Source organism: Electrona antarctica (assembly GCF_951216825.1).
Source record: "Electrona antarctica genome assembly, chromosome: 7".
Classification (NCBI taxonomy): Eukaryota; Metazoa; Chordata; class Actinopteri; order Myctophiformes; family Myctophidae; genus Electrona; species Electrona antarctica.
The window spans coordinates 36,792,083-36,909,582 of NC_136812.1; the positions used below are offsets into that span (position 1 = coordinate 36,792,083).

General features: G+C 42.9%; 2 protein-coding genes across 2 annotated transcripts in view; both read right to left on the bottom strand.

The window, feature by feature from the left end:
• Positions 1-36,152: 36,152 nt before the first annotated feature.
• On the bottom strand, positions 36,153-79,603 carry kita (KIT proto-oncogene, receptor tyrosine kinase a). Its single transcript, XM_079505175.1, has 21 exons — positions 79,507-79,603; positions 75,134-75,388; positions 71,688-71,972; positions 70,895-71,034; positions 67,679-67,874; positions 66,008-66,194; positions 64,743-64,858; positions 63,507-63,621; positions 58,707-58,891; positions 53,969-54,075; positions 53,734-53,860; positions 52,900-53,004; positions 52,409-52,519; positions 51,540-51,681; positions 48,945-49,039; positions 47,418-47,548; positions 45,253-45,375; positions 40,241-40,352; positions 39,824-39,923; positions 39,288-39,393; positions 36,153-36,451 (listed from the first exon to the last, which is right to left on the bottom strand). Exons 1-21 carry the CDS (start codon positions 79,559-79,561, stop codon positions 36,269-36,271), a joined length of 2,976 nt encoding a protein of 991 aa, XP_079361301.1. The 5' UTR covers positions 79,562-79,603; the 3' UTR covers positions 36,153-36,268.
• A 30,761-nt stretch (positions 79,604-110,364) lies between these two features.
• The window catches only part of pdgfra (platelet-derived growth factor receptor, alpha polypeptide), a 27,733-nt gene continuing 20,597 nt past the window's right edge, over positions 110,365-117,500 (bottom strand). Inside the window, exons 24-29 of the mRNA XM_079506315.1 lie at positions 116,509-116,631; positions 116,201-116,312; positions 115,766-115,865; positions 114,429-114,534; positions 112,951-113,186; positions 110,365-112,587 (exon numbers count right to left, since the gene is read on the bottom strand). Of these exons, the coding sequence (XP_079362441.1) occupies positions 112,440-112,587; positions 112,951-113,186; positions 114,429-114,534; positions 115,766-115,865; positions 116,201-116,312; positions 116,509-116,631 (825 nt within the window). The 3' untranslated portion in view covers positions 110,365-112,439. The remainder of the gene's footprint in view (positions 112,588-112,950; positions 113,187-114,428; positions 114,535-115,765; positions 115,866-116,200; positions 116,313-116,508; positions 116,632-117,500) is intronic.

Sequence of the window (117,500 nt, forward strand, 5' to 3'; positions counted from 1 at the left end):
ACTCTTTCTGACTCCGAGTCTGATTGCTGTTACAAAGCTCTAATACCAGATATAATGAAGTCCTGTCACGGCAATCCTAGGATCATTGTTTACGGCCGGAGGAAACAACGAATTTGTACCAATCACTTTCAACATTCCTTGCATCAAATCCACAGGAAATGATCAGAAATATTATGAGGCTGGGCGGACGGCCGCTCAGGCTCGACAGTAATAACAGAGGTGGAACACGAAGAATGATTGATGGCAGTTATGCGAGGCCTCGGGAGAGTGGGCGTTGGCTGTCTGGTTGCATTAGTCTTAGTCGATGTGTGGGACAGCTAGTGCCGAGGAGAGCATAGCGGAGAAGGTGATGGAGAGTTCTGTTGGAGCCCAGGGACACAGACTTATAAGTTCCTTTCCCGTCTATCTGCTCGTCAATCTGACCTGGCATGCACTGCCGGCCCGGGCCAGGAGATAGCCTACTTATGTTCCAGAAAACACAGAGTCTCCTTTGTCCGTTGCGTGTATGTGTGTTTTGACTTCACTGTTGTTTACTTTAGCATAATGCTGGTTGGTAATGGGCAGCAGGCCACACAGGTGTGGCTTCTGATTTAGTGCCTATGTTGACAGTCTAATGATGGGGAAATCACCAGCTCATTTTCACGGCTATGCATTGTCTTGCACCACTGCGACCAGGTGTGAAAACCCCAGGCTGTGTAGTGAATGATATCCTTCTACCCTAATGGACAGGGGGTACACAAGCACATGGTCCAGGGCTCCAGACTAAGGGGGTCCCTACGTCTCCCAGGGACTATAAAATATCTATTTGGGACTTAAATTGATCTCATCCGGGACGGTTTCATGTAGCAGTCAGAACAATGCTGCGTTATTTGAAGAGGATAGAAATTTATGAAACAATATATAAATAAAATAAAACGAGGGAGAAGAACAGGCAGACAGACCATTCACACAGGCTCAGCGCTCCCTGCAGCACAAGGAGATGTACCCCTCCCTTTTCCACATGAAAAACTTTCATATGATAACAGCCAAAAGTTAATATATGTAAGGAAACTGTCGCAAATTAATGCTGTATACGAAACAGTGGCTCTCAACAGCCTGTGGACGGTGGCTGGAACAATGTGCTGGATGCATCCTGCTATTGGTAAGATAATAAGATCCATAAAAAGATATCACACACCTAACACCCTCACCTCACCACACCTATCCCGTAACCCCGGAGGGTCGTTGGGGCACCACAGACGATCTGTTGACCAGCTCTCTCCATCCCTCTCTGTCCTCGGCAGCTCTCATTGCCTCGCTGAGTTTCAAGTGTGTCCATTCTCCGATGTTATCTTCCCATCTTTTATTTTGTCTCCCTCTTCTCCTGCCCCCTCGTACGGTGCCTTGCAGGATGGTCTTTGCAAGGCCTGAGGATCTGGTGATGTGTCCATACCATCTCAGTTTACGCTTTATGACAGTGGTAAGAAGGTCATCATGTGGGCCGATGGCTTGGCTGATCTTTTGCCGTACTTTCTCGTTTGTGACATGTTGGGTGTAGGAGATACCCATGAGTCTTCTGTAGCATCTCATCTCCATGCTCTGTATTTTCTTCTGTAGCTCAGCTGTAAGAGTCCAAGTTTCACAAGCATAGAGAAGGATTGATGATGGGTTTGAAAATGATGATAAGATAAATACTCTGAACGAACGAAAATACATCGCATAGATGCAACTGGGACATATCCTCAGTGATGTGTCCCACGGTCATCAGGGTTTCGGGTCTCGCAAACATCATACCCCTCACTCGGGTGACCGGGTCACCCCAGCTATATCAGACCCACTAGGGAAAGACCAGGGCCACACAATCCGTTGGAACCACTCCGGAACTACTATGCCGGGACTGAGAGGTACAATTCTGGCATGTGGAGGGACTAGGCTCTGTGGGTTGCCTCCTGTCCGGGCCCCTCCATGTCTCACCAGGTCCACTACCAGGAGTACAGCGAGGACCTGTGCGTTGCACCAGACTCCCAGCACCAGACACTTCATTCAGGAGTGGTGGATTCTTGAGCAGCAATGGTTCTGCAGGCTCCACCTGGGCAACGGTAGCACTGCAGGCTCCACTTGCGGCTCGAATGGTCCTCCTAAAGGCCTTATCGAAGGTTTTTGGGCTTCCTCCTCACGGAGGATGCAGGCATGGGGCGCTAACCCATACTGCTCCCGGGGTGCCGTCTACATTCCGGCTGTCACCCGTCTCTCCGGTGGTCACCAGACAAAGGCCCTTTTTGAAACTAGCTCCTCGCCACTCGCCCTACACACTTCCACTCGGTTTGAGCATAGATATATAAATAACCGAGACGCAATGCAATGCAAGTGGATGGGAGGGGGATTCCGGTGCCGTCTCTATTATTTATATATCTATGCTCAAACTGAGTGGAAGTGTGTAGGGCGAGTGGCGAGGAGCTAGTTTCAAAAAGGGGGTATACCTGGTTGTCACATAGTCTATTCCTATGAGTCACTAATAGTCACACACACACACACACACACACACACACACACACACACACACACACACACACACACACACACACACACACACACACACACACACACACGGCCAAAACAGTTTGGAACCGCTGCGCTACAGTAAGGTACAGTACAGTACGCTATGTACAGTACAGTACAGTACAGTACAGTACAGTACAGTACAGTACAGTACAGTACAGTACAGTACAGTACAGTACAGTACAGTACAGTACAGTAGGTAAAGTACAGTACAGTACAGTACAGTACAGTACAGTACAGTACAGTACAGTACATATGGTAAAGTACAGTACGGCACGGTACAGTATGGTACACTACGGTACATTTCGGTACAGTAAAGTAGGCTATAGTACAGTATGGTACAGTGCGCTACAATACAGTATGGCGTGGTGTGGAGCTAGAGCGAGACCGCCCGCAGGCCAGTCGAGTTCTAGTTCATATTATTCCCCTCCAGATCAACAGCAAGCAGTGCAGTAACACTGGCAGAGCCCACAGGGGGCGATGTAGACCTCCAGTTAACCACTGTCAAACCAGGGTCCCTATATGTGGGCAATAAATGTGATGTTTCCCCCAATTGTAATTGCTTTAAATAGAAAATAATAGGAGATCTACAAGGCGAGCACAATGCAATGAGCACACTGTTTGTAGATTTTTGCCACGCAATAGCATGGTATGTCAAAGTATGAAAGTCCTCCAGTAAAACATGTGTGAGCATATCTCTATAGATCAAACTGATCTCTCCACTATGTTGAAGAGAGACACGGTTCAAACTCCTTGACGTTAATGAAACATGCAGTCAGATCCCCAGAACGTCCCTCAGATCCCCCACAGGCACCAACTGGAGTTAAGACAACAACATAACGACAAAAGTGATCCATCTCACTGTCTGTGGCAGGAAGGGTGAGGAGTGGAGCACCATCTATCCATCACCGTGTGTGTGTGTGTGTGTGTGTGTGTGTGTGTGTGTGTGTGTGTGTGTGTGTGTGTGTGTGTGTGTGTGTGTGTGTGTGTGTGTGTGTGTGTGTGTGTGTGTGTGTGTGTGTGTGTGTGTGTGTGTGTGTGTGTGTGTGTGTGTGTGTGTGTGTGTGCGCGTGGTGCGTGCGCAGTTGTGCACGCATGTGTGCGTGTGTGTGTGAAGGAAGTGACAGTTATTGCCTAATACATTGACTATCAATCTGTGTTGACAAATTGTGACTTTCTGTTGGCTGATCCATATCGTGTCTCTGTCAGGTGTCCATGGAACCAGGGCTGGTCTCTGACCAGGGGTGGTCTTATGTCATATACTCATAAAGGTTAGAAGAAGAAGAAACATTTTTAATCTGTCACGTATGCTTTAAAACAGAGGTTTTCCAACTGATTGTGAACCAGGGACCACCACCCTGACTAAGAATCAACCTGGGGACCACTGTTGTGTTGGGAGGAGATACAGTATGGGCTAAAATGAGTGCTTTGGCAACACTTGCTATGCAATGCATCCCATGTCTATACAAACATACATTGCTAATATATTTTATACACTGTATATTATGTTAACATTCTTATATTATACCACTACAGTATATACCAATAAGACACACTGAGGGCGAGAAGCATCCGCCTGGGTGACAGCAGACGGCAGACTGCTGGATGAGCACTGGCACTTTGGCTTGGGGGCCCAGATCAACATATGGAATGAATTACTGGCCATATATGGAGCGTGTCTTGAGGGTACAGGGTTTGATGAGGTCAGATCAACGTATGGCATGTCAAAACAGGAAGGACGGGTGGGGAAGGATCAACATCTCAGAACAGATCATCTCCATATATGGAGATGGAGATCTAAGGGTTTGAGGTCAGATGTAGAGTTGCTGGCCTATACAGGTCACACAGGTGTGATTTTATTAATATCCATGATCATGAGGCGCGACCATATATGGAGACGTGATGTCACGAGGCGTGACCATATATGGAGGCGTGACTAACTAACGGACGGACGGACAGACGGGAGATGCAGGTTTTGTCGATTGCTGTTATACCATATTGTATTATTGTATAGAGCGTCGCAGTCCCACCCCCTTTCAGAACGACGAAGGCACCAGGAAATAATTCCCCATTAATTTTCCCACAGACATTTCAAAAAGTATTTATTTAAAGACCTTTAAAGCCTCTGACGAAGCCAACTCAGCAGGTGACAACTCATGACAATAAACACATTTTAGAAAGAATTAGATAACAATAACAAATAATTAGAAAGAAGAAAAACAACAAAAAAGTGTTGTACCCTGCCCTTTTTTTCATCTTTCTAATTATCAGTTCGGCCCAATTTTTTTTGTTTATTGTCAAAAAATAAGCAAATCATCCACGACGTTTCACTCATATGGATATGAAGAATCAACTGACTGTGAGAAAACGCTAATGTTACTGCTGCTGAATTAGTTACATTTTCACTAGAAACAGACTGTATCAAATATGAGGGACTGACTGTCATAAACGATACAGAGACACCTCCCCGACAAGATCGCAGAGACGGTTTGTCTGAGAAGATTTTAAGATGACCTCATGTTATTCTCCATAGAGAAAAACTTCAATGAACCAGGGGATGAGCGAGTGACGTCAGGACTTCGGCGCTCTATTATCTTACAATTTACAATTTAGGCATTTAGCGACTTACATTAAGCAAGAACAAAAACATGGCAATACATCATATAAAAATAGTTATCATGAATCATACGTAAGCTAACGTAACAGTGGAATATCGAAACTATGCATATATAGTGCTATGTCTACATAAAATGCTATCAAAGTTACATAAATTGAGCTTAAGAACAAATGGAGTCTACCAACGCGCCTCAAGCCTGGAATGGCTGGTCCGTCACAGGAACAAGGACACATGTTCACATAAGGAGGAGAGGACACTGGGGCAGCACGGACAGTTTAAGCCTTTTTATTAGGTGAGTCTCTGATGAAGACCGCATAGGGGTCAGGTCGAAACGTTAGTCGTTTTCTATACTATCACCTAATAAAAAGGGTTAAAGGGGAAAACCACCCATTTTCAACATTTTACTATGTCATTAATATACCTTAGAGCTGTTGTGTGGAAATAATAAAAAAGTCCCCCCATGTTGTGTTTCAATAGAACTGTAATTATGAAAAAAATCATTAACATGGTGAAACACATCTTGATGACATCATCAAGATGTGTTTCACCAGCATGGTGGAACCTTTTTATTATTTCCACACAACAGCTCTAAGGTATATTAATGACATAGTAAAATGTTGAAAATGAGTGGAATGCCCCTTTAACCTCTTAAACCCCAGGAGGGAAAATCAAAAATATCGGAGTTGGAACCTAAGTAAAACCAGCCCCATTTACCCGCTGAGAGCTGTTCATGAGGTGGACAGCCTCTGCCCACGCCGGCGGGGGATTGGGGCTCAAGAGGTTGTCCGTCCTGCTCCAGTGTCTTCTCCTCCTTTTCTTACATAAGTTGAGCCTTTGCATATGCCTGTAAGGTCGTTGGGGCTAGGGCAAATGCTTCGGGCCAATGGAGTCTGAAGACGTGGGTTTTCAGACTACGGTGGAAGATTGGGAGTGAGTCTGAAGTTCTGATTGTAATGGGAAGTGCATTCCATCGTTTTGGAGCCAGAAGGGAGAAGAGTTTGGGACGTGTAGAGCGCGTTGGCTGATCTGAGTGGGTGGGAGGGTTTGTAGGGTTCGATCAGACTTGCAAGATATGGGGGAGCCATACCTTTGGTTGCTTTGAATGCCAGCATCAGAGTTTTGCATTCTGCCGGGCAGCGACCGGGAGCCAATGGAGGGAGCAGAGAAGGGGGGAGACACTATTATATTTATTTTTATTATTATTGCTTGCTACTTGTATTTGCCTGCATCTCCCTCCCTCTCTGTTTCTCCTCTCTTGCTTTATTTCTCCTGACAAGGCAGATGGCCGCCCACCATAGAGTCTGAGTCTGCTTGATGTTTCTTCCATTTAAGGGGGAGTTTTACCACTGTCACAAAATTGATTGCTCAGGGTGGGATCTCTGTCGGGTCTCTGAGGTTGTCTTGAGACAACTTGTTGTGATTTGACACTTAAATAAAATGTAATGTAATTGAATTGAATTATACATACAACTGTTTCTCAGCCGATGGTCCATAGCATAATAGGCCTGCAGGTGGTCCATAGGTAAATGTTTTACAATATTAATAAATGCCTGAAGAAGGTCAGTAGACCGAAAGCTTGCAAAATAAATACTTTGATTGTGCACAGATCTGTGTGCTTCCCTTTATTTTTCTCATTTTATCCCTTTGTGACTCCAGCACCTCACAAAAGTTTTTTCAGCAGGTGAGCGGTGGTTCTTTTTACAATATTAATAAATAAATTGCCTTAAAAATACGAAATAATTAAATAATGACTGTTAAGGGCTTGATTTCATTCATTGCACGATACTACGTGCAACAAATTATATCAAGCCCAGGCATTGAAATCATTTCGGCACTACAGCGGTAAAGTAGGAGTATGAATCGGCCCTTAGAATCACGCCTAAGAGTGCAAACCTTCCAGTTTATGTAGCCGGTATGAAGATGGAGTGAGTGTGTGTGTGATTGACTGAGTGAATCATGTGGATGAGAGCGTGATGATGAGGCGGCCCAATTAACGGCCGGCAGCGACTGCACTGAGGTTTCCTGACTGAACTTGCTCCGCGCATGTCTGTGACAGGCGCAATGCTCATTAGGACATGTGCAGATTAGCTAATTGATCGCTAACCTAACCTGTGTTCTGGGTGTGGCTCACCCTTTATAAAACTATAGACTCCAGGTGAAAGTGTGGCTCACCCTTTGTAAAACTATAGACTCCAGGTGAAAGTGTGGCTCACCCTTTGTAAAACTATAGACTCCAGGTGAAAGTCTCAGTTTGGATTGAGCTAGTAGGCGAACACTATAACAACACCAAGGGCCAGGGCCTTCATTGAAGGCATAGCCTGTTTTCAGTTTCAACATTATTTTTTGCCAGATGTCGACTGTGAATATGATTTTTATTGGTGTTTGTGGAGGTAAATACATATAAACATGCATTCCTGGACCATTTGACCGTTGACCATTCAGCCAACTGTTACAGTTTAAAGAAACTGTTACAGTTTAAAGAAAAAAGAAAAAAGAAACCATCCGGGCACTCCAGGTCTTTGTATTGAGTTTGTGCTAGAAATGTACTGTAATTCTGCAAACTGTTAATACATATTTCAATCAATCAATCAAAAAGCACTCAAGGTTAAAATGAGGAGGAGCCTTTATTAAATTAAAAAGGCGACTGCCAACATGTTTCGACCTAACCGGTCTTCATCAGGGCAAGAACTAACCGGTCTTCATCAGGACAAGAACTAACCGGTCTTCATCAGGGCAAGAACTAACCGGTCTTCATCAGGGCAAGAACTAACCGGTCTTCATCATGACAAGAACTAACCGGTCTTCATCAGGGCAAGAACTAACCGGTCTTCATCAGGGCAAGAACTAACCGGTCTTCATCAGGGCAAGAATCATCAAGAAGCATTCTAGCCCTGAAAGAAGAGGATCCAAGGCACTCTGTTCCAGTGAGGTGAAAAAAAGCCTTTTTATTGGGTTTAAGGCATGGCAAAGAGCATTACAAAAAAGACCAACGCGTTTCGGCACTCAGCCTTCGTCAGGGTCCCATGACGAAGCATTCGGCAAGCATTCTTGTCCTGATGAAGACCGGTTAGGTCGAAACATGTTGGCAGTTGCCTTTTTAATTTAATAAAGGCTCCTCCTCATTTTAACCTTGAGTGCTGGATCGTTTCTTTTTTCTTTATGCCTTGATCCCGCATATCTCCGTCGAGCACCTGGTTAGTTTTTCTTTTTTCCTATTCAACTGTTACAGTTGTCGTTTCAGTATCAGGTCAGTAGTATCATGTCTGTATCATGGTCAGTATATTATGTCTGTATCATGGTCAGTATATTATGTCTGTATCATGGTCAGTATATTATGTCAGCATGGTCAGTATCATATCAGTATCATCATGGTCAGTATCATGGTCAGTAACATGCAGTGGCGTAAGTGTCAACGGTGCAAACGATGCGCTACACTGGGGCCCAGACACCGTGGGGGCCATGAAGGAAGAAGAAAATGTCTTTATGGTTTGCAGGATTACACACAGGTTCATTTGGAATGAAAGCCTTATAAGTGAGTCATTCACATGAAAAATGCAACATATAATTATAAAAACACCTATACGTAACACGTACCTATTATAGCAGGCGCAACAGCAGTACAGAGCCTGGGAGCCTCTGACAGCAAAAGTATAGTTTCTCCTCCCACCATCAGCAAATGATTAATCTCTGAGTTACCAGCACACACCTCATAAAAATGTTCATTTGTCACAGCCCTTGTCAACGTACATCTTTGTTATTGCTGAACCTGAATCCACCCCTTGAAAGAGAAATTATAACATTTATCATGACATGCCTTTGAGCTTTACAAAACAAGCCTGTTCTCATATGAAGAAAGAAAGAAAGAAAGAAAGAAAGAAAGAAAGAAAGAAAGAAAGAAAGAAAGAAAGAAAGAAAGAAAGAAATCCTCATAGCTCAGTATGAATAATAGGGATTAGGATTGTTTTGTGTGTTTTTTGTAATGATTTGTTTAGGCTTTTGTGCCTTTATTGATAGTTACAGTGAAGACGGACAGAAAAGAGGGAGGGAGAGAGGCATGCAGCAAAGGTTGTCATGAACGGGACTCGAACACGCAGCGCGCTGTTAGGCCAGAGCCTATATGTGGCATGCGCCTGGACCACTAGGCCAGCGGGCGCCCCATTGTTTTCTGTCTTTGACAGTCACAGAAATGTTAACCAATTATGCCTTATATTGATTGCCATATGAAAACAGCGAAAATAGCCAAACCACAATCTCACGATGCATTGTGATGTGCTTATAGGTCGGCTTGCTTGTAGAATGGCTATTTTAGCTATTTTCTACATTTATTTAGATTTTTTATTTACTTATGTACTTTATTATTATTATTAGTCTTTATTTTTAATTGACATGCCCAAATTGGGACACCAGATTTAAATATATTGCATCGATCTTTCAAAACACCAGCAGTATAACATTTTAGTTGTAGGCTAATGTAAGGAAGGACACAACAATAGCAGTGGAGTTATATCAACATGATCTATATTTGTTTGAACAGGATAAGAGGAAACAGTTCCATTAATGTTTTCCCTCTCTGTGCTGAAGCTGAATGAATGCACATGCTGCACAGGATACATTTGTTCCCTTTGTATTGAATTTCATCATTTATATGGTCTATAAATTCATAAATATTACAGAGCTGGAATGTTATCGTATCTGGTGAAAAAACAAAGATGACATGATAAAAGCAGCTAATTGAATTACATCAAAGAACATGGAAAACAGATATTTCACATCGTCTGAATACAATAGAATTACAACGTTGTTCTCTTGCAAATAACAAATAGGGGGAAATAAGAAAATAACCCAGTCAGTGGCTTTTGTTTTGGACAGAGACAGACACAGGTTAAAAAGACAATATCGTGACACTTGACAGCTTGTCATGATAAAAGACTCCTAAAAAGTGGATTACACACTAATAATTCACAAATGTCTGACTGTTTTAATGCTGGGATTACCCTGGCCTGGAATACATCAAGTGGGAGGACAAGTTCTTCAAGAAAGACGAAATGATTTCAAAGGTCATTCGTCCTCCATGTGATCCCATGAATGGTTAACCCCATAAACCCTAGCGTCCCTATTCTGGAAGTTCAAGCTCAGCGCATAGCAACGCACCATGTTGCAGCTTGTAGGTCGGCTATTTTGGTGACGAGATTTGGTGTTGAGGGAAATACTACAGACCTAGTTTACTGAAGAACCCTGGGGAACCCCTGTCAAGTAAGGATATGAGTTTTAAGTTGTTAATGCTCAAAAATAAATAAAGCAAAATGCTGCAAAAAGCTATGACCCTAACCAACCATTGTTTGTTCAATGCAGCAATATCTGCAGCTGCAATCGGGCCATGCGTTGAGCGGTTACAGGGCAATTACACTGTGTATACTGAACAATTCATCACACAATTATCCATTATGCATTCAGCCGAGCAGGATGTGCTGCCTGCGCGGTATTGTGTCTCATGGTCCTATAAATGACTGAAATCTGGAGAGCCAGATAAGACCATTGGCCGTGACTAACGGCATCGTCCATTCACAAAATGCTCTAATGAGGTCATTCAGCTGCTGGACATTAAGAGGGGAGACTCAGGAGGCTATCAGGAGAGCTCAGGATGTTGTTTTTACTCCCTGGTAGTAACATGGTAGCCTACGTGGTTCCTTCCTCCCCCCAAAAAACAAGTGACAGGCTAAGAAAATGTCAAGGAAAAAGAGAAAGGACATGAGCAGTGGGTTTGCCTGCTTCTTCAGTGTGTGTGTGTGTATGTGTATGTGTATGTGTGTGTGTGTGTGTATGTGTGTGTGTGTGTGTGTGTGTGTGTGTGTGTGTGTGTATGTGTGTGTGCGCGCGCGTGCGTGGATGAAGGGGGGTGTTTCATACTGCAGGTGTGTATGCGTGTGTGTCTTGTGTAAGAAACTGACCATGCAGTGCGTATTGTTGTTGTGTGGCTCACAGCTGTGCAGGAAGGAGACCCTCTTTAGGTTATCTGCGGTTTGGCCGGACACTCCGACTCGACACGTCACACTGTCCCAAGTCCAGCACAGATGTGTGCGAGGCTTGTGTCTGTTTTCCCTGCCTCCGGAGGGAGAACCCAACAGGAAAAGGCGCCAAAAGGACATGGACGTGACACCATAGAAAAGAAGCAAATAAATAAAGACTCTTTCATGTTATGTTGTCTCTGGCCTGGGAAACAATTCCTCAAAACCGCAGCTTTTAAGTGAAAACCACAAAGCGACAGAAGTTTGACGGAGGTCAGTGCAGTGGTGGCAAAGTAACTATAAGTACATTTACTTGAGTACTGTACACAATTTTGAGGTACTTTTACTTTACTTGAGTATTTCAATTGTTTTGTATATATTTCTACTCCTCTACATCGCAGAGGCAAATATTGCCTTGAGGTATTGAGGGATGGAACAGGGCAGTGCAACATCCCCATCGGTCCTCCCTGCAGGGCAGAAAACAGAAAGTATGTTGGGCTTTACTGTAGTGAGAGCCATGCACTGTTAGGTTGCTATAGAACACACGCAAAAGCAATTATTATGTGTGCATATAGAAGAAACTCCTTGGCAGTTATATTGTTGAGGCGGCAGTAACTAAGGGGAAGTAAGAACTTGTCCTGTCAGGATTAGCCCTGAGAAGGTTTTACAATAGGCGTGGAAAAAACTAAATGCCAGACCCATGCAGTAATTGTTTTTTATTTTATTTTTGTGAAAGCGGTAACTTACAAGTTACATATAGGATCATTACAATATAACTGACTATATTAGATTTTATTGTGTGAATTCATCCTAAAAATGAATGAATAAATAAATTCACTTTTTCATTAAAGCTGATTCTGCAATTCTTACTGCCCAGAAATGAGCTTTATATGAAATTGGGGTAGCAACATGTGGCCCATCATACATGTGGCCCCTCATACCACCCCTGAAGTGAGGATTTGGGACAACAGGTGTTCAGCAGGTGGAGAAGAACCACCTTTTCTCCACCTACACACAAATCATGGGTATTATACCCAAGGGGCCAGTGAGGCTATTCAACGTTGAAGCTCTGGGCCCTAGTGGTATGAGGAAGGACTGCAGGCGGACCCGTGGATTCATGACGAGGAAACCCCGTGCAGCTGGGCTTTAACACGTAGGACCATCACTCCCTACGTCACCCCGGACCTCAAATTTGAGGTCCGGAGGAGGTACTTCCGGCAGTCTTCCGGGTGCTTCAAAACGCCACTGAGCAACTTCCACTGACATGAATAGCTGGGGGGGCGGAGCTTCGCGCCAGTTCAGTCTCTATCCTTTTATATACTCTATGATTATACCCTGCCGAAACCACCCAGAAGCCTCTGCTTTTCGCATCCCTCCTGCACCCCATTCACCTCCATAGTTGCTCTTTTTCCTGCTCCTCGCATTCTCTCACTCCCGGAAGCTACGGCCCTTCCCCTCGTCCATTCTCTCACTCCCGGAAGCTACAGCCCTTCCCCTCGTCCATTCTTATTCATTCAATAAACCTCTTTAATAACCCTTCTCAAAATGTGTGAATCTTGAATTGTGAATCTTACTCAACGCCACAGTAAAATCAATTTCCACTGTTATGCTGATGATACACAACTCTGTCCATTCACTCTCAAGATTCTGGTTGCCTAACAACGCTCAAAGGCTGTTTAGATGACTCGAAACATTTTACAGCTAAACAAAACCAGTTAGTCCAAATCGAAAAAAAACGCTGAAGTAGACGGTTCTTCCGGGTGCTTCAAAACGCCACTGAGCAACTTCCACTGAAATGAATAGCAGGGGGGCGGGGCTGTCGCTCCGGTTCAGTCTCTATCCTTTTAATACTCTATGGGTAGAACTGGTAGCAGTGTGAGCCTATAGCTCAATGCTACGGAAGAGGGGGGATTAACGCAAATGATTGATGTATGTGCATGTGCATATATATATTAATTAGCTTCTTTGTGTTTGCCTTTGGTAACAATGTTTAGCTTCTTAAAGTTTTTCTTATGCCCTCCTTTCACTCCTGGTTTTAGTTAGTAAATTAAAATACTAATTTAAAATATGTAAAGGTGCGTAGACTGTTTGCAAACTGCAATATTGCTGCTGCCTGATGTACTATGCTTACTATACTATAGTGTCATAGTTCGTGATATGTACTGTCTCTGTTATGTTGTGACTGCTTTTCTTAGATGACCACAATGGATATACTGTATATAAACTCAGCAACAAAAGTTCGGAAACTTAAAGATGGAGTGCCATGATTTTTGTCCACTCATCCACTCATCAGGTCTTATTGTTATATAAGGAGGAATATTTTTTTTCAAAAAAGTGTACAGTATTTGTTGAAATGTTGTTTTTATGTGGGCCCACCAGTTCATTAAGTATGCCTGGTTTGCCTGGTGGGTGGTGATGGGTGGTGATCCACCTGAACTGAAGCCACACCCACAGCTGTTTTTCATTGAAGAAATCCTAAATACAAAGAGAAGACACACGTAACAACACATAACAACCACACCAAGGGGTCTAAAGAAGCACTGTCACCTCTTAAACACATGAAAAATTGGAAAAAGTACAAAAGTCACGGCACTCCATCTTTAACTTGGGTCCATTATTTCTCCACTTTATTAATTCCATTTGGTGTTGTATTTTATATCATTTTAATCATTGATTAAAGCTTGGCATGGTATGGGGCAGTATCTCTTTCACAGGCAAGACAGAACTTGAGGTTGTCATCATCAATCTCAAATGCAATGAGATATCGGGATGAGATTCTGGAGCCAGTGGCGATCCCATATCTTCAGAATCTGGGACCTAACGTGGATGGGATGGCTTGCCGCCCGTGAGTCCATATACCTCAACCCATTTGAACACTTGTGGGATCAGTTTGGACATGCTGTACGTGCTAGCAGCTAGAGTGACCAACATAACCACATTGGATGACTTGCAACAAAACCTGGTTGAGGAATGGGATGCCATATCCCACAGCAACATGTGGCTAGGTTTGGTGACCAGCATGGTGCCAAGCTGTTGCAGTTGCTTTTGGATCTTCCACCCGCTATACTGAGTTCCCTAACACAAGTGTAAAAATGGCCAATATGTGTTTTTTTCCCCTTATTACTGTGTGAGAGTGCAATAATCCAATCCACTAAGCAACTCAAAGCAAGGATGAATACCAACCATTTGTCATTTTGGCAATGTTTTTGGAGGCGCTACCCACACGTTTCACGAACACCCGATCCTTACAATCTATACGTCGTATACTATCGTTGTAAAGGTGACTAATCAACGATTAAAATTATATAAAATACAATACGAATTGGTATTATTAAAGTGGAGAAATAGTGAACCAAAGTTAAGTTTCCGAACTTTTGTTGCTGAGTTTATATATACTGTCCTCTGTGATATTTTGTCTGATGTATATTGTGGAAGTCCTCTTCCTTTTCATCACCAAATAAATTCATTCATGCAATAGCAATTCAGAAGTCATTCTAATTGGCCCTCCATCCTCCACTGCAATACCAGTAATTCAACACGATTTGCTGATTTAGGTGCTAATATACAGTAAAGCCTACTACTGCCAAGCTGTGTGACAGTGATCTAATATACAGTAAACCTACTACTGCCAATCTGTGTGACAGTGATCTAATATACAGTAAACCTACTACTGCCACGCTGTGTGACAGTGATCTAATATACAGTAAACCTACTACTGCCAATCTGTGTGACAGTGATCTTAGTTTTAACACAGTCAAATTAAACTCCTGCTGATCTATAAAGTTATCCAAGTGTTTATCCCAGCCATTATTGGAACACTATATACTCTTCAGGTTTTTCTTCAAAAAAGAAAAACCTGTCTTCAATTATTTCCGAACGATTATGTTTAACGCAAAGCTTCCTACAGGCTACAGCATAGACCTTTTAACCCCATAAAAGCAGGAGCACAGCCTGAGATCCTCCGGCAGGGCCCTTCTGATCGGTTCAAAGTCTAGACTAAAGGCCTTTGCAACCATGCAGGACCCCTGGATTTTGGATTGAATTTCACTGTTCTCTTTTAAACCACTTCTCAAAACATACTTTCATATAGACTTTCTTTTACAACCTGATTAGCTATATTTTTATGGTATATTTTTTATACTTTTTTATTATGTTTCTATCATAATATCATTGCAGTGTGAACTGTGAAGTACTTTGTAACTCTGTTTTTAAAAAGGGGATATACAAATCAAATGTATTATTTATTATACATGCACACACACATTTTATCCACCTGATGCGGCACAAACGGGACGAACCGAGGCGAATATATATTCAGGTCCAATTCATCATGGGGGCCGAGATCCCTGGTCCAATTCCTCATGGGGGCCCTGGCCCCCCGGCCCCCACAGACTCTACGTCGTTGTGTCGGATGACTCGAAACATTTTACAGCCAAACAAAACAAATTGATCAGGGTAATTTGTAATGTCCACACATACTCATTTGAACCAAACATGTTTCAACAGGTAATTACACCGACTTCACCCCTATACATTCAAGACCCTGATGGGGTAGAACCAAGGGCTATCCAACGTTGAGGTGCTCGGCCCTAGTGGTAAGAGCGGACACCAAATTTGGTGTCCAAATCGAAAAAAATGCCGAAGTAGACGGTTCTTCCGGGTGCTTCAAAACGCCACTGAGCAGGGGTCAGCGGGGCTGTCGCTCCGGTTCAGTCTCTATCCTTTTAATACTCTATGGGTAGAACTGGTAGCAGTGTGAGCCTATAGCTCAATGCTACGGAAGAGGGAGGATTAACGCAAATGATTGATGTATGTGTTTATGTGCGTATATATTAATTAGCTTCTTTGTGTTTGCCTTTGGTAACAATGTTTAGCTTCTTAAAGTTTTTGTTATGCCCTCCTTTCACTCCTGGTTTTAGTTAGTAAATTAAAATACTAATTTAAAATATGTAAAGGTGCGTAGACTGTTTGCAAACTACAATTTTGCTGCTGCCTGATGTACTATGCTTTCTATACTATAGTGTCATAGTTCGTGATATGTACTGTCTCTGTTATGTTGTGACTGCTTTTCTTAGATGACCACAATGGATATATATAAACTCAGCAACAAAAGTTCGGAAACTTAAAGATGGAGTGCCATGATTTTTGTCCACCCTAAAACATGATCATCAGGTCTTATTGTTATATAAGGAGGAAGATTTTTTTTCAAAAAAGTGTACAGTATTTGTTAAAATGTTGTTTTTATGTGGGCACGCCCACCAGTTCATTAAGTATGCCTGGTTTGCCTGGTGGGTGGTGATGGGTGGTGATCCACCTGAACTGAAGCCACACCCACAGCTGTTGTTGTATGATTTTTTTCATTGAAGAAACCCTAAATACAAAGAGAAGACACACGTAACAACACATAACCACACCAAGGGGTCTAAAGAAGCACTGTCACCTCTTAAACACATGAAAAATTGGAAAAAGTACAAAAGTCACGGCACTCCATCTTTAACTTGGGTCCATTATTTCTCCACTTTATTAATTCCATTTGGTATTGTATTTTATATCATTTTAATCATTGATTAAAGCTTGGCATGGTATGGGGCAGTATCTCTTTCACAGGCAAGACAGAACTTGAGGTTGTCATCATCAATCTCAAATGCAATGAGATATCGGGATGAGATTCTGGAGCCAGTGGCGATCCCATATCTTCAGAATCTGGGACCTAACGTGGATGGGATGGCTTGCCGCCCGTGAGTCCATATACCTCAACCCATTTGAACACTTGTGGGATCAGTTTGGACATGCTGTACGTGCTAGGAGCTAGAGTGACCAACAGAACCACATTGGATGACTTGCAACAAAACCTGGTTGAGGAATGGGATGCCATATCCCACAGCAACATGTGGCTAGGTTTGGTGACCAGCATGGTGCCAAGCTGTTGCAGTTGCTTTTGGATCTTCCACCCGCTATACTGAGTTCCCTAACACAAGTGTAAAAATGGCCAATATGTGTTTTTTTTCCCTTATTACTGTGTGAGAGTGCAATAATCCAATCCACTAAGCAACTCAAAGCAAGGATGAATACCAACCATTTGTCATTTTGGCAATGTTTTTGGAGGCGCTACCCACACGTTTCACGAACACCCGATCCTTACAATCTATACGTCGTATACTATCGTTGTAAAGGTGACTAATCAACGATTAAAATTATATAAAATACAATACGAATTGGTATTATTAAAGTGGAGAAATAGTGAACCAAAGTTAAGTTTCCGAACTTTTGTTGCTGAGTTTATATATACTGTCCTCTGTGATATTTTGTCTGATGTATATTGTGGAAGTCCTCTTCCTTTTCATCACCAAATAAATTCATTCATGCAATAGCAATTCAGAAGTCATTCTAATTGGCCCTCCATCCTCCACTGCAATACCAGTAATTCAACACGATTTGCTGATTTAGGTGCTAATATACAGTAAAGCCTACTACTGCCAAGCTGTGTGACAGTGATCTAATATACAGTAAACCTACTACTGCCACGCTGTGTGACAGTGATCTAATATACAGTAAACCTACTACTGCCAATCTGTGTGACAGTGATCTTAGTTTTAACACAGTCAAATTAAACTCCTGCTGATCTATAAAGTTATCCAAGTGTTTATCCCAGCCATTATTGGAACACTATATACTCTTCAGGTTTTTCTTCAAAAAAGAAAAACCTGTCTTCAATTATTTCCGAACGATTATGTTTAACGCACAGCTTCCTACAGGCTACAGCATAGACCTTTTAACCCCATAAAAGCAGGAGCACAGCCTGAGATCCTCCGGCAGGGCCCTTCTGATCGGTTCAAAGTCTAGACTAAAGGCCTTTGCAACCATGCAGGACCCCTGGATTTTGGATTGAATTTCACTGTTCTCTTTTAAACCACTTCTCAAAACATACTTTCATATAGACTTTCTTTTACAACCTGATTAGCTATATTTGTACGGTATATTTTTTATACTTTTTTATTATGTTTCTATCATAATATCATTGCAGTGTGAACTGTGAAGTACTTTGTAACTCTGTTTTTAAAAAGGGGCTATACAAATCAAATGTATTATTTATTATACATGCATGTGATGTATATTTTGATAGCTTATGCCTCTCAAACTATGTCATAATTGTACACATAACACTTTGGCTTATAGGAGGTCACATTGAGTCCCAATGAGCAACAGCTGTGAGCCCATCCTGCTTAGGGACACTTTAAGATAGCAGTTTGTAGACGCAGTGACTTTTACCACCCAAAGAATGTTTGCAACAGAAGGACCCCTGCTGTGGTGACTGATTGCTGACCCTGTGGGTCAACACACACACACACACACACACACACACACACACACACACACACACACACACACACACACACACACACACACACACACACACACACACACACACACACACACACACAGGAACAGGGTGACACCCACATGTTAAGAATGTATAAGACATGCAGGGATTCAGTAAGTGTAGGAGAGTGAGTGAGATACAGCAGAGGGAGAGACAAGGGGGGACTAGGCATTCTGCCTGGGACGAAGGCCTCAATATGCTGTAACGATGGAACGATGATATCTGTAACCTGTCTGTAACTGATTGCTGACCAATAAATGGAAAGAAGGATTATGTGCCTGCTTGGATCTCCATATTCATTTCAACAGCAACTTAGTAAAATCTCCACAGAACCCTGAAGAAAAGATACATCACATGCACACACACATTTTATCCACATTTAGATTGTGATAATGTTGTTTGTATCGTGTGTGTGTGTGTGTGCGTGTGCGTGTGCGTGTGCGTGTGCGTGTGTGTGTGTGTGTGTGTGTGAGAGAGAGAGAGAGAGAGAGAGGGAGAGGGAGAGAGAGGGAGAGATGTGTTTATTTAGTTGCTGTAAACAGCAATTCATAACTCTGTTTGAAAGGGAAGTTAGAGTCACATCCTTACTCTCAAAATGCAGAATGAAGACAAAGGATGTTTGCTAGATCTACCGGACTGGCAGAGATAACGTCTCCCCGTGCAGAATGCAAGGAGGAACATCAATCAAGAATTACGACATGGAGAGTGAATGAAACGAAAATAATGCCACTGCCTCCTCACTGTCAAAACATCAAAGAGCTTCCGTCTCTCGGTAGTGAACTTCATTTTGTGAATGTATCATTTTATTTATGAATGCTTTAAATCAACAGCCTGTGTGAAGGCCTTCACACGTTCAAATGATTATTTTTGGCAGGAAATTGTTGGCTGTGTTCAGCTGTTGAAATCTTTGAATGACAGTACCACTTACATAGCATCTTAAACACTTAAAGTCACTGCATGAGCTTGTTATTTAGTGTTTTCCTCTGAAGTCTCACAAGGTGTAGCTTAATTTACACTCGCCACACGACGCACGATGAAAGACAACAGCAGTATTTTGGTTGCCAAAGGCCGGAGGTACCGTATGTCTATTTGGCTCGACTTCAGGCATCCTTTGAAGTTTGAACTAGCTGTTAACTTCTACAGTATGTAACCACAGATTTTACCACTGACAACGTCACACTATTAAAAGCAAGCACAGAAATTATTTACAGCTTTGTGTGACCTGAAACAAGTTCAACAGCATGGAGAGCTCGGGTTTTGGGGGATGCCACTGAGCTAGTATTAACCTGAAACTAGCACTGCACTGGGGGGGGGGGGGGGGGGGTGTAAGCCATACCCTATTGTTTCACCTCCCCCTTGACCTTTCTGACCCAAAATGACTTGGGCAGTCTCATTCACACACTTAAGTTCCATGAAAATCTGCCCACCTGTAATCGATTTTGACCCTGAACTTGACTGCGACCTTGACTGTTGACATTTTTGACCAAAAGTCTGTTTAGAAAAGTCTGTTTGGGGCAGCCTACTGATCATTCCCTCCAGCTTTCATGAACATCTCCCAAGTACTCTTTCTACTGAGACAGACACAAACACAAACATCAACAGACATAAAGAATTACAATAATATCCTGCCACACATTCCTGTGCATGGGCAGGACAAACATCTCCTCATATCTCCAGGTGCAACTACTTTACAAGCTCTCAACACCATGTCAACACTCTTCTTCAACACTGTCCATCATTTCCATTACTAGACTGCATAGCTTGGTTGAAGACTGGATCCCAAACTAATGACTTGACCCCTAACCCCTGACTCCCAGCAAACAGATGCAATCCTTCTGGCCATAAAAGAGATAAATGAGCTGTAATAAAAATGTATAATGTCAAATGTCAAGCAAAACAAAAAGTATGGATGCGCGACTTGCGCGTTAAAAACAAGATGCTGGAACATGAACATGAAAAAAATACAAAGAATCCATGACCCAAACATAACAAATGACACAATGAGTTTTTATTATTATAAACAAGGCAGATGTTGCTCCGTAGCTGATCTAACAATAGGACTGTGGGGTCCTTGTGTGCACAATATGGACTTGCTACAGGCATGTATTGTACTATCCACATGAGCATTTAACGACAGTACGATTCAGCTCTCAGCGTAGTACTCAGGATTTAAGTTTGCTTTAAAACTTTATTCCCTCATAACATAAGTCAGCTTTCTCATAAAGAAAAAAGATGTTCAACATTTCAGTGAATAAATAGTAAATGTGAGAGCCATTGGTTGGTAGGATGTGTTCATATTGAAATGGTTACGTAACCTCAGTGTGTATTTGTGTAACTAAGTAACTGTTGCTCAGAGTAGTCTTTAAAAAAAAGTCTTTAAAAAAAATATGATTTGATTTACATTCTGGATGCAGAATCATTGCTTCAGTCTTTGTTCAACAGCTAGGGGTCTACATGTCATTTGACTCATTTCAGCTTTTTAGTAAACAGAAATTTCATTTTCATCCAATCAGGAAAGAAAACACAAAGATCATTATCACAGTGTTCCAGTTCCAATTTTGCCTGCATTGGTTTTATTTATTACATTAAAAAAAATTCCCCACTTACAATTTTACTTGTACAAATACTGTATATCCTGCATGAGTTCTCTCTCCTGGTTGGATAAAATTGGTATCCTGACCTGAAAATGTTTGGTAAAGAGCTGGAAAGATGGGGATACCCGTTTACTGAACACTACATCAATGAATGCTATCAGAAGATAGAGCTATTAAACATTTATTATAACAAAACAAATATCACTTATCACAAGTATTCTAACTTCTGTAACATTCAAGTCAAATGATAATAGTTCTTCTACTTGTGAATGTCTGCTCGGTTGTTGTTCATCTTGTTTATTTGTCTAAGTGTTTGGATGGACAGACAGTGACAGGCGAGTCTGTCCCATCAGTCAACACCAACGTGCTCAGAAGTAGTCAACCCAGAGAGGCTGCCCAGGGCTAGCATTAGTCTCTGCATGAGGCCCCATCACTCTTCACATACTGTAGGACTACAAGTGCTTAAAAAGAAGCTTATACCGGTGATGATACTCGTCTTCATTATGCCATTATACTCATCCCTCCCACCACCAAAAATAAGCACACTTCCTGCAGACTGTTAATAATGCCCAGTCATATATATTTTGACAGTATACAAGTCTGGGTCAGAGGTTTATGAGGAATACTTATTTGACACCTCGGTCAACCACATGCCCCGTTTACCAAGGAACATGAATAATTATGATTTACAAATGTTCAGGAACCAAGGAGGAATTCCAGTTAAAAGGTGAGGGGAGAGTTTACTGCTGGAAGTGGGATGGCACAGATGTCAGCCCGGCAGTTGCACAATATGTGCATCACTGACTGATTTAGTAGAATTACATGAAAACAAGCTCTCTTGTGTGACAATAAACATCCTGTAGGCTAAACATAAAGGACGGCTGTTCAGAGTGCACCTCTTTTCTTGTGCCAGAAATTTCCACCCATATGGAGAGATATGGATAAGAAGTGAAAGAGTTTAATTAGTTTATGCATCGAAGGATTAATTCAACCGCACAAATAGGCTACATTATGTCCACGAGTCTGTGGTGAAATGGGGTTTACAGTATGGTGAATCAATTGGCAGCTGGTCCGGTACTGTATATTGTCCGTCCAAATCCCTCAACAACCTGGTCACATTAGTCATGGGTTTCGGGTTACACATAATACTGTATGTGTGGCTGCCCCAACATGGCTGCTCAGGCCTCATACTCGTGGTTTTCCACTATGACCTCTACAACCCGGTCATCCATCTCCCCCTGTACACGTGTGTGTGTGTGTGTGTGTGTGTGTGTGTGTGTGTGTGTGTGTGTGTGTGTGTGTGTGTGTGTGTGTGTGCGTGCGTGCGTGCGTGCGTGCGTGCGTGCGTGCGTGCGTGCGTGCGTGCGTGCGTGCGTGCGTGCGTGCATGCATGCGTGCGTGCGTGTGTGTGCGTGTCCTTGTGTTACAGTACTTGTTTGGGTCAAACATGGGTCACATGGACTGTACAGCGGATTAGAGTTACTTCATGCCTGATTTATTTATGTATATTATACGTATTTATACGTAAAAATATACGTCCTAAATCAATCAAATATACGTCCTAAATCAAAATGGCTAAAATGTTGACGTCCTCACAAATATAGTAATGAAAATGTGCATGTGCGTGTGTGTGTGTGTCTAATTTACACCATACAGTATGTGAAAGCCAAAGGGTTGAGGGACCGTCATTCAGAACCAGCTTTATATGAATTTCATAGATCATTCTTCAGAATTCCAAGATGATTATGTTGTTTAGGGAATATCTTCTTTTATAATGTGTTGAAGAAGTAGAAGAACAACAGTTCCATCATGTTGTTTTTTTGAAAACATGCATTTCCCGTCAGTTGGTTGGTTGGTTGGTTTGTCCGTCACCCAGGCATGACAATATATGGTCATGCCTCATGACATCACGTGACATCACGTGACATCATCAGGGATGGAGTTCCCTGATATTGGCCAGCAACTAGGCTCCAGACTTCCCAAAACAAACTGGTCAGGCTCCCCCCGAACCCACCTCACCCCTGCCCACTTTGACAGGCTGGAATGGCTTAGGGTCGACGACAGAGTACAGCATCTTGCAATGGGACTGGTCCACAAGATTCGATACACCACCAAGATACCCATGTACCTGTCTAGATACTTTCTTAATGTTAACGAAGTCCACACCCATAACACCAGAGGAAGTGCAACGAACCATGTACTGTACAACCCAGATTCGGCACAAACAAGGGACTAAATTATTTTCGCTCCTATGCCACCAAAATGTGGAACGCCCTACCAACAGTCATTAAGACATGCAAATCCCTTGACTCCTTCAAAACCGATCTCAAAGGGCACCTACGGACGGCTGCAATTCGAAACTGGCCTCCGTAAAATCTGAATCCCCCCCCCACTGCCCACCCCTTTTTCCCCTCACTGTATATGTTTCTTTTCCCATTTACCTCCCTTATGATGAATTCCTGTTCTGTTCTTTGACTATATATAGAAGTGTCTATTTGTACGTCTCTAAATGTTTTGATGAATTGAACAAGGACCCTCTTGTAAACAAGTGTAATGCTTAATTGGGTTGTCCACTCACAGTTAACAGTCTTTGTATTGAGTTTGTGCTTGAAATGTACTGTAATTCTGCAAACGGTTAATACATATTTCAATCAATCAATCAAACAATTGTACAATTTACAATTTAGGCATTTAGCAGACGCTCTTAATCCAGAGCGATTTACATTAAGCAAGAACAAAAAGCATGGCAATACATCACATACACTGCTCCCGCTGCCACCCTGATCTGTTCTAACATTCCATATGTTGATCTGACCTCATCAAACCCTGTATACTCAAGACAGGCTCCATATATGACCAGTACAGAATTCATTCCATATGTTGATCTGACCCCCCATGCCAAAGCGCCAGCGCTCGGCCAGCAGTCTGCTGTCACCTAGGCGGATGCCAGATCCGAGGAAACTGGAGATTAAAACGAAACCAAACACCTTGTTCTTTGTGACCCCTCACACCAGCAGCTGAATCTTTGATGACTGGACAGGTGATATGATATCCCATGACCAGTGCAAAGCACAATTAGACTTTGGAAAAGCGCCTCACAGAGCAATCCAGAGTTTGAATGGGCTTCATGGTTCCAAACATTTTCCTGGATCAGGGGTCACTCAAAATCTCGAACAAAAATCGTAAAATAATAGCAATGTTATTATCATGAAAATAAATAATTCTAATTATTTGGGGGCCCTGCACTTGCAATATCCTCATGGCCCACCAGTGGTCCCCAGCCCAGATTGCATGGGAGCCGTTGGTGTCACCTAAACAAGGTCAGTATATCTCCACCCTAGCTAGGAAATATAGAGTAGCAGAGCTGCTAAAAGGATTTCTGCCAGGCTTCCAATCCTGTATGCATTCCTATTTCTCTGCCAGTGGTCAGCTGTGGCTGGAGTGTTTTTGGGTTGTCTGTCCATCCGTACATCCATGTGTCTGTACTATAGTCTGTATGTACGGACGACGTACCACCATTGTAAACGCAATCTCTCAGGAATGCCTTGAGGGAATTTCATGACATTTGGCACAAACAGAGTTGATGTTTAACTCATAAACTTACAACTGCTCACTGTAATGACAAGACACATCTCATATGAAAGAATGTTGAATTATGATCCCAGCTGTCAAAACCAACACCCTGCCCGTGTTCAAGTGAGCCTTTAATCCAAGCTTGCCTCCATACTGAAATATGAAGCCATACCAAAATACAGTCAGTTTCCCGTTTCCATTGTGCTCTGTTGAGTTGTGTATGCAAATAATCTCTGTCTGTCAGAGTGCGAGGTCAGATGTGGAGCAGTGCGATTACTACATCACACATCTCCTTCCATCACTGCTAACGAAGGATATCAAGTGAAAACAATCCTCCTGTAAGACTTGACACGTGAGATCAGGTCCTTGAGTTTGCCATTATTGCTTATCCAAAACACTACGACTATGTTCCACCGTATGCATGAATTCAAGGTTACACAACTATTTATGTAAGCTCCAGAGACCACCGCAAACCGCTAAGGGATCGCTTGATCTCTTTCATTCTCTCACATGGTTATTACTTTAATCCTTTGTTATACAATGTAAAAGGGAAACACCATTGAACAAAGTGACCACCAAACAGCAAACACTTCAACTTGGCATGCCTATTTTAGGCATGTCAAGAATATTCCAATTTTTTACAATTTAAAGAAAAGTTCAAATAGTACACACTTGAACCCTATGTCATCCCATTCAAAGGGCAAACATTCAGCAAAAACAGCAAATCGAAATGCTCACAACGTATTCCAATGTGAAGTGATTTGGTGTAGAGGGAAAAAATAGAGGGTCTAGTGTAAAGCCCTGGGGGACTCCGGACAACTAAGAACATGGTTTAAGTAGTATTTTAATATGACAAACGTGTTATTTTCTGGATTTATAGCCTGTCTTTCCTGCTTGCGGAATCACGAAGGGGACTCTAAAGTCACGGACACAAGGACTGCACAAGGAAGTGCGTGTTCCTTTAGATAAAACGGTGCCTGTCCTTCCGCCTCGCATCCTCGGTACACCACCAACCCTCCCCTCCCATACCCACCTAACCCCCGCTAGCCCTAGCTGCGCTCCAGTTGTGGTCTCGATATCTCTGAGCTCCTGACTGCTAGGACGTGGTGGCACCCACACTTTGGCCCTTTGTGCCCTCGCTGCCTGCAGTCCCCCACACTGGGGTGCACGCTTCCTGAGCAGCTGCGGAAGAGCAGGAAGTGGTGGTGTGGTGTCCCGTAAACTATAGTCCATGTATGGCACCCACCTGTCAACGTCTACTGTAACTGTTTGAAAGTGAGCAGGGACATGTACAGTAAGTGAGAACATCTCTGGTACATCTGCCACAAAGGCACAATCCATGTACTGTCCATGTACAGTATATGTACGATACATCATTTATGAAACGCTCTACCTGCTGAATAATTCATCCAAGACCTAATAAAGGTAGGTTATACGTAGCTCAGTGACCAGCTCAGTGGCCTTGTGGTTGGAGTGTCCGCCCTGAGACTGGGAGGTCGGGGTTCGATCACCGGCCGGGTCATACCAAAGACTGCATGGCACCCAATGCCTCCCTGCTTGGCACTCAGCATCAAGGGTTGGATTGGGGTAAGTCCCTGCGACATACTAACGTCATGTCCAGGGGGTGTACTTGTACATCAAGCTGCCTGACGCTACAGGGCAGGAGATAGGCTCCTGCCAATGGGCCTCATGGCTCAGCAAGGCTTACTTACTTACTTTATACGTATTGGAATGTAATGTACAATTTGGCGGAAATTTTCTTGAGTACTTTCATCATCTGCAACATTAAAGGACACATTAATGCATTACTACTAAATACAATCCGATAATATGACTGCAGAATTGGTAATATTCTGAGATTTAGTGTTGAGGGGAAAAAGAAGGGGACATGTACAAACCCCTGGGCGGTAGGCCTATATAGGTTTTAGTCAGAGCACCAGCAAATTTACCTTGCAAACAGTGGTTAAATAAAAGGCCTCTTCTTTCATGCCTGGGTACACCCTGGATAAGTATAGGACACTGAGGACAGAGCATATTCACAACTCGGAGAGGGACTGAAGGACTGGCCTTCATGGTAACAATCAGCAACGTTCAGAGTACAGGGCTGATCCTAATTGATTATATTGTCCCCCCAAAAAAAGAAAACAAGCTAAGCATGACTCATGGCATCACATGTTAGAGCATAAAACACCACTTGGTGCTGGTAAAGGACACTCTATCTGGGTTTCGTAAGGTAATGGGATAGACACCCTGAGCGCACCGTTGAGTGTTCTTTATCTCTGAATTGACGTGTGCTGTGCATGGCGGCCGACCTCACGGACACACCACAGGGAATTAATTGTGTTTTCGGTTGCTGGTGTTCTCCGATTTTTCAAAGCACATTCATCAGACACCAAAATAAAAGCCAAAGCTTCCCTTTGTTCTTGATCTCAAAGCACCCTTTATTCTGCTTTTCTTCCTTGTGCGATTACAAAACATGAAAAAAAAGAAAAAGAAAAACGTCGTTAACTTGTTTCACATTAAACTGCCAAAATCACCAATGCAGTGCCAAAGGAAGGAAGGTGCAGCTTCATGAAGGCTCACACTTATGTAACCTCGAGGCTTCACCCGGGTTGAGCAACGGTAGACATCAAGCTCTGACACTGGTGCTGTTGCTCAAAACTAGCTTTAAATACACAGACATCAAGTAACTCTGGATATGGGTGAAACGTACAGTGCATTTTAACCACTTAAACCATACTTTGTCAGCAGAAGACTAGAGGCTTAATGAGCCCCTTGCAGTCGGGTGGTGGCTGCACCGAACACATTGACTTGTAAGATTGAGAATTTGAGATGCAATGTATGACCATTTGGGCCACCAAAATTCAAATGAGTTCATCCTTGACGATGTCATTCAATTCCCTCCAGGGGTTCTTATAAATACAGTATTGCATTCAAATGCGATGTCACAGTGAGTCAGTGACCTTCAAAATCTTCACATGCTATGTTATGCTATATTATACATATTTCATAATGAATTAATGTGTCTCATTATGGCCACCTTTGAACCCAAAATGGATTCAGTTAAACATTCACTGCCAGGTATTAATTATTCCGTTGCTTGGCGACCTAGAACCATTGATATGTTGCCGAAGAGTGCGATCTAGCATAAACCACTGAAAAGACCTCATGATGGAGATCTACGTCATCGTCTGGTGAGTGGTGACGCGTTGGATTAGACTTGGAATTAACTGATAAAAAAAATCCATAATAGGCTTTACTGAAACCTTTTGTCTGCTAAATGCCCAACATGGTGAAGTGTAGGAATTGACTGTAGTTATAGATTGTCATAGCATCCTATAGTACAAGGACACATAGCCTACTTACCGTCTAGGTCGTCCTCAGACGAGCCTCCATCGTCGCTTCCAGTCATCCCGGTTCTCCATACTGTACATCTGGCCAGCTCGTTGTCAATAAGGGCCTTTCTCGGCCCCACCCTTCTCCCATGTGTTTAGGATCCAAGATGGACACAGCACCAGGAGGGGTTGGCCTTACTGGGCTGCATTCAGTCATTCAAGACACCTGTCTTGGGTTTGTCTTGCGTCTGTGTTTAATGGCCGCTCCAATGCATTTCCAATGGAAGCCCATATGGTTTGACCAAACATTTTGTTTGATGGGGGGGAGGGGGGCAGAACACATCCATCAAAGCTGTGTTCAGAGCTTGTTGCTGTACATCCCATGACCTCATTTGTTTGTTTGTTTGTTTGTTTGTTTTTATTTTTATTCTGTTTCTTCTGTTGATGTTTTTTTGTTTTAATGTATGCCTTGTCTGTCTTTTGTGTCTCGTGCATATTCAAAAATTCAAAAATAAAGAGTTAAAAAAAAAAAAAAAGAAAAAAAAAGCTGTGTTCAGACACAAGTCAGGTGTCAGACATAAGGCAAGTGTCTTGAATGTAGCTCAGTAAGGTCATATGTCGACCCCGCCCGCTCACCTCCGCCCCACCCCCTCTTGGTGCTGTGGCCATCTTGGATCCTAAACACATGGGAGAGGGGTGGGGCCAAGAAAGGCCCTTATTGGTGCTTTGCGCTCCTGTGTCTTTCTTGACTACATCCACGTATGGCGCGACCGGTGCAGGTGTGTTGGTTCCCAACTTCCCACAGCACTAATTTGCTGGCTGGCAGCTCTTGGTGTCTTTGGCAGTGTCCTGGCTGCTATTTGCATGCTGGCTCACCCTTGGCATTCCATCATACAGATTCTTGTTGATAACATGTGTACTCTACGCTGATGTTAATATACTGCACGCAACATTCTGGTCCAGCATTCACTGCCGTATATATAGGAGAACGCGAACTCTACTGTTGCATCGAAGAAGCTGAGTTTGGAAAACAAAGTCATCTAGTCAGCTGTCCTCCCCACATCCCCATAGATTGGATTTACACATCTCACCTGCTCTCAATCACTCTTAATCCCAGATCACTCCTCATCAGTGGCCTGCTCGATATCATGCTGGTTTGGCAGCAGTAACGAGTAACAGCACTCTGTCCCTGATGCTGCTCAAACGGATCCATTATATTATGGATGAAAAAAACAACAACTGTGAATCATCTCTGTACTTTACTCATGTATGTGCACTGTGAAAAATAAATGGTTTCAACAGCTACTATCAGTTGTCCATACATTCTTATTTCTTACAGATCGATGACACAGTTGACACTGTTCCTTTTTTATTATTATTACAAGCATGACATGTTATAGCTTGTAGATCTGCTATTTTCACTACTTTTGTTTGACACTCTTGTATGATGAAGTAGGACATTGATTTACATAAAAGGTTGAAATATGGAGATACGGTTTCTGCCCAATAGCAAAAACATGTACCATGTACCCATACCTGTACATAACAAAATATAGACGTTTCTGGCCTTGTTGTCTATGTTAGCAGTTATACTATTACAGTAAATACTGCATTAGACTAATGCAACAACATAGGCTACATGAAGGTGCCTGTGGGGGTAGCCTGCGTACAAAAAGTGACATAAATTGCATGTTGTTACCTGACTGACAGCAAGACTCTTGTAAAGACATTTGCACGCTAGCCTATATCCCGCCAATTTGCTTCAGTCATTATCAGATAGATCTGTAGGCCTAAGGCATATCAAAGTAGAGCCCCATGAAGTGAAGGATCTTGTCATCAACTTCTACCAAACACACAGTAGGCCTATGGCTCATTGGCTCAATGCTTGAGACTAGCATTTGACTGCAAATCAACACAAAAAAGTGTGTCTAAGTATACTGACTGTCGAATGTCAAATATGATATGCACTTTCAAGCGTGTAGTAGCGTGTAGTATGGAAACGTCAAAGCGTGTAGTATGTAAATCATTTCTGCCTAAATGCTTTTGTGGATGGAGATGCATGGTTTTATCTGCTCAAAAAGGCGTGACACAAACTGAAAGGTATCTGGCCAACATACTTATTGTATGAAAGAAATGAGTAATTGAAGGAGTTTGCAGGGATTTAGAAAAAAGAGAAATGGGTTAGCAGTGCAAAGACAAAGACAAAGACAGCAAGCATACACTACTTGAGTAACCTCGTTAACCCTACAAATAGGCTAACCCTGTGGTTCTAAAGTGTGGTCTGGGGATCTTGAGGATCTTCCAGGAGGTCCCCAGCTAAATTAGTTAACATAGCATCAAAATCTGTTTAACCAATTTAATCCGATTTTATTTAAAAAAAAGAAAAGTATGTGAAATACAAGCTCTCAATGTGTTGCAATACATCACTTGCAGATCGGTATAGCCTGGGTTCCAGCCTGCTTCGCTGAGCTCCCTGAATTAATTTTGTGACTCGATACTCAGTCTGGCCATGGTCCCCATAGATATATATAAACACTAGATGGCTCAAGGCGGAGTTTCTGACGTCGTTCACCCGGCAGCCATCTTACATCGGGGATACAGTACAGTATGTTCAATGGCAGCTCAAACAGAAACAGTCATAACTCGCTCAAATCTTGACGGATTTACAAACGGGTTGGTTTATTACAAACGTTGTCAACGTGGCTATGATTCAGGACGCTTATCGGCTTAATTTATTTTTTTATATGAACGTCGTATAAAAGCATATAAGTATGCGGACGTCTCTGACGTTTATAACAAACCAAACCGTTTGAAAATCGGTTGAAAATTGAGCAAGTTATGGTCATTTAAGAGTACATGCCCCATAGACCCAATGTTATGTGTCCCGAGGTAAGATGGCCGCCACGTAACGACGTCGCTCTCCATTGGCCAACAGCGCGGGTGAGCTATCTAGTGTTTATATATATCTATGATGGTCCCTATCTCCAAGGTAGGCGGGACATGTAAACGGGTGAAATCGACCCGTGGCTTCTGATTGGTCTGTGGTGAGGGTTGGGGAGAAAAACACCAGTTTGACATCGTATCACCTGTGCACCTGCAATGCACGTATCATTCACTAAACTCACCGCAGTCAGTTTTTTTGTAATACTGAATCTGCCATAGTGTACTACTGAATTAAATTAGTGTTTACTTTTGACCATATAGGTTTTACTCTCGAGTCTCGAATGAGAAAAGCATGGACAGAGTGCAGGCGCTGGCTGATGACATATCAGCAACAACGTGGCTACGTAACAGGTGACGTTATGAAATGCAAGTCTGCTGCCTGCTAGCCAGACTGAGTGAGTATAGCGAGTGACAAAACAAATCCACGGAACGCAGCGAAGCAGGCTGGAACCCAGGCTTGTAGATCGGCTATTTAAAAGAAAATCTAGAAAAAATGTGGATTTTGTTTTTACATTTGACAACATTTTCTTTTCAGGTGGGGGTCCGAAAACAATCAATTTGGGGGTCCCTTGATATGAAAATGTTGGAGAACCGAGTATTGGACTAATCTATGGGTAACCCGGCCATTATTTCTCCCTTGCTTTTTCCCTGAAGGCGTCCTACAGTACTCAGATTGGCTCAAAGACCTTTAGTATTCAACTGCTCCGCTCCGGAATTTCCTGCTTATGTCTTATCAGTTAGATGCTGAAACAATGAACTCGGCCCACGCTAAGACACGCACCGGCCCTCAGAGAACCGTCCTCAGGCTTTCCCCCCACAACACATACAACCAGATGTCCCCTTGCTGGACCAGAGCCAAGCGACACACAACGAAGAGGTGGGAAGTGTGACAGAAAAATCAGATAGCAAGCTTGTCCCATTATGGCACAAATGCAGACCTACTCTCGAGCCTGATTTGTACTTCGTTGCACGGCGGTGTTGCACGCCTGAAATGCCCAATCTACAGTACAAGCTTGCAGCGCGTCGCTAGGCAACACGCAGTGAGCTTGTAGATCGTCCATCTTCGGTGTGTGACACAGTCATGCAATAAAGTGTATCCTCGCCAAGCCTCGGTACAGTGAAGGTCTGTGTGAGTGAACAGGAATCTTTCACGACAGTCGCCTGAGGGGACAGCCTAGAACACAGATGGCTGACAGTGTGCCGCTTATGAGCTATAATTGATACGTCATATGTCAGAGAAAATCTCCAGAAGCTGTCTGTGCATCGCCAGATAGAATCAAGGGAAGGAATTATGTGATGTCATAGTGTATTAGTTCAAAACAACGGCATGGTGAAGAGTGTGTCAAAGCAAGGAGGGAAGGAAGGTGTAATCTACTGGGAATTCCATATACTGTACACAATTTTATTTACATTGACACATGGAATAGTAACACATCAGATTTACACAATAACACTATAGCCTCAGGTGTAATAAATATATACTTTAGCAAAATGCACAAATCAAACCTCTCTTTAGATTTTAAGGGAACAATGAAATGTCAAAATGAAAAACAGAGCCTGTATCAATGCAGAGAAAATGGTTCCAGTTCAACTTGTAACGCAGTGATACCTGATGATTGTTACTATAGTACAGCATGTATGTCATTGTATTAATGATCCTGAACACAGCATGCGTTTGAAGGAATGAGTTTCCGAAGACATTAGCCGTCGATTGGCTAATCTCTTCATGTTACAGCAGGTTACTATGGTTGCAGGAATACAAGTGAAGTTTCCAGTTTCATTTAGAGATTGCAATCTGTGTGCACATCTGAAAATTACAGCATAATACAATTTCGTATCAGAGTACCATATATTTTCATTAAGAGAGAACACTGTCGACAGCGTCGACATTTCTTTACAATATAACGCACATATATATTTACAGTACAAACAACAAGACTGGGCTAAGAAGGCTGGGATTCTGTGTTCCGTTAGCCTATTCAATCTGATGAGTCTTTAACCACATGAACCCTGAGTCCCTGTTCTCAGCCAATAATAGGCCAACATTTGGTGTAAATAGGCAAAGATGTGGCGGAAATAGCCGCTCTGCAAGCTTACATCGCGTAGCATTGCAAGCTTGTAGACCAGCTATTTCTGCTATTTGACGTCCAATGAAGACTATAGGGTTTAAGTGGTTAATATAGTGGCACCTCTATAGTATTTTGTTTTAATATACATACATGCACAGAAATGCAGTTACTAGACAGGCATGCGTGTGCACTGCGCACGCACACACACACACACACACACACACACACACACACACACACACACACACACACACACACACACACACACACACACAGGCACACACACACAGGCACACGCATGCCGAGAGACAAACAGGACACTTTCTTGGTCCTCTTCACAACAACATCCCGGTGTGGGAGGAGGGAAGTCATAATGCTGAAAGCAGTGAGTGGGAGTACTGGCTGAGAGCTACTGGAAGTCCCACGTTTGATGGAGGAAACAGCTGGAAACAAAGATGAGATGAGTGCTAGAATGGGAAGTCAGCTACTGGCCCGAGAGCACTACCCTTTGACCGACAGTAAGTACAGGGAAGTGAGCAGTGTTTACCCGGCATGGACACCTGGATGGCGGGCTCTCAGAGCCTTTCTTACCCTAGAAACATAAGGATGGCGGGCTCTCAGAGCCTTTCTTACCCTAGAAACATAAGGATGACGGGCTCTCAGAGCCTTTCTTACCCTAGAAACATAAGGATGGCGGGCTCTCAGAGCCTTTCTTACCCTAGAAACATAAGGATGGCAGGCTCTCAGAGCCTTTCTTACCCTAGAAACATAAGGTTTCTAATGCAGAGGGCCCGTCTGCAATCGCACAACTGACAACGACATGCATGAGCGAATATGATTCTAGTGTCGGTCAGACAAATCAGCAGGGTTCCCAAATGTCCACCAGGATTGGTTTTTTTTGTGTGTGTTTGTCTTATCTGTGACCAAATGCTGCACAGCGGGTAGATCGATGATTGGTGAAAAGGGGGCAGAGAGAGAGAGAGCTGTCCGCCATCTGTCAGGCTAAACACCACCATTCCCGTCAACCGATCTCTTAAGACAGCGGGAGAGCAGGTCATGGTGTACAGGAGGAAATGAACCTTTGAAATGGCTGTACGCCTGTACCTGTCTGATGATAGTAAACAAAGAGTGCATAGCGGAGCTACCAGGGGCTCAAACCAGCTATTTACACATTTACACGCTGCCACGCCCCCAGCGCGACACCATCCACCAACATTCATCTGTTTGTTTGTCTTTTACAGCACTACAAAAACTAAAAGCTTAGGGGCTGTGACTGTCTCCACAGGAGGTGTTTCATGAGCGGAGGAGCACTTTGGATATCATGTCCAGATCACTCGCATTTCCTGATGCCTGCGACGTTAGAACATATCAACGGTTGTTATATTCGAACGTCCTATCATCTGCATTATTAGCACAAATAGCCTATAGCTGAAACAACAGTGTCAGAGTGTCTGCAGTGTCCTTCAGCAATGTGTCAAATTAAGACGCTGTCTGCCAGCTGCATCTTGACAAACAGCTCATTTTTCTCGTAGTTGACCCACCGAGCCTCTTGTACCAGTGTGTGATTAACTTTTTCTTCCTGCTAAATGTGATAATTTTCTGCCAGTCAGACTTATAATTTAGTTGTAACAGATGTCTTCAGTTACTTCTGTCAAAACTACTCCCTGGACTTTGGATAACAGTAAACATCAGGTTGTAAATGACCCAGTTGTCAGACACAGCCAGGAGGAACAAATTTGACATTTATGAGCAGTACTTCTCAGCAAAAGCAAAACTACAGAAATTTGTGTTTGAATTGCACACTGTGCACCACCAATAAAACACTGGATGTTGGCCGAACTATAGAAATGCAAGACTCAGATTGCAGCTCATAAAACACTTTCTGTGGACATGATGCCTAATTCAAGAGTTACACATTTCAAAAGATGCCATGTCTTAAAAAAGTTGTAACAATGTAGCAGTACTACCCGTCTCGCCATAAAATTGCAACTACCGCTAACATTACTGATACTATAATAGATATATACACATGTACAGCGAGCAAGCACATAAACGCAAAGCACATAAACGTAAATAAGTACCATATCTGAGGAGAAATTCCAAAAAGACAGGCCTCTACAATACGAGTGTAGAAGAATAATGGACTGACACTGCAGTCATTTCATAGATATGCCTGTGTGCCACATGGATTTGGTAAAGTTATAAATTAATCTCTTGGGCACCAGTTAGTTGCAACTAGAGCAGCAGACCAAAACTACTGCTGGTTTCCATTCTAATTGTCTAATCAAGGACTAATGTAGACCTTGGACATCAGGTGAACCTACTTCACTGCCTGAAAGAATAGAACTCAACAGTGGTCTGGGTCTGGCAGAAAACAGTTCAGTAATGTGAAGGGGAATGGTAATGTTCTCTAGCAGCGATCTCAACATGCCGTCTAGCTTATATTTACCAGTATCCCCATTTAAATTGGCCCCTGTGAGTTTCTCCTTCATATAACCAGAGGACCTGTACATGTGGAAATAATACTGACAGTGTAACAAAAGTGTAAAAATGAAATAAAAAATAAACAGAAATAATAATAAGAACGGGCATGGAACGATGTGAAGTTCAAGTGCCGTGCGTGCCTCTCATCAAACGTTCGCTCTGGCAGTGCTCCAAAGTGTAATACAAAATACTACATAACCTTTCACCAGAGAGGAATGAAATGTTGAACACCAAATACATCAAATGGTATGAACCGAAAGGTTAATAGTCGAGCGACAACGTTCAAGAAGGTAGTGTAGAAAAAACAAACAAAAAAAACAATGAAAAACAACGGAGAACAAAAAGCACACATACACGAGTGTGTAGTGAATGACGGTGAGTTAATATGACTGTATGACAGTTGAAGTTGTAGCATAAAAGGTTTATGTCCCTTCACACCTCAGCGTGAGTGTGTGTGTGTGTGTGTGTGTGTGTGCGTGTGTGTGTGTGTGTGTGTGTGTATGTGTGTGGGGGGGGTCTCGAGTCCCATGAAAGGGAGAGGATTTGTCCAGTCTGTCCTCCAGTGTGGTCAGAAGCAGTCCCTCCTGGTACATGTAATAACACAGATGGTAGATACAGTACCACATTGTCCAAGAACAGATCCGAACCAATCCAAAAGGGGCGTCGGGTTGGTGGAGGAACTTTACAGGCACTTAGCGGGGCAGCCGAGCGTTAGCGGGGTGGGGTCCTTTACACCGGGTGGGCCCGGCGGCTCATGCCCTCCAGGAATACCTCGTCGTGCGCTAACAAAGGTTGGGACGGGGTCGGTGGGCTGTTGCTGCCGGCGGAGCTGAGGCGCTGCAACGCTGCATTCTGGGAGTTGTGGTCCTCCCTGGTCCCCGCCTTCAGCTTGGTGCTGAAGTTCAAATATATCTAGAGAGGATAGATAAATAGATGGACACAATATGTGTGAGAGAGAGAGACCGTTACACAGAAAGAGAGGGGGGGAGAGAAAGAGAGAGAGAAATTGTTGTAATGTCTACTTAGTTGCGCGGGGGTGTTGCATACCAAAAGATGTACAGGCTCACAACACAGCACAATGTATGCATATATAGATCTGCTACTTTCAGTGTGTGGCACCAGTGTACAGCTCAGTATAAGGGCACGGTCACACATACAGGTCAGATGTTCACTTCTGTTCTATGTGAGAAAAGTGTGTATAGGGTTGGGATCCGGAACTGGGGGAACTGGAGGAACGGGAGCCAACATCGAGGTACCGAAATCGGTTCCATAATATTTTTAACCGTTTCTAGAACCGGTTTCATCACACTGTCAGAGCTGGTTATTGGGTTTGTTATACAATTACAATACCGGTTTACGGGTTTATTACATTACAATTCCTTGCAACTGCCATTGGGGGCATGGAACTACATGCAATTATTCACAACCTTTTGGTTGCAAGGAGTTGCATGGTGAATCATTGGTGTGGTTTGGGCCTTAAGGCCTATTCATAGTCTGGATTTTAGGTGGTGAGGTGACCACCGCTCCGGTGGTGAGCTGACCACCGGAGCTGAAATAACGTTGAGCGGTGGTGAGTAAAAACAGAGAAGGGCTGGAGCGGTGGCGGTGGTTTGCTCTTCACCGCGGCTCGTGACGTCATGTTGTAGTTTGGTGGTCACCACCGACTATGTATGAGCCTTTAGAGTTACAGACCTGTACCTATATTATTCATATACCTACTGTATAGGAATAGTAAAAAGGAACCATTGAGGAATTAGACCGTTAAGAGGGAATCCGTTAAGAAACCGTAATCGTTACAATCCTAAAGGATCCCAATCCTACGTACTGTACGTGAATTTCAACACGTCTGAAGCTTGGAGTTCAATATTGGCGAATATTGATTGGGTGTCAACCATCAAGAACCAACTATGGAAATAAGTTTTGCGTGTAGTTTTCAGTGAGCCAACAACTCCAACTGAAATCTCAACTTGCTTTGGCTACAATCAATGCTCCACCTGACACAGATGTGTGGCTATACTCTTAACACTATATTTGCAAAGGACGTGTACAGACGTCCTTTGTAATAAAACCGCAGGAGGTCTTGGACGTGTATACACGTCTTTAGGGCTTTTTTATTGATATATAAAAATAAATAAAAAATGATTTTTTTTGTTGGCTTTGCCTTCTGCACTGTACTCCTTGTGTTTCGTGCATGCGCGCTGCCGTTCACTTCCTTGTTTGCGGCCCGATTAGAATGGCTCATAGCTCTAAAACTAGGGAACTCTCCATGTTTTTGACCAAAAGCGCAAAGTTCTGTCTTCCTTTGTGACTTCATCATGTATCTTGTTTGGAATATAAACGGTTCTAGAGAGACTTTAGCGTGACTAGCGTGAGGTAAGAACGGAAGATTATGAGGGTGCGGGCCGATATGTGCGAGGGACAGGCGTGGTACGAGAGACCCCTGCTGTGGCTGAGTCCTGGGGATGCAATGTCACTTCCTCTCTGGTAGGGAAGGAAGTAGTCTCGTGTAGCCAGACAACTATTCCACAATCTCCGAATGCTATATAGTCTGGAACTACACCTTGCAAAATCCGAGTAAGGAAGCTGCCATTTCCGTTCACGAAAATATATTTTAAATTATCTTTACATTTATTTATTTATTTATTTTCCTTTTCTGCTAAGCAGCAAGCTATATATGCTTATATGATTTCTATTTATATTAGCATAAATCTGGCGACTGTAAAGACGAAACGGAAGTGGGGAGGAGGCTCCACTCCGCTTTATATTTTACTCATGACAGCTCTTCCGTTACTCCAGACGTATGATGTATGATGGAAGCATTTGGAAATTACGAGAGGCAACAGTCTGGTAACGCGAGACTAGGAAGGAAGTGACATGGTCAAACCCAGCCGGAGTGACCTCAGCCACCTCGCACCGTGATCCCTCCCCACCATGAGACGAAGGGACAATCCTTCCCGTTCAGAGCAACAGTAGATCATATTTGACAAAATTGACACATTCTACAATGACACATTCAATTAAGGTCAATATAATTAACCTCTGAACGAAGATCAACAATGTCCATTCACATGGACATTAGCATAAAAAAATATTTCAAAATAGTAATTACAAACAGCCATTCCATTCCAAGTAGCCAGAGGGCCATGTAAGGCAGAGGCCTTCAGTACTGTATGTTAATGAGTGATTATGCAGTTGTCACTGAAAATGAGTTAGCAGCAACATTATTCAAAGGTTAACAGCAACCTTTTAATTATAGCGGTTATGCAGCTGACCATGGTATACAGGACATAATTGTCTTGCTTGAGAATTTGGGGTTAGTATATTGACAATGGTATAACTCTTTATTGACCATGGTCAACAGAGCCAGCCACATGTGCCAAACCAACCACAGCGCTAGCCTATCATGTTACCTAATCACTCTGGTGAATGGCCTGTCAAAGCTGATGTCTCTCATTCTTTAGCTAGGACAGTGAGGATAAGTGCTTTGACAGCTACACATTACTACTTATTTTCCACTGGTCTCTGAGGAGAATTAGCTATACACGAGAGACATTTTTGGAAATAAATAAATGAATGAATCAAACATTAAACAACAGTAAAATAAAATAAGAATTCCAAACAATTCCCCCAAATTCCCAGAAATTCTAAAACACACCTGCAAGCTTGTAGATACGCTAGTATTTATGCAATTTTTTTGTGTGGTTAAATACCGTACTGCAATGTACAAACCGACGTGGATGCAACTTACGTGCTTGGTGGCGTCTGACAGCTGCTGTTCAATCCTCTCCACCACCTTCCTGAAGGGCGGTCTCTTAAAGGGGTCCGCGTCCCAGCAAGACCTCATAATCTCATACCTTTAGGAATGGCATGTCAGTCAGCAAGTGTCACAACTTACACAGCAGGTCTATCATTACAGTATTCTTTAATTAAACTGAGAGTTCACATCTCATGTAAACACCTCACTGTGACCCCCCCCCCCCCCCCCCCCTCACACCCACACCCACACCCACACACTACAGTGTTACAACATTCTCTTGTCACGCAAACAGTAGAGACCGACCGGCGCCATGACAAAAAAATGTGCAACATTTACAAACACTTTACTTATAAGCAAACAAGTAAAAACAAACACCTTCTTAATATATTTTTAAATAATAATATATTAGTATGAAAATAACGTTATTTGAATTTCAATAAACTTTAATTATACAATTTATTTTATGTAACCACGTTTTGAACATTTTTTACAAATCGGGGCACATATTGGCTGAATAATTGACTCACATTTCACTGGGTGCAAATTCTGGAGCATCCATTCTGTAGCCCTCTTTTATGAGCTTGTAGAACTTGGAGTCCACAGGCATACCAGGATATGGGCTGTTTCCTACAGAGCCAACATGGAGACTATCAGAGAGACCAAGACACAACATACCACACACACACACACACACACACACACACACACACACACACACACACACACACACACACACACACACACACACACACACACACACACACACACACGCCCACACACACCCACACACGCCCACACACACACACCTGAACACAAACAGACTTGCCCACAAAACACACATACCAACTCAGACAAGCAAACAAACACGCACAAACACAAACACACCCACACACACGCACACACACACACACACACACGCGCGCAGACAGTGTGGATAAACATACCTAAAGAGAAAATCTCCCAGAGTAAGATACCGTAGGACCACACATCGCTCTCAAAGGTGTACACACACTCGAAGATACTTTCTGGGGACATCCATTTGACAGGCAAACGAGCCTAAAGGAGAGAGAACACACTGTGAATCTTTTGATTCAGCCGAACCTGGCTGAGACAATAGGATGATCATGCTATTTTCAGTGAAGAGAGGGAGAAAAGACCCCTGCAGGTCTCCGGTCAACAAAGTACCGGTATACATTTTTTGGTTTAAGTTGTATGTTATATTCTTTATGTGTATCCTGCACAGCACTTTGGTCAACGCTGGTTGTTTTTAAACGTGCTTCGAATCATAAATAAGATTAGCTCGACTTGACTCAGGTAAACTGCCGCAAACCTCACACAGGCATACAAGATTTTCCCCGATTAACGGTATGTGAATAAGTTAACCACTTAATCCCATATTTTTATTTGATGAAATAAAAGAAATAGATCATTTTCAGATTACCCACGAATGAACTGAAACAGAGTTTCCCCTGAGGATGTGAATAACTTCAACATTCCTGAGAACAACAGCCGATCTACTATACGTAAACCTGAGACGGATGAAAGTATGCAGGCCCACGCACGCACGCACGCGCACGCACGCACGCACACACACACACACACACACACACACACACACACACACACACACACACACACACACACACACACACACACACACACACACACACACACACACACACACACACACACACACACACACACACACACACACACACACACACACACACACACACACACACAGAGAGAATATAACCATATGACAGCACCTTTGCTGCCAGACATATCTTTACAGAGGACACCTTGTCTGTGGAACATACCAGAGCGGGCACCACACTGGCAAATGATTGACATTTAATGTGATATATACGTATATACTATTTTCAAGTGGTGCAACCACTTCAAGAAACAGCAATGTCCGTCCCTCCCTATGTACGTCTGTCAGTCTGTCTGTTTAGGGTACCAACAGGTGCAAAAGTGGCACTGTTGAGCTAGAAACAGAGAGAGAGAGAGTGTTGCACTGTTGCCTGCTAATTACAATATGGAGCGTGCGTGCATGCGAGAGACAGAGAGGTAGTCGAAGCCCTTATTTCAATTTAACAAATTTAACGCTGTTAATTACATTTATTTTTATCTCAGAAACCTTGGAGGGGAGGTTCATAATCATTCTTAAAATTAATGTACAAAATAATTCAGTCGGCCTCATGGTGACGCTTTAACAGCCCACTTTACATTTTGCCTTATAACTCTTGAACCGTGGGTGGTAAAATCAAAAATTCTCTTTCCCTGGATTCCTTGGCTCATGACGCATCTCCCCATATAGGCCACGCCCATTTGCATCAGGATAGATTTTCTGCCATTTAGAATGTTCTTCAAAACACACGTTTTGCTCTTCCACCTACAGATTTTGTCCAAATCTCACACAAATCGGTACACATTATTCCTAGACCGATCCGATTAAAACACCACAGGCAGAATTTTGATAGTCCGTATCATTCGGTCGTAATCGCCTTCCAGTGGGAGGGCCTATATTTCCAAAGGCGTCTGTGCCTTCGAGCCAACCACACTTTGATTTCAGCCGAACCTGGCTGAGGCAAAAGGATGATCATGCATTTTCGGTTGCTGTCCCACAACTGTGGAATTTGAAGACCATGCTATTTTCAACCCTGCAGGTCTCCACCTCTCTGGTCAACAAAGTACCGGTATACATTTTTTGGTTTAAAGATGGAGTGCCACAATTTCTTTATTTTTCCAGTTTTGCATGTGTCTATGAGGTGACAGTACTTCATTAGACACCCTGGAGTAGTTTGTATGTGCAATGGTGTATTAACTTTGTATTTAGGGTTTCTTCCTGGAGTCTGAACCGTTGACAGTCAAACGGGCCAATGAAATAAACTCAGCCCCTCCCCTAACCCCTCCCCCTTTATCATACAACTACAGCTGTGGGTGCGGCTTCAGTTCAGGTGGATCACCACCCATCACCAGCCACCAGGCAAACCAGGCATACTTAATGAACTGGTGGGCGTGTCCACATAAAAGCATGATTTTAACAAATACTGTACACTTTTTGGAAAAAGTTCTTCCTCCTTATATTATAATAATACCTGATGATCATGTTTTAGGGTGGAAAAAAATCATGGCACTCCACTTCTAAGTTGTAATGTACTGTATCATGTTATTCTATATCAACGCTGGTTGTTTTTAAACGTGCTTCAAAAATAAGATTAGCTCGACTTGACTCAGGTAGACTGCCACAAACCTCACACAGGCATACAAGAGTTTCCTCCGATTAACAGTACGTGAATAAATTAACCACCTAATCCCATATTTTTATTTTATGAAATAAAATAAATAGACCATTTTCAGATTACCCACAGATTAACTGAAACAGAGTTTCCCCTGAGGATGTGAATAACTTCAACATTCCTGAGAACAACAGCCGATCTATATACGTAAACCTGAGACGGTTGAAAGTATGCAGGCCCACACACACACACACACACACACACACACACACACACACACACACACACACACACACACACACACACACACACACACACACACACACACACACACACACACACACACACACACACACACACACACACACACACACACACACAGAGAATATAACCATATGACAGCACCTTTGCTGCCAGACATATCTTTACAGAGGACACCTTGTCTGTGGAACATACAAGAGCCTACATGCCTGGAGCATCAACAGCACTGACTGTACAGGTGTAAAATAACAGTTCCACTGTGAGGCTTGTCATTAGTAGGACACCTCAGACAGACAACGTGTAAACATTTGAGCGGGCACCACACTGGCAAATTATTGCCATTTAATGTGATATATATATTATTTTTAAGTGGTGCAACCACTTCAAGAAACAGCAATGTCCGTCCCTCCCTATGTATGTCTGTCAGTCTGTCTGTATAGGGTACCAACAGGTGCAAAAGTGGCGCTGTTGAGCTAGAAACAGAGAGAGAGAGTGTTGCACTGTTGCCTGCTAATTACAATATGGAGCGTGCGAGAGACAGAGAGGGAGTCGAAGCCCTTATTTCAATTTAACAAATTTGCTGTTAATTACATTTATTTTTCTCTCAGAAACTGTAAGGGCTACACTTGGAGGGGAGGTTCATAATAATTCTTAAAATTAATGTACAAAATAATTCAGTCGGCCTCATGGTGACGCTATAACAGCCCACTTTACATTTTGCCTTATAACTCTTGAACTGTGGGTCGTAAAACCACAGTTCAAGATTCTTAAAATTAATGTACAAAATAATTCAGTCGGCCTCATGGTGACGCTATAACAGCCCACTTTACATTTTGCCTTATAACTCTTGAACTGTGGGTCGTAAAACCTAAAATTCTCTTTCCCTGGATTCCTTGGCTCATGACGCATCTCCTCATATAGGCCACGCCCATTTGCGTCAGGATAGATTTTCTGCCATTTAGAATGCTCTTCAAAACACATGTTTTGTTCTTCCACCTACAGATTTTGTCCAAATCTCACACAAATCGGTACACATTATCTCTGGACCGATCCGATTAAAACACCACAGGCAGAATTTTGATAGTCTGTATCGTTTGGTCGTAATCGCCTTCCAAAGTTAGACAAAGAGAGAGCCAAAAGCAATTCCATTTTCATCCAAAGGGGGCACCGCAAATGCAAAAACAAATAAACGTTTGTTGCAAAAACATGATTTTTGGGGGATAAATCCCCTCCTAATTACTTACACATGATCGCAGGGGTGACTTGACATTGTAATTGGCTAGCTAAATCAGTGGGAGGGGCCTATATTTCCGAAGGCTTCTGTGCCTTCGAGCCAACCACACTTTGCAATTTCCCCAGAATTGCACCTTTCCTGTACTACTTGCCCGACGGGCAAATGCCTCTGACACCAGACTGATTACACCTCAAAATACATACATCAATAATATGATCTATTAAATCGCATTGCCCACACTGTACATAATTTGGTGTTCATATATTCGAACGGGTAAGGACTAGTGTAATTTTAACTTTTGTTCTCTTTTGGTAGTTTCTCACACAGGTCGTGGTTCAGATTCAGTTCAGTGTTTATTTCTCATGCTCATACAAGTGGTATGACATGCTCCACCACTAGATTGTGCTGACAATTTAAAAAACTCTTCAAAACCAGATAAATAGTGTTAACCACATGAACACGCGTACGTGGTTCTAAGCTTGTGAGATTGTAGATCAGGTATTTTCGGTAGAGAGATTTGTTGTGAAGGGGAAAAAGGAAGTTTTAAGTATAGACCCCTGGGGGACCCTGGTCGACTACAGCCTAAGTATAGGGTTTTGCGAGAACAATAACTTGAGGAAGTCTATTAAGTTAAGTGTGTGTTATGTAGATAACTTTGCTAACCGTTACTGGGTGTGCAAAAACATCAATACTGTACAGACACGTTAGGATTGTCAGCTGTAGAAGGAAGAATCTAAGATTGTGAGCACTTTTTTACACTTGACAAATGTGGGAAGCGTTGAGCACTTTATCAGAAATCGTATACTTTGAGTCAAAACAGTTGTTGCTGTTTGAGATTTGCCAGGCACATCAGGTCATGGGTTAGTCATTATGTTATGATTGGAAGATTTCTACCAGCTCACAGCATGCAGCATCGCCACATTGTGAGCTTGTAGATCTGCTACTTCAGAATATAGGTTAAGTGGTTTACCACAATAAGCCGGGTTCCCTATTTTGGGCATGTCATTATGGGGCGGAAATGTCAACATTTAGAACAGTTAGATTTCATATAGCCTACTGTATATGAAATGTTTGAAAATAACTTGAAATAATCATTTAAAAATGTGTAGGAAACGCATGTTTACAGTGTGATGTGTACTGTGCTGAGCCGATCCAGATGGAAGCATGAGGAATTCATAGAATGCAGGTGACTCATGTGCTGTCAGTGCAGACTTACGTTGCCTTTGACCACATAGTTGGAATCAGTGGTGATGTCCCGAGCCAGACCAAAGTCGCAGATCTTTGCCACTCTTCCTTGAGTCAGGAGGATATTTCGGGCTGCCAGGTCTCTGTGGATGCACTGAAAATGAGGCACACATGGTTATCCGACTTATCTCATACTCATTTTCATGTGCTGGGGTAAATTTGCACATCCTTGTGCAGCCCAACGCAACGTAATGCACTACTAGGGTTCCCGCACTGGAATCTGTCGCCACAGATGCTGACACTGATACACACAGGGATGGCTGTGCAGCAGTGTCTGCAGCTGATCAATATTTCAACATTCTCCAACATACGTTTTAGGTCTGTTGACCAGCCGTGGAAACAGGATCCACGCTTTACACTTGAAAGAGGGAAAGGGGGGGGGGGGGTAAGTAGCCTTGCCGAGCCATGAGGCCCATAGGGCAGGAGCCTATCTCCTGTTTCTGTAGCGTGAGGCAGCTTGATGTACAAGTACACCCCCTGGACATGACGCTAGTATGTCGCAGGGACTTACCCCCAATCCAACCCTTGATGCTGAGTGTCAAGCAGGGAGGCACTGGGTCCCGGCCAGGGATTGAACCCTGACCTCCCAGTCTCAGGGCAGACACTCTAACGACAAGGCCACTGAGCTGGGGGGGGGGGGGGGACGAAGAGAAAAAGAGAATGGAAGAAGTGGATGGAAACGGTTGCCATTTCTGTATATCATGTCTGTTGATCTAACATTGGTGTGTTTTGTCCATTGATACGGAATCTTAATGGTCAAATGGGATAAGAGCAGGCGGATGGCTTTTACTGCCCATGGTCATAAAATATTTACTGCTTGATCAACAGAAAGAGAAGCTGGTCTTTTTGGCAGATGAGTCAAATCCAAACAAGCTGCTCTTTGGGATAAGAGTGAACAACTTGACAAACAAAAACGTTAGCGATGAAGGCACTCTGGTGGAAAAACAAAAACCCTTTATGTGTATATGTATAATGCAGATGTTTAACAATTTAAACTCTTGACTCTCTCAAGACTTAAACGATCATTTAGCTTATGGGGACCACCTGGGAACCCCCTCCTCCCTTAATGACCACTGGTGGTCCGCGGACCACACACACACACACACACACACACACACACACACACACACACACACACACACACACACACACACACACACACACACACACACATGGCAAGGATTAAAAACGCAACAATGCATTGTGGCAAACTATAAAAGCTGTCTCAGAATGCCTACAATGTACAATTATATACAATGCCTTGTTTCACTTCACACTTCATTTGTGTGTGACAATTGTTCTTTGACAGTGAAACCAATGTATCGTCTATGTGTTGTATTGTTTTGCAAAACTGCACATCTGCAACCCTCAACCTGTAGTAACTGCTGTGATTGCTCTTTTTTTCCGCAGCTTGCGATTGTTTGAAAGGAGCACGTCTCACGCAGACTTTCTTCTTAAGCCTCATGGGTCACTGAGCAGCCATGTGTCATGTCATGTCACATACTGAGCAGCCATGTGTCATGTCATGACACATACTGAGCAGCCATGTGTCATGTCATGTCACATACTGAGCAGCCATGTGTCATGTCATGTCACATACTGAGCAGCCATGTGTCATGTCATGTCACATACTGAGCAGCCATGTGTCATGTCATGTCACATACAGAGCAGCCATGTGTCATGTCATGTCACATACTGAGCAGCCATGTGTCATGTCATGTCACATACTGAGCAGCCATGTGTCATGTCATGTCACATACTGAGCAGCCATGTGTCATGTCATGTCACATACTGAGCAGCCATGTGTCATGTCATGTCACATACTGAGCAGCCATGATGTGTCATGTCGTGTCACAAATCATCCACTATATTAATCACATTCATATGTAAGTGCGACAGCCCTTGTCTTGTGTTCCTCAAGGTTGAAATCACAGGCAGGCTGATAAACAAGCCCTGAAACAAGTTGGGTGTAAATTGTAATTGATGATTTATGCACTACACCCTCTTGAGGTTTGCTTAATCTTTGGTATTTGATAATCACTAGCAGAAAATGCACATGTGTACATTTAAGTCAGAAGAGTGTATAAATCAAACCAAATGGACTTGGTTTTTTACACGAGGGAAAAGAATGCTCACATTTTTGGAGGCCAGGAAGTCCATGCCTTTGGCCACCTGATAGGAGAAGCTGAGAAGGTCTTCGGTGTCCAAGGAGAGGCCGTCCTCTTGAAGCATTTCACTCACAACGTCCGCGTCACTGCATGAGCCACCTGACACACAAAACCAGGGCAACGTTCATGTTTACTGAACAGTGGAAGGGCTGCGATCCATAATGTGGCCAAATTTGACAGAGGGACTGCCATTGGATTTTTTTGAATTGTCGTTTCTTCATGATATGAAAGCAGGGAATCATAGCTTCAAATTGACATATTAGTTGTTCAGTTTGACCCACCAGTTTTGGAGATATGGCTTATAGAGTAATGTCTTGCAGAAAACAGTGAGTTGAGAAAACAGGATTGAAAGGTTCACTTCTGTGGTCTCTAACATTACACCTAGCTACATGTTTAAGCATTTATTTCATATTTACATGTCGATTTCAGACATGCTCTAGTACAGTATGTGAAGAGTCTGCTATTAACTCATTTTGGATATATATTAAAACAAAGTTTTTCTCCTCTGGTGAAAAGCTGGAGGTTGCACGATGGCAGGCTCTCAGTCAAATCTGGTCACCATTGTCTTCCTAGCGATTATGTTTTTGTCAGATTAATCAAATATTCAAGAAGCGCATTTTGTTTATTTATAAAAATAAATGTGAATCAAGTAGATTATTTAGAATCTACAATAGTCTGATTGCCGGGAACCCATTTTGGGGTTCTGTACAGTATGTACAGTATTATTATTTTTTTAAATTGATGCTGCTATATAAATATTTGAAATTTTTCAGAAATCTTAGGTCAGGATTTAGAAGGCATTTTTAGAATCGGCCTTAGGCCTAAATGGGTTAGGAAGACCTACTGTATTTTCTAGTGCGTTGTACAAGTTGAATGCAAAAACTGCGAAATATCTCATCTACAAGCTCACAATATGTCACATCACAGATCACACCTGTTGTGATTGAAGAGCAGATTGTGCTCTTCAATCTGTTTTTTTCCCGCTATTTTGAAAAACGATTATTGTATTAAAACACAATTCCCGCCAGCATTAATTAATCCCTCGATAGCGTAATGTATATAAACCCTGGAAAATGAGAATTCCGGGTTTGACAGGCTAGCTAGGGTACTAATTTAACCCTACGGTTTCGAACTAAATTCATTAGGTCAATCAACTACTCCCCCCCCCCCCCTAGTCTCATGGAATAAAGCAAAATAAAATCTTAAAACTGAAAATGTAATCTATGATGTTTTAGGCCGACCAGCTGAATAAATTATTTTTCAAATAAAATTTCTGAGACCATTCATGTTTCTGGAATATGCTTCTAAACTTGTAGTCTATAACTAATGATCGAAAATAGCCAATCTACAAGATCTGCTATTTTCGGTGCGCAGCATGCTCTCACAGAAAGCTTCTATGGAATCCAAATGACTGAAATCAGTTGTGGTGACTGAGAACTTGAATCCATGTAGTCGACGGTACTTTTCATTAAGTATCATTAGGTGTGTCTCTTGCCTTGGCGGATGGAGCGTCTCTTCTCGGAGGACGAGCTGACCAGCGGGCCTCCGCCGGCAGAAGGCCTCATGCTCATGTAGCCGTTCCTGCTGTCCCTGTGGAGAGGAGAAGGAGCAGTCTGGGTTCAGAACACACACAGAGGAGCATGTGGAGAGGAGAAGGAGCAGACTGAGCTCAGAACACACAGAGACACACAGAGGAGCATGTGGAGAGGAGAAGGAGCAGTCTGGGCTCAGAACACACAGAGACACATAGACGCATGCTGTCCTTCCGGCACTATACTCCTACGTACTGCACAGTGCGTCCTGGGCACTGAAGCCCAAGTCACGCTCCTCGTGTTATATTATACCTCCTCAGACAACGGTGTCGTGGACAAACATGTTAAAATAGCAGATCTGAAAACGTACAACTTGTGAGCTTGTAGCTTCTCCCCTATATTGACATGCCAAAAACAGGGATAGTTTTATATAAACGACTGATTAACTGTTGCACCCCTAGTTGCTTTGCCATGTAGAACTGATCTACAAGGTACAAGGTAACTTAGAGATTAGTTCAGGAAAGCGAGCAGCACCCTCGCATTAGAGCCAAGTTTCCCAAACAGTGGGTCGAGACCCATTTGTGGGTCGCAGACACATTGTTATGGGTCAACTTAGTTTTTGTTTCCTACATTTGGTTTTTAATTATTATTATTTCAAAACATTTTCAAAAAACATTCCCAAAAAAGCAAAATGTTTCATGAATTAATAACAATTAAAAACAATTTCTTTTTAAAGAAATTCCATAAATTAGAACAAATAGGTAGTGAAAAAAGCTGACGTTGTGAGCTTGTAGATCTACTATTTTCACTACTTTGGGTCCCGGGCAAACATCTCATTTCTCTTTTGGGTCACGGGCTAAAAGGTTTGGGAACCAGTGCTCTAGAGTATAAGATTATGCTGTAAGGCAACAATGTTGCTTTGCAGATGTTTTGGGACAGCTCTCAGCTTTCACAATGACTTAACGTCAGCTGTTCTGTTAACCACTTAAGACATAGCTTTATAGTTTGGCTATTTAACAGTTAGCTAGTCGATCTCCAAAAAGAAAGAAAATGTTGTCACCTAAAATGACATGCCAAAAAACAGGAACCGCCAGAGTAATTATGCATATGGTTACAGTATAGAAAGGAATGATTGCTCGGCACGCAACATGCTCCTAACACATTCATTCCTACATGCACAACCTGTTCTGGCTTAATTTCTTGCACAGTAATTGGTGCATTGAGGAAAGAGGGATGCAATAAAAAACGCCTCCCTTTGTCGCTCTTAATCCAGAGCGATTTAGTGTGTTTGTTGAACTTAAGGCAATAAATAGGTAAAATCACATAAGAAGTGCAGAGACAACCGTGTAGCTTCTCTCCAGGTAAAGAACAAACCTAGCATCTGTCTAAACAACATCTGAACAAGTAACCAAGAAATGTCTGCATATCCACAAATTATTATAGGTATAGCAATATATACACAACTAAACCAATAAGACGCCTGAGGGCGAGAAGCGACCTCGCCCTTTATCCGCCTGGATGACGAGTGCGCGCTGGCACTTTGGCATGGGGGGTAAGATCTTAATTTTCGGGCCTAATAAGAACTCTAGTTTTCGCCGGGGGCCGGGCATTGGCTGCACTAATAACTTTGGGGCAGGCCCGTCTAGAGTTTAAATGGACAGGTATCAGTCAAAAGGGAGACATCAAAGAGGAAGGATGGATGGGGAAGGATCAACATATGGAATATCAGAACAGGTCAGCTCCATATATGGAGATCTAAGGGTCTGAGGTCAGATGTAGAGTTGCTGGCCAATATTGATAACATCAGGGATCTCCATATATGGGCTTAATATTGATGACATCAGGGATCTCCATCCCTGATGATGTCACGTGATGTCACGTGCTCCATCCCTGATGATGTCACGTGATGTCACATGCTCTCTCACTTCGACCACCATATATGATGCCCGACACACCAACTGATGGGAAATGTGCGATTCCATAGTTAACTGCAACCTTTGGTCGCAATTACAAACTAGAAATGCACTCTGTCAAGCTGCCAACTTGCGCTTTGCACACAAGTTTGCATACTGCGTGCGAGCAGAGTAGGCCAACTTACCCCTGACTCTTGTCAACTTACATACTATACATAACAAATAAAGACGAAACCCATAAACAAACATTTAAAATAAAATAATAGTTACGTCATCAGCCAATCCCTGATTGGCCGAGCGACGCCACCAACATACGGAGCCAATCTAATTGGCCGAGGGGGCCACCGACATACGGAGCCAATCCAATTGGCCGAGGGGGCCACCGACATACGGAACCAATCCAATTGGCCGAGGGGGCCACCGACATACGCAGCAAGCTCAGCTGCCAACTTGCGCTCTGATTGGCCGAGCGACTCCACCAAAAATACACAATCTGCGCTCTGCTCGCGCAAGTAATAAACCAGTGGTTCTCAATGTGGGGTCCCGGGAACCCCAGGGGTCCTTGAGGAGGGAGGCTACAGGGGAATGTACAAATGGAACCAAATGGACCAAATGAAGGAGTTTGCCATAAACCCAGACACTTACCCGCCAACGTCTCGCTGCTGCAGTATATTCTTATAGTAGCAATGTTCTTCCATCTTGGAGCAAATGAAGCATTCTCTCTTCCTGCGCAGAAAGTTGAGGAGGTCACCGAAGCAGCAGTACTCAGTGATCACCAGTGTAGGGCCTGCAGACAGAGTGAAGTGGAAACATTGTAAACATTATGCCCCAGATAGGGACGCCAGCCTGAAAGTGTCTGTCCATCTGTGGGTTTTGTGAATCGTTGCTGTCGGGCAGAAACCAAATTCTATTTTCTTTTTTATATTAATGCCCTACTTTATCATACTACACCACACAAAAGCATCAAAAGTAGCAGATCCACAAGCTTAAAACGTGGTGCAAGTAGATCTGCTACTTTTGAATTTGAATCCTGATCCTGTTTTGAATATATGAGGATGCTACCCGACAGAATATTATAACCAATGAAAAGAGCTTGTGACAAAATAGCTACATTGGATCCATGGACATTACATTTTTTTCCCCTGAAAGCACATATGGACTTCTAGTACTGATCTAATACAGAAAGTGTGGAGGATACATTTAGTTTTGAGCTTCATGCAAAGCTACAGTACCTGTTCACCTGCAGTGGGGCCACTGGTTATAGATTGCTCAACATTTTGGAAGAGTTTTATATAATTCTATGTAAAATTGTCAAACAATACATATTTAGCCCCATGTTCGAATGCCCCGCCCTCCTGTCAAAAACAGCTACAATCCCTAAAACGAAAGAAAGCAGAAAATGAAAGAAAATGAACACTCATCCTTTACTTTCTCTAATAACAACCTTAAACATGAACCTTGGTTGGAAAAAACCTAAAGTTGTCCTTTAATCCACCCATGGCAGCTCCTCTCACCTCCAACGGTACAGGCTCCCAGGAGGTTGACGATGTTCATGTGGTTTCCCAGGTAACTGAGAACTTTGAGTTCAGACATGAGCGCTTCTTTCTCGGTAGCATGGGCACTGGCTGCAGAGATGGAATTGAGCAGTCAGAATGTCAGGAAGCAACCAAAAACACTCCCGGGATGAAACCAACTCAATCTGCCTAGTACTACAGTTGTGGTATTTTGCTGGATACCATATATATATATTTTGGGTTAATTAAAAAGTACCACACAACTTATGGTGTCTATATAACATTTCTTCCAGGTCTAATGCATCTAAAAAGTAAAAACAGATCTCTGCACTTAAGCTGCTAGTTACACATTCACAAGCCCTTGCCAGCACACAGCCGTTCTGTGCACCTAGCCAAATAGATAATATTATAGTCTAATGAAAGTCATTTTAATCTCTTTTTATCTTCTTTTCACTTGCATGCGTGTCATCCACGCTTATGGCTTAACATACGTTTGAGCATTTTCACGGCCACGGTCATGACCGAGTCCGCCTTGGACAGCCCATAGGCCGTGGCCTCCACCACCTTCCCGAAGGCCCCGGATCCCAGCGTCTTGCCTGTGGTGGAATGAAAAGGCACAAGGAGACAAGACACACGGCTGTTATTCGCGGTCCTGTTTTCACTGGCATGGGGCCAGGGCTCCTCTGAAAACTTGAGCTTGAGCCTCGAGGGAGGCACAGGTACCCGGACACGCCAGATCCTGTTGGAGAGGTGGTTGAAAATAACACCCTGTGAGTGTCAACAATAGCATGTTTGCAGTGAGGGAGTGGGGGGTGGGGTGGGAAGGGGGTATTTCATCATTAATGGGCCATGGAGACGGCTGAAATGACCAGAGACAGATAGTCACCACCATGACCAGACAGCAAACACGCAGTGTCTATCAATCATCACAAAAGGCCCTCAGGCCAGGCCTCTGCGGTTGCACTGTTCCATTACCGGGACACGGCACATTTGACTATGCAACTGACTTCTAAGATCCTACTGTGTGCAATTGTACCCTGTGTGTGCCAACCATTAAACATACAGTTCATTCCAGGTGCAGGAAGTGAACAATGCACACATTGTCCTGGTGTTGCATTAATGCTCATGCCTATAACTTTGTCTTTACTCTGGCATTGGCTACTTTACCCTGTGGCACAAACAAACATTTAATCTTGTTTTTGACTTCATGAGCACCTCCTAACCACTGGAATTGTCACCTTATTAATTAACTCTAAACGAAAGCAGAGAACACAGGCATGGGGATGGTTTTGGTGATGTCATGGGGGCTGTTGTGGGATACTCACCGAAACGCAGCTTGTCTCGAGGAAACTCCCACTGGTGATCGTACGGTAGCTGGGTGGGGTCAATATACACATAGTTGTTCCCATGGATGCCCTCGATAACTTTCCACTGAATCTGGTATTTGGGTTTCTGACAGAAAGGCAAGGAGGGAGACAGGTCACCACAGAAGCCGACGAGAGGGAGTTTCCGTGAGGAAATGTTGAGGTGCAGTGGTGTATACATAACGTAACGTCTTACCTGCATGTACTTGTAGAACAACACGATAAGGATGAGACAGAGGAGCGATGCTGCAGACACAGATCCGATCAGCAATGGAGTGAACAACTCATGCGTAACAGTCCTCTCTGAATGGCAGACATAGAAAGAAAACAACAAAATGAGAGTCTGACAAGGAGGTAATGACTGTGGTTCCTCTGGAGAAATGGACTTATCTCCTCCGTGATAACATGGAAGGGTTCACGAAGGTATGGGAACCAGTCTTAGATACAGTGGACCCTTCTAGACTGCACTTCAATGTACCTTATTGTAACGGTAGTGAATAACAAAGACTCTGGTGACCTGTAATGTACAATCATGTCAAGACTGTGGTGTACTCGTTTTCTTTTTGTATTTTGTATTTTGTTTTTTGTCTGTGCATTGTAATGTCCGTATTGTGGTTGTTTTCCTGTGTTGTGTTTAAAAAATAAAAATGTGTGGTTCTATATACATTGAATGGCGATTGTTCAGCTGTGAAATTTCAGAGCCACAATAAAAATACATTGAAAAAAATAGAATGAGAGTCTGAGGAAACAAAATTATACCAGATAGGCACCAGATAGATATACTATGAATTCTTCTTGTTTTTTTATGTATCTTTCTCTCTCTTCCCCTTGCCTCCCCTTTCTCTTTCTATGGAAATACCAAAAACGATGGAGTTTGCACGAAAAAATAAATACAAAAATCACCCACTGTTTCACACCTATAAACCTGTGATGTGACAGGATTCTGGATCATTCAGATTCTGAAGGCACACTGACCGACTGCACAAACAAGTAACAACACATAAACAAGTCATACCATCAAAGGAGGAGCGGTTTAGACCGTTTTTCATTCCATCACCTAGGGTGTGGCTTTGAACTCTGTGTTCCAAATGATGTGTGCGTACAGTGAGTACTGTGATGGAACACACTTGACACAGCATATTAAACCATTGTATTCTAAACCATGACTGGAAAAAACTGGTTGAGGCTACGTTCCTTTGATTAACTATGGGGATCTGCAGTGGTGGAAAGTAACTAAGTACATTTACAAAACGTTTGAGGTACTAGCATATACAATTTCCAATACATTTACTTCTACTCCACTACATCTCGGATCCAAATATTGTACTTTTACTCCACTACATAAAAGTAGTGGAAACTTCCACGTGGGACCAGAGACAAGGGCGTGGCTACTCGATACTGAGTTGGACAGAAGTTACTTTGTAGATTTTGATTATTATTACAAAACATACATTAACCACTTCAACCTATACTGTACGTTTTAGCCATTCGAAAATAGCTGATCTACAAGCTCACAATGATAACTTGAAATGGGACATTCTGCAGAATTAGTACTTTTACTTTTGGTATTTTATAATTTTTATCCCACGATTTTGTAACCCATTTTTCACCCCTGGAAGGAACACGTTATTCCAACCAGTTCCTTTCCCCTCCATCGGGCGCCCCGGCTGGCCAGGGAGAGGCAGTTTAGAGACCAGGATTATTGCATGTTTTTTGTGAGGGTACCTACCCTAGGGGACACGGGGAGAACATGCAAGCTCCACACAGAAGGGCCCTTTCGCCAACCCCGCCTCGGGTATGGGCATTGATGACGCGGAGGAGGAAACACGCCGCCAGCACCCACAGCGTCCCGAGTGGGAATCGAACCCAGGACCTTCTAGCTGTGAGGCGACAGCACTACCGACTGTGCCACCGTGCCCCCTACCCCCCCTTGGTATTTTAAGTAAATTTTGATAGCAATACTTTAGTACTTTAAACTTTCAATTCCAGACTTTTACTTGTAACAGAGTATTTCTATATTGCAGTATTGATGCTTTTACTTACTTTTTAAAAAATGTGAGTATTTTTACCACTACTGGAGATCTGCTGTAAATACATGCCTCTGCCAAATGCTTGCCGCCAGCCGCGGCTACTGTGTAGTATGTAGTCTACCGCAGTGTTGTGAGGTGCGTACAGAGTTGGTTGGCCTTCACTAGGCTTGCGCAAACTCACTCATGGAATTTGTAATTGCTTCCTCAACAGCTCAAAAGGTTTTCGAAAACAGCCGACCTGCATGCTCATAACACAGCGCAACCGGGCAGCAGGTGGGCATGTGTGCGTGAGGAACACGAACACACACGTTTCGTGGGATCATGTAATTACTAGGCGTGAAAAGATCTTACTTCAGCTGTTGAGGGAATACAGAAGGACCAATTTGTAGCACTTCACAAAGTGTTGAAACATGATACATTTCAACTGATGAGTTGAAAATGACACTTGTACAGAATACGTCTATCTTTAAAGGCCCTCTGCTGCCTTTTGCTAATCAAAACAATCTGGTTGTTTGTGTGCAATATATTGCTTCTGTTTTTGTTTCTGGTCTTTTTCTTCCCGAACTCCTCTGTTTTGTTTATCATTGTCCACACAGAATTAACCAATTAAATGGTTTAATATTCCATCCAATGACAGAGTGCATTTTACCGCGGCACTGTTACAACCTGCAGCTGTGGCGAAGGAATAATTACATCAGTGTTGTGTCTGGCTGTATGGCGATGATGCTTTATTGTTTATTTGCTCCTCGGTACAGTGGGGTGATGCCTCATTGTTTAGCTCCTCGGTACATTGGGGTCTAAGCTCTTTAGCGATAAGAAGCTTTCTCTCCTCTTCAGAATGTGAGAATGCAGAGTCTGCAGGAACTAATCCCCTGTAAACCTGTCAGTGGCTCCTAAAACCCTCCCTCTCCATTCTCTCCGCTACAGCTCACTGACACCAAAGCCCCCCACCCCGCACCCACCCCGCCCCCCGCCACGCACCCTCACTAACGCCGCCACTCCACCGCAGCTCACGGTGCTGCCGGGGCTCCCAGTCGCGCACCGTAACCTTCTACGCCTCCTCCTCCGCCCACTGACGTGGAAAGAAAAGAAAACTGGACATTTTTCCCACAGGCCTGCCATGCCTGGCTGTGCCCGCTCCTGGCTGTGCCACTCTGCTTGTAATACTCGCCCACATGCCCGCTGTCGTCCCCCATCCCATGCTCTGCCACACACACACAACCCCCCCCCCCCCCCCCCTGTCTCCGGGCCTGGCTGCAAACATACTAAGTTTTCTCAGCCGTTTGGGTTTGTGCAGCGCTCCGGGGTGTCGCGCAGCAGATGGAGGAGCCGTTGTGTTGAAATGCTGGGGAGGATTATAGATTTTTTTATAATGTAAACAAGGACCTGATGTCGACCCCTTTCTCTAAAGTGATAACTATATCACATCCATGGAGTTTAGTGGTATCTCTCCTGGCTCATGTTTACACAACAGATTATTTGGAAGAAGCTATGCGACCTTCAACATCTCTTCTGAGCGTCTCTATCTCTATCTGGCAGTGATGGAACTCACATACTTAAGTAAAAATATCAATACTGCAATGTAGATACTCTGTGTGTATACTCTGTTACAAGTGGATGTTCGGTATTCAAAATACCCAATCTACAAGCTCACAATGTGTCTCATCACTATTTTCAAATGGACTATATATATATATATATATACACTGTAGGGCTGAGGTGGTTAGTGTGTTTTACTGGTTAGTGGAGTAAAAGTACAATATTTTCCTCTGAGATGTGGGGTAGAAGTAAAAGTATAGAAAAGTACAGTTTGTACTTAAGTGCAGTACTTATGAGTAGATGTACTTGGATGTACTTTCCACCACTGCCTAAAAGGTGCTTTTCTAAAGACACTAATGGCTAATACATACTTATAGGCAGAAACGCGCCAATGCTTTTTTAATTTGAGAATACGTATGAATTTGCCCAAATACACTTACAGTACCTAGCATAGGCTAAGTAAGAGAACACAGTGAAATGATTTTGTACAACTGACAGTTTCACACACACTAATTTTAATCTCATGATGGTGATGTGGGGGATTATAAGGACACAGTATATGAAACTGGCAACAAAACGTGAGACAAGCCGACGCCAGGACACACCTGTTTACCCTATTTGTACTGTATTTAATGATTTAATGAGTGATGGGAGCACACCATGCCTCTCATGTGGCAAGTGGAGATTTAATGTGCAGGGTGTTGCCTATAGAACTCGCACATCGTGTGAAATAGAACTTGTAGTTGTAGGAGGCATGTGCAGTCATGACTCATGAGACTGATCAGATTGCGGAATGCGGACCTAATTCAGAACTCGCTGCCAGGTTGCCATTAAAAACATTAAGTTAAAATTGAAATGTTGAAAATAAGGCAGGGGTGTCATCAGAAGAGGGCTTGAGCCCCAAGAGGCGATCTGGGGTGACGTGCTAGCCGAGCAAGTGCCCATGGCGAGTGGTGCTATCTGAGTTAAATCATCATTCCGTGAAATATTTTGCTTTCCCCAGATTGCGTTTTTGGTCAAAACAATTCTTTATTCATGGCCCATAACTAATAATAATAATAATTAATAACATAACTAAAGACCTGATGATCTCGGTTACAGTTATTAATATATATTTTTTCAACAGCCGTTGTTTACTTCCGGTTCACGGGACACGGTGGCCTTTGGACTGTGGCAGTTTAACTTCAACTATCACTAACACACGCACGCACGCACGCACGCACGCACGCACGCACGCACGCACGCACGCACGCACGCACGCACGCACGCACGCACACACACACACACACACACACACACACACACACACACAGAGTAATTCTGTTTGTCATTTTACGACTGGGAGGAGGTAGAAAGGTGGCTCACCGCTGATGGAGAACAAGGTGTAGGCCTGCTCTCCCTCCACGGTGGCCACACACTCCAGCGTGTGGAACCTCCCCCTGCTGACATTCAGTCTGCTCTCCACCTCTGTCTTCCCGAACATGGGACTGAGCACTGTGACCGTGATCACGTCCTGCTCCTCCTGGGTGGCGTTCAGCTGCTGGGAACACCTGAGCACGCACGCACACACACACACACACACACACACACACACACACACACACACACACACACACACACACACACACACACACACACACACACACACACACACACACACACACACACACACACACACACACACACACACACACACACACACACACACACACACACACACACACACACACACACACACAATTACGTTAGATGTTGTCATGTCACAATGTCCCTGGCACAGCACAGTGCACACCACCAGAGAGATTCTGTGATAGAAGAGATGCATTTGATACTGTAACTTCTCTTTTGTTGTGGTTGCTGTTTTATCCCCATCTTCGGAGATGCTGTCGTTGCCAAACCACCTTGATTCTGTAACTTTTCATGTGTTGTTGTTGTTGTTGCATCCCCCCCCCATTTTGGCATTGCGAAATTCCACTGTTTGCACGGGAGAGTATAGGCAACCCTTGATATGCCTGGTAGCTGGAGCACCCCTGACAAAAATAGGAATATAAAATAGTACCCCTGAGATTCCCTCCCCCATGACTGGGGTTTTGTCACGTAGTCACACCTTTACGCCATTGCCTGTTCCCTGTTCAAATGCTATGGCTTTTGTTTTACCAAAACAACGAAAAATTCCCTGCCGATTCGACACTGGAGGTGCTCCTCACGTCTTCCAAACACCAGAGGACATGTACCGACAGCAATACTTTCATGGACGTATCACGGCTCATTATTGTTTTAACGTGCGCGCGCACATGTGTGAGAGAGAGAGAGAGAGAGAGAGAGAGAGAGAGAGAGAGAGAGAGAGAGAGGGAGGGAGGGAGAGGGAGAGGGGGAGGGAGAGAGAGGGAGGGAGAGAGCAAAGCTGAACTGAACGGTATTAACTTCTAAGTTTGCGTACAAAAGAACAATGAGGGCCTCTCTATCCAAATTAATCCAAATCCATCTAATTATAAACTCTTATTTATAAAGCAGTTTTAAGGATGCACGTACGTTATTATTATACCTTGTGGAAACAGCCAGCCAATTGGAGACTGTCTGGACTCTAGCCTCGGGGGGCGTGGTGGGCCAACCATTTCAGTGCGATCCCAAATCATGCGTCATGCATACGGCATCAGCATCCCTGAACTGCAAGTGCTTCGATGTACAAACACATACAAGATGCAGAGGACTTTCTTGTCGGGAAGGGCGACTGCAAAAGCATTCTAGGGGAATGATTTTGAAATTGACAGTGTCATGCTGACACTGCATCGTGACATGTTGGTTGACATGGCAAAGCAAAAATGACTTGCACTGTCTACTTTTCATGATGTGGTGGAGTTCTTAAAACACCTTCTGCATGCAATGAATGGTACGTGAATAAGCGACCGCCACAACAATTACGCCACAATAGACATTCATAAATTCTTTACTGTTGATCACTGATCATGCTGGAATCTTGAAACAGCTGAAACAAGTCACGAGTGAATCAAGTGTTCGTTGTGAACTGAAATCGTACCACTGTGTTTATTAGCAAACTGTAGGAAATAAAGTAGGCCTACCCATCTGCGGCAGGGGGGGGGGGGGGGGGGGGGGGATAGTTATAAGAACTATTCACCCCTGCCTTGATACACTTGCAATCACCAGCCGCTGACAGCGAGGATCTTCGCCGGGACATCGTAACACACACGGAGGTTCATGGCTATTCTATCTCCTCTGAATACCCACTGAACAAGTGCCCCATCAAACCGCCGGGTTGCTTCCCACCACCCGTGAACACGGACAATTGTGTTTGTCAGAGCCCTCGGCAAAGGCGGATGCCCGGAATTGAACCCCAGTTTCTGTGAGGGTGGATAAGTGTTTCACCTGCAAGCCACACCTCGTCAGGTTAACACATTCCCTCCCGTTACACTATAGGCGGGATCGTGAGGCCAGTGCCAGTCAAATGCACAAAATACCAAAGTAGAAGAAGGGACCCCCCCAGCACACTACAGTCTCGTGCTGCGGTTCACCTGCGATGGAGTTGTGTTGGTCCCCGCGATGTTAGGAATGCAATTATAACCTCCCAAACACCGGATTTTGTCTCAGTTTGAGCAGAAAAAGGAGCAATAAATGAACGCACAGGCGCGTGCACGTCGTATCCGTATGTAGGCTGTCTAACGTGACGTAACAATATATAATAATTATTTTTAAAAATATATACTGTGGTGTCCCCCGTGGCAGCTACCATTCACCAGACATACAGGAATGTGGTACAGAGAGGAGCTGCATTTCTATGCCACTTACCACCCGAGGCTCGCTCTACGAGCGCACTGCGTGTCTAACCGTTCTGCATGGTGAACCAGCCTGCCCTGACACGCGAGTCAGTCGGTGTTTATATAGCCCTCGTTCAGGCGCGCAGGTGAGTGTGGTTACCGTGACGAGTAGGCGGTGGCATCAACTCTGACTGGTAGGAGGTTCGGTAGGTAGGCGTAGGGTGCGTCTCGCGACGCTGTGTGTCTGTCTGCTTGGTGCGCTACTGGTTACCATGGCAACGTATGCCGGTGAATGGTGGCTGTCACGGGGGACACCACAATACATTTATTTTAATTATGGATTAATGCCAATTAATCAAATCTCGTAATCTTGTTTTGGCACTGTGGGCTATTCACAAGATTATCTCGTAATGGCACAGAAAAGGTTAACTGTCTGTCTCTGTCAAACAACTTCATAATAAACCTCTTCATCTTAATCTTAATAAACCTTAGGTTGTGAAAATACTGTTTACCTGTACAGACAGTCAGGTGCGGTCATGTTCCGTCACACATCAATGCATCGTCTCTTTAGACTCGACACAGGTCTATTCAGGTCGCTAATGCGTGACACACTAACCGCCATTCAATGCACAAAGCCATTAGCTGGCCACAATGACTGTTTGCGTCACCTACTTTCCACTGCACTAAACAATGATACCGCTACATCTGATCTAAAAATCACACCTGTGTGAACTGAGTGGTGCAATTCCCCCCCCCCCCCCACTTTTGCCCCTACTGCTACTCATAGTCACATAGTCACATAGGTGAACGAACACATAGGTTAACACGGACATTGCTGTTCCTTGGAGTGGTTGCACCACTCAAAAATGTCCATGGAATTGCACCTCTATTTGAGTATCTTCAAATTACAGTATACAATACCATAAATTATGCTGGCCTCGCCACAGATGTCACAAGAGCAGGGGATTTTTTACGCTGACAAAGGGGCGATGGTGGGAGGGGGTTGATGAGTAAAAGTACCCGAAAGGACCCCAGGGCTCTACATTTCACAGAACTGTACCAAGTCATGGCCTTTCCCAGGTCACACTCTGAGGCGCCGCCACAGCTGCCTCTACAGTATCTACTACACCAGATTTACGACTTAGTCACACAACAGCGTCACACACCACAGATCTACAAGCTCACAAGGTGTCACGACGTGATGCCTTGCGAGCTTGTAGATTGGCTAATGGCGGTGGGAAACACCTCCGTGCAACCCACGTATAAATCAGGCATTTCTATGCATGTAATCAGATGCGTCTGGCTGCAGTACTTTGCCAAACTGATTTGTATCGTTTAACTTCCCATCGTTCTCGTGTCACAGTAGTACATCACGTCATTGTGTCATCGGGGGTAATCCGCCATGTGTTTGAGTTTGTAAGTCTCATAAGCAGGCATATGAGTCATCCTCACTCATCACCAGTGCTGGCACAAGATTGGGTGTTGTTGCCGTAAGCCAAGCAAGGTGCCCCTCCCACCGAATCCTTTACGTTTGACACAACATGTACCGTGTCGTCTGATTGGTTCTCTCTCGGCAGTGCGTGCCACCGCCTGCTAGCCACCAAGCACAAGTCACATCTTCTCCAATCCCTGGTCACGTGAGAGTCATCTGATCTCAGTCGGCCAATCACCAGCCTACTCAAAATCCCACAACCCATCATTCCACCGATCCTCATGGTTACGAGTGGGTACACAGTTCCAGTGTGTTCTCTCGTGTCCTTTACCTTTCACTACAACTGAGAAGTTACAGTATGTTTGCATGTAGGTTCCGCTGTGTCCTATGACACTAGTGAAGAGAATTAGTGACAGCAGAGAAATCGCTACTTACTTGAAATGGTAAATGGTGCATTTATATAACACCTTTACCCTAAGTGCTTTACAATGTGCATTACATTCATCCATTCACACACCGATTGCGAAGGAAACCATTGCAAGGCCCCAACTTGCTCATCGGGAGCAGTTATGGGTTCAGTGTCTTGCTTAACACAGGGGGAGCCCGGGATCGAGCAGGGAACCTCCCAATTCCCAAAGGGGCCGCACTACCTCCTGTTAATTGCAATGGCTTGTAACAATGATTTCAATTGTTAACATGTTTGTGGGATAGGAATATTACCATACACTTTCAATTCAAGGTTATTTGCACCAATTTGCAAACTTATTTGCAAAGTTGTGTGATACTGTACGTTGTACGTATCTCATTTGTGAATACACAATATGCCTATGAAGCAGAAGTAACTTTAACTTTGGGGCTCAGGGCTGAGAACATTAAATCAATGTGGCGTGTCTGGGAGGCAGAGTTTATGGTGCAACGCGTGTTATGATCAAGCCTTAAATCAAGTCAGGTCAAACTCACCTCATGTACGGCTGCTCACAGTAGTACCAGGTAATCAGGGGGGCGGGGGAGCCTTCGGCCACACATCGCACCTGTCCGTCCACAGGACCCTCGTGGGACACGATTTCCGGTTTACCTGCAATGAGGACAGAGGTCAAAGTTAGCATGTGTTGAAGCCGCATGACAAGCACAAGGGAATGTGTCTCAGACTACTGTATATTATGCAAACAGGATCAGAATCAGAATCTATCAGAAACTATCTCAACTATGTTCAGGCAACTAATGCCAGACTTCAATGGGATGTGTAGACCAAACCAGGGTTGGAAGAGGGGGAGGGGGGGTTGAAATCCATTTGCAAATGTGTCACTTATTGAAGATTAATGATGACTGTAATGCTAGAGTAGGTGCTGTAATGAAATTCATTCTATGGCTTGAGGGAAAAAGAAACCTTTAACCACTTAAGCCCTGTTTCACATGTTGGCCATGCACACAACACAAGCTCTACGAGCTCTCAAGCTCCGTGCTGTGAGCTCGCTGCGCTGTGCTATTTCCTACAGTTGGGTGCCACCGATATTGTCCCTTATCATTTGACCCATTTAGGCCTGACCTCAAAATTAAAAAAAATCCTTCTAAATCCTCCAGTTTTCTGAAATAAATATTTTCACGATTTTTCAAAAATAGCAGACCTTCAAGCTCATAGATCTGCTATTTTTCAATAGCTAAATTATAACATAATGTTTAAAACACCAAAAGGGGTTCCCGCCCAAAATGGGTTTGCGCAGATCACGCAAACCTCAGCAAAAAGAAAAGGACAATATCGATGGCCTCCAACTGTACATGTTTTGATTGAAGATTATGTTTTTGAATCTTGAAAAATTGTGAACATGTTGCCCATAATGTCCAAAATAGAGACGCCAGATTGAAAGTGGTTAAAGGTAGTCTCTCAGCACAGACCTGTTGGCTCCCACAATTTTCAAATACAGTCTGTAAGGATGCTCTGAAAATGAGTAGAAAATAAAGCAGATGTCACATTATTTCACCTGTGCAGTCGCGTAAATAACCACATTAGTCAAAGACTAGTAGCTACCAGCTAACTGCTTAGCAGTAATGTTAATAAAAAAAGAACCAAAATAAAATAAATTTAAACTTTTACGGGGCAGAATTACAGACTGTGTATATCTTTCAAAGATTGTGACAGAGACAGTGTGGCTTGAGGGACTGACATGTCAAAGGTCGATTCTATTAAATGTGACTTACTGATCACAAAGACCCTGAAGGATTGATTGACTGTTGCGTCGCCATTGGAGGCGTGGAAGGTATAGACTCCGCCCTCAGTCATTTTCAGGCGCACCAGCCTCAGCTCGCTGCTGTACCTGCGGATGGAATCAATAACACATATTGACCAATGATTTATGTCGTGAAAGGGGTTTTCGACCAATTGACCTTTAGAAAATGTTCAAACGTTCAATGCGGCTATTGAGCTGCAAACCAAATAGCTTCATCAGAATGTGAAATGTCAAGTAATTGATTTCCTGTAGTTTGCAACTCATTAAACTAATGTGTAATGGCAGTAAATGCAGATTAATTTAAGTAATGTTATTTAACGTTAGTGTATTTCACAGATTTTAAAAATGTATTAACATGATGAACTATAACATAATCCCAAACATGAAGGGTTGGCATAATGACAATAATAAATATTGATATGTGTGACATAGCGGCCGTGCTGATGATGTTTCATGGTAATTGTAGCCCTCTGATGCAATGATAGCTTTCCATTTGGAAAAGAGCAGAAAGCCCATTTGAGTGCGAGACCCTCGGGGCCTTAATGAATTTCCAATGAATTTCTCCAGCAGCAGATTGTGGATCATGTGATGATTGCAGCGCGGGGCGGCTGTCTGTCACACTGCTGTGTAATCACCCCCACTGACCTGGGGCCAGTTGGAAACGAAAAGTGTTACATTTCACTGAGAGGCTGTAATGAACACATTCTTCAATATGGTAGGCTAAGGGCAAGCAGAAGTGTGTGTGTGTGTGTGTGTGTGTGTGTGTGTGTGTGTGTGTGTGTGTGTGTGTGTGTGTGTGTGTGTGTGTGTGTGTGTGTGTGTGTGTGTGCGTGTGCGCTTGTGTGCGCTTGTGTGCGCATCACAACGCGTCTATATCGTTGTGTCTACAGTATGTTGTTGCACTTTGAGATTGGTTCCAAGTCCAACTTCCAATATAAATTGCGTTAAAAATGTAATATATTATTATTAGAATTATTATGTTGTGTGCGCCTGCAATTCCCTGTGTGTGTGTGTGTGTGTGTGTGTGTGCGTTTGCGTGTGCGTGTGCGCATGCGCGTGCGTGTGCGTGTGTGTGTGTGTGTGTGCGTGTGCGTGTGCGCGCGTGTGTGTGTGTGTGTGTGTGTGTGTGTGTGCGTGTGCGCGTGCGTGTGCGTGTGTGTGTGCGTGTGCGCGTGCGTGTGCGTGCGTGTGCGTGTGCGTGTGCGTGTGCACGTGCGTGTGTGTGTGCGTGTGTACCTGTGTGAACTGTTGTGTTTGGTGATGACGTGGTCGCTGGCGTTCTTCAGCTCGTGGCCCATGAAGCTCCAGGTGGCGCTGTGGGGCTCCGGGTAGGCCTCCATGTCCACGCTCAGGGACAGGCTCTCCCCCGAGCGCACGCGGATGGTGCTGTTCTCCGGCGGCGTCAGGTGGATGAAGCCCTGGGCTGTCAAATGGAAAGAAAGGTTGACAGATTTTTTGTTTTAATTAACCCTTTTCTGAAAACCCTATGTTTCTATGTCAGTGGTGCTCAAACTATTTCATGTCAAGGACTCCCCAGAATTATCTGTATTTGGCCGCCGACCCCCATCTGAAAATATGTTGTTCCAGGGACTGCCCCCCCCCCCCCCAGAAGCAAAGATTTGAGTTAAAAACGTTCGCTCTGAGTATGAATTCAAAGATTTGCGCCACATTTTCACGATTTTTCAAAAATATATAACATAATGCTTAAAACACCAAAGTTTGTAACTTCAAACTCCATTTTAACACGGCCAGGGTTATTTAATCCATTACATTCATGCGCCCAGTCGATTTATAAACACGGACCCCTTTTCCGGACGGACCGGCGGAAGTGGTTGATGTGTGTGTAGCAGCTAACAATAGCCACACCACTCTAGAGTCGATCGACAACAACGAGAGACAAGAATAAATCTATCGAGACTAGCGACTGGACCGCGGAGCGCCGTCTAACACAGGATCTTTTTTCATAAAAAGACGGGATGATTTAGATCGCGAGTTATGAACGTTTTAAGATTTTCGTTTTCATCAGCTAAACAGGGGAGGGAGTTTTTCGATGACGTCTCACTCTTGCGCGTCACCGAGGAGAGCCCAGCAGGCGCGCCTGGGATATACAGCCATGCGATCTGTTCTCGTATCAATAAACTTCGTCTTTTGGACAATACTTCGTCCTGAGTGTCGGGCGTTACTAATAGAAAGGACAAAGAACTTCGTCCTGGGCGTTCAGGGTGTTAACCAGGTTGGATTCATCGGAAAAACACCCAACTTGATTCTGGTGACTGATATTGTCCTTCTAATGCGTGAGGAGGGCACCGTGTTTTTTCTTTCGCTTTTTTTCTTTTTTCTTTAATGTTTATTCCATTATAATAATAATAATAATAATCCTTATTCAACTAAGCACACAGCAAAAGTGTGTGTCATACACGAGGTGTCTGTGTCATAAAGTCTCTGTCACACATTTACTAGACATTTACTAGACACATTTATTTGACCTTTTTATTCTTACTTTCACTCTTATTCTTATACTGTGACTGCAGTTTGTGGGACGCTTGCGCAAAAGGATTTTTACAACGGGTGATGTAATGTGAACTCGTGATGTGACAATAAACTGAACCTGCGTTGAGTGAGTCAACAGTTCATTGAGTTCAGAGACAGCTCAGTATTATTGTACTGTATTATGTCTGCACTGGCAAGTACAGTAAATGCAAATACTGCAAGCACAATAATCACGGTCCATTTGCGACGGGAAAAAAAACAGACGAGGATAACAGGAACTCATCTAGGCGGCAAAGGCACAAAACATTCCATTGCATGACAGTAATACAATACCATACGCCTCTAAACGTATACATCCATCATTCCATATCTCTGTGCATCAGGGGGAGCTTGTGATTTCCAGGATTTGTGTCTCACCGTAAACATCCAGCCACACAGACTCCACGTTGGTGCCCTTCTCGTTCTGGGCCTCGCAGCTGTAGCGGCCGGAGTCATAGCCCACCACGGCGTCAATGTGGAGCCTGCCGCTGCGCACATGAGTGAAGGACGGCTCCGTCAGGATGCGGGAGTTGCTGTCAACCTTTGCTGGTTGCTGTGGATACCAGACGGCACCCTGTCAACGCCCAGAGATCTCTATAGAGATTAACCCTGTCTGCGTGCCTGCCCTCGCCAAGTACTTTCAGCAGAACACAAACATGCTGGGGGGGGGGGTGGCCTGCACTCACGCACGCACGGGCACACACATACACGCACGCACGCACGCACGCACGCACGCACGCGCACACGCACACGCACACGCACACGCACACACACACACACACGGCATGCATGCATACATATACATACATACACATGCAGCCAAGATTCTGTGCATAAGATGACATGAACTCTGACTGATCTATCTCCATTCTGGGTCAGGACAGAGATAACCTTTGGTCTGCAGATGACTGCAGTGCATTCCTATAGCAGTCATACAGTGTACTTATGCATTAGGCCACGGACCCCCTTTTGATGTTTTTATTTTTTCTCTCTGGGACCCCAATCTACGCTAACATCCTCAGTTTGTTGCAGCGACCCCCAGTTTAAGTTAAAATGCTTTGCTTTAAATATATATATTCAAAGATTTGCACAAATGTTTAACACTAAAAATAGCAGATCTACAAGTTCATAACGTGGAACAAAATGACCCGCTGTGAGCTTGTAGATCTTTTATTTTTGAATAGCTAAAGTTTAAAATTGCACAAACTTTTCCCAGTTTTAATGAGTTAATCTGAGAGTGTATTTAATGGCATCAAATGGACTTGTAACAACCTGTATAACTTTTCCATTTGTCTCTCTCTATATCGTCCTTAGACGAGCCCTCCATCGGCCTTTCCAGTCACCTCCATTCTCCATACATTTGTGCACTCTCAGAGTTACAGAGCTGTAAAGCCCAAACCACACCAGTTGCAAATAGTCGCAACTCCCTGCAACAAAACAGTTTTAAGGTCAACGACACCAATGCCAACTCCTTGCAACTGCCATTGGGGATAGTGGTTGCAAGTACTGTAGTTGCATGTTTCAAGTAGTTGCATGGTTAATCATTAGTGCGGCTTGGGCTCAAGGATTAATTTGGTTCCTAACTGTCAATTATTTAAATGGCGACAACCAGGACCCCTCTCAAGGACCACGTTGAGAAGCAATGACCTGCAGTACAGACAATCACACCACATCAGCTGTTACAGCTGTGTACCGTCACTCCAGTTCACTGTACAGCTGTTACAGCTCTGTACCGTCACTCCAGTTCACTGTACTGAAGCCAAAGTACAAGTCACGCCCCTGGGAGAGGATATCAATATCTGACTATCCATTAAAAGCAGTTAATGGTACGTTTGTTTATATTTTATGCCAAAAGCCTTTGATCCAAATCAATATAAAAACAATCCATAGCTTGGAAAACTTGCCTCACAAATTAATTACCGTAAATAATGCAAAATATTTGTTTGCGGTATTTGAGTATAGGAAATTGTTTGATCGAATATAACTTTATGCTGTGCTGAGTGACTCAAAGTGCTCACCAGTGTGAACGTTGTGACATCTCACTTGGTCTGGAAAGTTTGAGATCATGTGAGTTTGACAGACTGTTAACCACTTTAACTTTGGCATCCCAATCTTGGACATGTCATTATAGGCAAACATTTTCTTTTTAAACAGCGGAAACAGCCATATTAGTATAAATTAGAATAACATAACCGAGAATTGGGGCTATGAAAGCTTGGGGCTTAAGTGGTTTAAGAGCAGACCAAAATGTATTCAAGTTTCAAACGAGCTTTGATAGTTTCCCCCAGCGTGTGCTAATAGTTTGTCTCAAATGTACAATATGATTTTCCCCATGCTTCCTGTCTCGATATCTCCCAAATGCATTGGGAGTTTGATTTACATATTTGGCTTTGTGTCCAGGCAAAAAGATTAGTGTGGATGAAATCACATGAGAACAGGTCAAGAAGTGAAAACCTTCACTTTTTGACTAATATCTCCTTGTCCCACAACCCCCAGGCATTCCTGTTCTTTTTTTCACATTCACAATGACTCCCACTGTAGGATTTCCCTATGACTTTTTTGTTTTGAAATTTAAAAAAAATATTCACTGTAAACTGTTTGTCCTAATCTTTCACGGGTATCTTCGGATATTGTTTATCTCTCAGCGACAAGCCTCTGACGCAGACAGAACCTGGATCATTCTCAACCCCTTAGGCCCTAGAAACTTCATTTGTACGACAAATAGCGTACATACTTTTAACCCATTAAGACCAGAACCTTCTAAATCAGCAGTTCTCAAACAAAGGACCCCCAAATTGCTATATCTCTGCTGTCGGGAAGAAACCTCTTAACTCCAAAATTTTCATTTTTCAGGAAATGAAAATTATACATTTTTCAGGAAATTAAGAAAACCTTATATTTTCAAAACAAAGCAATACTGCCTCATCAAAGTTGGTGTTGTGAGTTTATATATTGTCAATTACTTGCATGAGAGGGGGAGAGGTGGTGGAGTTAGTTGCTTCAGCAGACAGTTTGAGGGTCCAATGGAGTTAAGACAAGAGGTTTTGTCCAAAGCACTTTTACTACTTTCCATTGGTTCAATATTTTCGAAACAACACACAGACGTAAAGGGTGTTCAATAGCACTGATTTATGCAAAATCGAGTTAGGAGGTTTCCTCCCGACAGCAACAAATTATATTTTGCGGCGGTCCCCCATCTGAAAGTATTTTGTGCCAGGGACCCCCAGCTGTACTCTATGTGTACAAAAAAGAGCTCTAAACAAACATTAAAAGTCCATAGACTTGGCTGCCATAAGACGTAATTCCGAAAGCCAGACGTTGGACTCAAATGTTAGCTGCCTGGGAAGGAACATGTCAAAAATCATAAGGTTTTGTTGTGCACTTGATGACTAGTTTTTTATTTTTCGCATGGTGTTAGCCTATGGGGTATAAGGTTTTCAACCATCGCCCCCTAGAGGTCGGTTTGCAACGAATCCAATCCAATATTATTATAGGTCAGTGGCCCTGGAAGGGCCCCCCCCCCGCCTGGCCCCTGGGGAGAAGAACTGTATGTATATGGCCAGCGTATAGAGGAAAAGGAGAAAGGGTTCTCACCGAGCCAGGAGGGACAGACCACGTCAGCTTGATGTCACTGTTGACGTTGGCGGTGCTGCAGGCAATGGAGAGTCTCTGACCCTCTGTCAGGATCAGCCTTTTGGGGGCCCGCATCTCAATGACAGGTGGGCCATCGGGTACTGTCGGGGGAACGAGACGGCGTGAAATTAATATTTCCTGTCAGTCCAGTGCACAGTGGATACATCAGATGGCTAAAGTGCCATTCACACTGAGCACTATGACGCTAAGATAAGATAAGATAACCATTAATATTGATAATTAAAGGTATAGTCGGTGTGAACTGTGCCAACTGTGACTTGACTTTTGAATTTTAAAACTATATTTTTATAGTTATAGTTATAGTGCTCAGTGTGAATGGCACTTTCGCAATCTGATGCATGCATCCACTTCACTTATCCACTTCATAATGGTGCATTTATACAGTATATTGCCTTTATCCAAAGTGTTTTTACAATATGCATTATATTCATCTATTCACATTCACACAAGGCACCAACCTGCTCATCGGGAGCAGTTAGGGCTTCAGTGTATTGTTCAAGGACACATCGACACTTACCAGAGGGCGGTGTCGGGGATCGAACTGGGAACCGTTTCCCAAGCAACTAAACTATATCCTGAGACACTGCCGCCCAGAAGTGCGCTCACACACACAAACACACACACACACACACACACACACACACACACACACACACACACACACACACACACACACACACACACACACACACACACACACACACACACACACACACAAAACATACATTTTTACCTGGTCTCACTGTCAGTTCGTAGGGGTGGGATTTGACATGGGTCTCTCCCAGCTTTGCCGTGCACACGTAGCAACCCTCGTAGGACTTCTGCGCGTGGTGTATAACGATGCCTTTCTCCAGGCTGGCAGTGTACTGCAGACCAGCGGCCAGCGCTCCGCCCTGACACGGTTCCAGGCGCAGGTTGACTAGACCTGGGTCGGTTGCCAGGCATGAAATGGAAGCGCCGTCTCCTACTCGAGCCAAGATGCTGTTCACCATTGATTTTCTGAAGGCATTGTCGGGATCTGCCAAAAAGATTTTAGATTTCGTTTTTTTCATCAGATGTTGCACGTTCGTAAAGACACATAAACCACATTTGTGGTCGCAGGATAATGTTACATAATTAGCATACAAAATGGGATAATTTGCCAAATGCAATTATTCCCTTAGAGTACTTTATTTCCTTGGACATGACTTGATTTCATTTTGACTTCCAGAAAGGGATTGTGCGAATCAGTGGTTCTCAAAGTGGGATCTGGGGTCCCCCAGGGGTCCTTGAGGGGCTTCCAATATGTCAACAGCAAAATGTGTTTATATAGCATCAATAGCAAACTTTAGTTTAACCACTTTAACCCTAGTTTATACTTTGGCGATTTGAAAATAGCCGATCTACAAGCTCCCGACATGTCACAATAGGCCTATCTTGTGAGCCTTGTGAGCTTGTAGATATGCTAAAGATCTTTCTCAAAGATCTCACAAAATCTTTTCAGAAAGAGGTCAAATACTTCAATTTGGCGGTCCTTGACATGATGTAAATGGTGTAAATTACAATAAAACCGTATTCACCTGAGTGCCTTGATTTGTTCATTCTCCCTCTCTAGCTCCCTCTGTGTGTGTGTGTGTGTGTGTGTGTGTGTGTGTGTGTGTGTGTGTGTGTGTGTGTGTGTGTGTGTGTGTGTGTGTGTGTGTGTGTGTGTGTGTGTGTGTGTGTGTGGATCCATATTCTGAGGGAAACTTTTGTGGGAAATAGCAGATCGACAAGCTCACAACACGTTGCAACGCCCTGAGGTACTCCGCTCGGCGCTCAACCATATGGAGTGGTTAACACACAGACTCCATGCATCAAGGTGGGGGTGTGGCTATAGAAATAGACCCCTGAGTCCTGGAGTCCTGGTCCCTCTAATAATATTAGTTATTACTTCACAGTTAGGTGTGCCTCTTCTCTGGACACGTTAGAATACAGACTCAAAACACACCTGTTCTCCACAGCCTTTGAAGCCTTTTAAACCAGTTTCCATGCCATGTACAGTATGCGACTATGCGTGTACAGTATTTGGGTTACATTTTAACTTGAATGTTTTAACCTGTTCTTTTCTGTCATTAAGCTACACTAATCTGAGAGGATGGCCATGGAGTTCAAGTCAGCTTTGCGCAGGGTCTCACGGCACACGCAAGCTCAAAATGACTCCACATTTTACACAAAAATTGTTCATTATTATGCAAAGGATGATAGCTGCTTTCCTCACCGTTAATGGACTTGCACGATCTACAGTTAATTCATCTTCATCAAATGTAATGCTATTGCGCAACATTTCTTACATCTCTTCCTTTCTTTCTTTAAAAAAATATACAAATATATTTTTGTATATACTGTGTATGTATGTATGTATGTATGTATGTATGTATGTATGTATGTATGTATGTATGTATGTATGTATGTATGTATGTATGTATGTATGTATATATATATATATATATATATATATATATATATTTTTTTAATGTATTTATTTTTGCCTTGCACTAGAGCGTCCGAAGGCTGGTTGAGCTTCTAGTCTTTTATATGTGTATGCTGCTGCATGGCACTGGTCAACACTCGTTGTTTTTCAACGTGCTTTATGAATAAAATTGTGATATTAGTTGAACTGAAACATGAGAAATCAGCTGTGCACCGATTACGGCGAGTACCAGCATTACCAATAGTGCTGCTAAGTTCTTTTCAGATTCTAAAATGCAACAATTGCAACATTTGCATTTTAGATTAAATGTATACTGAGCAGGATTAGCTCCTTTGAAGTGGCAGAGTCATATTATCCTAACATTATACTACTCAATCATCACTTAAGGCCTAGTACTGTAGTTGTTTAACAACCAAACAGTCTATTACAATGTACTGATCCCTTCAGGGTATTGTTTAACAACCAAACAGTCTATTACAATGTACTGATCCCTTCAGGGTGTTGGAATGATGTCACTTGTAAACACGGGACTTTGCACATTGTTTTTACTAGTGAGGCAAGATGAGACAATGTGCGTGCACCTTTAAAACACTCAAACACTCCAATACAATACTGCAAGATCTTCGACATTTTGGACACAAGGAACTGACTGAAGGTGTGCATTCAAGAACAAATAAAGGAGCTTTATTCATCCTGATATCTCTGGTGTGTCAGTGTCTAGATTTTGGCACTTGGGGTTTTCCCCACTTAACGGCACACCTGCAACATGTTAGCCTACAGTTATGGCCAAAGACATCTGGTGACAGAGAGAGGAACCTCAATCAATTATTAAGCCTTTCAGACCAAAGACTCGCAATGAGGGGAAAGCGTTTAATGCCCGATTTAGAGCATAGTCACACATGAATGATTAAGTAGCGTCACACCATTCCATTCTATAGGGGCAAGCGGGTGGAGTGTCCCATTGCAAGTTTGCAACATTTTGACGCAATGCTTTCAATGTGTCTGAAGTGTGGAGTACAAAGTGCAGTTCAACAATAAAAATGAAGTGCCGTGTTGTCCTCAGGTGGACCCCACTTAGCAGGCACGTCATCAAACAAACCACACGCCAGAAAACAGGCACCGGCACTGCCCAAAACCTGCAAAACAACATGGGTAATGGACGTGACTGCCTCAGCATGCGGTCTGAATTAGCCCTTACCGGCTGTACTGCATGTAGGACACACATCTTTGTCTGCAACGACACCTCAGGGGACTATACAGCCATTACTATTCACTGCCTCTGACAAATGACAGCGCATCTTGGCTGCGTTTCCCTGCAGTCTGTTCCATCAACCTTCAATTCAGTTTTTCTCTTTTCTCACGCATGCATGCATGCACGCACGCACCCACGCACGCCCAAACCACACCAATGATTCACTCCTTGAAACTAAACGGTTGTGAATGGTTGCATGTAGTTCCATGCAACCATTATCCTCAATGGCAGTTGCAAGGAGTTGCATTTGTGTGACATGTCCTTCAAACAAGGACGTTGCAATGTTGTGGTTTGAGCCTTAATTATGCCCTATTTCACAAAAAGCTAAAATAGCCAATGCACAAGCTCACAGAACCTCACGACTCGAGTGGGAGCTTGTAGATCTGCTATTTGCGTTTGCGTTTTTAAGAAATATTTGACCATTTCTGAACATTTTAGATTTTCTTCGTTTTAGGACCAGTGGGTTGAAGCATACCTTTGACGTAGACATAGACAGAGCTCTGCTCCCTGGAGCTCTCCTCCAGACAGATGTAACGGCCCATGTGGACGGGCTGGGCCCGGCGGATGTGCATCACCGACAGCCCGGCGCTCCGCTGCTCCCCGCGCACCTTCAGCTTGTCCTCCCGCAGCCATTGCACCGCCTGCTGGCCCTGGCAGCGCAGGGTCACCTGGCCGTTGAGCGGGATGACCAGGTGGGGCCCGCTGGGCACGATACTGGGCCTGGTGCTGCCTGCAACATGACAATGAATGCCATCAGAATGGCCCGTTTTGATCAGTATTTTGTAGAATGAAAATGTTGGAATCCAAATGAATAGCCAACGAAACATAAATAGACAAGAAAAAAAGTATATAGGCCTGCTGTATGTTAAACTTCAATATATGAAAAGAACATTTAACTTTAATTACACATGAACTAACAAACAAGTAAACATGAAATACACTGTAAACCACTTAAGCACTTAATGCGTTGTAAACTTGTGGATTGTAAAATCTCTCAGCCAAACCCATCTAGATTACATGCTGGGAAATGGATTTCACCACAACTTCCCCACACCACAATTTGCCTATAATATAAGTATAGCCTAAAAGTGTGGTTCTCAAATGTGGGGTCAGGACCCAAAATCAGCCACAAAACGTTCTCACAGGGCCGCTGACGAAGGTCCACAGACGAACATGGTGTTTTTTGATATGTTGCTTCCTGACCTCGTGGTCAACACATAACTGTGTGACAGCTGGCCTCAACCATGACAAGCCCTGTGTTATTGCTGGGATTTTAATAAGTAAAATATTTTCACTGCGCTGTACTTTATGCAGCTGAATTGCTTCTGGAAGGGACAATAACAATATATCTTGGACATGGGATAATTTAATGCGCGCTTCAAAGAAACGAAGCACCAAGTGCTTTGGCAACTGAGAAAATACCCAAAACTAACATTCCTTCCATGAGCCCCTTCAGATTCTAATCGTCCTGGTCAGTGGTTCCAGACAACGAAATGTCTTTCAGGAGCAGTGAAACCAGACCAGACAGCTTTGCAACACCAAACTGACGCTTAACAACTTTCAATCCTCTAATGCAGTGGCTCTCAAACCTTTTCATGTCATGGTCCCCCAAAGTGATATGTACTGTATTAGCCACAGACCACCATCTGCAAACTTGTGTTCTTAAAAATGTGCACAATTATTGGCCCGGGCGGCTGGTGTAGCTGTCTGCACCTTGGCAGTGTGCCGCGGGTTCGACTCCCGATCCTGACGGCATGTCACCCCCCATCTTTCTCCCCATTTTATACTGTAACTCTATCCCTCTATAAAAAATAAAAAATAATGGCGAAAGCCACAAAAAGATAGCCTATTTAAAAAAGATGTGCACAATTGTTCAAAGATTTTCAAGATCATTATTATTTGAATCTTTCGAAAACAGACGATCCATAACCTCTATAAAGTGTTGAGCCTTGCATCATGGCATGTTTTGAGCTTGTAAAGTGGTTAAACTGAGCTGGGGACCCCTGGGGGCCCCTGGACCACATTTTGAGAACCACTGCTCTTATGAACTGCATGGTGTGTGGTTCAAACCTGGAAGGACAATTTGTAATTCAGGCATTTAGCAGAAAGGAAGGCCAACCCTGAACAAGACTTGAGTCTTAAGTACAGTAAGTCTAGACACTTTTACTGTGACAAGCAAACTTGACGACACATGATCGTAATTGACCTTGGCCACCAAGCGGACAGAGAATTCATGGAATGAAATTTTAGGATTTGCATTTCAAACTTCACAACCTGGGGATGCGTGCAGTGCATGCACCCCGCCTACAGTACATGCAGAGTTGCATGGATGCGCGCACCGCAACTCTGCACAGACTTGACAAAAATGCTAATAATCTGCTTACATTTGGGGAAAGTCAGCTCATGAGCATTTATGGACTGCCCATATGCAATTTGGAATTGACTGGCCAACCCATTGCGGAGGAACAATAACAATGGATGCAGGCAGAGTTTTCTCAGTTTTATATAAGGATATTTAACCTGCCAACTGGATGTTTTGTCAGTTGGCTTGGGTGTAGCAGCTATTAGCCTAGAGGCTTAGGAGGGGTTGGCTGTACCTGAGCCCCCAGGTGGGACACTGCAAACAATAACCCTCCTCCACCACTTGCTAAGGAACTCTTTGGCAAGGCACTTAACCCCAATTACTCAATCCAGCTGCTTTATTCAGCAAAGAGATTTGGGAGGGAAATGGGAGGGGGCCAAGGCAAGAATAGACCCCTGGGGGACTAAGTATACAGGATTTAAGTGGTTAATGATGTTAATGATGTGGTTGTGCATTGGAAGTATTTGGGCAGACAAAGATGTGAATGTGCATAATCGTGTGCAAACAAATTGCTGTGTTGATTTAACTAACAAGAATAGACCCAAATTATTTTACTCTCCATGTGAAATCAGCAACTTGTGGTTGGAAAAAGCATGCAAGATCAGTGCAGCTTCCCTGGACAGAGACATGTGTACAAGTTCAAATTACGCTTTGGTTGAATGAGATCCAAATTTCCCAAATACATAATGTTTAAATCAAGACAATGTTGATCGGGAATACAATCTGAACTGGGTGTGACTTGCTTTGGCACATACAGTAGGCTATAGTAAAGTTGAAAATATAGCCTATACACCTTTAAAGTTATCATATGTAATAATGTAGCCTGGACTGAATTTTGAATTATGGATGTATGGATTTTTACCTTAAAGTTAATAGCCTATATGACAACAAGAACAAATAAAATAAAATATGGGGAAGAATTGCTAGGCCACTATGTCAATAGTAGTTATAAATTACGTCTGTCTCTCTCTCTCTCTCTCTCTCTCTCTCTACATAAACAGGCTTACAGCAAACTTCGTGAGCCTCATGCATCATGTGACAGGTAAGCCTGTGTACATAGCCTAGAGAAAGACACTCAAATTACGTACTTTGGTCAACAGTCGACACCTCCAAAACATCAACAATTAACCTCCCTTAATTAGGCATAATATCTATTAGGCTTTGTGTCGCATAATTGCAGCAAACCATTGCGAATATAGAGAATAATGTCCACCTGCCGTCAAAGGAGTAAGCACCAATGGACGGTTTGCAACGGTGCGCATGTGGGGATGTGGGGTGCTTCATTGGTTATGATTAGATTTGATTAATTTCTCCTTAAAATGCATTTCCATTCCATACGTCTAAATGGGACAAACAAAGTAATGCATGCTTTTAATTGCAGGCTATAGTAGGAAATTGACAAATAACTATATCTAAAGCCTACATAGCCTGGCTACATTTAAAAAATAAATGTACGTCCTTAAAACAATTAGCTTGCAGTGTTCATTTTGTTGACTAAGTCTAAGACTAAAGACTATACGTCGACTAAGGCTTTTCAGAAGACTAAGAAGGACTAAGACTAAATGGTGTGTTATTCGAAAGACTAAAACTAAATATTGTGAAAACATTAACACTGTTAGCTTGTTGATGGACAGCCATAAATACATGCAGTCTGTAGGCTATATGTTTTGGTCATTCCAGTTTAACAGGCTGATGTTAAAAACATTTCGAAGAAAATCGTTTATGCTATCTAAGATAGTTTGGCTGGGCTTTAGTCCAAAACAGAGCTCATTTGCATGCTTCCAGGGAACGCTCAGTATTTCCATACTGACGGTTGGCTTATCGGCGCATCTTTGAACTGAACCTCGAGGAAAAACAGCAGGAGTTGATGACCGTACAAAAAAAAAACGAGTGTGGATTGCTGTCGGATCACGCAAAGCAGTGTAATTAATATATTTTAATGAATTGCCTCTTTTTATGCCAGGGGTTGGTTACTTGTTTTTTCGCGTATGCATGCTCTGAAGTTGCCTTCATATGAAAATGAATTATTGAGAGGAGCGCAACTGGGCACCCGGTTCACCAATATCCAGTTTCCTCTATTAGGTTTCACAGTGGTGCATGGCTAAAGGTTTTGGCTTGCCTGTTATATATGTTTGTAGACTAAGCTAAAGGCTAAATAATAATAATAGGGCAATAAGTAGAAATTAAACGAAACATGCAGCGATATAGCCTACTTAAAACCAGCATTGACAGCCATGCTGAAAATTCAACTATAAGTTTTTTGAAATCAAGGAAAACACGACGAGAGAGACATTAATAAATGTCCCAACACGTCTGCAAAGCAACGAATTACATGCATACAATCGATCGGGTATCAAAAGTCCATTCCAGGTTATTAAAACAAAGTTGAAAGCATGCAACAAGTTCCATAAGAAGCCTATTGGTATAGGCTACTGACGCAGCAAGTGTTTATTATTATTATTATTATTTATTATGAATGCCTTTACCTGGATGGAAGGTTAACTGTAGAAAAACAGTAAACAGTATCCAGTGGTATTCCATAGTTTATAATTCCATCGGTGTGGCTGCATGTGATGGTGTCGCTTGTGCCTCTCTCATTCACGTGAGGTCCATGAAGTGCCTCAGAGTGTTGTGAAGTTGACTGACTGTATTCTGTGGGCTGCGTTACATCCCAAGTCTTTAAAGGAACAGTGATGATGATGATGATGATGATGATGCCCCTGATCTCTCCTCCAATATAAACCAACAACATAACGTTCTGTCGGAGTTCGCCCGCCAGGGGAAAATCTTCGACCGAAAAACCTAATAATGGGTCTTTCTTGAGCTTGTAGATCTATTTTCGGTGAAGTATTATAAGCTGCACCAAATTGGCTTCTAGAGAGGGCAGTGCGCCTGGGAGCGCACCACGATTGCGTCATCTCAGTCAGCAATTATCCTCGTCAAGCCACAATTGACTTTCCGGCCACTTTTTAAATTGAAAACTGAATAGTGAGAATCGAAGATAGAATAATTATGAACAGTTGCTGTGTTGTTGCTCGTAAATTTAAAGTTTAATTATGGGTTTAGGCCTACAATTTGGATAGGAGGATAGCCGAGTCAAGCTGAAAGATAAACATATTGCTGCAGTGGCACATGCATGCTGCGAGAGCCTAATTATCTCATCAACAGCAAATGTCATGATATAATAATTTAAGTAATGATATCTTTTAGACAATCAGACACATTATATAAATATACAGTATATGCTACAATCTCTGGCCATTGTGACACTTAATTAAATGCCATTTAAAATATTAACCATGGGTTTTCATTATTGAAAATGGTCAATGGTACTGCCCACAAAGAAAATGAATATTTCTTTTTAGCCAATATAAATAAATACCACAAGGGAAGCAACCCATAGATTCATCCTGCCCGGGGGCAGGCTAGAACTGGCCCTGGTGTGTGTGTGTGTGTGTGTGTGTGTGTGTGTGTGTGTGTGTGTGTGTGTGTGTGTGCGTGCGTGCGTGCGTGCGTGCATGCGTGCGTGCGTGTGTGTGTGAGTGAGTGAGTGAGAAATTGAAACAACAGTTTCAGTCAGGTGGGTCAGATAAGGGCAGGTGGATTTTATCACCCGTGCACATCCACGTGTGTTTGCATACACCTTCTGGGCAGGCCTACTTCACAAGAATTCCAAAATGCAAATATACAAATGAGAATGACATGTGTAGTGCACAGGCTCACAGACCCTATTGTGTAAACATTTCACCATACAAATGTAAATTGAATAGAATAATACAGGGTAAAATGTGGGGTCTCTTCAGGACACATGCATGCACTCAATCCAATGGAATGCACTCCAGGCTGAAAAATCTGTGACTCATTAGTCAACTTCATTTTACAAGCGCAGGTTGACTACCTGCTGAGCTTATTGGGGGGGGGGGGAGTGTTTATTTGCATTGATGTTTCCATAGTCGTCAGTATTTTTATTAAAATGGGTAGTTTTCAAGTGTTTCATATAATTCATATAACATATGCTTGTTTTATGCAAATGCATTTATTATTCAAAGCTTGCAGGGGTTATTGTCTTGATCTGGGATACTTTAACACAGTGGTTCCCACAAATGTTCGTGTCAAGGACCCCCAAATGGACACGTATTAGCCCGAGGACCCCCATTTGAAGAGATATGCCCGGGACCCCCATAAGAGAAGATTTCTACTGCTCTATAGTGATTCTCAACCCGTTTAATTTCAAGGACCTCCAGTTTGACAAGCATTGCCATTAGGCTACGGACCCTCTTTTAATGCCATTTCTACCTATGTGGGACTCCAGTTGATAATGTAAAATAAATGTTAATTTAATTCTGAGAGCGTACACATGACATGCCATAAGGGTCCATTTGGTTCCAAACTATCATGTATAGCTGGGTACCCCCTGGAACTCGCTCAAGAATCCCTGGGGGTCGCTGGACCCCACTTTGGGAACCAGTGCTTTAACACATACACTGACACTGGGTGAGCCGGGGTGTCGAACCGGCTATCTTCCAATTGCCAGACTCTACCCACGACTACCGGCATATAACGAGACGTCCACTGCTATTTTACATGCACACTGCACTTTAGTCATGGCAGAGGCATTCCCAGAAAAATGTGATGTCTCCAAAATCACACAAACCCACTTTATATCAGTTTCACTTTGGTATGAATCCCTCAAGAGCTGGAAAACGTGTTTTTCGTGCATTCTAACCAACACATGACAATGGTTAAAGCTTGTATCCAACAAAACTGTTGTGCGTCATAAAAGGCTTACTGATTGGTCAACTACAGTAGACACATACTGCCAAGTTCTGTTTGGCTCATCGCCGGACATCATTGGACCATGTCTTAACCATAGCATGTATTTCATGAATCCAACCCACACATTACAATATTTAAATTGCTCCAACCATCAAAACTGTTGTGCGTCAGGAACACTGCAGCCCAGCTTTTAACTGGCTCCAAGAAATGTGACCACATTTATCCCATTTTATCATCACTACACTGGCTGCCAATATCTTTAAGAATTGATTTTAAAATATTACTCGTCAGTCACATTCAAGGCCAGGTCTGGTCTGGCTCCAATCCACATTTTGTGAACTATACTCTAACCTATATGAGCATCTTCAGGCAAAAGCACTGCCAGTCATTCCATAGTCCCAGGGCCGCGGGAAGGTATTTACAGTAGGAGGTGCTGAACGTTTAGGAAGGGGTGCGCAAACTGCGCACGTGTAAGCGCGCGCCGCAAAATGCGCGTGCACACACCTCATGCACGCACATTTGTGCATTTTCACACGTAAAATTTTACTTTCCCTCTCTCCACACGCAAGTTATATGAACAAACATTTTGATCACAACTTAAGTAAGACACGTAAACGCGGGAAGTGAACGAAGATGTTGTGGCAGTCTGACACACACACACACACACACACACACACACACAGAGACCTCTGTATCGTTACAATTTCTTCTCTGTATCGTTACAATTTCAGTTGCCCTCTGGTGGCGGGCGGGTGGTGTTACAGCGTGACACACAGACACACAGACAGACCGTTTTGGCCAGCTTCTATAGTTAGTGCTCACTTCGTTCGCAAATATTTTATTTAATTGAGACACTTCAGCTCAGATTGACCATAGACCATTTATTGCAAAGCTATTGCATGTGAGTATGGCGGTGTGGCTCTGCTCATGTGATATCAGATGATCTGTGTACCTAGACACGGGTCTGATATCACATTTGATATCTCCGATTATCTGTGCACCGAGACACAGCTCTGATATCAACGATCCCCCAGAGCAGAGCCAAAGATACAATAATCCATGAACAACAATACACAGTAATAACACATCAACACATGATTCAACACAATGGATCTACACAATCGCAAACAATACAAGAATATCCCATAACCCCTGGACTAAGAACTACAGGGAGGCAGAATGAATTACTAGGGGGAATGAATGAGGGGAACTATATATACATATATAATAACCATCTGCCTTCCGTGCCGCAATGAACTAACGCTACGCTTGATTTTTGTCACGGACATACAAAATAAATGGTCAATAATTTTACCAGAAACCCAAATAGCTAGCCCTAAATGTATACGAATGGACTCATAATGTGCCATAGTGACTATGCCTGTGTGCTACACATTTTAAAGGGGGGCTAATTCAAGAAGAACAGAAGGGCCCAACAGTCTCATTGTGGGCATGACATCTATTTAGCCCTTGCCTTTTCATCTTATTATAGACCACTAATTCAAATGTGTAGGCTATAATTATGAAAAAAATCTAACAATAATAAAAACATTATTTATGATTAACATACGGCAAAATGGTTGAAATTCTTCCATGTACACAAATACATATGGCTGAGATTTCAGTTCTTCTTTCAGTTTCTTGTTCTCAGTTCTCTATTTGCTGGAAAGTTCTAGTCAAATGATTTGTGGTTTGTCCGCAAACGTCTTTCCAAGTTCTCTTTCTTCACCATCACTGTTCAGTTCTTGTTGATGAGACAAATAATGACAGTAGAATAATGATGAGAGAGCTCTATCCAGTTCCATGTATGGTACACAAATACATATGGCTGAGATTTCAGTTCTTTATTTCTTGTTCTCAGTTCTCTGTTTGCTGGAAAGTTCTAGTCAAATGATTTGTGGTTTGCCACCAAGTTCCCTTTATTCACTATCACTGCATATAGTTGTACAATATGTCTTTTGTGTCATGACGTCTGTTCCCAAACTCATTTAACTGATGTCTTGTCTCATTAGTAGTAGCTTAATAAACAGGTCAATCCTGTGTTAATTCACTCTATCCCACTCATTTGTTAGTTTCAAGAGTAGTAGTGGTTTCCATTAAGGTCATTTGTTAGTTTCAAGAGTAGTAGTGGTTTCCATTAAGGTGAACAAGTATTCAATGTTGATGAGAAAGTCTTAGAACATGCGCACCGGTAGGTGGTGTGATGTAAGGAATTATGCCAGTGGAACAATGAAAGAGCAACAATGAAAGGCAGCTATTAGCAAACATTACTTCTAGCTGTCTGTCTTGTCTTGCATCCTCACCTGACATTAATGAGCATGTCATCCCGACACTTCACCAGTCACCAAAATAATTCAAACTAATTATTTAAATATTTTTGATATATTGTAGACATTATAACCAACATAAAGGCACATGCAATTAACCAGAATTAGGCGCCAATACTGTGATACATACAGCATATTTATTAGGCATAGTAACAGAAATCTGTTTTGAACATATACATAAAATGATTTTTTTAATTATTATTATCTTCCCCTCCTGTCTGATGGGGGGGGGGGGGGGGGGGGCTGTGCCTGGGGGGAGGAGGTGCTCCAGCCCCTCCAGCACCCCTACTAAAAACAAATGGAGACCGTTCAATTAGAGCTCCTACACTTTGTGCCCTGCCTGAGGGAATCAGTCTCACTGAATCGTTCCCTTGGTTTAAATTCCTTCTTTAATCAGTGCTTTATCCTTCTAATTATTATTTGCCTATTTGTATCCTTTGCTGTTGTCTAACTTGTGTACATGTGATTTTATTTCTTGTGAAGCACTTTGCAACGCTGATTTTGAAAAGTAGGCCTATATTGTACAAACTAGAAAAAGTACTCGGAGCACAGGTCTCCGCCAGGTCAGGAAGGTTATTGTGGGCCAGAAATGTTCGGAATTCACCAATAAGGATGTAGGCCTAATATAAAAAATCTGACGGATCTGTTTTTCCGAAAAACGCGTCCAGTCTGCAAGGATCTGAAATGCGTACTGATTTGTTTGGACAGAATTTGTAGGAGTAATATCAAATCAAATGTTTTGCAAAATTCGGCCTCATGGTGGTGCTATAAAAGGCCAATGTTAAAAGCTTTATTGTCTCTCAACGTAGTGCGATTGTGTGTGCAAAACAGGCCACTCCTGCAAACTTTAGATGTGAATCAGGATGGAATATGAAAAATCAAACAAATCTATCTTGATCACATGACTAGAGATATAGATCATGTGTGCCGATTTGCGTGAAAATTGGATAAATCTGAATGACTAATGTTTTACATAAGTCGGCCTCCTGGTGGCCCTATAAAAGGCAGATGTTAAAAATGCAGGGCAAAGATTTTTCCTGGGCCTCTAGGGAGTGCGCAAATTCGGTGCAGTTAGGTAATAACACAAATCGGCCTGTTAGCGTGAATCTCGTTTGCGTCCGAGCAAAGGAGTTTACTCTCCGTGGTGGGAAATAATACAAGTAATGGTATGATACAAGAGAACTATAACTTGTAACTTTTATTTTTGTAGAAGAGGCAAACTATTGTTTATACCGTTTGCTTTGATGGAATAAATGATTGCACTCCGTAATATGCACATAATATGCACATATTATGCACATATTATGCACATAATATGCACATAATATGCATAATATACTATGCACATAATATGCACATAATATGCACATACTATGCACATAATATGCACATAATATGCACATAATATGCACATAATATGCATAATATAATATGCACATACTATGCACCTAATATGCACATAATATGCACATAATATGCATAAAATAATATGCACATAATATGCACATACTATGCACATAATATGCACATACTATGCACATAATATGCACATAATATGCACATAATATGCATAATATAATATGCACATAATATGCACATACCATGCACATAATATGCACATAATATGCACATAATATGCACATAATATGCATAATATAATATGCACATAATATGCACATAATATGCACATAATGTGCACATAATATGCACATAATATGCATAATATAATATGCACATCATATGCACATCATATGCACAAAATATGCACATAATATGCATAATATAATATGCACATAATATGCACATAATAGGCACATAATATGCATAATATAATATGCACATATTATGTGCACATACTATGCACATAATATGCACATAATATGCACATAATATGCACATAATATGCACATAATATGCATAATATAATATGCACATACTATGCACATAATATGCACATAATATGCACATAATATGCATAAAATAATATGCACATAATATGCACATACTATGCACATAATATGCACATACTATGCACATAATATGCACATAATATGCACATAATATGCACATAATATGCACATAATATGCATAATATAATATGCACATACTATGCACATAATATGCACATAATATGCACATAATATGCATAATATAATATGCACATAATATGCACATAATATGCACATAATATGCATAATATAATATGCACATACTATGCACCTAATATGCACATAATATGCACATAATATGCATAAAATAATATGCACATAATATGCACATACTATGCACATAATATGCACATACTATGCACATAATATGCACATAATATGCACATAATATGCATAATATAATATGCACATAATATGCACATACCATGCACATAATATGCACATAATATGCACATAATATGCACATAATATGCATAATATAATATGCACATAATATGCACATAATATGCACATAATGTGCACATAATATGCACATAATATGCATAATATAATATGCACATCATATGCACATCATATGCACAAAATATGCACATAATATGCATAATATAATATGCACATAATATGCACATAATAGGCACATAATATGCATAATATAATATGCACATATTATGTGCACATACTATGCACATAATATGCACATAATATGCACATAATATGCATAATATAATATGCACATACTATGCACATAATATGCACATAATATGCACATACTATGCCCTTCATCTTTATCCTTTTTAGTGTAATAGTATTAGTTAACTATAATTAGATTAATACACGATAATCAACACTAACACTTTATTTAAAACACACCCAAATCATATTACGGAGTGCATGTTCAATGAATTATTCAATCAAAGCAATTGGCATACACAATATTAGTTTGACTCTTCTACAAAAATAAAACGTACAAGTTAGTTACAAGGCTGCATTCTGTCGCGCGTGCCAAGCTGTCATTCTCTTGTTGTGGTATTTATTTCTCAATCTCACCACGGAGTAACCTCGCGTCTCGGAGGACAGTCAAGACGGGCAGTGTCGGTAGGCCAATCACAGGCAGGCGGGGCGTTACCAACCATGCCTCAGCCATGCCTATGCTCGGACACAAACGAGATTCACGCGGCCTGTTATAGTGCCACTATGAGGATGATTTGTAAATATTCAAGTGGCATTTCTTCCTTGACCTATAGTGGGAATGTGTGTGCAAATATTGAGCTGGAGATTAGCTGATCACAGACGGACACACGGACGGACGGCAGAGTGCAAAACATCGACCTTTCGGCCTGGTGCCAAAGTTGGATCAAAAGTTCTGTACAGACACGGACAGTCAGACAGAAATAGGTGACAGTCAAACAAATAGAGGGAAGAAACATTTACAGTAAAACAAGGTAAGCTCCTCTTCATCTATCGATCCTCTTCTCAAACTCACTCTCCAATCAACAGTTGGAACAGATGACTGACGGTCAGTGAAATAATTTGGTAGATCCGGGGTTGTCTTATGAAGGTTGTTTGTGAATTAAACTGTAGTGGTGCAACTTGTTCACTAGTTTGGGTCCCGCGCAAATTTCTCTTTTGGGTCACAGGCTAAAAGGTCTGGGAACCACTGGTCCAGTGTACTGTACCACCCTCATTTTAGACAACACTTCACACAACAGGTCACACAACAGGTCACACAACAGGTCACAGATACTGGACACACTAAAAATGACTTCTGGGTAGAGACTGCCTTCTGGTTAGACTCCAGTGGTGGAAAAAGGGAGACCCACACACTGCCACTTGCTGGTTCAAGAGCTTTTTATTTAATGTCCAGTGTCCACAATATGCAACGTTTCCGTCTTTCGAACTTCCTCAGGCAGCCCGAAAGACCGAAACGTTGCATATTGTGGACATTAAATAAAACGCTCTTGAACCAGCAAGTGGCAGTGTGCGGGTCTCCCTCCTTCTCCTACGTGTCTGCAGTCTGCTGCTTTGTCGCCGACGCACCTGCTTTGATTAGTCAGTCAAGTGTGCGGAAGTCTCTCCTCAAATGTTTTAAAATGTATAAAAATGTACTGTATGTTTTGTAATAATCAAAATCTACAAAGTAACTAGTAACTAAAGTTTTCAAATAAATGTAGTGGAGTAAAAGTACAAATACCTCAAAAGTGTACTTAAGTACAGTACTTAAGTAAATGTACTTAGTTACTGGGTACTGCTTCTGGGAGACTCCCTTCTGGGTAGAGACTGCCTGCTCATGGTCCACTATACAATCCGGACCAGCCGTTTGACAGACACGATGACGATATATCCATTGATCACTGGAAGTAGCGGGGAAATAAATCTATGTAGAGCTCCTCAGCATTTTACCCACACGGCCGGTGAAACGCTAAATGTCTTCATAAATCGTGTGATTCTTTTTTATTTTTTTTAAGTGTAAAGGGGGCTCTAGAGCAATAGTTCCCAACCTTTTCTGGATCAGAGGGGGCCCACTTGAAAAGAGTGAATGCACAGCCCACCCATTTTCCAGCTTGGATTAATGTATTGTTCAATATACTGTAAGTGAAAACATTACTTTAATTTCCTGCATGTCTCTAGTTCTCTTGGTCTCCTTTTAGTTTACTAAAATGTGTCATATTGCTTGTAACTAACTTACCTAACACTTACTTATATATTTTATGCTCCAACTGCTGTTCAGCACGTTATAACTCATGTTTTGAAAAGTAAAAAATAAATAAAGTTATTTTTATTATTATTATTAGGCCTATTATTATTATTATTATCCATATGAAAACCTGCATTTCCATGTGTCGCGTCACGCCTCCATGTATGGTCACGCCTCATGACATCACACCTCCATATATCGTCACGCCTCGTGACATCATGCCTCCATATATGGTCACGCCTCATGACATCATGCCTCCATATATGGTCACGCCTCGTGACATCACGCCACCATATATGGCCATCTCCATATATGAAGATCACGACACTGACCTCATCTAACCCTGGATAACCATACATGGAGAAGACTGGATCATCACCTAGATCTGCATATAGAGCCGGCCAGCAACTCTACATCTGACCTCAAACCCTTAGATCCCCATATATGGAACTGAACATTTCTGAACTTCTGACATTCTATATGTTGATCTTCCCCACCAGTCCTACCTGTTCTGACATTCCATATGTTGATCTGACCTCATCAAACCCTGTACACTCAAGACACGCTCCATATATGGACAGTACAGAATTCATTCCATATGTTGATGACCCCCCATGCCAAAGCGCCAGCGCTTGCCCAGCAGTCTGCCGTCACCCAGGCGGATGCGTGCAAGCAACCTCGCCCTTTGCGGTGAGGTCGCTTCTCGCCCTCAGGGTGTCTTACTGGTTATTATTATTACTGCTCAATAAGACCACCTGAGCAGCTATCAGCTGGTTGAAGCTGACACTGCTTACACATAACATTACATTCCTATCATATAATAAATCACATTTTAGAAGCACCACACCTTATTCAAAGGCATGCGCCCACAGACCACTCTTAGAGCCTCAGCTAAAGCTACTCAGTTATGCACCAGTGTATCATGAACCGAAAACAGATCTACAGTACAAGCCCACAGGTCACACTGTAACATGTGAGCTTAGAGGGCTCAGATGGCTTGCACACCGTAACCAGATCGCCAATTACATACCGTGGCTTAAACCATGAACTCCTGCAAAACACCCATTCATTATCACCCATTGATGTTTACCTCTGGATTAATTCCCTTTACTGTGCAAGATTATGCCAGGTGCAAAGCAGCCTGCATGGCCTACATTTGCATCTGCCTCCTAGCGACCTTACTCAGCTGCCTCCTAAGCCAATGGTAGTCTGAGCGGCATAAAGACCCATACTCTGAACACCGCAACGCAGAGCGAGTGGCAACAGCAGCTAATGTTATGAGCTAACTGGAGCTACAGGAAAGCCATGACAAAACACAGTAAGTGAACCAACAAAAGAACGTCGGAAACAAACCAAAACGGACTAGAACTAGAGCTTGTTGCACCTGGCAGTTATGACTGAGTCATTTTCTTGTTTTTTATTTTTTATCATACAGTATATTGTGAAAAGGTAAGAATCTTATTTTGGCATCATATCCACTTGTGGGTTTCCAGCTGATCAAGAATCTTGAAGAGTTAATCAAACTAATCGATAAATATATCAATTACTATAATAATTTAATAACAACATTTAATAATCAATCCCGATACTGAAAATAGACAATCTATAAACTGGACGCGTTGTGAGCTTGTAGAGCCCTATAGTTTCACTACTTTTGCATTACACAGTTGTGCGACAAAGTATAAAATAAATAATGCTGGTGGTTAATTGATCTGTTGATCTAAAGTTAAACCTTCTGCAATATGCTAAAGAGCCTTTAGTGGGGGATGTGCAACAGGGAATGTATAGAATTGGGGAGGGGGGCTTGGTATCAGATATATATATATAGAAACACACGAGCTGCTGTAATTGTTGTTGTGGAACATATTCTATAATGTGAGACTGCCCAAAGGAGAAACACAGAAAGCTAAGAGCTGAGGCAATTAGTGTCGCCACAGAGAGTCCCATTTGTTAGAGGAACAACCTTCACAAGTCACAAGAATTCTCATACATAGCATAGTCCCCCCAAAAAAAGTATACGAACGAAGGAGATACTATCTCCGCAGGACACGCAAGAAACCGGAGAAGCGAGACTAATGGTGTGGTGTCATGGCCCTGAGCTGTTGATTTTTAGAGCACACATAATGTTTGCCTGGACTAAAAGAATTGAGGAGTGTTAGCTGTGCTACTTTATGTGCTCTAAAAATGTCCCCTTGCTGGCAGAACATCACCCTGGGTAGTGTCAGGCACATCTTGTTGTTCTATATCTGTGTTATATCGGGAGTGGGGCGCTGGAACAGAGAATGTGTATGTTCTTCACAAATATAGGGTGAAGTGTCCTAGGGCGTATCCAAACTAAAACCCAGTGATATTCCACAAAAACAAATCTCTTACCACAAAAAGTGGTTCAATATGTCCGTATATTTTTGGTAAATGGCCCAGCCCTAAAATGTACTGTACAATATGTAATAATTTGTCTTTTTTTGTAAATGTCTGTACATGAAGAGGGAACATCTTTCCCCGCTCATCGTTTAAACAGAGCATTGCTTGTGTCTCAGTCCATACAAATCAGTTCAGGGTGTCATGGTGGTCATAACACAAAACTCCACTTCTGCTCGAATGAAAAACATCTCACATGACCACTGGGTGTGTGTGTGTGTGTGTGTGTGTGTGTGTGTGTGTGTGTGTGTGTGTGTGTGTGTGTGTGTGTGTGTGTGTGTTGGTGGTGATGGTGATGGCGGTTGTTTTGCATGAGTTTTAACTCTCTTCCTCGCTCACTCTATCAGTGTGTATGTGTGTCTGTGTGTGTGTGTGTGTGTGTGTGTGTGTGTGCGTGTGCGTGTGCGTGTGTGTGTGCGTGTGCGTGTGTGTGTGTGTGTGTGCGTGTGTGTGTGTGCGCGCATGCACACACGCTCGTACGTACATTGCTGTGCACGAAGGGAGAAGAGCAAGGGAAGGCAAGAAAATAGGGACAGTGGGAATGAGATGGAGTGACAGAGACATCGTATTAGGCCGGGGCTCCACTGAGTGCGTTGCGTCGCATTGCGTTGCGTTTGGAAAGCGTTAAAAAAACGTAGTAATTAAAGCCAGATTTTATACTTAGTTCGGTGTCTGTGTTGCGCACAGACAAAAAGAAAGAAAGAAAGAAAGAAAGAAAGAAAGAAAGAAAGAAAGAAAGAAAGAAAGAAAGAAAGAAAGAAGGTGGCCATTATATTTTGGGATATCTTGTGTGTGTCGCTAGATGAAAGGATATGGGGTCACCGAGATAAGTGTTATTCATCTTCTGGGTGTTATTCATCTTCTGGGGTGCACGAAGCTGAAGCTGCACAGCTAATTCAACAGAAATCCAGATAGATATATTTTTTAGAGAAATTAGAAATCACAAATCATCGGAAACGGTCTCCAAACCCAACCATCCTGTTTCCTGCTCAATTACTCTCATTGACGTCGGGTGCACTCAATTATACTGTATTGGATGTCAATAGCACTAAATAACCGGACAGAAATCTGCTACTCAGATACACTATATACTCTTAACTCTGGAAGTGGCAGTGCAACGGTCCTATTTCCTCCAAATAATGATCATTGGGTATTATTATCTCTCACAGGCTTGGCGGGCTGGCAACTTACCGTAGGTTATGATTTCCCCTGGATTCCTTGGATCATGATGCAACTACCCAGTACCCATATAGGCCACGGCCAAAACGTACACACATCGGTACACATTATCTCTGGAGACATACAATAAACAAGTATTATTCAGATTTTTCAAAATCCAGTCCGATTTGCTAAGATAGAGGAGTCTATTAGTATTTAGTAATAGTAATACTACCCCAAATTTGAATCGCCCCTCATGTGTGATTCAAATTTGGTGTAGATCTTATCCTATCCTATGCTACAAATGTGAGTCATGTGACAATGACCAGCAAACAGGGTTTTGATATTCCGTAACTGAACAGACCCCATCAAAGATCTGTTGATGGGGTCTGTTTCTTACAGAAAATGCCATTTATCAAGTTGAGGGTCCTTTCTACGTGTACCTCCAAAAGCCCATTCTCTTCAGCCTATAGGGGGTGCCGCGATTGAGAAAAGTTGAACTGTATGTCATAGAAACAGTTCCTCCACAGTTTCTTCACATCCTGCCAGCTGCAATAGCGGCTACGGATGTTATCAGATGATTTAATCTCTGTCGTCAGCCATTGTCCGACGTGGCGTTGGTCACGTTGTACAACCATAAGGGCAAAATCTAACCCTAATTCTAACCCTAACCCTAAACTCAGTCTTAACCGGCCACGTAATTCCCATAACCTCATATCAGTCTTAACCGGCCATCAGTTTCAGAATGTTTTCGCTTCGGCAGCAGTCATTTTAGTAACACTTTATATTAAGGTCGCCTTTATAATGCATTATAAGCTAATTTATAATGCATTATAATGTGCTTATAAGGCATTATAACACTTGTTATAAATGTTTGTAATCATGTATAACAACTTATAACCACGTTTATAACATATTATAAGTGCTGGTCATAATGCATTAATATGCTCAGTGGAACAACACATAACTATTATAACTTAGGTGGTTATAAAGGCACTGCTAATAACCATTAAAGAATGTTGCCACTTTACTTAAAGGTCTCAAAGTCCTGCTATAGCATATTATTGATGTTTATAAGACATTATTCCATGTAATACACATTGGTTATAATGCATTATGACACAGACATTACAGCACTTCTCTATGTGCTTTTATAACAACCACAATTATAATAGTTATAATGTGCTGTTCCACTGAGCATAATAATGCATTATGACCAGCACTTATAATACGTTATAAACATGGTTATAAGTTGTTATACATGATTACAAACATTTATAACGAGTGTTATAATGCCTTATAAGCACATTATAATGCATTATAAATGTGCTATAATGCATTATAAAGACGACCTTAATATAAAGTGTTACCGATTTGACTTCTGCATTTCCTAGTCAGTACTTTTACATGCACACTGAGCCCTCATTAAAGGTCATAAAGATACACCAGAAGCAAATAAACTTTAAGAAAAAGAAACATGATTATTGATGATGCCTCCAGGCCGAAAAACAGACCTTGTTTCCTAAATAGCGTGCGGTGTGCATGCGCTGTACCCATAACACAAACAGCAGTTTTAAATTACTGCAAATTAATCACACACAAGAATAAGCGCTCCTGGTGTGTAGGGACCTTTAGGCTCGTAAAAAGGATTCTTTACAGTAACAGATAAGCTCCTGTACGCCAGTAACCATTGTCAGGTTTGATAAACTGGCTCCACTGACTTCTCCCCCCCAAACGGTAAAAACGTCCACATCAAAAACACTGTAAGTAATATAATAGCCATATTCACAGAGGGGTTAAAGGCAAGGGGTCGGTGTGGGGTACTTGCGTCTGTTCTGACTTGCGCATGTGATCCAGTCAACATGCCCTCAGGAGCCCTCCAATTGCGTACCGCGGAGGCTCCCATATCACAACAACATGGTCTTTGTTCGGTCCGGCCTGTCTAAACACTATCCAGAGTGTTTTGCACATCCAGCAAAGAGATGGATAGAGGACGGCCTCGAGTTTGTTTTTTACCAGAACACTTGAGACTGTACTGTCTGTGTGGTATCTGACCGAGGATCAGAGATATGCCCTCGTTGTTGCTTCAGGCCTGCTGGACTGTGATCCGAGGAGTCCATCTCCTCGGTATGACAATTAGATGGACAGCAGAATCCTCAGCATGCATTTAACTCTGTGGGTGTACAAAATGTAACTTAATAGATTGTTATATTTGTACGCTCACAGACACAAGGTTACAAATGGATAAAGTTACTGTGTAACTTAACCCTGCCCATTTTTCCAGACCTTTTTACCGCTCATTTAAGGGGCAATCCGGCCTTGTTCAGGGGATATATTGGGCTTATGAGCTCCGGGAAGTACTACTTGCTGACCAGCAGATGTCCGACACTGAATCTAGAAATTTATAATTCTGCACATGCTTTTCATGGCATGGCATGAAAGTTAATTATTTTCATATCGTCTAATTTAGGCAGCTGTCTCTCGTGGGAGTCCAAACAATAAACATCTACCACTCATTCAATCCCCGTTTATGAGATTGTACCTGTACCTGACACCATGGTCCAAAGGTCTCAATGGAAGAGTAGTAGTAGTAGTATCCATTGCAGATGTACTAGTAATATTGCATTAACATACTACCATACGGATTGGTTAAAATATGTTGTATTCCTGGAAGAGGCCAGACAAACCAAGTATTACACAGTGGTTCAGGGAATTGTCTTTATGTTTACCTTTGGAAAAGATTGCATACATTCTTAAGGACAAACAAGAAATGTTTCAGGAGGTGTGGGGCCGTTTTATAAGATACATAAATAACAATAATTTGTCACATTTAATGGATGGATTGGTTTAGTTTAGTTTTTTGGTTATTGTTGTTTTGCTTTCTTTATATCAGTAATTGTCTTGTAATGTTCATTGTTGTTTTGTTTTTTTTGTATATTTGTATTGTCATTTGTGTGTAAAAAAGGAATACATTGTTGAAAAAAAGAATATATGTTGTATTCTGGATTGCAGGTTTAACTGACTTCAGAGAGGCTAAATGAAACATGAGGATATACTACACTACAGCAGGTTACTTGTCCTGTAACACACACTGACTCTACGTGTTTATTTGAAGATTGTTGTCGGGCTGGCATTTCCCTCCATTTTATACGCCTTATGAGTGACCTCACTTCCATCTCTCTTCAATACATAATTGGCAACTGCCATAAAACAATCAGCACGGTTGTAAGTAATAAGCAGCCATTATCTTCATTACTCTCATTATCTGATAGCAGCACTGGGGAGTGCAAAATCTCACACTTCCACACCCCACAAAGCAATCTGGAGTACAGTTCACAGCTATAGTTGAGAGAATTCCGGCTGTCAGTGATGTATCAGCCAACACTATTAACCCTGCGTTCCCAGGGAGGGGAGAGACAATTTGAACTCACATTTTGACACGTTTATGGTTTTGATATCCCTTGAAACCGTGGCCATGGAAAAGAGGAAGCCGTTTTATAATTCCAGGCTGCAATCAGTTTGACAGTTTTAAAATGTGATGGCAACAAGAGCCTCACGTATAGACTGAAGCTATAGAGCATGATTCCCCTTCATTGTTGGAGCTTTGTTTTTCATCTCAGATACCCTGAGAACACACACACAGGTGAAAATAATCTTGTGAAAATAAGTTTTAGCGGTGGCCCTCCAAGCGGTCCCTACAGGCCTTCATCTGCCTGTATCAATATTGACTCGAGCAGTTAGCGTAGAGCTGTACAATCGTCTGGGGAACATACACACAAGGCCGTAAGTGCACTGTACGAGTGGCATCCGAGAGATTTCTCTGAGGCACCGTTAAACGACTCCGTTACAGTATGAAACTGAATGTTTGGACTGGAGTGGCGTGTGCTGTGGTCACGCCGATTCTTGTCAGCGCATGGCTGAAGCATCGCTAAGGGGTTGAAGTGCTGCTGAAAGGTCGGAGCATACAGACAAATTGGCTCGCTGAAAAGTGCAGGGTAAATTCATTAGCCTTCTTCAAAGAAAAAGTGTAATACTCCAGTATACTCTACTGCTCTTCATTATTCATACACTTGCACAAACATCTCACACTCAATGACGGATGAAAACTACTTTCAACCTGGCGTCCCTATTTTGGGCATGTCTTTATATACTGTAGGTTTTCAAAAGTGTCTAAAAAATTGCAGAAATAGCAGACATATAATCAAGTTTGAACCAGAACTGGGGACTCCCACCCTGACAAGCACTTGGAATTGTAACCATTACATTTAGTTTGACTCAGTTCCACAAACAAATATTGTGAAAATAGCCAAACTACAAGATTTGTCCACAATATTTGCCTCTTTCTTATGAAATATTTGACAATTTGGCCAATTTGGTGTTAAAACTTTCATAAGACATTCAATTGTAACATTAGAAAAGTGCAGATACCCTGATACACTGATACTGTATGACAGTTGATTTTGTTTACTGTTGAGTGAGAAAACAATAGCCCAACTAGGGACCCCCCCCCCCCCCCCCCCCCCCCCGACCCCCAAATTAGGAACCAGTGCTCGAGCGCTGCCTCTGGGACTGTCATGGAGTGGTGCAGGGTGGATCTCAGTTCACACCACTTCTGTAAACTTTACCTTTGCTACATTTTCCCACGCCCCTACGGCGACTGCTAGGTCAATAAAAATAAAAGGCACAGGCCGATACAACACGCCACGCTTTGGAACAGGTCCAAGTGACCTAAAATATGAGGCAGTGACATGAGATAACGGATGGAGGGATTAGCTGCCATACGTTGTCCGGGTCGTTGCCTTGCCTGGTGGGATCCCTGCAGAGAGATATACTGCTCATGGAGCTGACAATGACAATCACCTGTCACTGCATGTCCTGACAGCACACATGTTCTGTATGTCACACGCATTTAACGGGGATGACATGCACTGCACACGTCAGGCGCACGCACAAACGCGCACACGCACGCACGCACACACGCATGCACGCAGGCGCACACGCACACGCACACGCACACACACACACACACACACACACACACACACACACACACACACACACACACACACACACACACACACACACACACACACACACACACACACACAGAATATAACCATATGACCACACACACAGGGAGGGCAACACTATGGTGTCACAGAAATCCAGAACATGTTGTCCCTGCCTGTAGCTATCTGAGCAAAAGGTCAGATGCCAATATTCACACCCTAAATAATTATGTGACAGCGATTCATGATTGACTCAGGATCTGTTTATCTGTCAGCTTCGTCCCAAATGAACGTCTTTATTACTGTGGTTATCCAATCTAGCTGCAGCATATATAGGCTACTTTGGCTGAAGACGCTGTTTTCAAACCACCATAGATAAGCAATTATATGTTTAAGTAACGATAGTTCTGCTTTTCTTTTGATTGTACAACATACCAAGGCAAAACCAATTAAAATTTCCACTTAACTACATTCATTAGGTTCAGCTGGATTGATGGGAAATATTTATGTCCTGCGTCCCGCCCATTTAATTGTTTTTGACTGCCACCTAATAGCTTTCACCTACCACTTATTTTGTTGAGTGACGCTAAATTGTTTTTATTTATTTTTTAAGTTTTAGACTCTCAACTGTGGTATATATGCACTATAATATCCCATAGGCACAGTGTTTAATGTATTCACCCAGGCTAGTTGACTAAGAAGTTAAGAACACATTTGAAATTACCATAACAGCCTGCAGGTTTTGCAAAGAAAGGAGTGTGTGAGGCAGATAGCTTTGCTAGTAAATATGTTTGGTGGAGCACATTTACTACTACTTGCAGCTGAGTACAGTTTTGAGGTACTTTGACTTTACTTTACTACTGTACAAACACTAGGAGGTATGAACACATCACTTCTGTAATGGCCTCCCTTCATTGGTTGCCAGTACATTTTAGAATTGATTTTAAGATTTTATTGACAACTTTTAAAGCTGTGCGAGCATCTCAGCCATGCTAAAGCCGTACAACCCTGCGTGTACCCTCAGATCGTCTGGTAGGGGTCTCCTGAGTCCCCTGAAAACCCAACTCGTCACCATGGCTGATCTGGCCTTCGCAGCCCGGGCACCGAACCTTTGGAACGCCCTACCCCAGAACCTGAGGGACGCAACCTCAGTGGCTCTCTTTAAATCACTGTTAAAAACTAAAAAAAAATCACACAGGCCCTAGATCGCTCGTTTATTGTTCTTATTATGAGGTGTTGTTTTATTGTATTGTTTGTGTACTGCAGTAATGATTTTATTGTTGTTCTAGCTTATTCCACCAAGTGCCTCTGCTTCATACTGCATTTTATATTCCAATATAAAGCACTTTGTAACTCTGTTTTATTACTGGAATATTTCCTTTTCCTTCTTTTTTTAATTTATTTTATACCTCTACTCCACTACATCTCAGAGGCAAATATTGTACTTTTACTCCACTACTTTTATTTGACAGCTTTAGTTACTTTACAGATGTAGATTACTGGTAGGCCAGACCTATTCATGAGAAATCACAAATTATCAAAAGATTTCAAAAATAGCATCCCCTGCTATTTCTGGGACATGCTATGAACGGGCCAAAGTATCCAATGCAAATGGAATGGGTAACACATTTTCTTTGGTGACAGTGGAAAGTTTATTTCTGTCTGATATATGGCAGCAGAGTATACCCCCCCCCCCCCCACCCCCCACGCACACACACACACACACACCCCTTCTGAGGCCCCCCAAGACAAGACAGTTCACCACTCCTGATCACATGAATAGAGGACTGAAGACCCCTAGGCAATGGCAAGAGATAGAAGAAGCACATGACCACTGCACAGTATGCACACACACACACACACACACACACACACACACACACACACACACACACACACACACACACACACACACACACACACACACACACACACACACACACACACACACACACACACACACACACACACACACACACAAATTGTTGCCCCAAACCACATAAACACAAAAGCATCCAAGCGAGAGCACATCATGTACACATGTACACATGTGCGCACGCACGCACGCACGCACGCACGCACGCACGCACGCACGCACGCAAACACACAAACACACACTTTTGTTTTCAGCAAACATGTCCAGATCCAGGTCAACCCCTGAGGATGCGATGATTAAACACTGTGTTCCAAATCCTGCAGCCTCAACATGGGGGGAAAACAGGGGCCTTGCAAACAGGGGCCTTGCTCTGCCCAGTTCACCCAGGATGGTGAAAACAGGGGCCTTGCTCTGCCCAGTTCACCCAGGATGGTGAAAACAGGGGCCTTGCTCTGCCCAGTTCACCCAGGATGGGGAAAACAGGGGCCTTGCTCTGCCCAATTCACCCAGGATGGTGAAAACAGGGGCCTTGCTCTGCCCAGTTCACCCAGGATGGTGAAAACAGGGGCCTTGCTCTGCCCAATTCACCCATGATGGTGAAAACAGGGGCCTTGCTCTGCCCAATTCACCCATGATGGGGAAAACAGGGGCCTTGCTCTGCCCAGTTCACCCAGGATGGTGAAAACAGGGGCCTTGCTCTGCCCAGTTCACCCAGGATGGTGAAAACAGGGGCCTTGCTGTGCCCAGTTCACCCAGGATGGGGAAAACAGGGGCCTTGCTCTTCCCAGTTCACCCAGGATGGGGAAAACAGGGGCCTTGCAAACAGGGGCCTTGCTCTGCCCAGTTTCAGCTATAACATTTGAACCAGATGAGCTACGACTAGGCCTGATTTCATGTTGTAAATTAATTCACATACAATATTATTGTATGTCAACTTTGGTCGATAGTCCAGCCTCCAGAGATTATGCCATAAAATCAATGTGTAATAAAAACAGCACCACAGAGCGCTCCAAATTCCAGCAAATACTAAGGTGTCAGTTATATGATCATTATTTTTATTGCCAGTTAATGTTTGCACACATGGGGAGCAGGGCCAGCCGGCTCCAGGATGAAATAACTAAGGGGTCAGTCGAAAATGTCGAGGGGGCACACTAAGTGTTGTTATTGGAGCTTTGTGTGTCTCTGGCTGTGTCCGAGCACGAAAATAGCGTTTGGTTGGTATTCATCACCAAGTGTCACTGTTGTGCAGCCTAATACACACACAGACATATTAACTGTATATGTATTGTGGGATCTCAGTAAGTAACCCCCGTTATAGTGAGTGCGTTGCCATGGTGACCAGCCACGCTGTCTGTCGTAACGCACGCAAGAGCGTGAGACGCCCTCTCGGGCAGCTGATAGGCCAGGTGTATATGTGCCAAACTTCATACTAGGCCAGACGGAAATGATGCCGCGAGCAATCAGCGCCAGCCGCATCGGCATCAGGCAGGTAGTATAGAAGCCGCTCTCAGTCCGTGTGCACCCCTCAATAAAAAATAAATACAAACACACCTTTCATATGAGGGGTCAAAGATGTTGGGTTGAGGGATAAAATACCCCTTTTGACCACCCGTGGCACCGGGAATGATGGGGAGTCTCAGTGAGCTAGGTTGGTGGTGCACTACACTGAATATGAAGAGTGACAATATTAAGAAATGTTTCACACAGCAAGTTCCCCAAAACATGCATCAAAGAAGTAAAGATATAATGTGCATGTGACTTATTGTCTCCACCAGGCCTCTCCATCAGGCCGAAGGAATGGGGAGAGAGTATGTTTTGCACTCCGTCCGTCCGTGTGTCCGTGTGTCCGTCCGTCCGTCCATCTGTGAACAGCTAATCTCCGGCACCGTTAACCCGGTCGATGCCAAATTTTGCACACACACTCCCTGGATGCCAACGATGAACCTCAAATGCCCCAACATTTCCAGAACGGCCTGTTATAGCGCCACCAGGAGGCCGCTTTGTGCAAAACAAGTTTTTGGACAGTACACCTACAGATTTTGTCCAAACATCACACAAATTGGTACACAGTCTCTCTAGAGCCATTCAACGAAACAGGTCTTTCAGATTTCTCAGACTCCATCCTGATTGGCTAAGATTGGCTTCCAAAGTTCGCAGGAGTGCTCAGTTTCAAACAAAATGCTGCAAATCATGAACACAACGTGTGATTTCCGTGAAATTGTGCACGCACATTCCCACTAGGCCGAGGAAGAAATGCCACATTAACATTTTCAACTCAGCCTCATGGTGATTGATTTCTTATAATCCACCCTCATTGGCTACGATTGGCTTCTAAACTTTTCAGGAGTAGCCCGCTTTGTACCCGTTTTGTACAAATCACCACAACTACTCAACGCAGCGTCCGATTGTGGTGAAACTGTGCATGCATATTCCCACTAGGCCGAGGAAGAAATGCCACATGAACATTTTTAACTCAGCCTCATGGTGATTGATTTCTTATAATCCACCCTCATTGGCTACGATTGGCTTCTAAACTTTTCAGGAGTAGCCCGCTTTGTACCTGTTTTGTACAAATCGCCACAACTACTCAACGCAGCGTCCGATTGTGGTGAAACTGTGCATGCATATTCCCACTAGGCTTTGAAAGAAATGCCACTTGACAGTTTTCAAATCAGCCTCATGGTGGCGCTACAACAGGCCAAGCATCACACACACACTCCTATCCTCCTGGTGGAGACCTGTGCCCAGAAGGGCACTTTTTCTAGTTGCACTTGTTTTATGTAGAAGCATATACATCATTGTGTATATATGTACTGTTCATGTACTGTTCATCATTCTGTGTGTGTGTGTGTGTGTGTGTGTGTGTGTGTGTGTGTGTGTGTGTGTGTGTGTGTGTGTGTGTGTGTGTGTGTGTGTGTGTGTGTGTGTGTGTGTGTGTGTGTGTGTGTGCGTGTGTGTGTGTGTGTGTCTACTTGTGTAATCTGAAGCCATCAGCAAAGAAGTGTGTCGTCATTAGTTTGTCACAACATCATAATGCCAGTAATCAGCATAGCGAATGCGTTCACATTTACATCATAAAATGCAGATAAGCGATGACATTTACGATGTGATTAGGGTGGAGGAATCATTATCAGTCTGTAAATCACAGCTGAAATGGACTCAGCTTGCTGTGATATACAGTTACTTTCTCAATATGTTCAACAGCGCTCACATGAAATGTCATGCTGTTTGCCTGATGAATTGAGCTTCTGAGAAATCTAATTTGACAGTGTTACACAAAAAACAGAGATAGCTTATACAGTAGCTCATTATGATAATTCTGCAGTACCTTCTACGAGTCACAATTATGTCATCCTACGACAAATGGTGACATTTTCCAATCTGCAGTGCAAGTTCAAAGCGTGTTGTTAGCTTTTTGATTGTAAAGAAAAAGTGCATTTATTTGAACATTTTGGAATTTGTTGTCTTATGATGACAGGGCCAAAATAGTAGGCTAGAATAATAGCCTTACTATATCTTTGAGTTGTGTGGAAATTTGAAAAATGTTCATTAAAGGCTCAAACAAGTCTTATATTCAAGTTGCGCTGTTTCCGCTAGAGTTAAGTATCCCCATTCAAGTCTGGCTGCCTAGCGGCGGTTCAGACAGAACAACACTGATCACATCACCCCAAAAAATACATCCATTCTCCCTTTCTAGTCAATGGAGAAGAGTGGAACATTCTCAAAGGTTTAGTAAGGACACTGTTTAATACGAGTTGTATTCCCATTTAAAATAGATAACACATGAGGAACAATGAGGATAGGCTTGCAGCGCACCTAACCTACATTATTACATACATCAAAGGCTTTAAACAGTGATGTGTGGGGGCAGCAGTCTCATATGATATAGAAAGACCATCTTGTGCAAGTGGTCAGCTTCTCATAAATTCACATTCATGTGTGTGTGTGTGTGTGTGCGTGTGTGTGTGCGTGCGTGCGTGCGTGCGTGCGTGCGTGCGTGCGTGCGTGCGTACGTGCGTGCGTGCGTGCGTGCGTGCGTGAGTGAGTGAGTGAGTGAGTGAGTGAGAGTGTTAGGCGATAGTGATTGTTTTTGTCTGCCTGCCTGTCTGCAGCAAATCTGGCAAATGACTGCATCTATCAGCCTCATATTACATGCATGTGCGCGATGCCAGCATGCTAATGAACTTAATTCCCGAACATTTTTGCAAATACATAAACGACAACTGTTATTTTTGGCTATCGGATACTTGTCTGAACACTATGGAGTGCAGCTATTCAATCACGCGCAAGCTGTCCTTTTACCAGTAGCCAATTACAACATTCCTTCTGGCAAAAGCGGGCTGGACACACAAAAAGGCAACACTTGATAATCCATGCATGTACATTTTCCATCTTAATTTGTTTTTAGTTACACCAACAGCACTATATGACATGTGCATTCTCACACGCACAGGAGTGATACAACATTCAGTTAAATCTCCCTGATCTGATTAACACCAAAATACTAAACATGACATCAATTTACATGCACTCTCGACACACACACAGAGAGAGAGAGAGAGAGAGAGAGAGAGAGAGAGAGAGAGAGAGAGAGAGATGCACACGGGAGAGAAGCTGTTCAGATGAAATCTCCCGTCTCACATATGGATACATGCACCGCACAGAAAGTGAGACAGAGAGTGGAGGGTGAGACCACAGTTTAATTTAACTGTGTCAGACAGCAAACGGATATTATTACTAGAGATATCCCGATACTGTATCGGTATCAGAAAAGTGTCGGTATCGGCACTAATTTGTCATATCGGTTCATATCGATATTGGCGAATATGCCAGTCTAACCACCGATCATATCATAATCATATGTCATGTATTAGCATATTGAGTGATTTTTAATCACATATGCTTAAGAAGTGTATATAGTTCAGATGGGTTCAGCCTACTGTAAATAGAGTTCCCTCCACAAAGCTAATGCAGAACATGTAGCCGACAGCCAGGTATTTAATGAGCATCCCGGGTTAAGCTTGTTGTGACTGGTGTTTATTTCCATGATAAATCAATGTGGGATCACTTACAGAGATGGTGTTTTAATCTGGATATGATGCCTCCCGTGTTCAACGCAAACCTGCTCCAGCGCTGGTCCATGGAGGGGAGGCTGAAAGAGGATACGGGCCTCCAGGACACACGGCGGGGGCCAGGAGACACATCCATTTATCAGCACGGCCCTCGGAACACTGCAGAATCTGTCCCAGCGGGCCTGGGGCATGGACGCATGACGACGGTTAGCTCAGCCGCGTGGCGTCGAGTTTCACCGCAGAGACTGATGTTACATATCAAACAAAACAAAGAGATCACTAATCCAATTGTCCTACACTCACTCATACAGGCAAATACATCAAAATCAGATTCCCTCTCACTCTCATAAAGTAAAACAAGATACAATCAAATTTCGCTCAATTTCTTCCCCTCTTTCACCCACTTGGGCCCATGAGTTATGATCTGGTAAGGGTCTATTTCAGCCTTTGCAAGACATCTTTATTTCCCTTCGGTTAGACTTGGAAACCATCAACTAAATTAATGTACCACAGGTTATTTATTTATTTATTTACTTATTATTATTATGCTTTTTCAACTTAGCCTATAAAGAAGCGCATGCTGTTCGTAGCCTACTTAGCCTACTCCTTATATACTAAGTTAACAGGACTATATACTAGGTCCTGTCCTGTTTCTCCCCACTACATTTCTTGACTGAAAATAGCAGATCTACAAGCTCACATGTCACACCGGGCCATTTTTGCCAAATGTTCATCCCAGAACAGGCATGCTAAAGGGTTCATATGGTAAGGACATATTTCAGTCATATTGTTTTCATCTGGACTTTAACAACCAAATGTAGCCTAGTTAATTCCAACAGCTCAAACAAAACCTTATAGAATACCAGAGAGGGTTGTGTAAACATTCTTGGCTTTGATTAGTTTTCTTTGATGCAGAAACACAACATTATTGCCTTGATGCAAGTAACATTAACAAGGAGCATCAGCTGGACAGTGACACACCTCAGTTGTGCTGAACTGAAGTGACTGGATAAGACATGATGTTTACTGTCTGTGATTATGGTAAGCTTACATGATCACATCACAAACATCATAGTAAAAACTACTTTAACTTTACATTAAAGGGCCACTTCACCCCTTTTGCATCTTTTAATTTTAATTATAATTTAATTTCGGACACAAGAAACACTTTCCTGCATGGGGTTTATATGTGTGTAATATGTTTCTAGATATTTTAGTCATGACGCCAGGTTCATGACCAAAGTTTGTCATGAAAATGTGGTCTCACTTCCTCCCTGGACTCCATGTTGTTTCAGTAAGACAGCCCACATCGGGTGTCTCCCAACCACAAGTGCACCAAAGCATTATGGTCATTGTATGAATTCAGCAATCCAGTCAAACCCTAGTCAAACACACAGACACACAGTTTTTTTGGCCATAGGGTCCAAATTTCAAATTGTGCTACTACAAATACTATTAACATTGAGTGACTGCAGTTTCTTCCAGCAGTGAAATGGCCCTTTAACCAGAAAAAAGAATAATAGGAAATTGTGAATCGATTATGAAGCGTTTAGAATAAGAATCGCGATTCGAATTCGAAAAGATGTTTCCCCCCACACCCCTTGTAATCCTTTTGGCGTTCATTGATAGAGATTCCAGTACAATAAGTTCCAAGAGCCATATTAGAATTAGCTCTATTTTGTGTATTAGTTTGCATCTCTCCCCTCTCCTCAAAGAAACAATGGCTCTTTGGGAAGATAGGTTACATTAACGTTACATTAAGTGTGTGTCTAGCCTTTTCAAAATAAGTGCCCCTGGTCAATAAAAGGTCAATGACAATTGTCTCCATTTCCCAGAAATGCTGGTAGCCATAATTGCCTACAATTACATGTTTTGACATGTGGGAGCATCGCCTCAATATCAAGCATGCGCCCCCTCGAGAGACCCGGAAAAGAAATCCCTGTTCATTTTCCTCATAGACTTTTCATAAAGTATTTATTTAAAGACATTTACGCCGCGGACAAAGCCAACTCTTGTCGTGACAAATCATGACAACAAACACAATTTTTCGGGCCAAACAAAGAATTAGAAAGTAGAAAAAACCGGCAGGTTACAAGTTAACACTTTTTTTGTTATTTTTCTTCTTTGTAATTATTTGTTTGGTCCAAAATATTGTGTGTGTTGTCATGATTTGTCACGACAAGAGTTGGCTTCGTACGACGCTTAAAAGGTCTGCGACGCTCTATAGCCACAAGAATATAATACAACCTGATGGATGGACACAGTGCTGGAATAAACACCATAATAAAACCCATGAATACAACATAACCCATCCCTCTAACAGTCCAATGGACTGTTGCTCTATCTGCACGCCTCCATGCAAAGTGCCAGGTTTTGCATGCTTGTCTTCACTGTTGACATGACACATGTATTATCACGGTTCGAAGCTTCCCAGTGAGCAGTTCAGATCTTGTTTTACAATCTGTGTAGATGTTCGACAGGGTTGTGTTGTAATGTTAAAGGCTTGGCCCATGTCCCTGTAGGCTTCCCTGAAGATGTGTCATCATCAGCATGTCATCTGCATCTGACATTGGCACGTTGTTTTATGGCTATTACTATTTATCTAGCCTATTTAAGTAGCAGTTAATAATCATCTTCATACCTGCTTGGCCCTCTGCAGGTTCCTACAGGCTGATAGGAATTACTAGCTCATGTACTAGATTGCTGTATCTGTCTGTTTTTAAGATCCCTGGTGTTATTCAGTGCACATAAATGCGCATGCCTAGAAATTTCCCACATTTAAGGGTGCATTTATATAGCGCCTTTATCCAAGGCGCTTTACATAGATTGTGCATTACATTCACCCATTCACACACACATTCATACACCGATGGCGGAGGAAACCATGCAAGGCATCAACCTGCACATCAGGAGCAATTAGGGGTTCAGTGTCTTGCTCAAGGACAATTCGACGCTAACTCTGGGGCAGCCCGGGTTCGAACTGGCAACCATGCGGTTACCATCCAGCCACTCTACCCCTTAATACGTTATACATCTAGTTTAAGGGTACACTGGCTAAAATGCCTGTATGTTCTACCTGTGGGTTAAGTTATGTAAGTTTTGTATTTGTTTTACATGCTTTTATGATTTTTATTGCCTGTTGTATCTCTTGTATGTTACCCCGTATCCCGTTGTATCCCTATGGACCTGAGTCTGCTAATAAAGTTGAATTGAATTGAATAACACTAACCCTGGCGTCACTATTTTGGGCATGTCATTTGTAAACACAAACATTGAAAACAAAAGTGAGAACGCAAATTGTGATTGGCCAGAATGAGATGATGAGCGCCCCTCACTTCACACAGGTGTGATTTTTTATTTAAAAAAAAAAAAGAAAAGAAGAAGGGGTAGGGGGCAGGGGGCACGGTCACAAATAGAAGGTCCTCCTGGGTCAGCTGCCAGAGACACTGTGGGCACTGGGGCCTGTTCTCTCCCTCCTACCCTAGGTGGGTTTGGGCCTTTGTGTGCAGTTTGCATGTTCTCCCTGTGTCCCCTCCTAGGGTAGGTACCCTCACAAAAACAGGATACATCTCTATATACTGCCTCCCCCTGCAGGTCAGTAGGAGCAGGAGGGGAAAGGAACTGTTTTGAAAAACATGATCCTTCCATGTCCTACCGGGGAAACTCCCCCTGTCAGGTGAGAAGATGTCTGCTCACTCCTCATGCATTGAAGGAAGGAAGCATGAACTCAGTTTTGGGCTCTTCCCAAGGCGGAGGGAGAGTAGCACCCAGGATTACAATTTAAGCAATTGGCACCGGGTGAAAAATGGGTTACAATGATGGGATAAAAAAAAAAAATAATAATTCTAGCAGATCATAAAATAGCAGCATCACTTTTAGTATTGTGGTTAAATTAAGTTGCTTAAAATTAGGCTACTGCTTCCGCAACATCCTCTCTGCAACATGTGGAAATACAGTCCTGACTCTGTTGAGAATTAGTTCACAAATAAAAAGTGAACATTCAACCGTGGTTCCATTCTTATAGGCCTAGCTAATCTCCAATGGATGCACCCCACAGCTAAGATTTGCATCAGATCCCAATTATTTTACAAAAGGTGTAACCTAAGGCCTGGGTTTAACAGGCTAAACAAATACAAAGCAAATGAAAACCTGTAAAGCAAGCCTGGAAATTCTGAATTTACGTCATTCAATCAAATGCAATGGTTAACTTGTACACCTTTGATGACAAAATGATAAGTTTGCTAGCGTGCAGTTTGCCATGCCCAAATTGGGCCTCAGTGGGGGGGGGGTAGTGGTTCAATGGACCCTGTAACTCTGAAAGTGTGCAAATTGAACGAAATAGACATAATATGGTTCACTTGGTCCCATCTGTACACTCTCATAGCTATGGGGGTCCTTGAAATGAAAGCTTTGAGAACCATTGTTTTAGGTCCTCTGCCAGGTAGACCATAATCTGCCACTACAATATACTGATATAAGGGCTCCCTCTGCTGGGCAGTCTTAAACATTACACATTACCCATGGTATTGTATTATAGTTTGTGGGCCTTTCAATTGGATTGCTAAATTGCCCCACTACTTATACAGCACATTGTAGTGAGATACCCCTCAGCTAATTGCATGTGGTGACGAGGGGCTTCTTTGAGGGAGGTTCTATCAGGTTCTATCAGTTCTATCAGTCTTTAAACTTTAAGTTAAAAAGTTTTAACCACTGATTTAATTAAAAGGTAGAGTAAGTAATCTATTTTGGTTCAAAATAAACGTTTTTTGTCTGTTTTTTGTTAAAATGTTAAAGCACTATATTCATTGCTATAGACTATCTAGACAGGAGTCTCCCTGTCTCTCCAGCTCTGCAGAAATGTCATTTTCAGGTGGGTTGCCAAATGTCAGCCAATCAGGAGACAATACATGCTATGTATTAACTTAAAATGTTAATACATAGCATGTGTTTCATTTATTATTATTATTAATATTATTAGTATTTATTTATTTGTCTGAGTTCTCTCTATTCTGACCTGAAACTACATTTTCTGTTTAATAAGAGACATGGAGATCCCTGAAGGTCAGCAAACACAATGAGAATATGGAGGTAGGCTATTTAACACTTATTCTAACCAAAGACAATTCATGCAGATGATGATGCTGATGTCATGTGGCAAGCTATAACATTTACCTTGTCTTTCCATGGCAGGAAGTGCTGACTGGACCAGTAGACTGCATTCAATTATCTATCTGGACGGACTTCTTGTCTTGTAAAGGGAATAAGTTAAAAAAAGAAAAGAAAAGTGGAAACACAATGAAACAGAATCTACCATGAAGCATAATATTGTATTACTATAATTACCTACTCTCTCTTTGGTTGAATATCTGTCAATGGCACTGCCAAATGTGCCAATTAAGCAGCACATTAATAATCAGCATTATTGCTTGTATGGGACTTTATCAGCTGCGGCGGTGAAAGCTTTACTAACTTAACTTTCCTTTTTTCTTTCTCGTTTTCGTAGCTAAATGTGTAGGCCTATTCAAGATTCTATAAACAACATAGATTCTAATAGTGCGCTGTTTACTTCCTGGAATGTGACGTCCCAGTGGTAAAATGGAATCCACTTGTCTAGGCCCCTCACTGCCCTCTATTGGTAATCAGTTAGATGCGTGCTAGGCAAAAAAATAAAAAATAAAATAAAACTTCTGGGAACTCAGATTAGATGCGTGCGTGCGTGCTGTGTGTGTGTGCGCGTGTGCGTGTGAATTGAATGTCAATATGTCATAAAGGGAGACATCACCCAGAGCTGCCTTCTGATTGCCAGATGGCCTCTGAGACACCATCAGCTACAGCTTAATTCCCTATGCTGAGATAACGTAAACATCTGGGATAATGAGATATTGTTAGTGATAAGTGTCATGCATCTGTGTTTTTGTGTCATTGTCACTTACAGTATGTCCCAGGATATCCTGTAGTGTAGCCTATGTGGATGTGCGGAAAATATTAAATATTAATTTCCCTTCATGTTTGAACATGCATTCACATCTGCATGTGCTCAATACAAACAAGATGAAGGCATCCATTACATTATAAATCATTTATTGAAATATAAATCTTCTGAATGTACATAATGCATATTGAGACATAAAGATAGCATTGGGGTATTGGCTGTTAACCTCAAGTACAGACACGGTACCATCATCATGGATGACACCTGCCTTCCTCTCCGCAGCACTCGCGTCACTACCGCCGTACAGGGAAGCTTCTACTAAACTAGAGCCAAATCTAACCTGTCTCAATCCGTGACAAGATCCAAAAAAGGGTAAAGTACGAAAAAATAAAAGTGCAAAAGTTTTAACAATGACAACAGAAGACATCAGCCCACAGTGGAAGTGAGTGAGATAGTAAGACTGGTAGAGTAGGAGATACTGCAGGTTTGTATTATATATATTATTGAGTACAGTATCAGATCTACATGATTGTCTAGTCTATATGGTGTCTTCATCTTAACCACTTCATCGTTGACCGGGGTCCCCCAGGGATCTATACTTACTTGGTCCCCTCCTTTTCCCCCCCTACACCAAATCATAGAGACGCTAGGGTTCATGTGGTGAAGTGTCTATGTCAACGGGACAGGCATGATGACTGAAGTACGAGAACCACATGTGTTCTCTGAGATCTGGAGGCTCTTTTTGGAAGGCTTGATTGTTTTTGGAAGGTCTTGCGTCAGTGACATGACACAAGAGAGCTATCAAGTTGTACCAATTATTTCAACACTTTGGCAAAGACATAATATAGTGTTTTATGTTTCTGATTCCGTGCATCAACTGCAAGTTCCCCCTGGTCAAACTCTTGCAAAATCCATTATTATTATTATTATTATTATTAATGTTCATATGTGTGGTGCAAAGCGTATAAGGTCAGGTTATTTTGTGTTTTGCTGATCTCTGGAACTTTGGCCATTAGGGGTCCTTGTTGGTCACCTTTACAAACAGTGGACAAGGATTGGGCTTGCTTAGCGTTAATCAGAGAGGAGGTTCACAGGGCAGCATACGGGTGCATAAGCTTAAACATGTGCTTGCTATATAAAATACTTTTATCCCAATAATTCTCTCATATAAAAACACTCTACATCTATTTACAATACAATCACACTGGGAACTTTTCCTATGACGAAGGCCTGTGACAGGATTTGGTCAAGGTCAATTGAAGGAACACATTTGGTGAGATAAGAAGTCACAAAGAAGCATGCAGCTTGAGAGACACACTGATATTCGTACTCTTGACCCTCTACGGTCACTCTACCTTTACCAAATATTCACAAATAATACATGTTTACATATAGACGAAGTACAAAAATAGATTTGGACCGCTGCACTTATGTAGCCACTGACGACATAATATGGTCATGTACAAAAAAAAACAGTATTATACATAGTCCAGGATTTGTGCTTTTTAAATCAAAGTATTGCTACTGATTGTACCAGCATCAGGTGCTTATACTGTAGGTAACTGCAGGTGAGTGTGTTGTGTGAATGGCAGTGAACTCCCGTACAGTTCTCCTTCTGGATATGAGAGCCTATCTGTAGTGGTTCAACATGACTGAGTGACAGACTGTGGCTTCTTTCTTTCAGACACCGATGCGTCCTTCCCTTGCTTATTTTGCTGTCATAAAAATGCCCTATAGAATAATGCTCTACACAAATTACAAAGACAAAGTCTCTCTCCGTTCTCCGTCTTCGTGTGCACTCGTTCGACACACCGTCCGACACTTGCGTACAGTTCGCAGGGAACCTCAATGTCTGCATTTCATCGCCGCGGACTCCTCCCTCTGGCACCATAGGGAGGGGGTGTGGGGGCCGGGGTCGGGGGTGGCAGTGTCCTAGAAAAGGTTCAAGGGACGTACCGATAGTCTCACCACAGACTCATCCAAGCAGTCAAGTAAGTGGTTTCGTTCCGTCCTCCGCCAGGGACAGGGGCAGTCTCGGTTTAGAGGTGTGGTGTGAGGGGCCTTCAAGGAGGGAGGGGTATAGGTTGTGAGGAGGGTCTTTGGTTGCTCTGTGGGTCTATCATCCTAGCTGACCCCCTCCCTCCACACTTACAGCCCTCTTCCTTGTATCCACAGGTATAGGGGAGGGATGGTGGGGTGGGGGATAGTCACAAGAAGCTGTCCTCTACCAGGTCACTAGAGTCCAGACACATCTCATCCAGCAACGTGATGTCCTCCAGAGTCTCGCCCTCGCGTTTGGGCAGCGTGGAGCTGCTGGAGCCCGTCTCGATGGCGCTCTCCTCAGACGTCTGCGAGCTGCGGGAGATACAGATGCAAACTGGGTTAGTGGCTACAGGCTGCATAGTGCATAGTTAATCAGTGTGGCTGTGTGGCTTGTTTTGTTTTTTAGCACCCCCTGGTGGACAAGGTTACAGACTTTACAGTTACAGCATTACACATGCAGAGAGCCTCATTACAAGAGCTTAATAAAGCTTTGCCTGGTTCAGGTAAATGTTATTTTGGTCATTACTCAAAATGTTTCAAAAATGTTAAATATCTTATGAATCTTGTCTTTTATTCCCCTCTATTTTCCATTTGGCTCCACAGGCGGCACTCAGGCCATGGCCCCAACTTTGAAAAGCTGTGATTTATAATGTGCATTTGCTGGCGTTGCCTTACCTGTGTCGGTTCCTCTTTCCGTACTCGTCATCGGACATGGGGTCCAGGTCGGGGAGGGGAATGATATATCCACTGTCGGAGCTGAGGCGCTGCTCGTCGAAGCCACTCTCCCGGTCCTTGAGCTTGCCCTGGTTCTTGTAGGCGATGCCGATGTAAGCGTCGTCGTTGTCCGCGCACACACGGGTCACTGCGGGGTGGTCGCTCTTCAGGAACTGGTGGTTCACCCTCTCGTAGCACTGCCCAAGAGAAGAGGAGGACATATTAGTGATCACAGAACCAATGATGTTATGCTACACCGGACAATACCTGGCTTGCAAACACACTGCTTATTATCAGATGCTTTATCCCTGTTGTCATCAGCTTATGACTTAAAAAAAAAAACGACAGGTGCAATGGACAAAAAAATATCCAAGTTTGTTTTCAGGACAGACATTTAAGACTGAAATGTGGTTATTAAATAAAGATTATTTTTGCAAGTTTCAGACACTGTGGGAGATAATTCCCTATTGCACATTTCAAAACAAAGTTTTGTGAAATGTAAACTGATGTCTTAACGCTGCCGGAGAGTTACAAGATAGCTTGAACATCACTTTTTTCAGAAAGTAGAGTAATAAATCACCTCAGTTCATACACATACATGTGTGTATGTGTGTACATGTTGTCCCTAGCTGCGGCCATCAGCTGGGCGCTGAGTCTGAAACTGAACCGCATTGCCCCATCGCAGGCTGAGGTGCTAAAACAGGAGCATGGTCCCTCCTCGCTGCCTAACCACCATTAAGCTTCAGTGGGTGGAGGGGGTTTGATGTGCCATGTGTGTGCGGTGCTGTGCTGAACAGGATAATTATGGTTGAGAGCCGGGGCTGCGTCACTCCCTGTGCTGAAGGCCAGCCGCAGTGACCTTCCAGCTGTTGCATTAGCACCATAACACACCGTATCGCTCGGCAGCGGAAACGGGAAAACCCGCACAAACACAGGCTCTGAACGCACAGTTACAGGAAGTGGCTACAGATTTGTGTGGCTTTTTTCTTATCCTCTATCTTATATTCTATCCTCTTTAAATAGTTTACACATTTCTCAACCTGTATTTATCGACAATTCGAAGTAATTAAAAAACAAGATGGAGTTGTGGTGTTGCCGTCGGCACAAGTCAAAAAGTCATTTTGGACGAATCATGGAGACAGAGGTCTGGGGAAAAGGCCAAAAGGCTTTTAAGGCCAAAAGGCTAAAAGGTTGTTGGTAAAACCCCCTGTAACATAAAAGCAGAGGGGGTGGAACAGACAGAAGAGTTTTAGGACTGAAGGGAGGTGTTCCCTCAAAGCAGGTGTGAGGTTCAGAGAGCTATGGAGGGGTGATATGTTTTTATCACTGCTTCTCTTAGTCTTGTATGAGTGAGAGAATTAAATACACACATTTCCTGGGAAATGTAGACTGTATGATATTATGTTTGATACTTATGTTGTGGAGACACTCAGACTCACCCTCTTGTAGCTGGAGGGCAGCAGCGAGGCCACGCCGTCACTCAGCCCCTGGAAGGCAGGCCTCTTCTCTTGGTCGCTGTTCCAGCACTTCATCATCATCTCATACCTGGAAGAAAAACAAAAAACAAATAGTGTTATCACAGGGAGGGGGGTGGATGGACAGAACAACCCGTCAACAACTGTCCTGAGGCAATTGGCATGCTGTCATTTAGCGGCAACTCATCATGACATGCGTTGTACATCACTGCTTGCTAACAACTGGCTCCAAGGTTACAGTTGCATCTGAATACAGAATTACACAGGATTACACACATGGATAACATGCAGGACAACTTATCCGTGCCACATCTCATCCATGCATGCAATCATGATACACAACAACACCACACACACACAACATAACGGCAGTGGCGTGCACAGACATTTAGAGGGGCAGGTGCTCAAGTGAAAAAGGGCACCTTGTGCAGCGCATGGAACCGTTAGGTTGCCTTAATAGTGTGAGATTTATAGATTTTGGGGCATAGCTGGGGACGGACTTGTAAAGATTTGGCTTTTTGTGACAAGTTTTTGAATTTTGGCATGGTGTTAGGTATGGGTATAAGGTTTTCAAAAAGCTGTGCAAACACGTTGGGCATGCCCACTAGTGGTTTGTTTGCACAGACTCAAATATTAGTAGATACGTATAGGTATGGTTGAAAATGGATTATGTTACTATTGGGTGTGCTAAATAACATACTACATTTCTAGGAAAAACGAACAACCAGAAAGGCATCGTTTTGGTGGCTAAAATGGTGGCTAAAATGAGCTGAAACGCCTATAAATTGGGTTAGGGTTAATATGTAATTAATATGTAAAAACTCATAATAATTATGCACTTGGTAACTACTTGAATTTTGGCATGGTGTTAGGTATGGGCATAAGGTTTTCAAAAACCATCGCAAACTCATTTGGCTCGCCCCCTAGTGGTCGGTTTGCAATGAAACCACTATTAGATATGTTAGTAGATGGTTGAAACCCCAAATAATTGATAGAAGAGATGGATTCAATGGATTCTGTTACTATTGGGTGTTCTAAATCAGGGGTTCTCAAAGTTTTTGGCTGGGGACCCCCGGAAATGCTTTGACCATGTCTCGGGTCTGTGCAAACAGACCACTAGGGCGCGTGCCCAACGCGTTTGTACAGCTTTTTGAACTTTTTTTATTTCTTACAAGTCTGCCCCCTGCTAGCATAAATAATATATTAGAAGCTTTTTATCAATATCAATGTCACCATGGTCCACATACTGTACAGTGTAAACTGTACAAAGAAAAAAGAAAATATTATTATTATTAGCTTACACGTCCTCGGGCGCATGCTCCGGTTTGGCCATCCTGTATCCGCTTTTGATCTTGTTATAGAAGCTGGAGTCTACCACCATGCCTGGATATGGGGTTCCGCCTGAAAGACAAACCCAAAGCACTCTCATTACTAATGCTACATCTTAAGGCTACTTCATTCAACACTTTCTTTCTGTTAAAAAGGTGGTGGAGGATGACCAAGCCCAGAGATAGGAGAGACATGTGAGACAAGACGAATTTAATTCAACTCGTGTCCACAAGGAGAATATGGTCTGTGTACTACCACCTGGCTGATCCACAAGGAACCCCTGAAAAAGGCACTTTTGTCGCCAAAATTGTATAATTTAGCATTAGGCAGTAAACTTTCAGTGAAACTCATTGTGATTTCTTTCCTCCTCTCTCCTTAAAGCTGACGTGTGCATGATAGAGACTCACCTAATGAGAAGATCTCCCAGAGGAGAATGCCGAAGGACCAGACGTCGCTCAGAGTGGTGTACATGTTGTCAAAGATGCTCTCCGGTGCCATCCACTTCACTGGTAGGAAGGTCTGTGGGGTGAAATCAAACATAAGGGGACTTTCAAAACACACTGGTGATGTTCAGTAAATAGTCATAGCAGAAGACTGCAAAGATAACACATAAGCCGGGACAAGCACTGGGTTATTGGATGTCCCAACAGTAATACTGTAAATCTTCTATGATTAAAAAAACAGATGAAATCATGCAGCATTGGCAGAGACTTACGCTGCCTTTAGAAACGTAGTTGTTGTCGTGCATGATGTCTCTGGCCAGGCCGAAGTCGCAGATCTTCACTATCTTTCCCTGGGAGAGGAGGACGTTCCTGGCAGCCAGGTCTCTGTGTACACACTGGATGAGGAAAAGAATGATATTAGTGTACAGCATATCATTGCACCGTATGCACTATACAGTGTCTGCGGCTGGAATACTCCATTCTCCCCCCCAAGTCCGGTACATCTATTCCTGTTCCATTTAATTTGAGCTCATTCTTAATTCCCATTTCATATTTCCCTACAAAAGTGCTGCCTTTGTGTAAACATGCCAGTTAGAGGGACGGCCATGACCGCTAATAGCTATGAAGCTGAACGAGGTGGCCTCTGGCTCCATGCTCTTCTCTCTTGCCTGGCAGATCCAGACTGCCCTGCGCTGCTATATTCAGCGCCTGGCCGCTCTCCATGAGCTCTGGCCGCTTATCGCCCAAACCCCTGATTTACTGGGCGCGCTTGGCGCTGGACGGCTGTCATCATGCAGGACCAGCGCACGGAGCCAGAGCCCACCATCAGAGTGCCGCGAGTCAGGCGGGAAGACTCATGTGGTGAACACGCCCCCATCTAATGCGTACCAACATGGTCAGACCAGCCCAGACCAAACCAACGCCAGTGTCTTCAGATATAGAATAACGGAAGCCACCAACATCGCTCCGCCAGTTCTTTAAGGTCACTGAGGCCTGTCAGTGGACACCGTGTTATGCACCATCAGCAGAAGGCACTGTGCTTTGTTTTGATTCCGATTCATTTGTCGGGAATCCGGGGACACGCTGAAAATTGTATTTTGTGCCCTAATCATTGAGCTCTCTGGTCTCCCCACACAGCTCTCTGGTCTCCCCACACAGCTCTCTGGTCTCCCCACACAGCTCTCTGGTCTCCCCACACAGCAAACTCCTGACTGAGTGTTGGACCGGTACGGGTCAGTTTCCACACGCTCTAGAGTTGAACTCT

Coding starts and splice junctions, on each gene's coding strand:
- kita (XM_079505175.1), bottom strand. CDS start 79,561: ATGGAATACCACTGGATACTGTTTACTGTTTTTCTACAGTTAACCTTC. Junction 47,549..48,944: donor GAGACGCTCCATCCGCCAAG/GCAAGAGACACA, acceptor TTTGTGTGTCAG/GTGGCTCATGCAGTGACGCG. Junction 39,394..39,823: donor GAATTTGCACCCAGTGAAAT/GTGAGTCAATTA, acceptor CCATTCCTAAAG/GTATGAGATTATGAGGTCTT.